The sequence below is a fragment of the Lytechinus variegatus genome, chromosome 9 (genome assembly GCF_018143015.1).
Source record: "Lytechinus variegatus isolate NC3 chromosome 9, Lvar_3.0, whole genome shotgun sequence".
In the NCBI taxonomy this organism is placed as follows: Eukaryota; Metazoa; Echinodermata; class Echinoidea; order Temnopleuroida; family Toxopneustidae; genus Lytechinus; species Lytechinus variegatus.
Window position 1 is genome coordinate 4,054,007 of NC_054748.1, and position 142,793 is coordinate 4,196,799.

The window sequence follows — 142,793 nt, forward strand, 5'->3', positions numbered from 1 at the left end:
GTTTATTTTGAACTCCAAATTTTCGACGTTTTAACTTACGTCTTCTTCAGGGATCCATACATATATATATATATATATATATATATATATGTATATATATGACGATATAACATTCTGCGTGTTGGACATAGATGATATTAATGAAGCAAAGTGGTAATGCATTGTACTTAGTTCCAACTGAGTTTATTTTGAACTCCAAATTTTCGACGTTTTAACTTACGTCTTCTTCAGGGATCCATACATATATATATATATATATATATATATGACGATATAACATTCTGCGTGTTGGACATAGATTATATTAATGAAGCAAAGGAGGGCATTGTACTTAGTTCCAACTGAGTTTATTTTGAACTCCAAATTTTCGACGTTTTAACTTACGTCTTCTTCAGGGATCCATACAAGAAAGCTCGAGCTTTCTTGTATGGATCCCTGAAGAAGACGTAACGTCGACGATGGTGCTCTGTCCTGCAGTGTGGTAGCTGGTACCCGTTCCCTTGTTGCTGCGATCGAGTTCTTGTTGATCCAGTGAGTGGGGTGATGTATTCTTCCACTGGGAAGCTGACAAGATTGTGGTGCAGCTTGTACATAAGGACCAGTCTAGAATCCTCCCTTCGTTTCTGCAGTGTGGGCCATTCCAGTTCTTCGAGCATAGATGTAACGCTAGAGGTGTTGTGGTATCTGTTAAGCATGAATCTAGTTGCCCACCTTTGGATCATCTCAATCTGGTGGATAAGACGATTGGTTGATGGTTCTCTCTATTTATTCCCCTCTCTCACTCTCCCCCCCCACCCTCAAGGTAATACAACACACTGTAACAATAGAGGCAAGACAAAGAAGGCATGCAGTATTCCATCTGATATTCATCAAATCATTCTATTGATCAATTCTACAGAAATGATTTAAATCAGGAATTTCATAAATTCATACAACAGGACATATTTTCATACCAATCTGATTACACTCTATACTGGTCATTTAATTCTGCCTAAAACATTACATCCCATGACTTGTCCTTGCTCACTCACAATTTTTTTTCAGAGAAATAGGGTAAGTTGGCCTGTTGTCTGCATCCACAAATTCACAAAAGGTGTATCACATTTTTTTTTCAAATACGATCTCAAATTAGATGATTTAGAAATGGTCAATTTGAAAAAATAGTGCAAAAACATCAAGATGCATATATAGAGGTAATGAAATGAAATAAATCAGAAAAATTACCTGCTATCAAGGTGTTTCAAGCTTGCAATTTATCAAAAATTCTTTTATAATAAATTCTATACATGAAATCTGCCACTGTATTGTTAAAATTCAATTTTTCAATCAAGGTTTATACCACTATATACATATATCACTATCAAATTTGAGAATCATTTACGAACAAGATATACAGAGTGGAGAATGAATACACGACAGTATATTTACATTACATTTTATGTATTGAATACAATTTTCACGACCATCGTACTAAAATAGAAAATGAGGAAGAAAATAAAACTAGCTATGATAGTACTAGTTGAGTGAGACAACATAAATCAATATCAAAAATGTTGCATGGCATTTCTAAGAGCATGTACACATGCAAACAGAGACAACTATTCATGTACATTTTACACTGGCTTCCTTAAAGCGTGTCACATACAAAATCCTCACCATGGCCTACAAATGCATCCATAATTGTGCTCCACCCCATCTGAATGAGCTAATTTCTCCATACCAGAGTGAAAGGCGTGGATGATCGGGTAATGATTCAACTCTGATGGCAAGACCAAGAACTGCTTCCTCCTCAGGGGACCGATCGTTCGCTGCTGCTGCGCCACGCCTCTGGAACTAGCTCCCCCGCTGCATCCGTGAATCGTCATCTCTGAGAGCATTTCAGTGGTCATTACAGACATTTTTTTTGGAAATAGTTTAATTTACTTGTTATTTATGTATGCAAGTATTTTTTTTCACAATTTTGATTTTGCTCATTTCGTAAAGCGCTGTGATACAATCATTGTGAAGAATGCATTATAAATACTTATATTGTATTGTATTAACTGACAAACAATACCTTACAACAAAAATACATAACTGGAAAAATGTTGTTGTAGCATTAATTACATGTACTTGCTAAACATTTTGTTTGAGTAAAGCCCAATTTTATAACCAATTTCATTGATAAAAATGAATACAAATGGCAATTAAATGTTGATGAACTCAGGACATTTTTATGTGACTGACTTACAGATGATATTGATATATAAATTTTTTTTTCTTCTTAAATGTATTTCTGACTAATCAAATGATGGTGATAATAGTGATACATCTACCGTATTAACGATGACTTTTCATGCTAAAATCGAACTGAAAATCAATGAAAACGAATGAACTGTTGATGATACTGGAAAGAGAAATAACATTACAATACTCATAGCTCTGAAGACAATATGCATCACAATAAAACATCTTTTAATGTATCAAATATATACACCTACTTATATATTCATTATCAGAAATTCCCCATTTTTATCCTCTTTTTTATCAACCTTGAACAAAAATTGTACAATGACTTTTTGCAATCAAAAGAGAAGATTTGGAATTACATAGAGCACATTCAACAGTTTCCACCAATGGAAAATGAACCCTTTTTCTCTGTCAAAGGTATAAACAAACTGTGCTTTCATTATAAGCATTCTTTTTTGGCTAAGTACTCGTAGTTGATCCCTACTACGAATTGATTCTCATCAATTTGTTTTTCTGATCAAGGAATGCATAATACTCAAAGTCCTTTTGAAGCATAAAGAGATGCTAGATATGCAGAATACGAGTGCAGAAAATTATTATTATTCTCAACAGCAAAAATAAGACTGGAAAATCAAACCACTTAATACCAAATGCCACAAGACCACCTATTGCAATACATGTACAAACATACGTATAAAAAATACAAAACATACTTTAAACGATTTATTTAGCCTAGGATAGAATTTATTACACATTTTTTGTAATAAGCACGCTACTATAAGACATTGCACAACCAGAGGGTTTGAATCATATGACAATTACTACACAGCACAATAACCACCGCTATATCCCTAATCACCATTGTCAAGTACAGGTACATTTATGATGGTGTTAAATGCATTGGCTTCAAATCTACATTTTTGTCAATTTCTCAATATACGACAACAAAAACAACACTTTTTTGGCCTGAAATAGGCACACAAATCATCTACAATCTTATTATAAAGAAATACTTGAGAAATGAAATAGTTTTGAGCGGCTTTGAAAAAAATAAAATGCCAAATTATACCTCAACTTTTGCAAAATGTAGATAATGCGTTTTTCCATGGGGAAATCCTTAGATCAGTGTAGATACTGCATTTGCAGTTACTGAAAAGTGGCTTTAACCCCAAATAATTCAGAAAACTGGATGTGTCATGTGAAGAAAATGTAATATTAGGAGTGGGCTACATGTATACATGGGTCAAAAATACTTTTTTTGTAATTTCAATATGGGAACAGTTTTTTCAACATGAAGATTTATTTTTTTGTCTTGGGTCCGAGAAAAAAGTGTGCCGGGCCAAAATCCAAAATGGCCGCCAACGTCCCCCAAAATCACAGTTTTGGCCACAACTTCTCTATTTCTATGCATGTTGAGATAAGGTAAAAGGAACACAAAAAAACTGTTCCCACAGTAAAACAAAAAATCACCCATTTATAGCCCACTCCCAGTAATATGCTGCATTTGCCGTAAGGGCAGTATTTAGTACATGCACATGTATGATTTATCATGGTTGGTATTCATAATACAATTAAGTCTGCATAAGTCAACCTTCAATCAATAAGTCAGAAAATCACTTACGTCAAATCAATTAGGTCTGGTTTTCCCAGTGATGACTATCACAAAGTACTTGATTATCATGGCAAATTGTCATGACCATGGGTCCGTTTCATATAACCCGTTGCAACAACAAATTTGCGATAACAGTTAAAAGCTACTGAGATCCATCAATCTGATAGGCTGATAGCAATCTACAGAGCTTAAAGGGGAAGTTCACCCTGAAGAAAACTTTGTTGTAAAAATAGCAGAAAAAATCGTAAAAAATATTGGTGAAGGTTTGAGGAAAATCCGTTAAAGAGTAAAAAAGTTATCAGAGTTCAAAATTTCGGATTTGTGACGTCATAAACGAGCAGCTGCCCCATGTGTTATGTAATATAAAATGTATGAATTTCGAAATTGGTATGGTTCCTGATGACTTAATTTTGTTTCCTTTTCATGATCGGGCGTGAAACGATTTGTCTGTTGATATACAAAAGTTACAGTGAAAACCATTTTCAATTTTCTGAGAAAATGACATTTCATTGATTTTGTACCATTCGCTATGTAGGAATGCTGCTCGCATATGACGTCACAAATTAAATACTTGAAATTCTAATAACTTTTTAATTATTTGACCAATTTTTCTCAAACCTTCAGCAATATTTTATATTATTTTTCTGATTTTTACAATAAACTTTTTGTCAGGGTAAACTTCCCCTTTAAGTCTCCATTGCTTGCTGTGTCTACTCCCCTCTCTTGTTTTTCTGGTTCATTTATCACCAGGAGCAGGAAGGGCCAGGGCTGGAGGTCCAAACGGGTCCACCTGATCAAGAAAACACAAATGAAGAATTGTTTCTTTCAAATTAACAGACACAATGAGGATACGGTGAAGCTCTCTGGCTACCTGAACATCAAAGTATATCTTTACTTTGGGTAATTTGCAATTTTTAAAGCCATGGTTACGTGAAACCTGCATTAACTTAGATCACACATTTATGGAGTGGAAGTTGTCAACTCATCCACCAATCAAAACTCATTATTATCCTGTGGCAAAAAAGTTGTCAAGAAATTAATTGAGTCCTGAAACGGGAGGAATAGCACAAAAAAAGAGAGAATATAATGAATTTTGGTGCATCAATTGATACATTATAATCGCCAAAAATGTAACAGAAATGGGATGAAGGGCCGCATTCAATGGAAGTGTAGTTGATATTTTTATCTTTATATCAGACTAGGTTTAATTATCAGAATACCGCCGCTGCTTTAGAAAAAGCCTATATACCTCAATGCTAGGATGTGTATTAGCTGTGATCATGATATCAGTAGCTGACTCTCCGTCCCTTTTACGCGCTCTGGACCAGTTTGCCTTTACTTCCACTTGGTTTCTGCTTCCTGGGGGAGTGTAAGACAAAGACAATTGATCATAAGTTGTTTGTACATGGTTCGTCACAGACTTATAACACAGATTATAATTGATTTTATGATTGATTTGATCTTATATACATGTATGTAACGGGTCCAGTTTGGCCTTGACTTGGTTTCTCCTTCCTGGGGGAGTGTAAGACAAAGACATACAGTTGATCATAAGTTGTTTGTACATGGTTCGTCACAGACTTATAATTATAATTGATTTTATGATTGATTTTATCTTATATACATGTATGTAACGGGTCCAGTTTGGCCTTGACTTGGTTTCTCCTTCCTGGGAGTGTGTAACACAAAGACATACAATTGATCATAAGTTGTTTGTATATGGTTCGTCACAGACTTATAATTATAATTGATTTTATGATTGATTTTATCTTATATACATGTATGTAACGGGTCCAGTTTGGCCTTGACTTGGTTTCTCCTTCCTGGGAGTGTGTAACACAAAGACATACAATTGATCATAAGTTGTTTGTACATGGTTCGTCACAGACTTATAATTATAATTGATTTTATGATTGATTTCATCTTATATACATGTATGTAACGGGTCCAGTTTGGCCTTGACTTGGTTTCTCCTTCCTGGGAGTGTGTAACACAAAGACATACAATTGATCATAAGTTGTTTGTACATGGTTCGTCACAGACTTATAATTATAATTGATTTTATCTTATATACATGTATGTAACGGGTCCAGTTTGGCCTTGACTTGGTTTCTCCTTCCTGGGAGTGTGTAAGACAAAGACATACAATTGATCATAAGTTGTTTGTATATGGTTCGTCACAGACTTATAATTATAATTGATTTTATGATTGATTTTATCCTATATACATGTAACGGGTCCAGTTTGGCCTTGACTTGGTTTCTCCTTCCTGGGAGTGTGTAACACAAAGACATACAATTGATCATAAGTTGTTTGTATATATATATGGTTCGTCACAGACTTATAATTATAATTGATTTTATGATTGATTTTATCTTATATACATGTATGTAACGGGTCCAGTTTGGCCTTGACTTGGTTTCTCCTTCCTGGGAGTGTGTAACACAAAGACATACAATTGATCATAAGTTGTTTGTACATGGTTCGTCACAGACTTATAATTATAATTGATTTTATGATTGATTTCATCTTATATACATGTATGTAACGGGTCCAGTTTGGCCTTGACTTAGTTTCTCCTTCCTGGGAGTGTTTAAGACAAAGACATACAATTGATCATAAGTTGTTTGTATATGGTTCGTCATAGACTTATAATTATAATTGATTTTATGATTGATTTTATCTTATATACTTGTATGTAACGGGTCCAGTTTGGCCTTGACTTGGTTTCTCCTTCCTGGGAGTGTGTAACACAAAGACATACAATTGATCATAAGTTGTTTGTACATGGTTCGTCACAGACTTATAATTATAATTGATTTTATGATTGATTTGATCTTATATACATGTATGTAACGGGTACAGTTTGGCTGGCCTTACCTTGACTTGGTTTCTCCTTCCTCAGAGTGTGTAACACAAAGATAAACAATTGATCTTTACGATTAAATGTAAGTTTTCTGTACATGGTTCATCATAGACTTATAATAATAATTGATTTTATGAACGATCTCATGTATGTAACAAGTCCAGTCTGGCTTCACCTCCACTTGGTTCCTTTTTACTGGCATGTTTAACACAAAGAGGTAAAATTAATATTTACAATCTATTTTAATTTTTGTACACAATTTGTCGTAGAAATTCTTTGTACAATGGACTATATCTTTTATGTCACAGGTCCTGGATGATCAGGGCCCCGTCTCACAAAGAGTTGCAATTGATCCAATCAATCGCAACTATGGAAAGCCAGCAGGGAATAAATTAATAATTTATTTTCCGGGGCTATTTTTGAGCTCACTAGCCCAAATATCCTAATTTGTGTTAAAGTTTACATTGGACCCTATATGAATTTCAGGGGCTCCTTTTTAGTTTTCCAGGGCTCTTTAGGGCATTTCGGGGGCGAAATCACCCCGAGCCCCCATGTATTTTTTTCCCTGAAAGCCAGCAACATCAACATAGAAAAATGCATGTATGTTCAAAACTTTTCTACATATGAATGTATATCCATAAATACACTGAATTCTTGATAATTTACTGTGTTCTCCGTGGTTTACAAAGGACATTTTTCCAATTTCCTGTCTAAAACATTATGATGGATTTCCATAGAGTTACGATAAATGGATCAATGAAAACTCTTTGTAAGACACGGCCCTGGAATCTAATGCAAACGTCAATGCATAAGGTTTATTGTTAAATCATTATTTCAAATGCTGAGTCAAAATGAATCAAACATAACACTGAAAGTCCCATTTTTTTTACAAGAATATCTCAAGTCACAATGTCTAGAAAAGAGAACTACCTTTAGCGCCTTTGAAAGATTCCTTATAAGAAACGCACAGCACGTCGTCCCTTGAGACATCATCGAATGATGCAACAGCGCCCCCAGTGGCGGTGTAGAGCTGAGTGGCCGTCTTATGTAGACCAAGTTTCACTGTAGCTTCTGTGAGGATCTCTTCTAACGATGAACCCCATACATACTGGGCTTGGTCCTCGCTGGTACCATTCTTATACACCATCACACGTTTCTATAAAATAAGGATAGAAATATATTATTTATATATTATTTTTATTATAAGGATTATTTTTATTTTATATATATATTATTTTTATTTATTTATTTATTGTTTCGTGTGTGTTCACATCATCCACAATCTCATATATGAAAATACAGTGATACATGATTATTACATACAGACAATATTACGTAAAGAAAATATAACATAATCTCTCATTAACAGAGCACACAAAGGTCTTGCAACATAAGCTTGAAGCTTGAGTCATTACAAAACCATTATTTTACACTAAAATGGTAAATATCAATTTTGACTAATTAATGTACCAATTGGTCTAATTCCTGCAACAGTTGTCTCATTCATGAGATAGTTGGTCTAATTCATGATTGTTGGTCTAATTCATGTGATTGTTGGTCTAATTCATGTGATAGTTGGTCTAATTTACCTACCAGTTGGTCTAATTTATGTATGAGTTGGTCTATGTCATGTAACAATTGGTCTATTTTACAAACCTGTTAGTCTATTTCATATACAATTTGGTGGGATAAATGTATCAGCTGATCTAATTTCTGTACCAATTTGTCTAATTTATGTACCAGTTGGTCTAATTCATGTAACAGTTGGTCTAATCCATATACCAGTTGGACTTATTCTCCTGAAAGTTGATCTCATTCATGCCCAAGTTGTATAAGCCATGTCCCAAATTGTCATGTACCGGTTGGTCTTAATAGGTAGTGTTTCATCAACATTGTCATTCAAAAAGTAATTGGATCTGACAACTTTCCATGATTTTGATTGGCTAAGAAACACTCTAACGATGAAAAATATTGGAAAAAAAAGGACTTGTCAAATAAAACCTCTGATAAGTCCTTTCATGAAATGTTCCCCCTGGGGCCTTGCATAAAAGAATTTTAATCTCTTGCAATTTTTTTTGCCAGTTTTCTTATGTGTAAGTGCCAATGGCATAATTCTTTTTTTTATGCCAAAGTTTTTTAATGGTAAAATTCATGCAACAGGCTCTTGATGGACTAATTGGTCGGATAAAGGTACCAGTTGGTCAAATTCATGTGTCGGTTAGTCTAATTCCATAAACATACATAAACATGACATACATACATATGTAAACATAAACAAGCATAAACAAACAAAAAGCTTGACCCATTAGTATTCTTGAAATATTCTATTGAACATTGTTAATTTCTTTTTGTATTTGATAAATTTTAATCAGTTACTTATACCCTTTTCATAAACCTATCTTCCAATTAGCCGCCTAAGAGTAATGCGGATAATTCAATAAAAATTGCGTTCACAAACTCCAAAAATAAGCCGCATTATTTTTACGAAGGTCCGTCCTGAAAAAGGCGGATAATCGTCATGACAACTGGACACGTCCCCTCCGATAAGGTTGTGTTGGAAAAGGGTGACCTTGTGACCGCACCATGGCAATTATCCGCATTATTTGGAAATGCGTTCATAAACTCAAAATCTTGTCCTGATGCTGCTATTATGCGGATAATAGCAGCATCAAAATAATGCAGATAACTCTTGTCCTCCAATTTTACGACCAAATTATGCTGCTATTAGCCGCATAATCGGGTTTATGAAAGGGGTATTATTTCAGGGGACTCACATAAAAAAGCGAAGCTTATCAGTGAGTTCCCTTTTTTAATTTCTGTTATTCATATTGTGTTTTGTTACTACTTTGTCAATTTGTTTGAAACGAAGAAGAATAAATTCAATCAATTCCCAGTTTCCTCCCTCCTCTTTTTTTTTAAACCCATCCTATCTCTGTGCACCTTGGCAATAATCTACCTTTGTTGGTTGACTGTAAAGTTTGCGACTGGAATCAATAATGGGTTTGGTGGACGAGTTAGGGTCTCTGGACTTCTGATGGGCCTTCACTTCTGAAAGATGATTCTAAAAAGATGATGAAAAATAAAAAAAAGGAACAATTTACATTTTACCTGACTAATGTGCAAATTGAGATTGATCATGATTTGTATAATCTCGATGAGACAGATTGACCTTTAAAGAAATTACCTAATAGGCCTGTATTCTGAAGTCAGGTTTAACTTACACCATGGTCTAACTCTGTGCTAAAATAATGGGAAGCCAAAAGTGTAATTTTCTTATTAAGTTGTATGTTTTGTATGTTTACTGTGCTCTTTCCTGATTGATCGATGAAGACAATCATCTATTTACATTTCCTACACAATTATGAATGATTTGAGAGCCAAATGAGCTGAAATATGATATCTTTACTGTTAGTGATTTTATGAAACAATTGGCTATCCATGCTTAAACCGCAACTTTAAAGGACAAGTCCACCCCAACAAAAACCTGGTTTGAATAAAAAGAGAAAAATCCAACAAGCATAACACTGAAAAATTCATCAAAATAGGATGTAAAATAAAAAAGTTATGACATTTTAAAGTTTCGCCTCATTTCACAAAACAGTTATATGCACATCTCGGTCAGTATGCAAATGAGGGAACTGATGACATCACTCACTCACTATTTCTTTTGTATTTCATTATATGACATGAAATATTTTGATTTTCTCATCATTGTCATGTGAAATGAAGTTTCATTCCTCCCTGAACACGTGAAATTCCATTATACTAACATTTTGTGGTTCAGATTGCCAAATTCGTAAAAATTGAAATATTGTATAATTCAAATAATAAAAAGCAAAAGAAATAGTGAGTGACATCATCGACTCTCTCATTTGGATGTAACTGGCTCGTTCATATATCTATTTTATAAAAAATAAGCGAAACTTTGAAATATCATAACTTTCCTATTTTACATCCGATTTTGATGAAATTTTCAGCATTGTGCTTGTCTGATTTTTCTCTACTGGTTTAAATCAACATTTATCTGAGGTGGACTTGACCTTTAAACCCGACTTCAGAATACGGGCCATAGAGTCTACTAATATCACCATTCTTTCTACCATGTAAACAACTCGTGGCTGATATTACAACAGAAAAAAAATCCTTCCCATAATGCAACATTCAGAGGAGGGTATTCTTGTAAAACAAAGCCCTCTTGAATGATAGCACTCAGAATCACTATTCAACGCATTCATACCACAATAAATTATGTAACCAAGTAGGTAAACAAGTACTTTTCCTCTCAAAAACATTAAATCGTTTTGGTTTCTCTTTGTAATTGAAATTATAGGCTGATATATTCTCTGCATTATCAAGAGTTATATCAAAGGGTATCTTTTTATAACAGACAGTCAGTGAGAAACCACACACAGTGCTATTCAGTTCGCTCCTCTTCATAATTGACTTTAACCCTAAAAAGACTTGGGGGGGGCTTATTCAGCCCCCCCTTGACATTTTTCGCGATAAATCCGCCGTGAGAAATTTTTGGACCGCGTCGCTCGCTGACATTTTACTTTCAAGTCTCGCGCAACTTTTGACACCAAAATTGTGACCCCCGAGTACGCGGTTCCAAAATTACGCAACATTTTGTAAGTGCATGCAGACCCAAAATTACTCAAAAGCGTGAATTTGTGTACAAATCCAATGCAAATAGTGTTCTTAGCCAAAATTCATAAATGTATCATTATTTTTCCTTCTACTGCTTAAAATCAATCAATTTTATCTTAATTATGGTCAAAATAAATTCCCCGACAATTTCCATTGAAAAAACAATAAAAAACAAAAAGTCAAAAAACATAGAAATACATAAGAAATTTAGAAAACAATAGAATACAGAAGAAAATAAATGTGATTTTGAAATTTTTTAAAAATCAATTTGATCAGATGCCTATCTAGAGTATGTGAAACAAAAAGTAGCATTTCAGGGGCATTATTTTATTAATTAGAGCAAACTTATGATTTTATGCATTAATTAGCATAGTTAATGAGACATGAGATTTTTTGCAGAATTTGATGTTATAGTTTTGGAGATAATGCCATGGGTAATGCGTGTGCCGATTTTCGTCGCGATCGACGGCCGAGATCATAAGGGGGGGGCCTGAATCAGCCCCCCCCCGTCTTCTTCGGCGTCGAAATAGCCCAGTCTATTTAGGGTTAAGTTGTAATAAAAACAGAATTATATAAATTATATAAAAAGTTCATTATCATAATTACTTATGGTTATACAATCGAAGGACCATCAATTTGATGGGGAAAGTGTTTCGCGGGGACATTGTGATGAATAAAGAAGCCTGCTACTGAACAAAAAATGACTGTTAGAAATCTGCCATACCTCAAGTTGATTGACCTGGATACTTTTCTTGACCTCTGTCATGCTTGGCTTGGTCCACCCTCCTTCAACCAAGACAGGTTCATCAGGGCTGAGGGTTGGTACGTACTCTGGGACGCTCTGTCCTGCCGTTCTTCTTCCTATTAATAGGACAAAAATTACATTTTAACAGATATACTGTCTTATCTTTACAATTATTACTGTATCATAACTATCATCATTATCACCATTATGATTATCATCATTGTCATGTCATCATCGGCATCACCGTCACCATCAGCATCATCATCCCCACCATCATCATCATCATCATAATCATCATCATCACCACCACCACCATCGTCATCAGCATCATCATCAACACCATCAACAACACCATCATCATCATCAACACCATCATCGTCATCATCACCATCATCTTAATAATTATCACCGTAATTATCATTATCCTCGTCCTCATCATCATCTGTCTTTCCTATTATAATTTTCATCATCATCACCATTATCATAATGATGATAATGATCATCATCATTATCCTTACCATTATGATCATCTACATCATCCTTATCAACATCAACATCACCATCATTATCATCTACTTTCCTCATCATGATCATTGCTATTATTAGTATCGGCATCACTGTCATCATCAAGATCATGATGATCATTGTTGCTCTCATTATATTATCAATATCTCCTATCTTGCTCATAATGATCATCGTTATTGTCATCATTTACATCAATCACAGAGATCATTATGATCATGATTGCTGTCCTCATCATCCTTGCCACCATCTTGACCATATTTGTCATCATCTTTGTTGCTAATCATTTAACTTCATGCAAGCTTACCTTGCATCTGTCTCAAAACATGCTTCTCCTTCTCCAGCTCCAACATGACCTTTGCCCTTTCCTCTCTTAGTTCTGCCTTGAGGGCACGTGCGTAGTCCACCTCTGTAAGAAGATGAAATAACAAATTCACTATCATTCATGTATCAACTTTCCACCAACACTGCATACGCTAAAAAAATTTTAAGACCCAATTCAATTTGATCTGATTTTTAGTTTTAATTCAATGTATTTCTAAATGAAAAGCATTAAAAAATGAAATATAATACAATGTTTACATACAAGGGGATCACAAAAAGCAAAAAAAGAAATAATGGCTCCATAAAAAATTACCCCTGATTAAAAATATTTTTAACTCAGATTCCTGATTGGTAGTTATTATTTTAAATCAGTCGATTTTGTTTTCAAACAATGGTAGTATGATGTAATGGAAATTTAACTGCTTTTCAACTTGCGAATTCAGCGAACATGAAGCCTTTTCGGAATATTCAGCTTATGTAGTAACAAAAATCTAATGATGATGCTGTAATTATCTAACGTGAAATATTCAAGGGGATTTCCCCTTCCCAAACATCTGGGTGGTAATGAATAATCTCCCCCTCTCTCTCTTTCTCTCTACCCCTCTCTTACTTACGTTCTGGTGGTTTGAAGGGCTCTCCTTGTGACACCCAAACCTCAACTGGTTGTCGGTTGAAGAGTTCGGTGCGTAAATTCTCTGTGATTGCCCGCTTCATCTTCGCCTCATCCTTGGTATCTATGGCATAAAAACAAGAAAATGTCAAGAGGTTCTTTAAGCCTAATAGCACTGGGGGAAGGGGCATAATGCTCCACCTCCTCTGCGATTTGTAAGATATTTATGGAACACGATGAGTTGGCGTCGCAATATTTCATAAATTTTTTCTTTAAATACTTTCGTAAATTTTAGGACTTTTTTCTTTGAAGTCTCATACAACTTTTGAGACCAAATCCGTGACATATGGGTATAACATTGTGACACCTCGTGCCTTTCCATGAGACAAGGTCATGCCGAAAATGGATCATTTTTATGTTTTGTGTACAAAGTTTATGGGAGATGATTATGTTTGCTAGAATTGGTCTGCTTAATTAATTTAGAGTTTAAAGCTAAATGACAGCTGTTGCAGTAAAACACTGATTTCGTGAGAAAGTCTGTAAAACCAAGGTTAAGTATTACTATATCATCGTTGATCTAGATCTGGTACAGTTACATAAAGTGAACTTTGGGAAATCATAAAATCTAAGCTGAAAAACAATCACACTGAAGATCACCAACACAGATAGGCACACGTGGGACAGCGTATATTATATTGCTGGAATAAAGACCCGACGGAGTAGCCCAAATCTGCGCTTGTTTCTCAGCAATTACACAATTTCTTCCAGAATCCTTCGGCACATATTTTTTATTCATATAAACAGACACTTGGGTGGTCATTATATTGGATTCTGTAAAAAGTCATTTTGAGATTACTACAACTGGCATTTACCTTTAATATACATGTAGTTGTCAAATGGTCTGTAATAATGAAGATGATAAAAAAGAATAATAATGATAAAACATTAGATATCGGTTCTGAAACAATTAAATAGGGCTTACCTATTTCTGGTCCAAGATCCAGATTCTGCATGCCATAGCAGGTCACCTTCCACGTATGTAGGTCTGATAACGTCAGGATTGCAGTGCCATCCTGGGTATATATACGCCTCCCTGCTGTGGGTAACTGTAAAGCGTAGGTACACTGGTCCAGAAGCTTGAAGAAGAAGAAAACAAAAGTAGATTAGATTGGATTTTATTCATTTCCATTAAAAAAAAAATGCTACAAAATACAAAAAAGTAACAATACATACACAGAGTTCCCACAGAAATTTGACAACACAATTCCATGACTTTTCCATGACTAAATTGCTGATTTCCATGACTTCCTGTGACGTCCCGGGAGTTAGGTAGAATTTGGGATGTCAAAAAAATGAGAAAAATGGAAATCATGAACACCAACTACAATAGCAGAGTATGATCACATATTATGAGAGTTGCGAGACATGACAAACTGGAGAGGTGCCATTTACCAAGAGGTAAATGCAATTCCATGACTTCACAAATTTTCCAAATTTCCTGATTTTTTTCCCTGACTTTCCAAAGACCACAAATTTTTCCAGGATTTTTCAGGACTGTGGGAACAATGATAGTTATAATATCACAGAACAGTTCACTGATAGTGCATAAAAAATATAAGAAAAGGTACAAAGGAACCGTAGTGAACTGATTTTGTCACCCCCCCTCCGTTCCTTTTGTTTGTAACATTAATAAGACTTCCTTAATCAACCACTTCAAGCACACATTCTAGAGCAGTACCAATAATTGCGAACATGTGCAAGTTTATAGTTACAAATGTGACATACCCCTCTGAGAGTCGAGCCACACACGATGACACCGGCCTGGTTGCGCCCTTCACCGTTCTTGTAGGCGACGATACGGACGGTTTGAACCGGTTGGTAGGCTGATATCTCTCTTGCAATCACCCTAGCGCTGGTCATCTGCCTCAGTCGCTTGAGTTCACCTTCGTAGTGGGCCACGGTATTAGTCGCTTCAAACGCTGATAGGTCAACCTGAAGGGAAAATATTGATTTGTGCTGATTTTCCTCTTTTTATCACCATCCAACCCATCTCAACATTATCATCATGATCAGTATGCTCAGTAGTGAGCATATTATTTACTAACAAGCTATACTTACCTATACCATCTCATCAAATTGCTATTCGTTACCCTGACTCGAATAGCCACCGGTAAAAAACTCCCCGAAAGAGGCTAACTGCAATCAGATAGCCTGGGAAACCCGTCACGGGACGAGACCCATAAAACCCCCTCGCTACATATAAGCCTCCTCTTTCGTTGCCAAGGAGGGGCGAGGTCTGCTGGGGAGGACGGGAGGGGAGCTATAGGTAAGTATAGCTTGTTAGTAAATAATATGCTCACTACTGAGCATACTGATTTACTACACTGCGCTATACTTACCTATACCATCTCATCAAATTGCTAGAATAGCACGGAAAAACTGGAGGAGGGGCAGAAACGAGACCCTTTCCAGACAAGTAGGCAAAACAATGATAAAGAAACTGATTTACTATAAAATTGAGTAGTCTCCCAACTGGAGAAGCTACTCTTGTAATAAAGGGATAAGAATCATCAACCACGTTAATGAAATATATCAACTGGAAATAGCCTTGGAAAAATTAGGACAAGACAAGAACCGCCAAGGCAAAACCTGTGTCTTGGCTATTACATCAAATACGTAATAAGATACAAGATATTGAATAGGTCCAATAGGATGCCTGGAGGATCTCCTCCAAAGAGGTACCCTGAAAAGTGCCCAAGATGCTGCTATGCCCCGTGAATCGTGGGCTCTAAAGGATCCTGATAAAATGGCATTTTCTCCATCTGACCTTGATCCCCTGCACTAACCTTCGAGAAATTGTAATTGGATTAACAGGGCTGTGAGGTTCTATTGAACTAATGAACAGTTGGTGGGAAGTGCGAATGTACTTTAATCAATGTACCACTTTAAGGCACGTACGGGACAACATAACAAAGGCCATATCGGCCAATCGGCCCATATCGGCCAATCAATCAATCAATAACCTATCTTCGGAAACTGACGAGAGACTGTAAAATCACATTGTTCACCCCAGGACTTGAACCTGGGACTCCAAGGACGCTAGTCAAGTGCGTTATCCATTCAGCCATGATATCCCCCTTGGAAGAACATCACAGGATTTAGGGGTTTCTATTTCTTAGCTAGGAAATCAGGTCTAGGGATCAAGCGGACTCTGTCCTTCTCCCAACGAATATGACCCGGTCTCACTGTGGTGTATGAAGCAAACTACGTCTTAGACTTGAAGCTATAGTCAACAAGAAGGCTGTCTTAATGGAAAGATCAAGAAGGGAGCAATTATGGGTTTAAAGGGGAATTTGGCTAGGGCACCGAAGGACTCTTGGCAGGTTCCAATTGGGGAAGAGTCTTCGGCTGGGAGGAATCTGTTAAGAAGGATCTTGTTAGTCTGGTAAGGACAGCTGAATTGAGGTAGTTTCCCTATTATAGAAGCCTGAATGAATGGCTGCTATGGTTGACCAGTAACCCCTTATAAAAGAGACTGATAAACCTTCATCAAATAATAAAGGAAATAAATCTGCTATCTGACGAGGCAGAAATTGGATCAATTTGTAAACTGCCACACCATCTGAAGTATCTCTGGAGTCTAGAATCATGAGTGTTCTAATTATGATGTATATTCATGCATTCATTGTTTTCTTAAAATTTCAATGAGCTTCTCTTGTTTACAAATGACATTATGGAAATTTCCTGTAGAAAAAAAAAAATTTACGACACTGATGGATTTCAATATAGTTACGATGAATTGGACGATTGATTGGATCAATCGTAACTCTTTGTAAGACAGGGCCCTGGTTTGAGAACAAACCTGTCATATCATAAGATATAACCTTTCTGGTGGAATCCCTAACAAATCTAGAATTGTCTTTCCTATCCTTTTCAAATAGTTATTTTGGATGGAGACCTCTTTACACAGCACTTGCTCAACCCTTTTGATAGTTGTTGGATTGCTGCAAGGTCCATAGGGACTATTTGATATCATACAAGGGCTTCATGATCAAACCAATGACATTTGCATATTAATGAATATCGTACAGATGATGTGGAGCGTTGTGGCCCTGTGGATTAGTCTTCCAACTTTTTTTTTTTTTTTTTTTATTCACATTGCGCAGCACTCAATCCAAGAGAGATGAATGGGTACCTGGCAGGACTTTATTCCTCGAAAACCCAGGGTAATAATATCCAGGTCATTGGACATAATGTGATATGTGCTAAACAAGAACTGATTTATTATCATTAACCAATTCCTGATGAAAGTTGCAGGCAAAATATATGAGATACCATATTGGCCTTCAATTTGATGTAGGCAAAAAATTGACCACCCCTTGTACACTTTCAGAACCAGTTAGTTGGATCAGTTGGTAGAATGTACTTCTCACAAACAGGTGTGGGGGGTATTTGCTACCACCCTGTTCGGCGTTCAACATTTAGAGTACAGAGCCTCATCGGTCTGGAGCTGCACAGTGACTGCCGGGCTCACAATAAATTTGGTAAAGAGAATTATGGAATATTTCTAAACTCAGACTTCTATTACGAACATTAAAATATTATCTTAATCACAATCCCTGATTGAAAACTCTGGGATTGTATGGGAATCTTTATCATGAGGTACACACAGTAGATTTATGTCATAAATATTTCCAAGGAGAAGCTGATATCATTGTGGCAAGTGTGGTAGAAACTGATGGACAATAGCAGCAATTCTTAAGGGTTCACTACCCTCAGGCCTTGGTTTGAGATCTCAAGACTGTCTGAGCATCCAAAGACCACTCCATAAACCACATCTACAAGTTACTTCTGTCATTGCTTTGTAAGCCAAAAATAGTGTAGATATACACCTCAGATGCCACAAAATTATCAAGAATATTACTAGGTCTACATTCTATACAAGTGAACGCAACTTTGTAAGTAACCCAAGTTTGGCAAGTTTTACTATTATGCCTGTATGATTTGCCTGGTATGATTTTGACAACCTCATCCATCACCACTATTTCCTCCTTTCTACGTTCTTCTGATATGAAAGGGTATTTTTTTTTTTTTTTTTTTTTTTTTGGCACATGAACACCTCAATATTACATATTGCTGAGGACTTGGAACAGATTTCAAATAATGAAAAGTAAAGGCAAAGAAATAGTCTTCTCCCTACTGCTTGTGGGGAAGGGTTAGTGTTAGATTGTCATAAGTCCCGGTTATGAGTGGGGGCCCTGAAATATGGTGCATTGAAAGAACGCCTGGCGGCCCCGTCCCCCACCATGAGGATTCCTATGACTTTCCCAGCGGCCCCTTTCATTCCTGGCGTCGCTACCAGAGCAAGGGAAGAGGGGGATGACCTTTTAAGTTCATTATAGGTCTAGGGTATGGAGCTAGAGCTAGCGTATGGAGGTCTCTGGTCTGGGCCTGGCCCTGGACTAGGGCCTGGCGGACTAGGTCTACTCGAGGAGAGCTAATAAAGTCTTGTCAGCTGTGGTGTTGGCTGAAAAAGACTTGTGCAATACATGAAAGTGTCCATAAACAAGTCCTTACCTTCGCAAGGAAGCTTATTGAGAATGAGAAGTCCAGCTCAGTAGCTGCCCCTTTCTCAATCATCTTGAGAGCATCTAGTCTTTAGCCCTCCTTGCCCTTGTGCATATTAGCAGAGTTGATTGCTGCTTGCTCATACTGGAGATCAGCGATTTTGTGACTCTAGCAATAAGTTCTTGTCATTGGTAGAGACTCAGTCCAAGCCGCTCAGCTTCACTACGAGCGGATATCAGATACCCCTAGTAGTACATCGCGAAAACCATACCGCTCCGGGCGGCCACGTCCAGCGCTGCAACTGTAAGCTGATAGTCGGCTGAGTGGTAACCAGTGCCGCGGCGAGGGTTACGGCCCGATCTAGTCTTCCTCGCTCCCGCATCCCCGACACGGAAAGCAACGTCCGGGGCCGAAGGGATGCACAAAAAAATCCTCAAAGTCTTGAGCGGCAAACCGATAAAGTTCGAGACTTCTTTACTGATGGGTATAGGCCGAGAGTGTTGCTTATCTGGGAGCGGACGTCCCGAAAGCAGGATCTATATACGGAACGTCCATCTTGATCGCAGACGGACGAGTTCAGGCGGAAGATTGACTTCTCTCGATCTCTCGCTCATTATTCGCTACGTACGTACGTACGTATACGCTACTGGTATACTGTTTTCGGCCCGAAGATGAGGGCAGTATTTAAAAGGCATGTTCCCACTAGTCGGAGTATCACGTTTGAGTAAGCCAGAACTCTCTCGTACCCCTAATGGTGAATCTCTTCGATCGAATCCCATTTGCTGGGCAGCTTTCAGGGAATGCAAGGAGCTGCTACACTGTTAGAAAATTTATCCTTAAAATAAAAGAAGTTCCTGCAGCAGAGTCTCGAGAACACCTGTAATCTTAGCGAATTGCGTAATCTTACAGGAAATTGGTATTTGGTGTATGGAGACTTACATATTTCCTTGAATAAAACACCCTTTTTCCCCTTTTTAAACAGACCTGTTCTGTTGAATTGCAGAAAAGTTCCTGTTTAATGAATTTACAGAATGATTCTGTTATTGCTTTCTGCATAATCTTCTGTTTATTTTCTGTAAAATCACGTTTTTTTTTTTTTTTTTTACAGTGTATAAGGATTTGATGGGGGGAAATCGCCCCCAATCTCTTCTAATGAATTGGGTCGGTGGTAATCGAATTCCGAATCAGATTCTCCCACGATGGAAAACTCCTATTATCTACGGCTAGTACGAGGCGAGTTATCATTAGCCCCAACTCCGCGATCTGTATGAGGCGATCTAGGCCTCTCTCTCTACGTCTAGAGCATTGAATTATGGTCTAGAATGAGTCGAGTTTTCATTAGCTCATTGTCTCGGGCGGCTAGGGGTCGGGATGGGTCGATTGCAGCACCCGATGGGGGAGGATCGCCTGCAAGGCTTCCAAGATCCAACTACTACAATTGTTAATAATTTCTCTTAATTATTATTTTAAACCGCATGTACGTAGAATAGATCTCAATTCCACAGCACTGAATGAACTCCTGCACAATTCTACAAGTACGATGATACACCAACCTGGTGGACTGTAATGATAACTGATGATGACCCGTCTCGGCGGGGTCTGGCAATGAATGGACTGACCGGTCACAATCCCGGGCCAGTCGAAGCTTCTTATAAAATATAGGGGTTGTAGTGGGTCGTTAACTCGAGCCTGATTGTCATTAGAACACGAGTGGTCATCGCGAGGCTTCTTCTTGCCCGCCCTATACTCTTTGATGAGAAGTTTTAGTTACCCCGATCGGAAGGAGTGTAAACAGCTTCTTCCGATTTATCCGTACCCTTGTCTACTTCCCGCCTAAGGGGCTGGGTGTCTGATTGTGTAGTGTCATTAGCCGGCGTTGTCTTGGCCGGGTTATAAGTGTTAGACTTCTCATTCTTCGGCTTTATCTTGGCCGCCTTATCATCGTGCTGTTATTATTTCTCGGCTTTGTCTTGACCGAGATAATGGCCCTCGGCTTTATCTTGACCGAGTTGATCTCCCCTATTTATTGAGATCTTTAGGGTTGGAAAATAATGTTTATTTCAGTTATTTCTTCAGACATCGTGATTCATAAAAAAATTGCGCGGTGGCTAAACGTTTCGAGTGTACTCAACGACGTCGCGGTAACGAAAGAGGAGGCTTATATGTAGCGAGGGGGTTTTATGGGTCTCGTCCCGTGACGGGTTTCCCAGGCTATCTGATTGCAGTTAGCCTCTTTCGGGGAGTTTTTTACCGGTGGCTATTCGAGTCAGGGTAACGAATAGCAATTTGATGAGATGGTATAGGTAAGTATAGCGCAGTGTAGTAAATTATTATCATCACTACCACTTTCAACATCATCACAATAATCATCATCATTATGAACATTTTCATCATACCACCAATATCATCATCATCATCCTCCATTCCATGATCAACTCCATCACCATTACCATCATCATCATCATCTTCAATATGATTATCATAATTATTATCACCACCACCACCATTATAATGATCATCATGACCATCATTACTATTATCAGTATTACCGCCATCATCAAATCAATACTCTCATCATCGTCGTCGTCGTCATCATCGTCATCATCATCATCATCATCGTCGTCATCATCATCATCGTCATCATCGTCATCGTCGTCGTCATCATCATCATCATTATCACCACCACCACCACCATCACCACTACCACCACGACCACCACCATCATCATCATCATCACCATCATCATCATCACCACCACCCCCATCACCACTACCACCACGACCACCACCAGCATCATCATCATCATCATCGTTGTCATCATTGTCATCACCATCATCATCATCATCACCACCACCACCACTACCACCATGACCACCACCGTCATCATCATCATCATCGCCATCATCATCATTACTAATTTGTATTTCTTTCATCGTGTCTTCTTTACCTTGCCTCCTAAGAATTGCAGACACCCCTTTATCTTCTGCCCTTCCTTCTGAGCGACTCCAACCGAGCAGCTGAACGACGTCGGCTGGCTCAGTTTGTCCAGCTTATATTGCGCCCTCAGTGTTCTCGAGCAGGCCAGGCATACTGTCATGGGTGGCTCTTCTTTGTTATTGCCCTTCATTGTATAGCCCTTGGAGGAAAACAGTGCAAATATATTATGAATACCAGTACAAGATTAGGTACATTCACTGAAGAATTAATAATGTCAGGTGTTACATGTAAGTACAAGAACAACCTATTCTTGAAACTCTACTCATCCTGTAGCACCATGCAAGTAAAATCAATAGGAGTTGTAAAATGACGCTTCACATTATCTATCATGTCGTTAAAAACTAAAGAACCCACAGGCTTTACAAACACGAGTGCATACTTGGTTTGGAAACGCATTTCATTTCACCTATGCATTTATGTCTAGTGCAGAAACTTGCTTCTGGCTCAAATGCATTTCAAACTGCACTAATTTGCGCTATTCAAAAAGGCTTTTCAAAGTCCATAATCAAAACAACTTTCCATTTTTATATCATCTATCCAAAGTACTCTGACAGGTATTCTGTAACCTTAGTTCTAGCCTCGAAAAACATAATTACACCCACTTCTCCAAGAATGTCTTCCATGATATCCACTCTGACTTTTGAGACTGTGCTAAGCATTTAAGCAAATGGTTTTGATTATCAAAGAACTACCATGTCAGGTCTGAAAAAGATAAATTATATTTCTCCATCTAAACAAAGTGTTTAGCATTGATATTCTGGCCTTAGGTCAATTTTCGCGGCAGAAACGCAAGCTGGTCCTAAGATGAATGTAGCTAGATGTTGACCATCACTATAATTTATTTTGGAAACCCTCATGAGGTATTGAAGCTAAAGACAACAATCGAAATTGTACTTCTAACACCAACACCTACATCATCAATTGAAATCCCCCATTGAGATATCGGATTTATGTTCAATGTGTTCACTTACTGGCTGTTCTATCGCTTCCGAGTCGGCGATTGCAAATGTGCAGACATTGGCTCTATTGGCTGCTGTGATTTCTGCATGGGTGAAAAGATAGATTGAAAAAAGAAAATTGGAATAAAATCAAGCAAATTTGAGTTTAGTTACCGATTACAATACACACAAAAGATAATAAATCACACATATGCACTAGGCTTGTTCTTTAACCAGATTCAGCTCAGTGACGAATCCAGTCCTAATGATCAGCAAGTTTCTCCTTGCTGATGGATGGCTATAGGCAAGATAAATTTGTTGTGGAGGATCCTGGCACATGTATTTTCTTGAGAGCTTGTCAGACTCGGCACTCAAATGCTGCCATCTAGGAACATACCCTACATGTACATAGTCAGAGACCTGGGCCCTGTCTTACAAAGAGTTCGGATTGATCCCATCAATCGCACCTATGGACGGCCAGCAACATCAACATTTATTTTTCATGTTTGTCCAAAATACTTTCTAACTATGATGTATATCCATAGGCATTCATTGTTTTCTTGAAAACTCACTGCACTTCTCTTTGCATACAGAATACATTGTGCAAGTTTTTCGTAGAAAAAAATTATGTCACTTTTGGATTTCCATAGAGTTACATGTATGATTGATCGGATCAATCTTAACTCTTTGTAAGATGGGGCCCTGAACTGCATGTTTTTCTCAATATATTTTTCAGATATGATGTATATTTATACTTTCATTGTTTTACAAAGGACATTGTGCACATTTCCTGTAGTAGAAATCATGACATTGATGGATTTCCATATAGCTGAGAATGATCGGATCAATCGTAACTCTTTGTGAGACGGGGCACAGGACTTCCGACCCAATCAAAATCAACAATTTCACTGAAAATTTTCAGAGCTTACTTACCCCTGTCTCTGAACTCTGCTGCCATGCCAAATATGAACCCAGTCTCCTTCTCTGTAGCCCAGATCTGGTTAGCCCGACCATTCTTCTCAGGCTTGACCGGCTGTAGGACCACCGACTGACCGGTCAGGCTAGGAGGGGGTGAACCGTCACCCGGAGTTGCGTTAGGAAGGGAACAGGTCAGGACCAGGTCCTCGTTGGCCTTGCATCTGATCAGACTAATAGACAGAATGATAATGATGATACGTTGTGTTAGGGAGGGATAAGTCGTCGAGGACTTTATTCTGATAAACAGGATGGAAATGAGTTTAATCAGTAAATTAGAAATAACGATTCATTCTTATTTGGTTAAAAACACAATTTGCACACAAATTTAAGCATTCAAGCAACTATTTTTGACTGATATGCACTTATGAAATATTTCTTAATTTCGGAACTACATAACCTGGGGTCGTATTTTTTTCGTTGCTCAAGACTTGAAAGTAAGAATTCAGTGATGAGAGTAGTCAGAACATTTTGCGTGGCGGATTTATTGCGAAAAATATTGGGGGGGGGGAAGGAATCTGCAAGAATCTTCAACCCTGAAGGAGGCAGACGTAACCTGATGAAGAAGAAGAGGGGATGAATCAGCCCCTAGCCACGTAAGGGTTAAAATTTCATCACCATATTTTCAAAATATTGCCCATATACAATTGTCATGCACATGTTATTTTAAAGGAAGACAAATATTGCACTCCTTACCCATCATCACCTATGGTCCACCTCAGGTAGGCATTGTCAGCATCTTTCTTACAGAGTACGACCGGGGAGCTGTCCGTACTGGGATCTAGAGGACCTAGAACCAGATAGGGCGTGGTCTTGCAGGCGATGTAACCGTCCATGTAGATGAACCTCTGGTGGGATTGACGAGGGTTGGCGGGCCGAGGCGACTTGGCTTTAGGTCTTTCAAGGATGAATGAAGAGAAATGAATCGTAGTTGGTAAGGAAAGAAACAGAGCAACAAAAGGTTTTCTCTTGACTTATTGTAATATCCAGTTGGTAACAGAATGCTGGTGGAATTACCAGGGGTGTTTGACAAAGGTCTAAGTTTTGATGCCTGGAAAGTGGCCCCTACAGACTCGCTCTGCTCAGAAGGTGGGACAATAATCAGATGAAATCATCTGTTACATTTCTGAATTTCCTTGCTGAGTTGAGAACCTTAAAACTTTTCACAATAATCAGATGAAATCATCTGTTACCCTAGAGAATTTCCTTGCTGAGTTAAGAACCTTAAAACTTTTCACATGAAAAAAAACAAACAAAGACAAGTGATTGCATAAATCTCCTGAATACAATGACTTAAACGTACAAACTTGATTAAATCACCCTGCTACATGGACTATATGCTCACTTGAGTTTATGATAAAGGTCTGGGTTGGTATATCCGTCAGCCTCGCCTCCTGATTGGTTGTTAGCATCGGAAACCTCCTCAAGACCAATGTTAAGAACCTTCTCCCACGGCCACTTCAAACCTTCCTGCTTCTGGTCTGCAATCATGTGGGCTTTCTGGTGGGCACTGCAATAAAACACAACACAGAAGTGAATACGTGGGACATTGTTGTACCAGAACACTACACAGAATTCATTATGTGGGACATCACTGCAAATGGAAATCTCAATACATGCATGTAAGGTAGATGAATAACAGAAGTGCTCAGAATTTTCTAAGGTAACTTCGAACCCTTCTGCTTCTGGTCTGCTTTCATGTGGGCACAGCAAATAAAACACAACACAGAAGTCAATATCTGGGACATCATTGTAACAGAACACTACACAGAATTCCATATGTGGAACGTCACTGCAAGCGGAAATCTCAAACAGTATAGTTTATATAATTCACAAAAGAGGTCAGAGATTTTTCAGAGGTCAGAGTAGCACTGCAACAGAACATTACACACAATTGAATATATGGGACTTCATTGTAAAAGAAAAAAAAAGGCAATACAGAATTCAATACACATGACTTTGAATGGAAATCTGAATATGTACAGTTTATGAATGAGAGAAAAGGCCAGGGGAGTGTGTCATAAAAGAACTTGTCAGATGTTTTTTACCTGACAAAGTTTGACTTATCCTACAGTTACCATTGCTTGTGCCGGCTTACCTCATATTTTCATAGGGATCTCCTGGTGGCGGTGGCTCATCCTGGGGCTGCTCTGGGGTAGGTCCTCGGGCTAGCTTCTCTCTATCCTCATCGCTGAGGCAGCAAGAGTTCACGATGAGGGGACTGCCAGCTCCAAGGGCGCCAGAAACCTCAAGGCACATAGCTATTGGAAGAAAGAGATTCATATAAGATAATATGGTGCAATATATTGCGAACGGTTGAATGAGAGATTTATGATAAGATACGAGAAAGAGAGGAAAGAAATACTGCCCTAAAGATGATTAGGTCCAGATTGCGAATAGTATTTGAATGGGAGATTCAGAATAAGATAGACAAAATATTTTTACAATAGATGGTTAGCACAATATATGGTTAGCTGTTTGAGGTACAGATAAAATGAGAGAGAAAAAAACGCATTTACTCATATGTGTTCTCCCAAGGAAATACATCAATTTATCTGCATACTTTGAAAATGTGAATTCCGCATGACTGAACTTACCACCTGGGTCTCGGAGTGCACAATACATCTTGATGGCATCGATGTCGCCAGCTAGAGACGCCAGTAGCATCCTCCTCTGCTGCTGCTGTGTGGTTAGCTTGGGGTTCAGCCAGGAATCACCGCTGCTCACGTAGACCAAGGCATCCCTATCAAGGTCTTCTAAGGTGGTGAGTTCTTTGCCGTTCTCGTTGAAGAGACGCCGGGCTGCGAATGGGAGGTTGAGCTGTGGGGTGCACCTGTCCAAGAACTGTGGAGAAGGAAGGAGTGTGTTAAATAGGTTGAGGCGAAATCGGTAGATGAGGGTGATTCACTGGTTTATCTTTGCTGTGACCATTGTCACTGTCATCACGATAACGATGATCATCATCAGCATCATCATCCTCATCAATATCATCAGTTTCGTCGTCATCATCGTCATCACCACTATAACCATCGCCATCACCACCGTCATCATGATGAGAATGATCACTACTATGATTTGAATTGACATCATTTCAATCATCCCAATCACCACCACCACCATCATCATCACCACCACCACCATCACCATCATCATCATCATCATCACCATCACCATCATCGCCATCATCACCATTATCACCATCATTATTACCACTCCCACAACCATAATCATCTTCATCAAAAGCATTTTCATCATCCTCTTCTTTCTGCCTCCTCATCACTATCACCCTCCATTACCTAATTATCATCGACATTATAATAATTGTAATCATCATCATCATCATTATCATCATCATCATCATCATCATCATCATCATCATCATCATCATCATCACCACCATCATCATCATCATCATCATCATCATCATCATCATCATCATCATCATCATCATCATCATCATCATCATCATCATCATCATCATCATCATCATCATCAACGTCACAACCACCAGCAGCACATCAACATATCACCACTTTGAATCATTCTTACCAGTTGAAACTCAAGTTGCTTGAGATTCACTTTCTTTGACTTTATCTTAGCCGCAATATCTTCCTTATTCTTCGATCCTGACCGCCGATGCCTGTGAGGTCGCTTTCCATTTTGAGCTGTTCGATTCAAATCCTTCATCATCTTGAGGAAACATGAAAAAATTATCACAATAAAATAATTCCTTTAATCCCTTTTCCCCAAGTTTGTGTAATTATGACTTCTTAAAATTAACAATCAGCAGTATCACAATAAAATATCATAAAGACATTCTTGTTCACATTCAAATAGTATGTAATAATAATAATTATACTTGCTTATATAGCGCTTAATACTTACTTTGTCAGAAGTCTCTAAGCGCTCTACAGTATATGCAGCATAATTACCCTGGCTTTAGCAGTGCAGCTGCGTTTCAAGGAATAAATTCCTCCTGTACATATAAACTCAACTCTGATTGGGTAATGTTTGACCTGAACATGATACATGTATCTATGCCTCCTAAGCCAATCAAAAGGCTACTTTAATTAGATCTGAACCCACTACAAGTGCCATCATCTTGCGATCCAAACAGTCATGGACAATGACCGACATGCACACACTGGCCCTTATTCTGAAGTCAGGTTTAACTGAGACCTCTGTGCTCTGTGCTAATATCATAAGAAGCCAAAAGTGTCAAAATGTTTATTAAGTTGTATGTTTCTTATGTTTGCTGTGCTCTTTCGTGATTCATCCATGGTGAAGACAATCGTCTTTTTATACTTCCTAGATAATTATGAATGATTTGAGAGCCAAATGAGCTGAAATATGATATCTCAACTGTTAGTGATTTATGTAACAATTGGCTATCCATACTTAAACCACAACTTTAAACCTGAGTTTATGTTAAACCCGACTTCAGAATACGGGCCACTGTCTCCTAAGCCATTCTCAAGTCTATTTTAGTGAGATCTGGAGCCAATATGACATCTTTTGGAGAACCAATAGCAATGTATAAGCTCGATTCTGATTGGATAGTGATTCACAAGTATGTCACATCTATGTCTTCTGAGCCAATCACAAGGCTACTTACATTAGTGAGATCTGGGCCCACTACATATGCCATCCTATTGAGATCTTTCTCTCCATTCTTCATCACTCTTAGTCTCAAGGGAACAGCTGTGAAGAGAGGAAGTAATTTCTTAAGATTATTTTTTTCCCACTTTTAACAAAGTGGAAACATTATGATATATTTGTTATAAATCTCTTCAAGCAGAGAGATGCATTTTCTGAACACTGGGTTAACTTACGCCACAGTATAAATTATGTTAAGATTACCTTTTCAAAGAAATCTAATCCCTCAAATGGTTATTTGTTATCATGTGAACAAGGCAAAGGAGGTTGGAAGTATCAAATAATTTTTCTTGTGGCATTTGTCAGCTGCGAGCAACCAAGTACATGAATTGCCAATTCGTCTACTGCCAACTTGTCTACTCACCACACGGTCTACCTTCATTCAGTCTAATGCCATTCCGTCCACGAACATTTCATCTAACAACCATTTGGTTCAATAAGCATTTGGGCTAATCACTATTTTGTCTATGACCATTTTGTGCCAACACGTCAACTCGCCACACTGTCTAACTTAATTTAGTCTAATGCCATACCGTCCATCAACATTTCGTCCAACAACCATTCGGTCCAATAACAATTTGTTCCAATCATCAATTTGTCTAATCACCATTTTGTCTATGACCATTTTGTCTCATAACAAGTTGGTTTAATGTTCATTTAATTTTCATTCATTTTGCACAATTAACACTTAGTCCAATTAGACCAAATGATATATGGACTAAATGGCAATTGGACCAACTGGTTATTAGACGAAATGGTGAGTGGACGAATTGGTATTTAGACCATGTGGATAGAGGACGAACCGATGTTAGACGAAATGATAGTAGACGAGTTGGCAATTGGAAGAATTGGCATTAGACAAATTGGAAATAAACCCATGAATATCATGACGTGGGACTACATAGAAAGCAAAACTCCCCCCCAAACTCACTTCTGTACTCCTCGTTGGTATCTTCCAGAGCACCCACGGAGCTTTTAGTCCTAATGGGCGGGGCATAGGCGATGAAGTAACCTTCCATCGGCCAATCAAAGTTCTTATTAATGTCTCCTCGCCAATCGACGGGCCAGGAGTAGGCTAACTTGTTCCACATAGGGTTCGTTGACATCAGGTCGTTGTGACGCCATTCTCTGGGGCGATCCAGGTTCTCCTGCTTCAAGGCCCATCTACAATGATACCATACAAAGACACGATGATACAAGGAGAAAATGATACAAAGATAGAATAAAAGAAGTAAGACGATATAATAATAGAGTTTGTTGACACCAGGTTGACAGGTTCTCCTGTCTCCACTCCATACACAATGAAACAATAAAACAACAATACAGTTGCACAATTACGGATAAATGACTTTTATTTTGGTTCTTGCTTGTTTATGTTTGTTTTCACAAATAATTGCCATTAAGTGGAATTACATTAAGTCATCAACTCTCGAGCTTAAACCATGCCAAAGTGAACTTGTGCACCCAGTTATTACAGACCCACTCTAGCCTGTGCATCATTTGTAATATGATAATGACCTACCTCTGTGCCTTCGCCCATCTATGTTTATCAGATAGCCTCTCCATACCCAGGAGTACAAACTTGTGACCTTTGAACCCCGGCTTGGGCGGGTCACCTTCCTCCTGCTCCGCCCCGTATCCGTCCTCCCATTGGTTAGTTTGGCTGTTATCTCCTAGCCAATCACTGGCTGAGATTCCCTCATTGCCCCCTCCTCCCCCTCCTGATAACGTCATCTCCATTCCCTGCTGGTCATCACTAGAGGGCGCTTCAACAAAGGTCAGCAGCAGACTTTGATTTGCCTGGAATTAAGAAAAATTATGTTTATGATCTGGATGTATGTAGCATCCCGTTGACCGCATAAAACAGTAATTGGTGATGAGGAAATATATTCAGTATTTGATCCAACGTTAATAGTGAGTGAGTGATGTCATCAGTTCCCTCATTTGCATACCTACTGAGATGTGCATATAACTGTTTTGTGAAATGAAGCGAAACTTTAAAATGCCATAACTTTCTTTTTTTACATCCGATTTGATTAAATTTTCAGTGTTATGCTTGTTGAATTTTTCTCTTTTTATTCAAATCAAGTTTTTGTTGGGGTGGACTTGTCCTTTAAAATATAAAAATCAACTTATGTGGTACATCAAGGTGCAGAGTGATTTTTTTTAGGATGCTAGTGTATTTACCCAGTTTGCTATTCTTCCGTCATTTAGGAAAACCCACTGCTGGCCATCCATACGGTCCTCTCTGTAACAAGAGAAAAGAAAATCAGTTACACTTAACACATGCATGCATGTTGGCCATTCATACAGCGCATAACTCCCTAATAGATCACATGCCCGGTAACTCCCTTATACATCACATAACTCCCTTATACATCACATAACTCCCTTATACATCACATAACTCCCTAATACATCACATAACTCCCTTATACATCAAATAACTCCCTTATACATCACATAACTCCCTAATACATCACATAACTCCCTAATACATCACATAACTCCCTTATACATCAAATAACTCCCTTATACATCATATAACTCCCTTATACATCATATAACTCCCTTATACATCAAATAACTCCCTTATACATCAAATAACTCCCTTATACATCATATAACTCCCTTATACATCAAATAACTCCCTTATACATCAAATAACTCCCTTATACATCACATAACTCCCTAATACATCACATAACTCCCTAATACATCACATAACCCCCTTATACATCACATAACTCCCTTATACATCACATAACTCCCTTATACATCACATAACTCCCTAATACATCACATAACTCCCTTATACATCAAATAACTCCCTTATACATCACATAACTCCCTAATACATCACATAACTCCCTAATACATCACATAACTCCCTTATACATCACATAACTCCCTTATACATCATATAACTCCCTTATACATCATATAACTCCCTTATACATCAAATAACTCCCTTATACATCAAATAACTCCCTTATACATCATATAACTCCCTTATACATCAAATAACTCCCTTATACATCAAATAACTCCCTTATACATCACATAACTCCCTAATACATCACATAACTCCCTAATACATCACATAACTCCCTTATACATCACATAACTCCCTTATACATCACATAACTCCCTTATACATCACATAACTCCCTAATACATCACATAACTCCCTTATACATCAAATAACTCCCTTATACATCACATAACTCCCTAATACATCACATAACTCCCTAATACATCACATAACTCCCTTATACATCACAGAACTCCCTTATACATCAAATAACTCCCTTATACATCATATAACTCCCTTATACATCAAATAACTCCCTTATACATCAAATAACTGCCTTATACATCAAATAACTCCCTTATACATCAAACAACTCCCTAATACATCACATAACTCCCTAATACATCACATAACTCCCTTATACATCACATAACTCCTTATACATCAAATAACTCCCTTATACATCACATAACTCCCTAATACATCACATAACTCCCTAATACATCACATAACTCCCTTATACATCAAATAACTCCCTTATACATCATATAACTCCCTTATACATCAAATAACTCCCTTATACATCAAATAACTGCCTTATACATCAAATAACTCCCTTATACATCAAATAACTCCCTTATACATCACATAACTCCCTTATACATCAAATAACTCCCTTATACATCAAATAACTCCCTTATACATCACATAACTCTCTTATACATCACATTAACTCCCTTATACATAACTCCATAATAAATCACATACATGTAACTCCCTAATGTCAAAGAAATTTTAAGCACACATTCTGGAATGCATAACTCTTGTATTGCCTCGATCAAACAGATACCTGGGCCTCATCTTACAAAGATTTGTATAATTTAGGTAAACAAGTGGAATGCCTCTGGCCGTCTCACCTGCATCACGCGGTTCAATATAGCAGCAGTGCTGACTTTGAATACTACTCTAACTCGCACAAGATGTTCAGTGATACATGGTTACTCTTATGTCCACTAGACCAATAAACTTACAGAGATATGATGGTTATATAACAAAAAACCCCAACATGGCCAAAGTTCATTGACCTTACATGACCTTTGACCTTGATCATGTGACCTGAAACTCGCACAGGATGTTCAGTGATACTTGATTACTCTTATGTACAAGTTTCATGAATCAGATCCATAAACTTTTAAAGTTTTGATGGTAATTCAACTGATACACCCACTTCGGCCAAAGTTCATTGACCTTTGACCTTGGTCATGTGACCTGAAACGCGCACAGGATGTTCAGTGATATTTGATTACTCATATGTCCAAGTTTAATGAACTAGACTAATAAACTTTCAAAGTTATGATGGTAATTCAACAGATACCCCCGATTTGGCCAAAGTTCATTGACCCTAAATGACCTTTGACCTTAATCATGAGACCTGAAACTTGCACAAAATATTCAGTGATGCTTGATTACTATTATGTCCAAGTTTCATGAATCAGATCCATAAACTTTCAAAGTTATGATAGGAATTCAACAGATATCCCCAATTCGGCCAAAGTTCATTGACCCTAAATGACCTTTGACCTTGGTCATGTGACATGAAACTTTAATAGGATGTTCAGTAATACTTGATTAACCTTATGGCCAAGTTTCATGAACTAGGTCCATATACTTTCTAAGTTATGATGTCATTTCAAAAACTTAACCTCAGGTTAAGATTTGATGTTGACGCCGCCGCCGCTGTCGGAAAAGCGGCGCCTATAGTCTCACTCTGCTTCGCAGGTGAGACAAAAACCCAACACAATTGATCTAAATGTGTACATGTATTCAAGAGATGGGAAGTTAAGATCAAACCAATTTCTGTTTGATGAGGATCAATTGCAACTATTTGTTGGGTGAAGTCCAAAGATATGACCTGGGCAGATTCACCTGTGCACGATTTATGGTAAAAAAAATGCATATTAATCCGAACGGGTAAGTTCACTTAGTAATTATACATTCCAATCACAAACTAAGATAAAATGTGAGATTTCAATAAATGTTTTACTCCAGACCTTTAGAAGCAGAATGAGGGAGAAATCAGCAAAGTAATACTGCAATGGGAAGTTCTGGGCCCCGACTTACAAAGAGTTACTCTATGGAAATCCATCAGTGTCATAATTTTTCTCTCCAGGATATTTGAACAATGTCCTTTGTAAACAAAGAGAAGTACAGTAAATTTCAAGAAAATGATGAATGCATAAAATATGCATCATAGTTGGAAAATATTTTGACCAAACATGCATAATACATGTTGATGTTGCTGGCCGTCCATAGTTGCGACTGATGGGATCAATCGCAACTCTTTGTAAGACTGGGCCCTGGTATGTTCCTATTTTCTCCCACCATGTAGTTCACCATGACATAATGGTTTCACTAACTCCCATTCAGCTGATGCACAGCAACTATGCGATTCAGAAACCGACATAGCAAGATTCCCTACTTTCGGAAACAACAGCCGCTCAATGAGAATTACCCTCCATGCTTACCTCTCAAGGAGACATACAGGTATCCCATAAGTCTCATTGGAACTCCCTGGGAACTTGACATCAATCTCCCACTCAGGGCCACGGTTCAACATCAGGGTGAGAGCTAACTTTGGGTGTGACTTGCTGTAGATAACACCATCCTAGGATTGGAGATAGAATCAAGATACCAGGGGCGTGTTTCATGAAAGGACTTGTCAGACGTTTTATCCGACAAGTCCCATTTTATCCGACAGCTAATCAGAGTCAGAGAAAGATGTCAGATCTGACAACTTGTCGGGCAAAAATGTTGATGAAACACTCCCCAGGGCTCCGTAACACAAAGGTTTGCGATGAATTGCAATATGAAAGAACCTCACCGATTGGTCACTCAATATTTTAAACCTAATCCGTGTGTAACATTGATATTGGTTGGTCAAATTATTTAGTGATTGATCGCTAATCTTTGTGTTATTGACCCAGGTTAGAGAGAAAAGCTACAGTTCATTATTAGAACTGTTAAAATTTCAAATTGACTTTGATCAGGGCCTCGGTTTGAGATCGAAATACATGTACCAAGTTAGGAAAGAAAAAGTTATAATTCATTGCTTGAACTGCATATCTTTCATAAAAAAGGAGATTGTTGAAGGGAAGGATGAAAATGACAAGTAGAAAGAGGAGAAGGAGGAGGGTAGGAGGAGAATGATGGGGGAAAGAGAAGAAAAAAGGTAGAAAGGATAAGAAGAGGGAGAGAAGGAGGAAGAAGATAAGAATGATGAGAAGGGGGGAAGCAGAGGAGGAAAAGGAGCAGCTGAAGAAGTCAACTTACTTTATTGATGCACCAGGACTGAGCCCTGACAGGCCAGACTTTAGAGGATTTTTGTTTCTCAGCCACGGACACCTCAGGATATAACATTAAACTTTCATCATCCTGAAAAAGAAAGGTTACACATGATTGGCGTTTTAAATTTGTAATGACTCTACTATAGGGTGTTCATAAATAACAGACTAAAAGTATTTCTTTTAAACAGTTATGCCATGTAAATTTAATGGTCATCATTGCTATCACCACATCACTACCACCACTTTCAGCATCATTTTCATAACTACCATCATCATAATCATCATTACCATCATCATAGTCATAAAATCATCATCATCATCACCATCATCATCATCATTATTGTCAGTGTTATGATTATCATATTCCTCATCATCATCATAATCATCATTATGGTTTAGTGTTATGATTGTCATATTCATCCTCCTACCCCTCCTCGTCGTCATCATCATCATATTCATCATCCTCATCATCATCACACAACACACTTCAAAATTTCAGCCTCTCACCTCATGTTGTAGGAAGTGTGCATCGGGGTGAAGGTCATGAACTTTCATGTCTTCTTTGACCTTCTCCCTCAACTCCAGGGGTGTGTCTTCGTTGATTTCCTGGAACGCCTCCTCAGGGTACATGTCACGGATCATCCAGGATGTGTGTCTGCATGGGTCAAATGTCAGAGTTTAAAGGTCAAGTGAATGCACAATATTAAGTCTGGTGTTAGTTTTGGTACTATGGAGGATGGGTTTTTCACCTCTCTAAAAAAACGCTCAACGTGATACAGAAAACTGACAAATCTATCAGAAATCCACAAGAGGACAGAATTCAAGTGAACTTAATTAATCAATTTCCCACGAAATGCAATTAGTTCGGCCCCAAGATTAAATAACGAAAAACACAATGAAAAGCATTCCTACAATCCTATAAATCAAAAACCTCTAACTTCTATTCTAATTTCAAATCATCAACAACAAAACAGTTTCAGGACGTGTGTGTTCATATTATATGTAGTAATGAACTGGAAAAATGACAAGCACTTTCAAAGGACTTTGCTCTCCTTAAGAAGTTGATGGAAGGGTCAGGTAAGAGGGCATCAAACCTCCACTCTGTACCCAATTACATCTTAGCTTGTAACAAGACTTTGTTTGCGAAAATGCTTCCTGTAAGTGGTGATAATCTTTTCAGTAATTCATTTACTGTTTGGTTTCTTATTTTTTTCTCTTCAAAGTGCCCCCCACCCTGCTGTAAATCCTCGATCTGCCCCTGGGGCCCATTTCATAAAACCTGTTTTAATAACAAATTTGTTAAAAACTACTGAAATCCATCAATATGATTGGCTGATAGTAAACACGTTATAGAAACCGTACATTTACTTCTATGTAACAAGTCTTTATGAAACGGGGACCATGGTCAGGATTCTTTACGTACCTTTCTCCTCCTTCCGGTATCTGGTCAGCAAGAAGTGGCTCCCTCACGACCACCCTCTGAGGTTCTCCATACGCCTGGGAGTAATCCTTGTATCCTATCGCTTTATCTAAGGTCAGCTGAAGACAGTATACTGAGGGGAAGATAAAATATGATTTTGATTAACAAGTATCATCACAACTACCACCATCATCAGCAACATCACTATCATCATCATCACAATCATCATCAGCAGCAGCATCATCATCATCAAAATCACTATCATCATTTTCTCTTCCTCCTGCTCGTGATTATCATAAACATCCTCCATTACCTAATTACTATCACCACCATCATCATCATCATCATCATCATCATCATCATCACCATCATCATCACCATTACCATCACCACCACCACCACCGCCACCACCACCACCATCATCAGCAGCAGCATCATCAAAATCACTATCATCATTTTCTCTTCCTCCTTCTCCTCCTCCTTGTGATTATCATAAACATCCTCCATTACCTAATTATCATCACCATCATCATCATCATCATCATCATCATCATCATCACCATCATCATGATCAACATCATCAACATCATCATCATCACCACCACCACCACCACCACCACCTCCACCACCATCATCATCATCCTAATCCTCCTCCTCTTCTTTACCAGCTCAATCATTACCATCTACACTGCTAACATTTTCTATATCATCATACATGGAGAATTGAATACAGTATTGACTGATTGAGTTTATGAAAGGTCAGTCCAAAATGGCTGTGTTTGTCAACATCAGTTAGGGAAAAACATTTCCAATACCATTTCCAAACGCATTTCTAACATGCTTAACATGGGCTATAACTCATTACATAGCCAGACAACCGACCTTGCTTTTTCTCGAAAACCCCAAAGGGTGGAAGAAATCCAAGTACAAATAAGGGGAAAAATGTTTGTTTATTTCCCAAGCAGAAACATGTTTCTGGCCAAAATGCATTTAAGTTGGGGAAAAAAAATAGCAGGATTCATAAAAGCTTCCTGAACCCTATAATCAAAACATATCGGCATTTCACAATGTCAAAATCACTCTATGTTTCAAATATTTAATTCAAAATTTTATTTCTAAATCTGAATTATTCTCCAGAAAAAATTGACGCAAGCTAATTTGTCAGTGGCCACTGGTACTGACAAAAATAAAAATTTCATGAAGGAACTCTCTTACCATGAGGGTCTCTGTATGGCTCTCCGAATGACAGCCAGACCTTCTGATCGTTCTTCAGATCATAGACATTGGTGATCTCCTTGCCCTTGTTATTGAAGATCTTGGTGACGATGGTGCTGAGAGCTGTCGTATTCTGCTCCGGTCTCACCCAACGGGTTATGGTATCAAGGAGCTGTGTGGGAGAGGAGTACAAGAAAGTAAGTAGGTGGGACTGGATTGTAGTCTAAACATATTAATCATAGGCCAACCATCATATACACCTCTAGACAATACCACACCCTGCTTGAAGACATTATCATGACAGGCAATTATGCCCTCCAAAAGCCCCGAGTAATCCTTTCTGCGGGAGGACTTTGGGAAAAATGCACACAACGTACAAGGTATTTGCTAATGATACCTTTACCTTTCATTTATTTTAATCTTATTTCTTTTTACAGGGAACGAATCAATGATAAAAAAGTAAATAGTGGCTCTGCCTCATTTGCAAGAGACAGTAACATGTTATACCAAGGTTTTTTACCTGACTGCTAAGAAAGCATGAATGCCTGTGAGCAATAAACCAGGGGACCAACGGCGTAAGGTCCTCTCAGAGGGGCCTGGTAATGAGGACAACTGCCTTACCAAAGGGCACTAACGCACCACTTGGGAATCGAACCTGAGTCACCGGAATCCGAAACCCCCGCTCTACCGACCGAGCTATCGTGCTTGACATACAAGTCACAATGGTGTATCTTTTAGTACAGGTATATTCCTGCTTTCAGATTTAACTTACCCTTTGCATGAGGAGGTTTTGTTCTCCTTGAACTCCTTTAGAAGCCTCCTTCATATTGAAGAATACAGTCTCTTCCCCATCATTTCTGCCATTCTCATACACCTAGGATAAAAAAAACAACAATTAAACATCAGGTGCTTATGTCAAATAAATTAACAACAAAGGTCTTTGTGATAAGAAACAAGAGTGCCGCTAAGGTGAACACACAATATGCCCGCCTGTTACACGGAAAATGGAGTTATTGGTCAATTCACCTTTGACGTTCAGACCTCAGAAGCACACCAAATTATATGAGCCAAGGTTATGTTCAACTAAAAGTAATCCCGCTAACGAGGACTTCAGAAGGGTATTAAGAAGAAAACATGTCACTGTGATCTAGACTTAACATGTACATATAACACCATAAGTTTTGAGTAAAAAATGAGTACACTTTTAGTGTTTGTGTTGAATAAATTACCACCCTTAAAGATAAAAACCACTTTTGGTAACATCCTGAAAATGAGTTCGAACAGAAATCCAATAATATGACTGCTCAAGCATATGCATGACTGTATAAGTAATAATGAATATTTGCCAATTGGCTCGGGGGAAAAGGTGTGTAATTGCTGAGAAATGAGCAAAATAAGCATGGAATTCCACAAAATGTTAGGTATTTTTCCAAGCAATATTAATATGTCCCACATATGCCTTTTTGTGTTAGTTATCATTAGAATAATCATTTTTCAGCTAAGACTTCTTGACTTTACATAGATGAGTTAATTTCAATGATCCAGATCTAGAACTTTGATAATATTGTGGTAATTAACATTAATTTTAAAAGCTTTGTCATGAAATAATTTTCCTGCAGTTACTTTCTTTCACCTTTAATATCTGTCTTAACCCTAAAAAGACGGGGGGGGGGGGGGGGGGGGGGCTGATTCAGCCCCCCTCAACATTTTTCGCGATAAATCTGCCACGCAAATTTTTTTTACCACGTCGCTCGCTGACTTTTTACTTTAATCAGCCCCCCCCCCCCCCAGTCTTCTTAGGCGTCGAAATAGCCCAGTCTATTTAGGGTTAAATGTTCACAACATACGCTGCAAATTAGTCAAACAACATGCATGTTAGACTTGTGTCCAGTGATTTGAGCAATAATTGTACACATAACTTACCTTGAGTCTGATTCCTTGTTGTCCTACCAGCCTGTGTGAGGAGTCTAGTTCTTTCATGTGCTTGGATTTGAACGTATGACCTTCCTCCTATAAAAATAACCACAACAAAGAACATTTTGCAAATCTGGAACTTCATAGGTACAGTTTAAAAAAAATCTAAAGCATCTTTATCACTGATCATTACTATTTCTTTTTTTATTTGGGGAACGGGAAAGCGGAGGCTAAATCTTTGCTTTTGAGAAGCTGACAACACTGTGTAACTCAAAATTAATAACATCTTTCATGGAAAAGGGTTCTGATATACTCTTAATCTCTAATGAAGCTTTATCACCGACTGAACCAATTTTTAATACTTTACTTCGCGGAAGGGGAACGAGAGACTCGGTTTTGGTTTATTGAGAAGCTGATAACACTTTGTAACTTGCATTTAATGAAACCAGGTACTGATACATATTCGGTACATCAACAGAAGCATTATCAGATTAGATTATTAAAAAAAAAACCCCAAACAAAACATTGGGAAAGGGGGGGGGGGAGTAAATCTTTGCTTATGAAGAGCTGATAATACTAAAAAAAAAATAAATATCAAATAAACCTCACAAGGGGGCCATTCCATAAAGAGTTCCAACTATTGCAACTTTGCCATTATGGCAAAAACCACGAGTTCTGGGTGCGTCATGGTCAAGTGGTTCTGACTCTCACCTTTCAAACAGAGGGTTGTAGGTTCAAATCCTAGCCAAAGCTTTGTTTTCTTGCAGCTTCTTGACCCTGCACTCGACCCAGGTGAGCTAAATGGGCACCGGCAGGAAATAATTCCTCAAAAAGCTGTGCGCACTAGTATCGGTAGACTAGCTTAGCCGGGGTAATATGGAGTGCCTTGAGCACCTAGCAAGGTGGATATGTGCACTATACAAGTCCTAAATTATTATTATTATTATCATTAATTACAAGGCTATCTTCATGAAACTGGGTCCTGATAGACACTCACCATCTCCATGGCAGCTTTATCACTGATTGAATCCAGGATATCATCCACTTTACTCCTCGCTTCATGGAAATCTTCTATCAGAGACTCAACCTATGCAGAGAATGACAATTTTATGTGCATGGTCTTTCATTGACTGTGTGTTATAAATACACAGCCTAAAATATAATAATAATAAATAATGCTCAATTCTTTTATAGCGCATCACACATAGCATAGCATGTCCCTATGCGCTATAGGTTTTCAGATCTCTAACTAATACTACAGAGAATAAATTGACCTATAATTGTATTTGTATAGAGAAACTAAAATGTTTTGAGAGCTTCATGGAAATCTTCTATCAGGGACTCAACCTATGCAGAGAATGACAATTTCAAAGGGGGAGTGTACTCTGCATGGTCTCTCATTGACTGTGTGTTATACAGTAAATACATAGCTTAAAATAAACTAAATACTAAACTAAAGAAACTAAAATGTTTTGAGAGGAAAAGTAATTGGTTTGCAACTTGGTAACATAATTATTGCGGTATCAATGTATATTGAGTAGTTAATTAGCATGTTATCATTCAAGTGGGTCTATATTACCAGACTACACTAGCATTATGGCTCAGGAAACTGGCCAGGTTTTAGTAGTTGAGGACTTGAGATGGCGCTATTGGTTTGTATCTGCTTTAATCAGCAAACTAGTACTTGAAAGCAAAGTTTGGTTTACATTATGAAGGCAACATAATCAACTGGAAAGATTAATATTCTAACCACAAAGTACATTGTCAATGGCAATATGAATTATTTTGGAAAACAGGAATTTTGTTCATTGGCAACATAATTGCATTACAAATGTTTATTCTGTATTTATCTACAAACAGATTTACTGTATTTAAATTTCAATCACTTGACCTTTGCTTTAAATTAACCACTCATTTTCTCCTTTTTACATTGTTGTTCATTTAGTCCTATTTGTTGTTTCTGTATTTTGATTTCAAACATATTAGTAAAAATCAATTTATTATTTCTATCAATTGCATTTGGCATTTTATCAATGTTAATTCAACTTCTGATTTATCTCTTACCATTGTCTATCTCTGTTGAATTTTTTGCTTGTAAACTGAACATTTCCGGCCTGCGAGCTGCCTGTTTGATATTTTTCATTAAACCAAGTGATTGAGATTTATTTCAATTCAGTATAGAGTGGTTGCAAAAACTTTACACGGGCAGTTTTTCAAGTTTTGGTTGAAGGAAGGAATGTCTACCTGTGTAATTTCCTTATCCATGACCACCACCTCCCCTGCATTGCCCCTGTCCTCCGCTGCTTGTCGGCCTTGCCTGAGCTCTCCCAGACGTGTCTTGTTCATCTTGGTCTGCTGCTTACAGATCTTCACTATCTCAGTTAGGAAAGCTAAAAAAAAAAGAAAAAAAAAAAATAATAATAAAAGCTGGATTTATCAAGCCCTTTTTGATACAAAGGATACAAAGCACTGCTATTATTACCCTGGCTTTAGCTCGAGCAACCATCATCGGCGCTCAGTGCATGCAAGGAATTACTCCTGCCGGGTACCCATTCACCTCACCTGGGTCGAGTGCAGCACAGTATGGATAAATTTCTTGCTGAAGGAAAATATGCCATGGCTATGATTTGAACCCACAACCCTCTGTTTCAAAGGCGAAAGTCAGAACCACTAGACCACAACGCACCCACATAAAAACAAACATAAAAAAGTGTAATTTTCTAAAATAGTAAATATATCCCAAAAGATATCATTAAAGGGGAAGTTCACCCTGACAAAAACTTTATTGTATAAATAGCAGAAAAAATAATAAAAAATATTGCAGAAGGTTTGAGAAAAATTCATCAAATAATTAAAAAGTTATTAGAATTTCAATTATTTGATTTGTGACGTCATATGCGAGCAGCATTCCTACATAGCAAATGGTAAAAAATCAATGAAATGTCATTTTCTCAGAAAATTGATAATGGTTTTCGCTGTACCTTTAGTATATCAATAGACAAATCATTTCACACCCGATCATGAATTTTATTCATCAGGAACCATGCAAAATTTGAAATTCATGCATTTTATGTCACATAACACATGGGGCAGCTGCTCGTTTATGACGTCACAAATGCAAAACTTTGAACTCTAATAACTTTCTTACTCTTTAACGGATTTTCCTCAAACCTTCTCTGAAATTTTTTACTATTTTTTCTGCTTTTTTTGAAACAAAGTTTTCTTCAAGGTGAACTTCCCCTTTAAGTGAAGGATATCATTAAGTGAAGGAAAGGTAAGGAAAATAGGGAAAGATACTTTACAAAAAAAAGGTTATTTTATTGAATTGCCAAAACACATTCTGTCACTTGTGTATCAAAGGAAAGCTCTGAGAAAGCTTGATTTGTTAGTCATAAGTAGCAACATTAGCGTGCCTAGAAAGTGTTATCTACAGGGATTGGGAACTTAAGTATGATATTCGCCTCTGACAAAAAAATCATGAAAAATAGCAAAGGATTGCTCAGTCGCCGCCGAAGTCCGAGGCGCCCCGTCGGCGTTACAAGCTCTTGCATAGTATTTTTATCATTTTGACTTAAACAAGCAGTAAAATCAGCTTGAGAATGTTCTTGGGCAAAGGATTTCACGTAAAAAAGAATAAAAAAATAAATACAAAAATAAAATGAAAAAAAAATCAGAATTCTGATTTAAATCGGGAGAATATCATGCCTGGGAACTGTTTCCAGATAACATTCTCCAAAATTCACAAAGATGGTTTCAAAACACTTACTATTGCAGACTTTATGTACATGTTCATAATGTTGAAGACGTGTGACATTTGCCTATCCATAGTAAAAGGAGAATGAAACCTTTGGAACAATCAGGCTTGTGTCGAAACAGAAAAATCAAAGAATAAGGACAAAGAAAGTTTGAGAAAAATCGGACAACTAATGAGAAAGTTATGAGCATTTGAATATTGCAATCATTAATGCTATGGAGATCCTCACATTGGCAATGCGACAAGGATGTGTGATGTCACATGTAAACAACTTTACTTTTGATGGACTATAAAATACCCCCAAAATGTCTCTTTTTGCTTTGTCTTATGGTGATACAAACTCTTTATCCATGATGTATTCTTTAAAAATCTGTATTACATGCCCTCCTACAGAAAGAACACATGATCTACTGATAGATGTGATAAAAGAGGAAATTTAAGTGAAATATATACTACAGTAATGGGGAGAGTTGCTCACAGGTGACATCACACATCTTTGTCACATTGCCAATTTGAGGATCTCCATAGCATTAGTGATCGCAATATTCAAATGCTCATAACTTTCTCATTGTTTGTCTGATTTTGTTCAAACTTTCGTTGATCTGTTTCTTTGATTTTTCAGTTTTCACACAAGCTATCTTGTTCCAAAGATTTCATTCTCCTTTAAACCACAATGTTAGACTGAGTTCAAGTTAAACAGTTTAGAATAAAGGCCATCCTCTGTCCGAGTCCTTACTTTTAGCTCCTAAAGCACTGAACCTCTCCCCCTTGGAGACCCAAACCGGTCCGTAGATTGGTGTGGTGCTACTCTGAAGGCAAGTATCTAGTCTGGGTACTGCAAAGTAATGGAGGGAAAAATACATAACAGGTTAGACATAAGGCTAACTCATCTTCTGAAAAGGCAATCAATGATTCGTGATGAGCCGCATTTCATGATCTCCTAAATATGCTGGAAACCCCTAGATTTCAAGAAAACAAAGTTCCTGACTTGTCTATCATGATATACCTAAAAAGAAACACTCCCTTGATGATTATTCAAACTCATTTTCACTTCACACATTATCTGTGTTGTTTTGGTAAATTATTTACAGGAGAAAACACCGACATGTCAAATTTTGCACTTTTGGCTTTTTGAACATTCTCTGATCTGAGACATTCTTATCAAATTCCCAGTTTTTGTGTGACTGAAAAAAGCAAAATAATTTTTCCTGATTTCCCTGATTGGCTGAAAACTCGGATAAGGCTTACCAATTCTAAATAGTAAAAGACAGAACAAAACAAAACAAAATCTGAATTAGAAACGTTATATCAAATGAAAGCAGTTCAAAATTGATCTTGGGAAGTTAATAGAGATTAGATATTTTATGTTTCAGCAGGACTGTTCATGCTCACACTTAGAGGATTCATGCTCTAAACACTAACATCAGCACTGACACCTCAGCCAACAACTAACACTACACTTGAAAACAACACCAATGATATACTTACAATCACTAAGATCCTCTAATTTCTGTCCATCCCATGTATATATAAATCTGGCAGGACTGTTGAGGTTTAACTTTGATGTACATGAGTCCAAAAACTAGAAACAAATAATAAAAAAAAATAGAAACAAAAAATAGAGTGCATTACAGAAAGTCTAAAACTGTTCAATTCTGAAAACAAACTGTAGAATTTTGAAAATTCGAAAATCAACGAAAACTGAAGACAGGTCAGAAAAGCTGTATTTTAGAATTTTGGTGTATCATCTGAAAGCAGTCTCCTAGACCATGGACAGGAAGTCGCGACAGCTCATAATTCTCATGTGAATTTTCAAAAGCAAAATGGGTTTGAAATGATATATTTTGGATTCCTGGCGGCTTAGGGTGAGATGTGTACACTGTCTAATTGGAGAACCCCACCCCCCCAAAAAAAAATGGTGTCGAAGGACACTATTGTATTGTACTGAAAAAAAAAACAATTGTACAACTTAATTTCCTTTAGGTATAGAGAAAAATTACTCTTTCAAAGCTGATTTTCTAATGTCTATTTTCTGCATACCACATAACTAAATTGGTTAAGGGTGTTGGGTCATATATTGGTTTGAAGATAAATGTTACACCAACCTGGTTAAACTGTTCTAGATTAGCCACCACCTCCTGAGACTCCGCTGCATCACCGTTGATGAACACCATCACACGACGCATCCCAGATGATAACATGTTTCTGCAAATTAAAATGTTGGAATTAGCCCGTATTCTGAAGTCAGGTTTAATTTAGACCATGGTCTAATTCTGTGCTAAAATTATGGAAAGCCAAAAAATGTCAACATTTTCCTTACTTTGTATGTTTCTAATGTCTACTGTGCTCTTTCCTAAATCGCGAATGGCGAAGAAAGCAATCTCTTTATCCTTCAGAAATAGTTAAGAATTGTTTTTAAAAAAAATGAGCTGATACACCCTGAACAATGAAATTATACTGCTATAAATTTATGCCACTAATGGCTTTCCATAGTTAAGCCACAACTTAAAACCAGACTTTAAATTAAACCCAACTTCAGAATACGGCCGGGCCATTCAATTCAGATACATGTAGGTGTCAGCTTGCTTGGGGAGTGCAGGCACGGACCTGGGATTTTGTTTAATCCACCCCCTTGAAAGTGGACGCTCATATGACTTTAAAGCCAATTTAAAAAAAAATAATTTCTCATGAATAGGGTTGCATTTCGGGCTTTTCAAACGTCTGCTTTCAAATCCGAACCAATATGATTTGCCACTTTACTTAATATGTAATGTGCATAACTATATGTGAGAATGGTAGTCGAGGTTTCTCCTTTCAGTCTTTGCCACTGAAAATAATAAACATACATAGCTTGACACATACCAGCTGTGAAAGTGAACTCTCATATCTTTTGAAGCACAAAGTTTCTCACGAATAGGGTTGCATTTCAGGCTTTTCAAACGTCTGCTTTCAAATCCAAACCAAAATGATTTGCCTCTTTGTTGAATATGTAATGTGTATATTAACTACAATTCATTTGTTTTTGTAATACGGTTGCCACTAAAAATAATAAACATACATAGCTTGCCATACACCAGCTGTTTCTTATAAAATTGTTCATTAAGATAAAGAGTTTTTTTTTATGACAAACACTGGGAGCATTTCATGAAAAAATATAACCAGTGATTTTCCCGGTTAACTGTTATAAGCTACTAAAATCCTTGCATCTGATTGGCTCAGAACAACAAAGGTCAGTGAAAATCATTGACAAGATGCTTCATGGAACATCCCAATTTCTTTTGGGATAGGCAGTATTAACTTACCTCATTCTCTTTGAGAGTGTAGTTTTAGTTTTCTTTTTATTGCTTGGTAGAACAACACCATCCAGTGTCCAGGCAGCATGCATGTTCTTCTTCACAATACCTGACAAAGAAAGAGAATATTATTATGATTATCATTAGTATAACCATTATCATCATTACCACCATCACCATTACCATTACAATTATCATCATCATCATCATCATCATCACCACCACAAACACCACCATAATCATCTTCATCAAATGCATTATCATCTTCTCTTCCTCCTCCTGCTCATCACAATCATAATTACTATCCATTACCTAATCATCACCTTTATCATCATCATCATCATCATCATCATCACCACCACTACCACCACAATCATCATAATCATCATCATCATCATCATCATCATCATCATCACCTTCATCATCATCATCACCATCATCACCATCACCACCACCATCATCATCACCACCACCCCCTCCCCCACCACCATACATGTAATCATCTTTATAAAAAGCATTATCATCATCATCTTTTCTTCCTCCTCCTGCTCATCACGATCATAATCACCACCACCAGCACCACAATCACCATCAATAATAAATGCCATAATCATCATTAATAACATCACCATCACAACAATTGTCATCACCATCCTCCTCTTCAAATTCTTTGATATCTTCACCATCACTATCATCATCAACACCATCATCATCATCACCACCACCAATACATGTACCTACCATGGACAGGCTTGAATGGATTCTTGAACGGCTCCCCTCCTGAGATGTACACCTCACCGTCCCTTGGTATCTCCTCCGCACCCTTCACCTCCGTCCCATCCTCCAGAAAGATCCTCCGAGCTGCGAACTCAAAGTCCAGCTTCAGAGTGCAGTATTCAAGGAACTGTTTTGGGCACAATTAAAAGATAACGAAAAATTTTAAAATTGCCAAAGTGAAACAGTGCAATAACATGTCCTCCATATCCAATATTGTCAAATATCTTAGATAAAATGAAAGTAAATTTCCCAATTCAGTACTCTCCCAGGCAATGATATAAAGTAAGAAAACATGTAAGAAAAAATTAAACAATTGATGTACTGGTTTATGTATCAACTAAAATTTTGTGTTTGAAGTGTTAATGTTCCTTCCGATTAGAGTTTCTAACGAAAACAAAGATTCTGCTATAAGATAAGGTTGAATGTTGTGGTTGTGTGATTTTTATGTACATCATAAACAAATTTTTCTCTTTTTCAGGAAAGGACACCTTCCTAAATTCTTTCCTTTGTCAAAGAACAGCAATGATGTGCATGTACTCTACAGTAGGTACATACATATATCTTATCTATAGCTGAATAAAGGCCCTGATAAAGGTGTTAAAGCATTCAAGGAATAAATCTTGCCTCGTACTCCTCAATCACCTCACCAAGGCTGAGTATAGCACAATGTAGATTTTTATTCATTTATTTTTTATATACAGAGCTAACTGATAATACTTAACCTGGATTTAAAGACTTTCTCATGAAATCAGTGTTTTACTGCAACTACTTTCATTAAGCTTTAAGAACAACTGGTGAACCTTTCTTACACGCGTAACCAAATCGCCAATGAACACACCATTCACCACAAGAAAGGATCACCAGTAGTTCTTAAAGTCGCTCTTAACTTACAAACAGCTTTATGAAACACCCACCTGGACTCATAAAATGTATGAGAAAAAAAAAATTTTATTCAGCAATTTGTAACTTGTTTTTCTGATTGTTTTTCAAAAACACAAGCCTTTCCTATATTTGATAACATTTTATGAATTGTGACTCACAATTTTCATGGTAGGTGCAGTTATCTTGACACACTTCTCTCTGCTTCCGTTCCTATAACACATGGCCCTGATGACGGGAGGCTGTAACCGGTTCAGCATCTTACCCCTGGAATTCTGGGAGTACGTTGACATTGAGGATGCAGCAGACCGTCCACTCCATGGCCTGGATCACCCAACGTATAAAGCAAAACCACAACCAAAACACAGTTACATGTAGGAATGGTTTTATAAGATGGCTAAATAATTTGCAGCTTGCTGATTGGTCAACGAGTAGCACGTGATCATTCCTGAAAAGTGTCTATCCCTGCACGCCCGTGGGACTTTCGCGCACCCAAATTGTCTAACCCACGGTTTAAAAATTTCAAAATTTTTGATATTTGATTTAGATCTATTTCATTATTTCTTTCTCATATAAGGTGCTTAATAATTGCGTTCGAAATTACTTAGCCATCTTATAAAAGGAATAACGCATTTTCCCGTCGTTGTTCAGCGATATGCAGTGCACTCGAGGTTTCTTCTTCGCATGCACACTCCATACTCGCCTCTGGCTCGTGTGGAGTGCGCATGCTCAGAAGAAACATCTCGTGCACTGCATACTCGCTAAACAACTCAGCAGAATGCGTTATTCCTATAATTGTCAATGGCTGTAACGATAACTCTATTCTGCTGGGAATTCATATTGTCTTAAAAACAGTATTCTCATTTCTGTACAGAACACTTTAATATCTGCCAAGAACAGGCCTGGGCCCTGTTGCATAAAAAAGTTATCAGTGTGGTAACTATGCCATCCGATGGTGACTACAACAATGGTGAACAGCCAATCAAAATCAAGGATTCCATGCAAGCTACAATTGGATGACAAGGTTACCATGATATCAACTTTAAAGCAACGGGGTCCCGAATGTACATTTCTGTTTTGTGAAGGTAAAGGAAACTTAGAATGCCATAATTTTCTCATTTTACACATCTTATTTTAGTGAAATCATCAGTGTTATGCTTGTTTGATATTTGTTCTCTATTTATTCAAATTGACTTCATGGGTGGACTTGGTCTTAAAAAAAAAATATTGAATTCCCAACTTAGATACATACACATACCTTGACTTATACACCGGGGCACTAGCCGGCCGGTGTTTACCCTTTGTTTTTTCCTCAACCTCCTCTTCAACCCCATTCTGCTTCGGTGGATCAACCACGAATCTGGCATGGATGCGCTTCCGCTCCCGCTCCGACCGCGAGGAGGTCTGGGCTGCCGAAAACGGGCGTCGACTGGACTGTGGGTGTGGTCTCCCCCTCGTGTCTCCCGCAGCAGTGCCGATGATGTCGGTGTGGGCAAGGCGCTGGAGGTAAGGGGAGGTGTTCTTGGGAGATTTCACCAACCTGTAGAGGGTTTGCAATAAAATGCACATTTTATTGTTTGTACTGGAAGCAATCACACAGATTGCACTGGCAGTAATTTGATACATGTACAGAAGAAGAGTGTGGCTTTTGGGAAAGGTGCCTTAGATGCTCTTATTCGACTCTAAACTATCCTTTCCGAAGGCTCATTCTGGTTCAGGTGATCCATCACTTTCAAAAACTTATTGGATTAAAAATAGGACGAAAGGTGACATTGGATCCACATAACTATAATACCAAACCTGAAAAAGCCAGTGCATGCATGTGTAATGGAATATCTACCTCTTCCTTTGAGAAGCTGATCTCTCTTTCTTCAATCCCTCGAGATATTGAGCCACCAACAAGTCTTCATAGCTGACAGCATCCATCCCTCCGGTGGCAGACTGCCTGGGAGAACCAGGAGAACGCTTACTCACATGCACTGGGGGCATGTGTACTGTACAAGGAAAACAAAATATATGAGATAATAAAAGTGGATGAGTTCTTATGTACATGTATGAAAAAAAAGAAAAATATTCAACAGATCAGCTACAGCTGGGCGTACGAACGTGCCAGCCAATCCGTGGGCACGACCGTATGCTCAGCTGTAGCAATCGAAGAAGAACCTGGGGCCTGTTGCATGAAATGTAAAAAAAAATTTAATCCCTCATACGCATTAGGATTATTTTAGGCATATGAAGGTTCATAGATACGATAGATAAATAAAATCAAGAGAAACAAACCAATTTCACCCTCTAATTAGGGTGTCTGAAGCCACACTGAAAAGTGTCAGCATAAAACAGGCTGATTTAGGGGAAAATATGGCACATTTATTCGGGAAGTTCAGGCTGCTAGAAAAATGTGATCTGAATTGATTATTAACTTGTGTTTGGGATGTATGGAAAGAGAAAATTCAGGGGCTTCTTTTGACAGCAAAGACAAGTTTATATCATATATGATCATTTTAAATAGGGATTTAGAGATAAATTGCAAACCCTTATTTGTGTGTGTGTTGAGATTGCCAGGCATCTCCCCATGCGTTTCTACATGTATGGGAAAACAAAATGTTTTGCACAATTTTTTTTCACTTTGTCGCAATTTTTCTTTGTGATCTGGTTTCCAAACCTTTATAAAAATTATACCATCAAAAAGAACATAAAAAATCATTTTGGACTCTTTATGGACAATTTTTGGCTTTAATGATAAATTTGTAACAGTTCTCGGAAGCTAAAAATTTTGAACGTTGTGTGTCCATTTCTTAACTACACAGTCTATGACAGAAAAATGCTGAAAATTGACGTAATTTCATTCTTCTTTTTTGCAGCCAATAATTGGATCTTTTTTCAAAAATGTTACATTTCTGTCAGTCTGGACTGAAGGTCATTTCTTTTTCAAATTCACAAAGAAAGTGATATTTTCTCGAAATCCTACTCTAATTATGAATTTCCTAGTTAAATCCATACAAGTCTCGCTTATTATGCATATTATATGGCAAGCATTTCAAGGCTCTGTGATGAAATTGTATATAAATGTAAAAATATTTTAAAATATCAATCATCATGGAGTACTCAACAGTTAGTGCTGTAGCTCGGATTGTTTACCGGGCTGAATCCTGCCGAGTTGGCATTGACCGGCTCGGAGCTTTACGGGCCGGGTTTCACTTTGAATCCCTCGAACCCGGAAAATAAACCCGGATTGTTTGATAATATTTGAGGTGTCATTTGTCACCGCAATAAAAGTTGTGAAACTATTTTTAACAAGCAATCCATCCACCTAGTGTGATGGTCGAGGGGACAGGTCAAAAGCCAACCATCCCTACCTTTTTTTCATTTTTTCCCCATCATGATCGGACCTCCTGTCTGAGTTATGGCCTTGTGTGTGAGGGATCGAGATGATATAGCTAGCCGGCTAACGGCGCACATGCACACAGTACCTGCCATGTGATATCGTCTGACTGGTCATGTGATTGGCTGAGAGTAATGGTTTCACTGGGTGAGAATGTCCAATTTGTTTACAAGTAAAGGCCAGTTGGTCCATTAGGCATGGTCATAACTCAAGAAGTTTTCCTTTTGATATTATGACTGTGATGACATGCAGAATATTTCTCTCTTTTTTGGTAAAATAATCTGTCCGGTTTATTGAGATATCTTTTATACCAGTTTTTTCTGCTAACCATAAAAGCCCTCCCTCCCCCCAAAACCCTGTTGTGTTGACATTTTCCACAAAGTCGGTGATCCGAAAATAATAGCTCAGCTGGGAGTGGGTGCAAAACAATTTAATTCCCATTTAAAGGATACATTAAAGAGGGTGGACGAGACGGACGAGAAGAGGAGGGTGTCGTTACCGGGAGAGAGAGAGAGAGAAGGGGGGTATGTGTACAAGAGCAAAAAAACAAAAACAAAAAACGTGAGAGATGACTAAATGGATGATATGGGCGTAAACTAATGCTGTAACCCGCAAGTGAAAACCCGAACCGTACCGTCCCGTATAATCCAATAATTTGTAAGCGGGACCCGCTGACCCGTCGGGTTTTAACCCGCAAGTCAATTTATCTTTGAAAAATGAAAAACATTATTTCTGCAATCCCCACACTATACAGGCTCAAATCAGGAAAATATATGTCTACTACTACCTAGCCTAGAGTGAATTTACTTACAATTTGCAAATTCGCCTTTTATTCCGGAGAGAAAATGTTTTTTGGGTGACTTTGTACCACGAAATGGGTCCGCTCTGATCTCGAAATTGAAAGCATTACGCAATTAAAGCCTCGGATCGGAGCTAGCGAGCCGCAGCTCAGCGCGCTAGCTAGCCCAGGCTGCCCAGCAAGGATCGGCAGACGGCAATGTTTTTCAGTCCAGGTCGGTCGACACTGCGACTCACAACAATCATAATTACAATATTCAATTCTATGGGACCTCGTCTATAAAGTAATCAAAATTGCAATAAATACCTGGATAATGATACAGTCAATTTTTTCTTCTCGTTTATCTCTATATTATTTCCTTCTGTTTTTGTATTTCATTCTATAATATGGCCGCTAAAACTCGATGTTCAGTTTCCCGTCGCCCGCGTTATGAAATTTGGCCCGCGTTTGAAAATCAAATTCTGAAAATAATTTGGATATCTAGATTCAAACCTGATTTAAAACATTAATATAAGCTTTTCAGTAAGACAATTACTTGTATATCTTGTAAATACCTGCAAATCTTTTCTTTCTTTCTTTTTTGTGAATGGAATGACGCTGCATGCTCAACCATACCTCGAGGGATGTTCGTGCAGGCTCCACTCAACAACCGTAGAAGTGGTGGAGCCTGCACGAACATCTCTCGAGGTATGGTTGAGCTACCTCAATAAATCCCAAAGTCTAGTAACCTCGCTTTGGTGAGTTATCATACGGCCTAGTACTCATCCAAAATAACTTATCTTATTTGCTAATTATAACTTAAAAATCATTTGTTTTATTTTTCCAGGGGATGAGTTAAATATCAGACAAAAAAAATCATCAAAGCTCAATCTGTTACAAGGCCGACGGGAGACTCACCCACGTACGCATTGGTGCTTGTGCTGGCTAGTCTGAGCTCTGTCTCTCTGCCAGAGCTCTGGGGGACAATTTGCTCTGTAAAGGCCTCAATGATGGTGATTTTCTGCTTCAAACAGAGTTTATATTTCAAGTGTATTTTTCAAAACTGCCAATGAAGTTTGATGATTTCTTCATTGTCATGTATATTTAAGTTATTAATGAGTTCATTCTCACCAAATTTAGACTCCCCCATAGAGAAATACAATTTTCGTGGAGATCTGCGTTTTCAAAGAACTTCAGGAAAAGTAAGGGTATGTGGGCCTTTATTACATGGCCAAGTACTGGAATTAGATGGAGTAAAAATTAGATATTAAATTCATTTATATCAAGTTCAACTCACAGTCTCACCCACACAAACACACCCACATCCATGATTCTAGGCATGAAAAAAACTTTAAAAATCATACAATATTAAAAAACAAGTAATAACTAATTTAATAAGTGAACAGGTATTCCTCAAAATACAAAAACGTAGCATTTGAAAAGAGCCCCTGAAATATTGCAAAAAAAAAATGAAAATGGAGCCCCCCCCCAAAAAAAAATGATTAATTTTTCCCTGGCTTCAAGTTCCACGGAATAAAGTGCGTTAAAAGGTTACAAAAGGTCAAACTTTCATCTTCTGAAAAATAATGAATAATGAAATCGGTTCCTCATTATGAGCTGGAAAAAATGGGACGGGAAACTCAACATCGAGTTTCATTGGCCCATGCGGTTGCTTTTGACTGCGCTGCATGCACGAGTACGCACTGGCGCTGGCCTTTGAAAGAGAGCAACTCGATGTATTTATCATGTTGAACTGTCTCAGACTCAGTCCTGTTCACTATTCACAAGACAAAAATACGCCGGCATTTTTAAAAGGAAATATCTACGTCTCTAAAAGAATCTGCCACGTAAGAAGCACATGATCTTAACTCAATTTTCACTGTGAATGTTTTTATTATGCGTCGTTTATTCTCCCTTTTTTTCGCATGACGGTCTGCGGGTTTGAGAATGAACTCGGCCCGGCCCGCAACCCGCGATCGGAGGCATACCGGCAGGTTAACCCGTACCGCAACGGGTGCGGGTTACAACATTATATGGGAGTAGGATGATATTGGACCAATTGTCAAAAGTTTAATATGAAATAAAAATGTATTTTGATTCATTTTTTTATTAGAAATATTTTTATTAAAAATATTATTACTGGTAGCTGAAGGCTAGAATAAGACAGATAAAGATAAATCATAGTACACAAAAAATAGTTGGATTAAAATATTCTATTGCTTCAAAGCAAATATGAAGAATGAAATACGCTCAGAAATTAACTCTTTCTGCCACCTCCACCCCTCCGAAAAAAATCTGCCCTATGATAGACAGAAACAATCTCTGTGAGAGCCTGTTTGAAAATTGGGTCACCAGAATGATAACATAATAAACAATGTGGTTTGTAATCTGCCTCTTGATTTCACACACACACACAAAAAAATCATCTCAAAGCACATGTTTCGTAGTAAATCACTAGCGGTGTACAGACTGTGCTGTTGACCGCTGCACTGGTGATGTGAGGAATTGCGATTTGGCCTTATCGTCTCAATCCCTCTCTACATTACTACTGGATGATATAAACAATGAATTAAATATTTTGGGGGTTTGTACCGTCTTTTGAGAACAAGGTCAGAAGGTGATGTCGGTCACAGATAAGAGTCAAGTAGGTCAAAACTTTGTACTTTTGCATGGACATAAATCAATTTTAGCCGGACCGGGTTACCGGGCCTCTCCGGGTCGAGCTATGATTCTGATAAGATTTACGAGCCGGGTTCGGACCGAGTTGAAGGAACCGAGCTACAGCACTAATTTTTCCTCGACTCAAATCAAGCCAAGGGCAAGCGAAGTGGAGCCGTGGCAACGGCAACATTAGGTCAACGTCGGAGTTCAGCGGAACTCACCCCCCTCCCCCCGGTTCATGGAAAAGATATTTTTTTTCAATACCAATATTAGTAATATTTGAACCCATTTATTCCCTCATTCATCCGCGTTCGGGTAGCCAGGCGGCTTCTAGAGACTAAGAGAGTAAATATCATTTACTAAAACGTAGCTTACTCTCAATAAAGCCAGGTATTCCTTCCGTTTCATATGCATGAAGGGCCCCAAAACCTGAAACTGTGTCCGGACGATCAATCTTAGAAATTCATTTGGAAAAAAATACAAGCAAAGTTTCATCAATTTTTAGTACAAAATGTTAGAAAATATTATAGAGAACAAAATAGAAGATGATTGCAACTATTGAATTCATATTTTTTGTGTAATCTAAAGTCAAAAAAGAAGGCTTCAAAATTGTAAAGTGTCCGGACACCCGACCCCCCATCCTATGAGTAGAAATTTTTAACTTTCAAAGCATTATGTCCAAAATAAGCGAACCAAACTTACAGTTTGCGGCGCTGTCAATAGTTGACAAGTTAGTCATATCTTTATCCACAAACCACGGAGTTAGTGCCACTCTTACTAAACCTGTTTCACGAAAGGCTTCCTAACTAAAATACCTTGATATCGATAATATCGGTAAAAAGAGCAGACGATACGTAGCCTTAGTCACAAAATAGCATAATTTTCAAAAAGAAAAATTCTGACAAAATTGCAAATATTGTGATGAATTGGGAATTACATCTTTTAAAAATAATAGCACAGGTAAATTATGCATCATACATACTCAGACCATGAAGACTGGGGCATTCAATTGCTGAAAAATGGAATTATGAATAATTCATTTCATGACTAAAAAATCACATGTGGACGTTGAGATGGGTACCCCTGGGATATTCAATTTTAATAGTTTACAAAAGTAAACCATATAACGGTTTTATTTGTAAAATTATGATAATCATACAATGTTTTACGATTCCAAACATCATTGAAATATTGTTTAACATTTTCTTTTTATAAATCTTTGATACTGATCTTACGATTTGACAAATTCTATGCATAATTTAGAGATTAGAATTTATCCAAATGTCAATAGGGTCTGAAAACGACAAATACAAGTCCAGTTATGGATGGCCTGACGTGGTAGAATTTTTATAGATTAAATTATTTTACTATTTCAAAATGAATGGTTTTGTGGCGTTTTACCAACAGTTTTCATAGTTACTTTGTATTACAATGATCATTGAATGCATTATCACACTTGTTTTGGGATGTAATTTCAACCTCTATGGTTGATTACGTAAGATTATAATTTTTAAATTTCTCGGCACTTTTGCATGTCATAGTCTACCCACGTGATACCACTACATCATTAAGAAAGAAGTTATGACAGGTTCGGAGGTGTCATAAATATTTAGTGAGGTTGTTGTACCCGATCTCGGTAAAGAGGGTTTCATGAAACGGTTAGCGGACAAGTAGCTCACTATCTCCGATTTAGTCAAGAAGTTAGACATAACGGTGTTGAGAAACGGGCCCCTGTAGGGTTAGATCTAGTCTAGACCAAAAGCTTCGGTCTCTGTTATGTTGGTTGTTCAGCTGAACTCCGTTGGCTTCACTCACCAAATACAGAGACCGAAGTTCTAGCGCGATCTTTACAGGGGACTCAATGGCCATATGTTTATGTACTTAAGATTGGATAAAACAGGGAAGTGAAATTGCGCGACAGCTGAGGTAAGTCACTGTTTTTGTCCCTTTTAACTTGATTTTTCTCCATTTTTTGGCTATTAATGCCAAGAGCTAGAGATAATATTAATTTGCATTTTGGTCGCGTTAATTTTCAAAATTTGTATTCATTAAAGACAAAAATTGAAGAGCCCCAACGGGGGGATTTTGCATTGCAAGTTCTCTAATGGTGGGTGCACGATAGCGAGCCGTCTGTGTACGAGCAGAAATTTAAAAAAAAATGTTAAAAAACTCCTCGAAACAGACGGCTGCCAGCTGTCTAGATCTAGTCTAGATAGATCTAAAAAAAGTTTTAGAAAGTAGGCCCTAGACTAGACCAAAAGCTTCGGTCTCTGTTTTGTTGGTTGTTCAGCTGAACTCCGTTGGCTTCACTCACCAAATACAGTACGAGGAGAAATATAAAGAAAAAAATGTTAAAAAACTCCTCGAAACAGACGGCTGCCAGCTGTCTAGCCCTAGACTAGAGAAATCTCGGGGGTGAAGTTTCAGGTTTTGGGGCCCTACGACTACGTGCAGAATGGGTTTCTGGGAAGGAATAGAATACTTGGCTTCATTGAGAGCTACATTAGTAAATGATTTGTACTCTCTAGAAGCCGCCTGGCTACGTTCGGGGTCTCGACTCGACAACCACTTAATAAGTTAAAGTAAATTTCAGCTCGGCATCCGCACGCCGTAGATCTACCTCCGCTCTCCGGAGCTCCGCCTTGTCTACCCGGCATGTCCGCGGTGCGATGCTGAGCTGCTGAGTGCCTGATTATTCAAAACAACCCAGTCTGCATAAGAAAAAAATGCATCTGCAACTTGTATAAAATTAAAGCTCCTTTTCACGAACTCAGTCTCCCTCACATAGCGTCTTGTCTCTCAAAAAAGTGAAAATTCAAATTACACTTACTGCTTAACTCTATATATTTTTTCAAACGAATATTCTCATAACAAAGACGAATAACGAGGATGATTTCAAAGGATCGCGAGGTATTCCGCTGTGGATTGTCATGGTGACGTCAGGTAAGAAGACGGCTCCTGATCGATCTTGCGCATTTTCGACTGTAGAGGGCAGCAGATACCAAACGAAAAGGTAAGTATTCTCGTGTTAAAATTGCTTAAAAATTATGTTCTAACTTTATGTATGTCTATTTGTTGATTGAGTCTTCTGTTGTCAGGTATGCCTCATGTTTTTTTTCATTTTGAAACTGCACTTATCTTCTGTTATTTAAGGTGGAATAAACCACATTCATATCGCTAGTTATCAAAGATAGTACTTCGGTCCCACACACTTCTATCGGTGTGTGTTTAGATCTAAGTCTGGGGCGGGATCGCGGGACAAGGCACGGGAACGGCCAAGGCACTTCTATGACTGTCAGTATGAGCATTGTGACTTGAATTGTGAGAGGGTGAGTAAGACTAGAGTAGATAAAGTGTGTGTGGTCAAGAAAAGTAACAACCACAAAAATCCATCAGCCTATCTATCTTGATCTAAGACTAAATCTTGAATCTAGAACTTAGAAGTTGAGACTTTTTTTGAGACATCAGACTGAGGCTGAGCTCGTTGAGACTTGACTTGAGTAATTAATGCGCCAGGATTCCGGTAGGTATTTCATTCGCGCGAGCGCGAGTGATCATGTGGATAGTGTGTTGGCTCAGTTGGTAAAGCGTCCGTCTCACAACCGGGAGGTCGAGGGTTCAAACCCTGGTCGTATCCACTCTAGGCGACACCGCAATACTTACCCGTGTTAAGAAACTGAGACTCCACTCACGCGCATTTGGGCAGCCCTAGCTTAGAACTAAGCTTTCTTTCCGTAAAAAATCTTTATTCTTATGATTCAATAAATGTTAATGAATATATAATTACTCTTAAATCGGTACTCACCGGTTCTTTTCTTGAATTTTCTGCCAAATTCCCACGCTTCTGGCTTCAATTCTGCGATGGATTCTGTTGCCATAGACAGCTACACATGCAACTCTATAAATGGAGCGCCCCTTACGAGAGTTGTTAATGCCGCGGAAAAATTGTTAGGCATTTTGGCCTGTGGTCAAGGCGTTCTTTTGTTCTATTTTTTTTTATAGGTATGAGATCGAAATCACAGCGACTATTCACACTGTTCCATAATGATTCCGAAAGGAGGTGCAGCACCCCCCACCCACATGGGCGCAAATCCCAGGGGGACACTTCCCCCTAACCCAAAATAGTAGGGGCACGTACATTATCAAATGTCCCCCTACTATTTTTGTTCTTTTATATATGATGGAAAGAAATAGGCCTACATCATTTAAATCGAAGTAAAACATGTATTTTGGACGAGACGACCTTCTTTTGGGGGTGATAAACCTTCCTTTTTGTTTTTTTTTGTTAGTTTGTTTTTGTTTTTTTTTGCCTGTTTTCCAGCCCCTGGTCCCCTACCTTAGATTTCCACCCTTGCCTCCCACTACTCTTGATATTGTTTGCGAATCTGTTTTGTAAATTAAAGGGGAATTTCACCCTGATAAAAAGATGATGAAAATATGAGAAAAATCATTTCAAAATATCGATGAAGGTGTTATTTGACAAAAAATGGAGTTGATAGAATTTAGAATGCTTGATTTATTGTGACGTCTATAACGAGCAGTTGCTCTATCCTAAATATAAAATGCCCAAATTTCCCATTTTTAATGGTCCGTAACGACCCACTTTTTTCTTTTTGATAACAAGTATGAATTGATATAGGCCTACTAAAATGTACCATAAAAATCATTATCATGTATTTCTTGACATTTCATTTACTTTTTTACCATAATAATAGCTGCTTGCAAAGGCCTACGCCGTCACAAAAACACCCGGGGGGCCGGGGGCACTTACATTGACGAGTGGATACCATGCGCGACCAAAAAAAAACGTAAAAAGGATGTCCTTTTCACGATAGGGCACGTTACCTACGTAACGTGATAAGGGTGTCAAAAACACAAAAATAACGAAAAAAAGGGTATCTATTAATTCGCTAGGAAAACCGTCGTGTTTAGGGTCTAATTTGCGGGGATGATAAAACAAAATCAAAATGTTTTATAAAGGATGTCCTTTTTGCTCCAACACTTCGTGTTTAGAGTCCGATTTGCGCGAGGTGTAGAAGGTGGGGTCGTACTAAACCAAATAAGGTAAAGCCGACGACCGAAGGACCCGTAACAATAAAACATTCCTGTACTTGTTTAGGGGTTCATTTCAGGGAATATTTGCCAAGAGTATCGTTTTGTTTCCAATACTTGTTAAGGGTAGGGTTTCACACGCCAATACTTGTTAAGGGGTGCATTTTCAGAATATGGAAATTACGTGTTTAGGGTGCTTTTCGAGACCCCATGGTCGCGCATGGTATCCACTCGTGAATGGAAGTGGCCCCCCCCCGGGCAAAAAAAAAATCTTACCTTTGAAAAAGATTGGTGGGGGATGGATTTTTCCTCGAACGCATACCAATTTTTTTTCTGCTATTTTCATAATAAACTTTAAATGAATTCAACTTTGCACTACTTAATTTTTTCAAAGACAAAATAACAAAATTACATCTCGTCATCATCATCATCACCACTATCATTAGCATCACCATCATCATCACCACAACCGTCACCACAACCATCATCATCACCAAGATAATTTTCATCATCGTCATTGCCATCATCATCTTTTTTTTTCTTTATTTTTTCCCCATCCCTTCTTTTTTTTTCTTCCAATATTCCTCCTTTTTTTAGAGCGGCACACCGTCATGCTCCCTCACTGATTATCCGCCTCTATATGCTTGGTGTTGTATAAATTGGCGGATACCTGAATGAAATACTGAAGAGAAAATAAGGAAAGGGAAAAAGTAAGAAGAAAAAGAAGATGAGGAGAAGAAAAAAAGAAAGCCAAACAAATGAAACAAAACAATGTCAAAATTTCGTAATAAAGTCTTCTACATGTACGTCAGTTTAATAATGATGTTTTCATTGAAATGAGAACAAAAAAAGAATTGAAACCATAGGCGGCGGAAGCGGGGACGTTCCCCCCTAAATTTGTTGTTGACCTTTTTTTTTTGCTTGTCAATTTATTTTCCTACGTCCCCCCTAAAATGTTTGGGTTGAGAGCCTTTTTTTTTGCTTGTCAAAATTTTTTAGGTTTTCCCCTCCTAAAATTTGGGGCTTCCGCCGCCAATGATTGAAACAGGACTACATTATAATATAGTGTAAAGAAATAGAGGGAAGCTCCGAGACAATAAAAAGGTTGAAAAAGAAAAAAATGTGAAAACACAAAGCTCTCACAACATGAGCATAATAACAAATAATAACAAATAAGCGAGGACAAGTAGCTGAGGGACCCCCCCCCCATCTCTCTCTCTCTAGTTATCTATCTATCTATCCGACTCGATTATATAAGAGAAGAATTTACTAATCAAAATATTATGAGCAAAAAGCACGAGCTGATATTTTTTATGAATATTCAAAACTGATAGAGAGACGCAATCGAATTATTCGATTGCGACAAAATTGATGATCTGAGAATTTATTGTTTTTAGGAATTCATTAAAAGCATAAAGTTGATCAGCATTAAAATATGGCAGGCGCAACGCATGAGCTAAAGCTTTATAGGCATACACCGATAAAAAATTTTAAGTATTTTTGGTAATCATGAAAAAAATTGATATTTCATGAAAGAAAGCTCAAATCCCGAGGAGGAATATTCTTATGAATTGACTTTAAAAAAAACTGTGGTAAGCCCCATTTAATATTTGATTATAAGTCGAATAAAACAGTAAAAGCTGACAAACGTTCGCGTGATATTTGGCAACCTCCCCCCCAAAAAAAAAAAAATAAATAAAAAATAAAAAAAAGTTTTTAACTATAATAATGATCGAAGGTAATTTTGTCTCGCGTAGAACTGGACAAATGAAAAAAAGATTGTCACTAAAAAAATGAAGGTAATTTTGACCCACGTAAAATTTGGCGAGCCCCCCCCCCAAAAAAAAAAAAGGAAAAAAGGTTTTAACAAGCAAAAAAAGGCTAAAAAGGAGAAAGAAGAGACAAGAATAATTATGAACGAAATATCCCCATTACAAATAATGCTGTGATCATCATAAGAGAGGGGTCGCATAACTAGTATGAACAACGTATTTAATTCCAAAATATTTACTACAAATCTCAATAGGGGGATCGGGCAGAAATGCTCACCCCCACCCCCACCCCCCCCCCCCCCCCCCCGATCCGCCACTGATTCCAATCAATAATGACATTTATCTGCAATACTGATACTTTGGAATCAAGATACTGAAGATTGATACGCTTTACATAAATTATGAACGTCTGACAAAAAGATAATCTACCGATCACCTGACCGATCAGCTGACCAGTTCGCGTATCACTTCGGAGTTGATCACTCGTCGCAGCTGTGTGGAATGCTCACCGAAAATCAACAAAAAGGGCCTGAAATGTAAGTTTAATGATAATATATTTTAATTTGAACTACTTAATTAATACTTTTAATGTCTCCCCAACAAATGAAAGTCATATCACGTAACTCCAATTTGTATTAAGGCGTACATTTACCAAAGTCTTGGGTTGGAAATCAGAACAGCATTGTCTAACCCATATTTTTGGGTAATGTCGCCTATGAGGTCCATACATGTTAATGTTTGGACCTCATTGGTACTAGGAGTGGTCGTATCAGACCAAAAGATGCAGTTGCTGCTACCCTGTTTGGCATTCAATTATAGGCTAGTCTAGAGCCTCATCGATCTGGCGCTGCACAACGGCTGCTGGGCCCACGATCAATTGGGCAAAGCAGTTTTTGGAGTATTTCATTTCATGTCTATTTCAAACAATAAAAAATATGGATGGATGGATTGGACAGATCAGCTAGACGCACCCATTCAATGAACAAGGTTATGATATAACCACTCATTCAATGAACAAGTTTATAATATAACCTTGTTCTCAGTTATATCTCCATGTGTGGCAAAATAAGGATGGCAATGTTTGGCTATTTTCTCTTTTTGTTTGGGGCCTGATTTTTTTTACACTGACAGTTTTCATTACACCTATTTTTCATACAACTTGGCTCTTATTTAAATTTGACACTTTGAATAATTTTTTTCTTAATTAAAAATAGAGATCAAAAAATGAAAATTTTCTTGCCATATTACTTTCCACCAATAGAGGGCGTACACAAAAATATGCTCAAAATTCAAGTTTTTGAGCGCTCTAGTGAATACAAAAATTATTCCCAAGTTACTAATGTAAAATAAATTGCAACAGTATGGAAATTAGTAATTTGGATATACAAGGATATAACCTTGTATCTCAGTTACATCTCCATTTGTGGCAAAATAAAGGGTGGCATTTTTGGCTTATTTTCTCTTTTTCTATGGGACAAATGCTTGATTTTCTTACACTATTAGTTTCCAATACAGCTATTTATCATATAACTTGGCTCTTATGTAAATATGGCTCTTTACATTATTTTTTCTTAATTAAAAATAGAGATTGAAAAATGAAAATTTTCTTGCCATATTGCTTTCCACCAGTAGAGGGCGTACACAAAAATATGCCCAAAATTCAAGTTTTTGAGCACTTTAAAAAATTATTCCCAAGTTAGTAATGAAAAATAAATTCTAATTGTATGGAAATTAGTAATTTTGGTCACAAAAGTGATATTTCAATGATTTTTTAAAGTGTGTGCTATGTACAGCATTGGCATACCATAGTCCTACCTGTACATTCCCCACAGGCAGGATGGTTGCAGTGAACAAGTGGTTAGACGTAGATTTTTGCATTGCGGTGAATGGTGAGCCCATGTCTAACACACACGGTTCACTCTGCTCATAACTTTGGCCGATTACTGGAGTTGCATTCGGAATTGCTCGATAACAAAAATGATATTCCAAGTCAGATCAGTCACTGAGAAACGTAAGGAATATTTTTACATGAGAATGAGAAAACCATGGAATAGTCTCAATAATGTATTAGTTTATGCACCCAGGCCCGTATTCTGAAGTCGGGTTTAACTTAAACTCAGGTTTAAAGTTGTGGTTTAAGTATGGATAGCCAATTGTTACATAAATCACTAAGAGTAGAGATATGATATTTCAGCTCATTTGGCTCTCAAATCATTCACAATCGTGTAGGAAGTACAAACAGATGATGATCTTCCCCATCGATGAATCAGGAAAGAGCACAGTAAACATAAGAAACATACAACTTAATAAAAATTTTGACACTTTTGGCTTCCCATAATTTTAGCACAGAGTTAGACCATGGTCTAAGTTAAACCTGACTTCAGAATACGGGCCCCAGTGTCTACAGCTTCGAGGATGACTGGGCAAGTATTGGAGAAGTGAAGTTCAAGTACGATGCTGACCCACCAGGCCAACCTTAAGAGGAGAAAGAATTTGGGACTGAATACAGTCATTATATGACTTCGTTCAGTATACTCCCTAAGAATCCTAAGTAAGTATAAAACAATGTCAGTCTCTTCCTTTATTCCGCTGATTTCGATTGGTCAAAATTTTTGTGGTTGCTTCGTACATCTGCAAATATCGGAAATAGACACGGAGTAATTTTAAGGTATTAATTCTTCTTTGCTTGAAACAATCTCATAATCATCGGATCTTAGTAAAACTAAAGTAATGACATTGTATATATTTGAGAACATTCTGTGACAGTTTAGTTTGTAAAGAGCCAGCAGAAATGAACTTCAATTGTGAGAGTAATGTGATTTTTTTCGTAAATCTGACTCGGCCGATCGAGAAGGGTTGATTTTGAATGTATACGAGCAGCTGTGACTGACGTAATGTTCGCTGCGGTGGGCTCGAGATTAGGCTGGGTATTCAGATACAGTAGGTTTCAGCCGTTGTATATTTTTCTAAATTATGGTTTGAGCCCTGTTTTATAAAATTTTGATGGGTTATTTTGAAAATAATTTGTTAGAATTTGTACAAAATAAGTATGAAGAGCAAAACCGCAAGTTAAATTCAAGAATTTTTTTTTGAACAGTGATTTTTTTTGTTAGAATGCGCCTGTGTCTAGAATATGGTATTGTTAATGGAAGTTTTATTATAATGATAACAATAATAATTGTTATAATTATTGAGACATTAATGAGGCAACAATAATAATAATAATTATGAATTATAATAATAATTGGGACAGCAATAATGAGACAATAATGATATTAGTATTATAAGTGAGACAACAAAAACAATAATGAGGTAATCATTATAGACAATCAAAATCAATATGTCTATTTTTGTCTTAAAAAATGCTACTACATGTATTATTACTTTAATTCTCTTTCTTTGATTTCGATTGATATTCTTTGATAATTTGATTTTTCATGTTCAAGCAAAAGAAATCAAAATCAAGGCATGTTTATCATGTGCACAAACCTACCACAGGACAATACCCCCCAAAATAGGGTTAGATTTTTGGATTGGGGTACAGTGTAGTTGCTCCGGGGGGGGGGGGGGGTAATTTAGGGGTAGTTGCCCTTGAACCAAAGAAATCGTATGCCAATGTGCCAATTTAATCTGAGTACTTTTAGGCCCTCATTTTTCTTAATTTGCCCATTAAATTAGAAAAAAGTACATTAAAAGGCCATTTGCTAATTATGTATTTTGTCTTAATTAATAATCAATTAAAATATCAAATATCTGTAGACAAGTATAAATATGATGAACCATGACTTGGTAGACCATTAATACGTCAAAATCATTGCACAAAAATGTGTAAAAGACTAAATTAAAAGCATTCCCAATAAGCTCTGCCATGCCCAAAACAAAGAGAATAATAAGATTATGCAATTGCTTTTGTCCATGAAAAGCCCTGTTTTTGTATCACAAAGATGACAATGACTCGACTTCTAGAATTTGAAAATTCAAACAGTTTTGTGAATCATAGATATTGAGCCTCATTGTGAGCATGTAAAACATGCTGGAACAGCCTTTCCTTATTTTCACCTAAAGTACATACAGTTAGTACTCATATAGATACAGTTAAGCCCTGATTTCTCTTCTCATTGACTATGGATCTTACTCGCTGTTTCTGCATTTTTCGTCTAAAGAGTGCGCACAATTTATATTCATAAGACACTACAAAGGAGAGACTCCGACTAAATTGAACACGTGAATCGATGCAAAGCATTACGCAAAGTCGGCAAAGTGTTCAATCTTGTCTACATAGAATTTGATGGAACGTTTGTTGACAAACGAACATAGGCTCGCACTGCTGGCTTCGTTCAAGCCACTTAGAATTTTTAATTTTTTTGTTAAATTGTTCATATCGCTTTGAATACTTTTCGAAAAGTATTTTCAGCAATCATAATCTAAAAGTACGTTCTTAAAATTATTGCATTTATTGGTGACCATGTTTTATCAAACAATCATAGAAATTGTGTATACATTGAATTTAGAATTTAAAGGTGAGTGAATTGTGTGTTATCTCTCATTGACTGTGTGTTATGAATACATAGTCTTAACCCTAAATCTCCCGGGGTATTTTGATTCTTCTCATCCCCAGGGGGTGGGGGGGCCATTATGGCCCCCCTTAAGATCTCGGCCGCCGATCGTGCGAACGACACAAAAATTTGCACGCTGGTAGTGTGCGATGTAATCTACAAGACTACATGGTAAAATTTTCCAAAATAATGAGATTATATTTTATATGAATTAATTATGCTAATTTATGCATAAATCATACATTATGCTCTAATTCACTAAATAAAGCTCCTAGAATGCTAATTTTGGGTAAAAATATTCTTTGTAGCATTCTTAACAATCGTAATTAATAAAAACTTCGGTTTGGAAATAAATTTCTTATGTATTTCCTTGTTTTTTACTTTCTGTTTTTTATTGTTTTTTCAATGGAAATCGTTCCAGACTTAATCCTGATCACAAACAAGGCAAAATTAATTAAGTTTAATCAGTAAAAGTAGAAATGATTTATGAATTTTCGCTAAATACACAATTTGCATTGGATTTGTACATGAAATCACGTTTATGACTCTATGAGCAATTTTGGGTCTGACATGCACTTACAATGTACATAATGTAATTTCATTACCGCGTACCCGGGCGTCACAAATATCTCAAAATTTGCGCGAGACTTGAAAGTAAAAAGTCAGTCATTTCAATTTTGTGCAGCAAATATATTGCGAAAATTGTTGAGGGGGGGGGCATTATGGCCCCCCCCCCCCGGAGAATTAGGGTTAAAATATATGTTTTCAGATATCTACTATAACAGAAGAGCCGTGGTGTGGTGGTTCTGACTGTTGCCTTGTAAACAGAGGGTCGTGTGTTCGAATCCCATCGCGGTCTAGCGTCCTTTGGCAAAGCGTTTATCCACACTTTGCCATTCTTGCTAAATTCGTACCCGGTAGGATGCGAAAGATACAGTATTGTATGTTTAAATTTGCCAGTGCCATAATGAGGTTGTGATAAATGCAAGGAATGCTCCCCAGGGACTGGAAATTGTGCACTTTTCGTGTGGGATTGAAATGAATCCAATGACCAGGGTAATGATATGCTAGCGCTTTGAGCCATTCTTGGAAAAGCGCTGTGTACAAATTGGCTATTATTATTATTAGTATTACAGAGAATAAATTGACCTATAATTGTATTTGTATAGAGAAACTAAAATGATTTGAGAAGAAAAATGCTTTGCTGATTGGTAACATAATTATTGTATAAATGTATTGAGTAGTTAATTAACAAGTTATCATTCAAGTGGGTCTATATTACTTGACTACACAGGCACTGTGGGTCAGTAAACTGGCCCGGTGTGAGTAGTTGAGGACTCGAGATGGCGCCATTGGTTTGTATCTAATAGTGCCACCATCGAACTTCCTTTTATTTCAGTGGAAGAGACATGTGAAACCACTTTACCAGGCAGAGGTTAGCAGTTACGCTCTTTTTATGTGCTTTTTGTATGCCCGTCCTAGACAGGACGTATTAGGGTATCATGCTCGGTGTCCATCCAGAGGCTGTCAGATAGTATTTTGTTTTATGAATTTCTTTGTTTTCAGAACTTTTGTTTTGTTTTTTTCGCCAAATATATAAAAGCCTTTCAAAGCATACATGGTCAATTCCAGCCAAATGTTGCATTTTTCCATTTTCAAAAATTTCTTTTCTGAGCAATTTTGTGTATTCTGTTTAAAAGTATACAGTTTAAGGTTGACAAAAACACAATTATATTTACTATACCCTCATTCATTCATAAAATGCACAATGTGCACTCTGTTGCACTTTGGTACTAAGATTTCATAGAAATTGTACAACTTTGACCCATCCCTGGCTCCTGGCATGCAAAGGGTGCTCACGAAAAATTCCACTGTCCATGTGACCTCCAAGCAGTAATTTACCATTAGCTGTATTGTTTTACATGCTGCAGTGAAACGGTGAGGCACAAAATACATTTCAATGTATGTATGTTTGATGTCCCATAAGTCACAGTTTTAAGCATTAAGTTTCCCTCATATGCTGCCATAGACTCCTGCAGACAAGTATTGGACTTTTTTATCTACCACAGTACATGCTTGCTTCAACAAATCAAGCTGCATCTGTATTGGACTTGAAATAGCTATACTGGGGGGACATACATTTAAGTCCCATAAGTCACACATACAGTTCGTAAACCATGCCACCTTAAAGCTGTCCATGACATCAAAGAGTGAGATGAGACTGCTGAAAAGCTGGAGAACAGTATGCTGACTGTCAGAAAAACAGTCAGAATATCATAGGCAGTGCATGGAAACACACAAAAAAGTTTGGATTGTGTGCCCATCCCCCCAAAAAGGAGAAAACTGAATATGATCGCTAAAATGCAAAGCTTGAGTACAGGTGAATTGGGTTTGTTTCACCCCAGCTTTTATTCATTTTTTAAGGTCCAGATCACTCTCTTGGTTTTCTTGTCTCCTTGGGGTATGCATCTACTGTTTGACATGTGATGTGAACTTGGTATATAGTTCCATGGAAACTAAACTTATTGCAATGTCCCATCAGTCACAAATTTTGTAGTTGAGCGATCCTATGGATCCTGTCGAAATAAGAGCACCAGTCCTCAGATGCATAAGGCTACCATGAGCAGAGATATTAAAAGGGCACATACAACGCTCTCTACCAGCCCCTGTAAATGCCAAAAAGTTGTTCAGAAGCTTGCAATCAAGTTTTCTTAGAATCATTCCTGCCGCCTGCCAATAGAAAGTAACATGCGCAATTTACAGAGTACCGAAGTGTGATGTCACAATGTCATGACATCGAATCGGCCAGTTCTAAACTGAGTCGCAGCTGCATGATCGTCAGTCAATACCTATTTGTATTTGCAAAAATGGTGATGTGTGTTGTCCCTGGTTGTTACCATAATTCTGAAAGTTGTAAAAGGGCACTGGTTCATAAAGCTAATCGTAACTTAAGAGTGACTTTAAGAACAACCGGTGATCCTTGTGGTAAATGTCATCATAAATTGGCAATGTTTTAGCATGTAAGAAAGGATCACCAGTCGTTCTTAAAGTTGTTTCTAACTTGCAAACGGCTTTATGAAATTGCCCCCCTGGTTATTTTGTTTAGAACCAGGCCGCCATGACACCATGGCAGTTGACATCATCGCTTCGGTATTCTATAAATGGTGATGTCCTTTATACAGGCATTCTGAATTTCTATGAAAGAGATGACATAACACCCAAGCATCTGGCAAAAAAAGAATTTGTGATAGGGTGCACCCCATGATATTATTCAACTAACTTTTTGTATTGCCTAAAGTGTATAGGTAATGAATCGTGATGTACCCTTTGCCAAATTGTGTCCCATAGGTTTCAAAATTGGCAATATTTGGCTGCCATCTTGGCGGCTATCTTGGATTTTTCATGAAAATCAATTATTTTAATATTTTTTGGAGAGACAATGGTAAAATCTTTCATGTAAATGACTACACTTTTTACTATACAAACATGTAGTTTAGATATAATAATTTAAAAAAAAAGAATTTATGCCAAAATTTTCATGTTTTTCGTCAAAAATTTGCATGTGCACTGATATCTATTTGTTTTATTATAAACATCAACAACTAATGACAAATATCAGCTTTCGACATGACAGAGAATACATGTTAACAAGAATATTGATATACTTCATGGCAGCATTAATGAGTACCACCAACATATGTGAGTGCCCCCCCCCCCCGGACTCAGAATATCACCCCTGAGTGTTGGTTATGACCAGTGCAGTCACATTTACCCTACAGTGGCTGTACATGTATGGCGAGTCCAAAACAGCCGTTTTAACAATTTTTTTTGTGTACCAGCTACATATAGGTGGTCTGAATAAAAATGTATGAAACAGCCGTTTTTGACTTGCCGTATGGCCGCTATAGGGGAAATTTGACTGCAGCATTAGCCCGGGGGGGCCACTTACATTGACGAGTGGATACCATGCGCGACCAAAAAACACGTAAAAAGGATGTCCTTTTCACGATAGGGCACGTTACGTACGTAACGTGATAAGGGTGTCAAAAACAAAAAAATAATGAAAAAAGGGTATCTATTTCGCTAGGAAAATTACGTGTTTAGGGTCGAATTTGAGGGGATGATAAAACAAAATTAAAATGTTTTATAAAGGATGTCCTTTTTGCCCCAACACTTCATGTTTAGAGTCTGATTTGCGCGAGGTGTAGAAGGTGGGGTTGTTCTAAACCAATAAGGTAAAGCCGACGACTGAAGGACCCGTAACAATAAAACATTCCTGTACTTGTTTAGGGGTTCATTTCAGGAAATATTTGCCAAGATAATCGTTTTGTTTCCAATAATTGTTAAGGGTAGGGTTTGACACCCCAATACTTGTGAAGGGGTGCATTTTCAGAATATGGAAATTACGTGTTTAGGGTGCTTTTCGAGACCCCATGGTCGCGCATGGTATCCACTCGTGAATGGAAGTGCCTCCCCCCCCCCCCCCCCCGGGAGCATTAGGTACTTTTGATTATCAAGCCCCAAATGATATGTGAAAGAGCCAGCTGTGACATGTGTACTTAAGGGAAAGAACATTGATTTAATAACAGTGTGTAAACACAAGCTGATGCTGCTACATGGCAATAGGGATGTGGTTAAAGCTAGAACCTGTTTAATGACAATCAGTGTAGGTACATGATATTTTAAAGGTACATGTACATTAATTTTTAAAATCAAAATGCAGGATGATGATATAAGCAATGTTCAGACAAGTGCCCTGGAGACATTAATTGTGGTGTGTAAACACCAGTTGATGCTGTACAGCAGAAAGATGGTGTTCAGACCAGTGCTGTTTAGTGAAAATGATATTGATTTGAATATAATGTGTAAACAACAGCTGATAATATAGCAGTACATATAGGTAGATGTACCTGTGTTCAGACCAGTCCAGTGTAACTAGTGTAAAAGATGTTTCTGTTCAGATCAGTGCTGTAATATGTTGATTTTATAATTACATGTGTGTAAACAATAGCTGCTGCTGATATACCAGGAGGTTCAGACCAACTGATATTTTTTTATTCCAATGCGTATGCCAGTATAGTATGAGAATCATGTTGTCTTCGACCCAATCAAACTACAAATGTCACTGTCAGTTTTAATTTCTAAAGCAAGATGTGTATACATGTATATTATATGAATAATTCTAGTGAAAACTTTTAATAATTTGTGTTCTATGAATATTTTTGTCTTTATTTTTGTTGAATTATCGATTGAAAATGGACGAATAAACTTTCAAAGTATATTAAGAAATGAATGAACTTTCCCTGTGAAATCAAAAGTTCAATCACTGACAACCCCTTTTAATACATTAGCAGAAAAAGAAAGATTCCTCAATAGATTGATAAAAGAAAAAAATGGAGATGATAATGTATTAATGAGAGTTATGTATAAGAAGTAGGGGGAGACAAAAATTAGAAATAAATAGAAAACACATGAGAATTATCCCCAGCACTAAAATAATTAAAGCCATGATCAGTGTATGTACATGTACATTGTACATGTACATTGTATATCTGTCTACATGAATGCTATGTTTATTTGGAGGAAGACGTTAATATTGATTTTATCCTTTATATTGATTTTGACTCATCCTTTGGGTACATTGATTTATTTTGACCTTTCACCTTGGAACATGGTATTTCTCTGGCTCAGTGATGATCATTCTATTGTTAGCTCTGCTTCATGTCTGGATCCATTGATTCTTTTCTTCATTTTGTTTATTTTTAAAATGATTTGATGGATTGAGTACCGGTACTATATTATACTTGTTCTGTGGAATATGAATGAGTGTTAAGGGGCATTTGATTGTATAGTTTTGTAGATAACATGTATGCCATGGGTTACCTGCGTGCCAATTTGTGTCCGATCGCGTGATTGATGGCCGAGATCATAGGGGGGCCTAAGTAATAATGAAAAAGGGATTATTTTCCCTCCATAGCCTACAAGGATAACTTATTCCATCATCACAGCAATTGGAAGCGACTGTTCAAATAGTCTTTAAAAAATGTTGTAATTTATACATGTATCTACAATAATTGTGAAACTTTTCTCAACACTCCCACTCCACCCCCCTTTTAAGTAAAATGCATCTATGCGCTGTATCTGAAAAGAAGACAGTAAATAAATATAAACTTTACTGAAAGAGGACTGCACATCAGTTTTCTTTAACTCTAGATTTGAATTTTTCCCCATGTAATCCACATCTATTGAAAAACTAATGGTCACTGGTAGCTTTGTATTAAAGATTAACTATAACATTGATAAATCCAACATACAAATCACAGTTTAGTGACTAACTTCACCAAAGGCGCAAGCAGATTTTTTTCCCCTCAATGTACCGCACCCATTTATATAAATCACCCAAATTTGAATCTCACATAAAAATTTTGATTCCATAAATGTGTAAACTGTCTAAACATTTTTGATCATCATCTCTCAACCTCTTCTCATACAAGTAGCTAATTACATGGATGAACTGTTAACACTGATTTAATCATCATCTCTCAACCTCTATGACACTGTCTGAACACAATCACCTTTCCACAGGTACATGTACATGGATTAATTGACCTATGTACCAGCAAGGAGTTGGTAGTTATTTTGAAATACATTATCAGAATAAAGAGAATGACGGCGATTAATATTTAATCATCACTTGCGTGCACGTATCTACAATTGCCAGCTGTCTGAACACTCCCTGTAAACATGATCTGCTGCACCACGAATAAACCGTCTAAACACACTGCCCTCGGGAGACTTGTCTTGCAGACTGTGCACACATTAACATCAAGCCTCCTTCTTGAATTATAGGGATTCTATCTTTTTATATCTGGCAATCGTAGAGTAGACCGTTTGACGGTCAAAATATGGGATGTTTGTGCAATATGGTCAGGAATGGACAATGAAAAAGGTCAGTTGAATAAAGGATTTTTCTAAAAATTTCATCTCATTTTGTTTTATGTGGTCTCAATATTTTTTTTAGCAGCTTGAAGAAGCTACCTTGTCTCTGATTCATCGGATATGATGAGAATTAAGAAATTTCATCTTCACCTGATCTCATTTTGTTATGGATTGATTTTCTTTGATTTTGATGGATTTCATATCTATACATGTACATGTAAATGGGTATTTATTAAATGATTGTTTGCTTTTGGCTTTTTGCCCTAATTGAAACAAGTTTTGTTCTTGATTCGATAAAATTCATCCACATTCATCCATCCATATTGTAGGATCACCTGTTGTTAGGGAAGTTTAATGTCATATGTTGTGTGATGCATGTGTGTTGATGTGAGATAGGATATTCATACTGAGTGATTATATAAGACATGGCCATCAACTTTTATTGAATGAATATTACACGCCCGGTTGTACATAAAAGGGCCCTACAGTGCATTCATACTACATACATATTTTAAGTATGCAAACATTTCTTTGTGTGCATTAAGTTCCTTTTGTCTGAATATCAAATGACATATTACGATCTTGCAGTGGTGTAATGAGGCAAAGATTTTGAGGGGGCTAGATATGATGAATCGCATAAGATTTATCAAATGTTGTGAGCGAACGAAGGGAGCGAGCAAAAATTTTAACATTTTGATTGCAAAAATAGATTTTGACATGATATTCAGAAAATATCACCATATTTCATCCTTCTCTCTTTTTCTTTTCTTTTCTTATCTCTTTGTTTTCTTGATCAGATTTTTTTTTGGGGGGGGGCAAGAGCCTCCCATCTGTATGCCCCTGTGATAATTCTGTGAACACATGGCAACATCACACACTTGCAAAAAGGTTTTTCTCTTTTTTTTGTAAAAATAAGATTAATAATGAACAATGATCACTATGGCATATACATGTATTTCAGTCATCTATGAGAGCTGTTGGGCAATTCCATATATAATGATCAACTTTAATTTTGTACGTTGGACCCCCATTTTTCTCAAATCTTACTTCACTTCATAAACTGATCAAGTCATGGTCCTTTGAGAACATTACAGATTGTCAAAACTACAAGAAATCAGAGGTCTACAGAATATTTCATGAATGTCCCACATATAGGGGGTCTGATACATGTGCATATTATGCCCTGTTTGTATTTTGATTTGTTTTATTTTGATTTGTTTTATTTTGATTTATTTTTTGGGGGGAGTGAGTGATGCATTGTGGGAATGAGATTCAGTGACTTTTCAAGTTTCTAAAACAAAAATAAAGACAAATAAATGAAATTTAAACTGTGTCTTCAGTCATCTATGATCATACTAATTGGTGTATTTTACAGCAGTTAAGTGTATTTTTGAGGAAACATCAATATTGATTTTAACATAAGAATATTAAAGTAAAAGGCAAGGTGCCCTTTTTATTGTAACACCTTGAATTGAGCATTAGCAAGTCACTTGCAAATCTGCAACCTTTGCAACAAAAACACATGCAATTACCCCCTCTGCCAGGAAAATCCAAATTAAATTAGAAATATGCCAGTAATATTTACATACTGTATGAATCCACTTTCACTTTCAGTATGTTTCTATAATTTATCTTATATTGTACAGTAATATAATACCCTGTGACAATAGGTGTGAACATACGAACACATTAGTTACGAATAGCGCTTAGTCATATTGGCTTTCAATGATGATATGATGATTTCTCCCTCCCTTGACTGTTTCATGCAGAAAGTTTTGAACTTTTCTCTCTTTTTTTGAGATACAATGTAATATCAATTACTATTACCCTGTGGTGATGGGGTTTTCTATCCATGTGGAGGCGTTAGTCATAAATAGCTAACAATGATTTTCCTCTCTCCCTCTTCTAGTCTGTTTCTTTGCCCCCAGGAAGCGAGAAATTAACCAACATTTCTCGTCATCACAAATCCTCGCTAGAAATAGACCCAGTCACGGCCTGAATAGTATACAGACAAAGACTGTAGCATCAATCACCCCCATGATTGTTCCTGAAACTTTCTATTTCAAGTGCCTCCTACTCTTCATTAGTAATAGAAGAGCTTGTTTTCAACACCTTCATAATTTACTTGGGTCTGGAATTGTTATCTTTGTAGATGACAGCTTGGCCAGCGTTATGCATTGTTTGTATAATTGCTGTACACTCTTTCCTGCTTTTGATCAAAGACACTGTGTTTAATGTCAGACTGACACTGTTTCCAGATGTTGTTTTTGGATTGTGTTAAATTCGGAGATCTTAAAAACTTTTTAAAATAATAAACTGTAGCAATGGAGCCTACATTTAGTGAGTATCTGTTGTTATTTTGATATCATGCTTTTGCTTGTTTGTTCGTTGTTGGGGGTGGGAGTTATTGCAACATTATGTAGTGCTTTGCTTTTTTGAGAGGAAAAAAATAGGGAGGTGATTTCTATACATGTATATTGTTTGTATATATTTTAAAGTACCCCCATATTGTAGTGTACATGTACATGAAATATATAACAATTGTTTTTGCAGTTTTTTTTTTCATCCTGAAGACCTCTTTTTTAATCAAATTACATGTAATGAATGTATAGTTTACATTTTAAAGGCAAACTTAATGGGTTTTTTCTGTGTTATAGAATAGAATCATATTTAAACATCCAATGATAATTTTTTGTGCTTGTTTGTGAAGAAGAAAGTGCTTACAATGGTTGGTATATTATGCGGAATTAGCTTTGAGAGGGTTTGTTCTCTGTAGGCTTATCAGTTCAAATCACTGCTTCAGCACTAATGAGGATTTGAGGCTCAGTGGATAACTCTCCAGACTTTGAACAAGAAGGTCAAGGGTTCAATTCCCAATTCAGCACTCCCGTCCTTTGGCAAGGTGTTTGCCACTCTCCACCCAGGTGTAAATGGGTACCTAGCAGGCAGAAATTCCTTGAATGCTAGAATGTGAAGTAGTGTTTACTTCTTATTGGAGATAGGTAGTTTTATAATTATGCTTATTCACACTCTTGTTCATCCAATGATTCTTTTCCCTGACATTCCCCTTGCATTACCTCTTCTCTTTACTTTGTTCACTGCCTTCAAGTCCCTTCTTTCGTAAATTCTGCTTTTCTCACTTTCATATCTTGTCTTTTTCATCTGGATCCTCTGTCTCACAATCTTCCACAGCAAAAACTGTGGTGTTAACCGGTGTACATAGAGGACCACACCAGTTATTTTACACCGGTGCTAAATTGGCGGTGTTAGTTTTACACCTATAGGTGTTATTACAACACCTATGGTTGTTACATTTACACTCTTTGGTGTTATGGTCAATCTCTAGGGTGATATTTTAACACCTCAGGCTGTGGTCCTTTGTTAACAGCAATTGGTGTCAGTTTTAACACCACAGTTTTTACAGTGTTCCTTTTCTTATCTCTCTATCTATAAAATCTCCATCCGTTTGCTCCCCCTCTCAGTGTTCCTGTCCTTCGTGCTCTCTCTTTTTAACTCATATCATTCAAACCACCCCACCCCTGTCCCTGTCCCTCTCTCCCCCATTCTCTCCTTTAGCCCCCTTCACACTTATTCCGAATCAAGCAGAATTGGCCGGAATGAAAGGGCTATTGTCCGACCACCAGTTGGTCATTGAAATCTACTTCGAACACCGTTCGGAGATACCCCGCAAATGTTTAGAACATGACCAAAACCTTTCGGACGGTCAAAAGAAACGACAAACATATTTTGAATGCAGTCAGAATATTTACATGTAGAATTCCAAGAATGTAGCATGAATTATCAATCCGACTCCATTTCGGTTCGTTTTGACTAGTGTATGATGAGTCACCTGGTCATTTTTTACTGAATTTCAACTCCCGTTTGGTGAATTCATAAGTTCCTCACCAAAATTTCTAAATATTTTTTTTTTTCGTTCCAGCTTCTGCTTGATTCCTGCTGATTTTGAAGAAGCGTGATGAGGGCTTTATGTAAATCACTTGTTGACTACATGATTGTATTCTTACATTGTACTTCCTCTAACGTTATGCAAACTGAACTAATTCATCCAATTAATTCAATCAATAACACACATATGTTTTGGATTCATGTTATCCTCTTTTTTCCCCCATCAGAGTTCCACACAATGGAGTTTGTTGACTTCATACGCATCCCAAAGGTGGATGACGTTGTTCTCCATCGCCATGGTTACAAGTCGGTATGCGGTACACTCTGTCTCACTGGACACCACATGATACTTTCATCTCGGCAAACAAACTCAGAAGAATTATGGGTAATTTATTGTATACTCTTTACATAATCTTCTTACAGTACATCTAGCTATTGAGCTTTTGCATCTTCAGCACCAGCACTTTGGAATTCTCTGCCCTTAATAGCGCTAAGAAGTATATATCTTCCCTTTCTCAGTTTAAGAGCACTTTAAAGCCCTCCCTTTTTAATTCCTACTATTTTGTTATACATGTATACTTTTGTACATGCTGTAAACTAACTCTGTTAGTTATTGTAATAGCTCCTGTAGATGGTCTAAGTTTAAGCACAATCAGAATTAATTGTAATGTACTTATTAAATCTATTGTTACTCATCATGTTAATATATGAATATGCTTTAAAATGTATATTATTATATCAAACATTTTCCATTTGTTTTTAAACTCCAAGAGATGGTTTAATATTTTGTCTATTGTATTATGAAATTGATGTTATGTTGTATTATTTTTCATATGTGAAAATTTTACGTTCACCCCCCCCCCATTTCCCACGCCCAAAGTAATAATACTGGTAATAATAGTGATAATAATAATAATAGTATAATAATAATAATACTAGTAGCAGTAGTAGTAATAATAATGATAGTAGTGATAATAATAATAATATAAATAATAATAATGATAATAGTAAAAATGATAATGATAACAATGATAATTGTAATAATAATAATAATAATAATAATAGTATAATAGTACTGATAATGATTTATGATAATGATAATAATAATTATAATAATAATAAGATATAATAATAATGTAAAATCAAAGGGAAAAAACTGCCATGTCCATTGATGACAGATCATTCTTCACTGAATAGAAAAGATACATTTACATGAATATATGGATATGTGTGCCATTAATATGAACTTAATATGATCTTTTCTCTTCAAGTCACACATGTGCACATTTATCAACTTTGTTTCATAATTCAGTTTCACTGTATATTGTTAGCTTCCTCCTTTAATCCACTTTATGGTAACAAATGTAGTTTCTATTGTACAAAGTAGGTAATTTACAATAAACTGCATTTTTCTTGCTTATTTCCTCTCATCTCTCTCTCTATATCTCTCCCTCTTTTTTCCCTGTCTTTTCCTTCTTGATAATGATAATAATGATGATAATATCAATAATAATAACAATAAATGAATGATAATAATTATGGTAGCATTTAAGATTATATAGCATATTAGTAATAATGAGGAAGAATATGATGATGATGATAATTGTGATGATGGTATTGTTGATGATGATGATGAGACCGGGTTCTTTTGTCCAAGTCAAAGTCACCTGTCAAAGTGATGATACCAATGATGATTATGATCATGTATGATGATGATGATGATGGTCATCAGGATCATGATAGAAATATGATCATGATGAAAATAATGATAACTCTATCCAATTTCCTGCGGGATCCTTGTCATGCCTGTATGAAACCTATGTCAATCACGGAATCTGGAAGGGAATGGGTTGATATCATAGGCCACGGACGTGGGGGTGGGTGCTTGGTGCGGGGGGGATTCAGCCCCTCCCCATTTTTGTCCAAAACCGTGGACAAAAACGTAAAAATTACCATTCATGTAGGATTGTGATTTTTTGCAGGGTCAGCCCCCCCCCACTTTGAAAATCGTCCATCTCCCAAAGATTGACAACTTTGACTGAGTTGCAGGAAAGTGGCAACCTAAGCCAAAGTCAGCCATAGCAATAATATTTTGACCTTGCACACATATCCCATTGAAAGAATATGATGAAAATATCCTTCTAATCGTCATCATCGTCATCATCATTATCACCATCATTATCATCAGAACATCATCGTCAGATCATCACCATCATCATCAACATCGTCATCATCAATCTCACTGTCATAATCAGTTTCTTCACTGATGTCAATGACCATAATTTCCTCTTCAACAGCCGTCACTTTGATCGCAAGTGTGCAGTGTGAGCATTTATCTAATCGTCATTATTCATGTAACTTGCAGCTCCTTCATAACAATGTGGACAGCTTGGAGAAGAAGTTTGTAGGTTGCACCGGTCAGCTGACGGTCAAATGCAAGGACTTTGGCATCATCAGACTGGACATCGTTGGGATGGATGAATGCCTAAAGGTAGCCGAGACTATTGAATCTCTCTCTAGTCTTGGTAAGTTTTTTTTTAACTTTGTTTCTTTCATTAGACCAGTTTGCAGTGTCAAATGACCTTGTTATATTATATATCCATAGATTTTAAAGAAAAAAATCCCCAGAAAAGTCATTTGTTCACTAATGGTGTGTTTCACAAAGTTGGGACATTGAATTTTATTTTGCTATAATATACATAGTGGTTTTTTTATTCAAATATTATTCATCAGAGTTGTTTTGAAAGTCAACACTGCTGCAATATTTTGAATTGTGGCCCTGTGGATCAGTCTCTGGACTTTGAAACAGAGGGTAATGGGTTCAAATCCCAGCCATGGCATAATTTCCTTCAGCAAGGAATTCATCCACAGTGTGCTGCACTCAACTCAGGTGAGGTAAATGGGAACCGGCAGAAAGTAATTCCTCAAAAAGCTGTGTGCACCTGAATAGGTAGCCTAGATTAGCAGGGTAATAATAATAGCAGGGCCCGCTGGGAGAACACTTTGCGGAACTGATGTGGCTACCCTGGGTAAATATACCATTATTATTATTAATCATACTGTATATAAATCCAGGCGAGACTGGCTTAGGTGTGCCACTTGTTTCAACAAATTCATTTTGATTTGCTATATAGTTAGAATTTAGAATGGCAATTGATTGTAATAATGTATTTTCTTGCTACACCCAATTAGATTTGTCACTCACAAAGGTAAAGGTAAAAGGACAAGATTTTAAGATCAAATATGAAAGTCCCCAGCCAGCGATCATGGAATGCAATATGCGTATTTAGTGAATAATAAATATTTCAGGTACGGATGCATAAGACAGTCCTATTCACCTGATTTTAGTAATCAGTGAGGCTTTGTGCTTGATCATGCTATGGATTTAACCTAACCTGTACTGACCTTTGTTTCGCTTTCGCAGAGCCAGTGACATTAACTTATCCGTTCTTCTACCGAAGTACGTTTGATGAACTGGAGGACGGGTGGCATGCCTTCTTACCGGAGAACGAGTTTGCGAGGCTCGCAAGTGATGACTGGAGAATCAGTTACGTGAATAAGAACTTTCAGGTAGAGTTTCTTAGACAAGCCCCTCTTGCCCTGTTTCTATAGGGCCGTCTGCACGATCCCGAGTTTTCAAATTAGCGCGCTACAGTTGTATTTCTGATCCAGCAAATTATCCCGATCTGAACTGAACAATCTCGAGATTATTTGCAATAGAGACGCAATTAGCGCGCTAGTTCATAGGATTAATCTCGAGATTATAATCCCAAGTCAACTAGGGATTATTTGCAAAATAGTGCGCTATTTCACGAATTATCTTGCTAATTCGTAGGTGCAGACACACTCGTGATTATTTATTCACGGCGTCAGACCACAATGCATCGATGCCTTGCTCAAGCAGGAATTGCTTATCTTGCGATGGTAGAGACAGGGTTTCTTGAATCTCGAAAAATCTCGAGATTGGGCAAACTCGGGATGGTGCAGCACGGCCTTATCTATTTTTTATTTCTTTGTGGTGAGTTATTCAACATGCACTGTTAAGAACGTGTCAGTCTACATGTACACCACGTCACAATAATCACAAAGGAGGCGTATTCTAAAGTAAGCTTCCCTTTAAAATCCTTCAATACTAGGAAGTATCTCAGTAGTGGTGCTAGCTTTCAGCATATATTCAACAACTGTGTGTGAATCAGTTTTGTATTAAAAAACAAAGAAATCTCGGGATCGATCAAGGTCGAAGTAATGAACCTTTGAATGGTCTTGTTTTACACTGTACATACCGTAGTTCTCTTCTGTCTCTTTTTCTTTCCCTCCTAAATCAATGAATTTTAAAGCACTCTCTTCATACTGTTAACTCTCAGATCTGTCCGAGCTATCCTCCCGCTGTGATAGTGCCCAAGTCTATAGACGATGATGCGTTGGTGCAATCGGCCGCATTCCGTTCTGGAGGAAGATTCCCTGTTCTCAGCTACATGCATACTGCCCAGAAAGTAAGTTTTTAGACCAGTTTACCATCAATTCCATGATCAATTTTACAATCAGCTGCATATATTCAATCAATTTTGCTTCTTGAAATTTATTTTGCAAATTTGTTTCCGGCTTGAAAGGTATATTTATAATTTAGAACATAATTAATAGCTCATTGATCACAAGCTCCCAAATCAATAAAGAATTTGTGTAATTGATTTAAGACTGTAAATATTACATTACAAAAAATATTGATAGCTCTGAAAACAGATGTAATAACAAATTTCCTGCTCATACATTATTTGTTTATTTGAATTCACTTTGTTGAGATAGTTTATGTTGTGCTTCTTTTACTTGCCCCTGAATTGTAATTGTTTAAAAGTTAATGTGAATTTTCAAGTTCTTCCGGAAATCTGTGAAATTTTTCAGTTTTTTATCTTGCTGAAACCTAGGGATTTTAATATGCCCTACCGAATCATGTTTGTATTCTACAGATAGAACCCAAAGCAAGTAGAGGAGTTAAGGTAACAGAATGTTGTTATTAAGGTGTCTTCCTATCGATCCATTTGGGACTTTATGATATGCTTTCACTAGTGGACAGCTCAGTAAATACATGTACATAATGCAGTTCATAATAGAGTAACAAAGTGATGATGTCGCAATATTTTCTTTTTGTGTTTGCAGCATTTTCTGTACCATTCCTGCAAAACTTTGGGTTGGGAAGGTATCTTGTCATACTCTTCCGAAATATTGTATAAAAAACGCTGAAATATGGAAAACTTACAAGGAAAATTGATGATGTCACACTCCGATACTCTATTGACTGCTTTGAATTGTGACAAGCAACATGGATTTCACCCAAATCACTCATTTCGCCAGAAGTTACAGTAGGAGGATAGTTTATCAAGTTTGAAACTAAATTAAAGGTTTTCAGAAATGGAAAATACAATTTTTGGAAACAGAAAATCATTGTCCCTACCAGGCAAAAAATTTATTTTTATTTTTTATTTATTAATTTTTTTTCTGGCGGGGGGGAGGTGGGAGGAGGGCTATTTTTTACAACCAATTGCGGAAATCCGTAACATTGGATAAGCTTTGACATCTTAGTGAATGTGGAATTTCGGGGGTTCTTTTTTTCAATTTTAAGGGCTCTTTTATCAGCCCATGCCACCATGTAATTTTTTCCCTGGTCCCTACAACGGATGCTTGTCCAGCTCTGTGTAATGAGAAGCCTCATTCCACTGACTATGAGGACAAAGCAGAGTGTTATTAATCCATGTATGTAAAAGTCCAATAGTGAAAGTGCATTTTAAAAGTCTCTGTTGCAAAACTTGTGAATAATACATGTATTCCTAAACCAACTACATATCACTTCACATAATGTACATGCAAGTACCCAACACTTCACTGTACCAACGTGTAGAAGTCCAATAGTGAAAGTGCATTTCAAAAGTCTCTGTTGCAAAACTTGTGAATAATACATGTATTCCTAAACCAACTACATATCACTTCACATAATGTACATGCAAGTATCCAACACTTCACTGTACCAACGTGTAGAAGTCCAATAGTGAAAGTGCATTTCGAAAGTCTCTGTTGCAAAACTTGTGAACAATACGTGTATTCCTTTAAACCAGCTACATATCACTTCACATAATGTACATGCAAGTATCCAACACTTCATTGTACCAACGGTTGATTCATAAATCCATTCAACATTCAAGCTACAGGTTGCAAAATTTAGAACTTTCTTGAAGATGTACTAAAAATTAATATTTTTTCTTCACTCCATCTCATATTGTTCATTTTATTATTCTTGTTTTATTAATTTTATTGATGTCACCTTGTAAGTTTAAACTGATTTATATGTCATGTACATGTAATCAATCATTATATTGTTTTTGTTATTGATGCCATTTATTTTCATACTGAATCTGATTTATTTGCTTTCCTTTCACATATCATATCGTTTAATGAGAATAGTAATAATCATATTAATGAATTTGTGATGATAATAATAATAATGATAATAACAATAATGTTAATATTAATCGTCTTTTATACATTTGAACAACATCTCTAATTTCTTTACAGATCTACATGTATATCATATCGTTTCACAAAACTCACTAATGTCAGCAAATGTGTAGTAACTAGCGTACTTGGATGAGCCTGTGCCAATGAATGTTTTTAAAGGCCACCGCACACCTTACGACCCGACCGGTCGCCGACTGGCTTGCGACTGGGTGAGGGGAGATGTGACGTCACAGCGCTTGTCAGCTTGAGCGTCGCAGATCGGTCAGAGACAAGTCGCAAGGGAAATCGGAAGGATTTGACATATCGAATCCTTATGACTGGATCGCAAGCTCAATCCAACCTCCAACAAATCAGACGTATTATGATATTATGATATGTATTATGATTATGATACGCAGTAGTAAGCGCAATTTCTCAGATGCTATGCCAAAAAGCAAAGAGCGCATGCGTGAGTCGTAGATCGGATCGCAAGGTGTGCGGTGTCGAGGCTTATGACTGCCTTGCGATTCATCTCCCCTCACTCAGTCGCGGCCGGTCGCCGACCAGTCGGGTCGTAAGGTGTGCGGTGGCCTTAACAGAAATATTGCGCAATACAATGCTGTGGATCAGCATCATCATATTACATGTATTTTTACCCTGGTCATCGGATCCTGACATGCTCCCACACAATATACACTGTATGCACTTCCTCCACTTCTGGGAGAAGATGCTAGAATATGAATTTAGACTCATCAGCCCGCATTCTGAAGTTGGGTTTAACTTAAACTCAGGTTTAAAGTTGTGGTTTAAGTATGGATAGCCAATCGGTACATAAATCACCAACAGTAGAAATAAAATATTTCACCTCACTTGTCTCACATATCATTCATGATTGTGTAGGAATTATAAAGATTATTTTCTACACCATCGATGAATCAGGAAAGAGCACAGTAAACGTAAGAAACATACAACCTAATAAAAATTTTGACACTTTTGGCTCCCCATAATTTTAGCACAGAGTTAGACCATGGTATAAGTTAAACCTGACTTCTGAATACAGGCCATCTTGTCCATGGGCTTAGTTTCTGAATTAATCTTCAATGTCATTTTCAAAATTAAATTCATATTACATACATAATATCCCAAATTCACAAAGGTGGTTTTGAAAGCCTACGGTTGATTTCATGGTTTATCCAGATTTCCTGTATAAATTACGCTTAGTTTAGCGCGTATCGGGCGGGTGTATAAAACATGTCCAATTCTGATGTGCGCTTTTGTTACAGTGCGCCAAATTGACGCCTGTTACCCTGGTTAGATACGCTATTTCATCCATAAGTCCACTGTTTGAAGAGTGGACTCATGAATAAAAACAGTGGACTCATGAATAAAATAGCCTGGATAACCATGGTAACAGGCGTCAATTTGGCACACTGTGACAAAAGCACGCATCAGCGTTGGACATTTTTTATACATGCGCCCGATACGTGCTCAATTAAGCGTAATTTATACAGAAAATCTGCATAAACCATGAACTCAACTATGGGTTTTAAAAACCTTCTTTGTGAATTCGGGCCAAAGTGTTTTGTTTCATAATTTCTGTTGGTACATGTACAATGAAATGCATGCATGACCAACATCCAACGAACATTGTAACTCAAATATTCATTAAACAATGATTGATGTGATTCACATGTACATGTATTGCACTTAAGCAAATTATGGTTATGAGCTTAAAAACCAATTTGGGCCTAAATAATGTTCATGTAAACATAAAATATTTTTTAATCAAGTTGAAACATTCTTTTTTTAAATATATGACAAAGTAAATGAACAATTTCCCACCCCCCCCCAAAAAAAGGGGTTGCTTTAGAATATGTATGGAAAAGGTACATGTATTAACGGATTCAAAGTATATGTATTCAATGTGTATGTTTATGCACTGCTGTCAGTTGTATGTCCAGGGGCCTATTGCAGAAAGAGTTGCGTTTAAACGCAAGTCAAAATATCAATCGTAAGTCCCAAATGCGCGCCGTTGATTGGTTGAAAATCAAGATGCACATGATTTTTTCTGCAACGGGCCCCAGTACAGTGGTCATACACAGACATGTATCCCTTTTATTCTAGTATGTATTCATACAGCAGTTGATGATGGTATAATTTTTCATTACAGAAACCAAAACTGAAATCAGATTCAAAGCAGGGTACCCCCCAACCCCCCCCCCCTATCATTGATAGATGTACTCTGGATTATCGTCTTGAGTCTCTATACAGGCTCATGCATATTGTGCATGTACATGTATTCAATTCACAGTACATGTACTTTGCACCATCTATTGGTACATGTATAATGCCCTACATGATCACCCATAATTATCATCTTTGATTGGTAATTGTTTTTCAGACGGTTATCCTACGAAGCAGTCAGCCACTGACCGGGACCAACACCAAACGATGCAAGGACGACGAGAGACTATTAAATGCTGCCCTCAGTGTTGGAAAGAGGGGATATATCATCGATACAAGGTCATTGAATGGAGCTATGGCCGCAAGAACCAAAGGTCAGGAAATTAAAAGGGTACTCAGGGCTGAAAATAATATGATTTGAACATGCAGGAGAGAGAGAGATAATGACCTCACTACAAGGAAATTTTCAGTGACACCAAATGCATGTGGATATGCTTGGCATAACAAATACGCAATACATAAAGTGGGCTTATACTTTTCATGTCTCCATGTTCTTTTTGCTGTGTTATTACATGAATTCATAATTTCATATTTTCATACAAGTGTCCATCATATGTCTTCTATGTAACAACATAAAATACCGGACTGATTATCTTACATATCAAATCAGTAGTCATTCCTTTTTCATTATTATAGGATAATGAATATAACTAAGTTCATACTTAGCGCCATGCGCATCTCTGGACGGTGTGTGCGCTCAATAGGACATCACTATTGTTATTATTATTATAAAAATAAGAAAAGAATGCGGGATATGACATTATCAGCTTGCTCATTGCATGTTCATGAGGATATTATAAAACTGTTTCACTGAAATACAGTAAAATTCCTAATGATGAAGTTTTCAGTGTTTTAATTTATTTCATCTGATTAAATCATAGTATTTTTTTAGCCTGGAGTATCATTTACATGTAATACAATGATATGATCACTTCTGTTCAGCAACAATCTAATGAGCATCAAAACAAGTTTGAAGGGATGACCTGTATTTTCTGCTGAGTTACATACATGTACATGTTATCAATTAGACAAAATACACTGTTTTATGTTGTCTCCAAAACTTCTCATTCAGATATTAATTAATACTATGTCTTTAAAACAGCCTGTTTCTCCCAAATTCTACTATTTTTTTTCTTCAAAATTGGAGATATGTGTGTATTGTTCCACACGAAAATGGTGATGATTTTTCTCTTCTTGTTTTTCATATTTGTTCAGGTGGAGGTTTTGAGACAGAAGTGAATTATCCCCAATGGAGGCGTGTCAACAAGCCTCTTGATAAACCCAGTATCCTACAAGAATCTCTCTGTAAACTACTTGAAGGTAAGATATACATGAAAGGAAAGCCATCACCACATTAAATTCATTTTTGATCAGTTTGCAATTCATTACAATTTCCATGAAACTTTGTATTGTTTGGTTACTTTAAAAAATGTCTAGCAAAAATCAAAATTTTTGTCTGACCTGCATAGCAGAGTGAGACTATAGGCGCCGCTTTTCCGGCAGCGGCGGCGTCAACATCAAATCTTAACCTAAGGTTAAGGTTTTGAAATGTTATCATAACTTAGAAAATATATGGACCTAGTTCATGAAACTTGACCATAAGGTTAATCAAGTATTCCTGAACATCCTGCCCGAGTTTCATGTCACATGACCAAGGTCAAAGGTCATAAAATGAACTTTGGTCAAATTGTGGGTATCTGTTGAATTACCATCATAACTTTAAAAGTTGATGGATCTGATTCATGAAACTTGGACATAATAGTAATCAAGTATCACTGGATATACTGGTGAGTTTCAGGTCACAGGATCAAGGTCAAACGTCATGTAAGGTCTATGAACTGTGGCCACATTGGGGGTATTTGTTGAATTACCATCATACATGTATCTCTGTAAGTGTATTGGTCTAATTCATAAGACATGGAAATAAGAGTAACCAAGTATCACTGAACATCTTGTGCAAGTTATAGTCACCACTGCTGCTATATTGAACACTGTGATGCAGGTGAGCCCGCCAGAGGCATTCCACTTGTTCATCAGTTTGCAATTCATTACAATTTCCCTGAAACTTGGTATTGTTTGGCTACTTAGAAAAGTAGTTAGCAAAAATCTTTTCTTTTTTCTCTCTCATTGCCCTCTATTAAAACATGCAGCACATCATTTTATGCCCATTTTTCATTAAAAAGAAGTATATTGGAGCATAAAGCGGGTCTAGACCATGCCAATGTATTGATGGTACTAATATAATTGAGTGTTTTGGGACACAAATAATTCAGATTTGCTTATTTATGTCTGAGGCCAAACTTTAACACCACTACCCGAAAGACATGGCTAGGACTTGAACCCCTGCATCAATTTGGAGCTTCCAACGTGTCACTTGGATTAGTACATGCATATGCCATTGCTAATGGTTTTTGCAGATTTCACAACTGAATATTACAGTTGCGGAAGTGGTTTATTCGGTACACCACGTGTAGCGTCCTCGTAGGACTGAGATGAAATTGGATGGAAATAGAAGTGAAATGCTACAGGAGTCCTTCCAGGACTCTACTCGTGGTGTACTGTTAACCACTTCCGCGATTGTTCATATCACCATGCAAACCTTTTAACATCAAATTTCACAGATTTTTGTTACCACTATTCTTCTGTTTCACTCCCAGCATGCATGGACAACGGATGCTCTGCCGACAAATGGATCAGTCGTCTTACAAACTGCGGTTGGTTACACCATGTTAAGGAGACGCTCACCGCAGCCTGCTTAGTTGCACAGTGTGTTGATAGAGAGAGTAAGTACATGCAGATACTTTTTTTGTTTTGAATAAGATACTGTAAAATACAGATACTGTAAATTAGAAATTGATCTAGCGCCCTCTAAGGACAAGATCTTTATCAGACAAATTGGTTGGTTATATCATGTGAAGGAGACTCTTACTATGGCCTGCGTAAGAGCACAGTGTGTTGATGGAGACAGTAAGTAATAACGTATGGACATATGAATTAAATCTTCATCTAGCGCCCTCTAAGGTCAAGACCTTAACCCATAATTCTCCCGGGGGGGGCGCCATAATGGCCCCCCCTCAACAATTTTCGCGATATATCTGCTGCGCGAAATTTTTTCACCACGCAGCTCACTGACTTTTTACATTCAAGTCTCGCGCAAATTTTGAGACCAAAGTTGTGACGCCCGGGTACGCGGTTACGACATTACGCAACATTATGCAAGTGCATGTCAGACCCAAAATTGCTCATAAACGTGATTTCATGTACAAATCCAATGCAAATTGCGTATTTAGCCAAAATTCATAAATGTATCATTTCTACTTTTACTGATTAAACTTAAATAATTTTGCCTTGTTTATGATCAGAATTGTGTCTGGAACAATTTCCTTTGAAAAAACAATAAAAAAAAAGTAAAAAAACAGAGGAATACATAAGAAATTCATAAAACATTAAAATACATAAGAAATTGATTTCCAAACCAAAGTTTTTGTCTCACCTGCATAGCAGAGTGAGACTATAGGCGCCGCTTTTCCGACGGCGGCGGCGGCGTCAACATCAAATCTTAACCTGAGGTTAAGTTTTTGAAATGACATCATAACTTAGAAAGCATATGGACCTAGTTCATGAAACTCGGCCATAAGGTTAATCAAGTATTAGTGAACATCCTATTAGAGTTTCATGTCACATGATCAAGGTCAAAGGTCATTTAGGGTCAATGAACTTAGACCATGTTGGAGGAATCAACATCGAAATCTTAACCTGAGGTTAAGTTTTTGAAATGTCATCATAACTTAGAAAATATATGGACCTAGTTCATGAAACTTGGACATAAGATTAATCAATTATCACTGAACATCCTGCGTGAGTTTTATGTCACATGACCAAGGTCAAAGGTCATTTAGGGTCAATGAACTTTGTCCGAATTGGGGGTATCTGTTGAATTCCCATCATAACTTTGAAAGTTTATGGATCTGATTCATGAAACATGGACATAATAGTAATCAAGCATCACTGGACATTTTGTGCAAGTTTCAGGTCTCATGATTAAGAGAAAATTTTAAATATTTATGATATGTATAAGTATGAAATGGGACTTTTTATGTATCTATGTTCTAAAGGACTTTTACCTTCTTATTTATTGAACTGTTTTAAATTAAATTATAATATTCATGAATACCCTACTAGAAATGCTGCAAACTTCCACTTCCCTAAAATAAGAACTTGCCTTTCTCATAAATCTATTTTCTTTCGTGGCCCACTACTTTTGAATTCTTTGCCGGTTAATTTGAAAACGTCTTGTTCTTTTAATATTTTCAAACGTAACTTCAGAAACTTTATATTTGATAATTAAACCTGTTTGTAAATATTTTTTATATATATAATCTAAATCTTACCATTTGTGTATCTATGCCTTTGTATTGTCTCCTAATTGTCTTTTGTACTTTTGATATTGTCAATAATTATTATTCTTTCTAAAGTAAGTTGGGTCGGCCTTTTTATAAGGATATTCTTTTCCTTTTTGGCTGCTTCCCTCTCAATGCTTTTTTATGTCTTTGATGTTATGTAAACTTTGTTCCTATGTATTTTACCACATTTTTGTTCATTTTTATGCAGAGAGCAAAATAAACTTGAATTGAAAAGGTCAAAGGTCATTTAGGGTCAATGAACTTTGGCCGATTTGGGGGTATCTGTTGAATTACCATCATAACTTTGAAAGTTTATTGGTCTAGTTCTTTAAACTTGGACATTAGAGTACTCAAGTATCACTGAAAATCCTGTGCGCATTTCAGGTCACATGACCAAGGTCAAAGGTCAATGAACTTTGGCCGAATTGGGTGTATCTGTTGAATTACCATTGTAACTTTGAAAGTTTATGGATCTGATTCAGGAATCTTGGACATAAGAGTAATCAAGTATCACTGAACATCCTGTGCGAGTTTCAAGTCACATGATCAAGGTCAAAGGTCATGTAAGGCCAATGAACTTTGGCCATGTTGGTTTTTTTTTGTTGAATAACCATCATATCTCTGTAAGTTTATTGGTCTAGTTCATAAAAAGTGGACATAAGAGTAACCATGTATCACTGAACATCTTGTGCGAGTTAGAGTAGTTTTCAAAGTCAGCACTGCTGCTATATTGAACCGCGTGATGCAGGTGAGACGGCCAGAGGCATTCCACTTGTTTTGAATTACGATTGTTAAGAATGCTACAAAGAAAATTTTTACCAAAAATTAGCATTCTAGGAGCTTTATTTAGTGAATTATAGCAAAAAGTATGATTTATGCATAAATTAGCATAATTAATTCATATAAAATAAAATTTCATTATTTTGGAAAATTTTACCATACAGCCTTGTAGATTACATCACACACTACCAGCGGGATTGGCAGCCGAGATCTTAAGGGGGGGGCCATAATGCCCCCCCCCCCCCCCCCCCCCCCCCCGGAATGACAAGAATCAAAATACCCCGGGAGATTTAGGGTTAATTTGAAAAACTGGTTGGTTACATCATGCGAAGGAGACGCTCACTACAGCCTGCGTAGGAGCGCAGTGTCTTTACGAGAGAGCAAGAACATACTGTACAGGCACCAATTAATTATATATTGATGTAGCGCCCTCTAAGGTCAAGATCTTGATTTGGTCACTGCGGTTGGTTATATCAAGCCGGCAATGATTACAGCCTGCATAGTAGTGCTGGGTGTTGAGAGGCAGAGTAAGCGTGTAGATTTCCGGGGCAGCGCGATAAGAGAAAGATATCTATTGCCCTCGGAAGTTAGTATACTTCATACTTTCTTGCTCAATATTCCTCTGCTAAAATATCAGACTTCATGAAAGTCAGTAAAATATTCTGGAGTAATAACTTGAAATGCAATACCATGCGACCATATTGAAATGTCCCCATCTATTGCTTCATTTAAACAAAAGTAGAAAAAAACACCTCATGAAGGAATCTTAAGGCGACCGCACACCTTACGATAGGTGTGCGACCCGATTTCAGAATAAAATGTACTGTAGTAGAATTTAATGCTACATGTAATACTGAGACTTTGAATATCTTACTGTGTAATGTTCTAAATCATCGTACGAATACCTGTTGTTCAAATCTGTGACTCTGCTATCATCCTTCATAGAATATAAGCTAATTTATTATCTAGTCATTATGACGTCATACCAGTCGTACAATTGCCTACGATTTGAAACTAATTTGGCCTTTACTCTGAAATAAAGGCTTGTAATCTCAAATGGTTATAATGTATTAGTATTCTTTCAATTAATTTTAATCTCAAATAAAATGATATGTTCCATTCACTTTTTAAGAAAATGAGCAAAATCAAAATGCGAGTTGTTCCAAAATCGGATTGCGAACAGTCGTACATGTTTGGTGTGCGGTGGCCTTTAAGTAGACTGTTATAGTAACTAGTTATGTATACAATTAGCTCATCAAAATTACACATGTATGTACCCCCCCCCCCATCCCCCTCTCTGTATCCACTATGGTATTGGAGCCCAGCCTATGAAAGGTCAATGGCCTCTGCTGGCTCCCCACATGCTTTGTATTTATAATCTGATTGTATAAAGTGTTCTTTATGAGAATCGGAAATAATAATAATAATATGCAATTTTTTATATAGCGCTTAATACAAATGTTTCTAAGCGCTGCATACTATTACCCCGGCTTTAGCACGGCTACCCTGATCGGGCGCATCAAGCATTCAAGGAATTCCTTCCTACCTGGTACCCATTTACTACACCTGGGTCGAGAGTGACAAATGTAGATAAACGCCTTGCCAAAGGACGCTAGTGCTGTGAAGGGATTTGAACCCCGGACCTTGTGGTTCACAGTCCGGAGACTTATCCACTGAGCCACTGAAATGAACTAATACAGACTTGCTAATTTACTGTACTACTTTCAAAGTAATATCTATGAAATAATTGCTTTTTTGATTTATGTATTGTTCTCATAATTTATATGTTCCCCTTTGTTATATCAGTTTGCTCTTCTAAATTTAGTGTTCACTTGGGATGTTATCTTTTTTATACAATGTATATTTTTGTTTTGATTTTTGTTTGTCTCAGATTCTGCTGTTCTTGTTCATGGGTCAGAAGGTCTGGATGCGAGTCTACAGGTGACCTCATTGGCTCAGGTTATTCTCGATTTAGACTGCAGAACAGTGAGGGGGTGAGTACCGGTATACGTATAAAGAAGATACTGGTGATGTTTGTGATAGTGATGATGATGATGATAGGGATGATTATGATGATGATGGAGATGATGATGATGATGATGGGGATGATGATGATGAGAAGGATGATTATGATGATGATGGAGATGATGATGGGGATGATGATGATGATAAGGATGATTATGATGATGATGGAGATGATGATTATGATGATGATGATGATGGGGATGATTATGATGGTGGTGATGGTGAAGACGATAATGTTCTTGATTGTGATGAGGATGGTGATTTGAATAGCCTAAAACTAATGATTATGAATTATGGCAGTGATGATGATTATGGTAGTGATGATAGTGATATTGTTGATGATGATGGTGATGAGGGGGATAATGATGATGGCGATGAGGATGATAACAGCCTAAAAGTAATTATAATGAATGCAAACTATATTGGTGATGGTTATGATTACAATTTGATTATCATCATCGTCATGTTTGAGTGATTTGCTAAGGATGAGGAGAATGGGGAAAACAGAAGGAAAGAAGAAGAGGAAAAAAAGAGATGAAGAACAGAGAGAGAGATGAAGAGAAGAATGAAAAGAAGAAGAATGAGAAGAAGAAGAAGATGAAGAAGAAAAAGAAAGAAGAAGAAAAAGAAGAAGGAGGAGGAGAAGAAGAAGATGATGAAAAGAAGATGATGAAAAGAAGAAGATGAAGGAAAGAAGAAGAAGAAGAAAAAAAGAAGAAGAAGAAGAAAAAGAAAGAAGAAGAAAAAGAAGGAGGAGAAAGAAGAAGAAAAAGAAGGAGATGAAGAAAAAGATGGAGAAGAAGAAGACGAAGGAGGAGAAAAAGGAGGAAGAAAGGGAGGAGAATGGAAACATTGGTGATGGTAGTGATAACGACAATGATGATTGCCCAACACTGATAATAGGGAGGGAAACAACACTCTGACAAATTTTTCTCTCCTTCATAACAGCTTTGAAGCTCTTATCGAGAGAGAATGGATCCAAGCTGGCCATCCGTTCCTCAGCAGATGTTCAAAGTCAGTCTTCTCTCAGAGCAAGAACAAATACGCTGGTCCGGTGTTTCTTCTCTTCTTAGACTGTGTCTGGCAGGTAGACTATCATTACATCCATATGGTTATTTTAGCCTGTAACTTATTTCTACCAATATCTTAACCCAGGGCGGGAGCCCAGGACCTTACGGGTATGACCATACTCACCTGACTAGCGTGAAGTATGGTCAAAATAATTCTCTGAATAAATAGTTAAAACAGAAATCAAGCACTTACCACGATTATATGGATGAAGGTCTAACGAGTGGCAGTTTCCTGACATCTGGGCACAAACTGGAACCTAAAAAAACGAAAAGTTCCCTCCTTCTACCCCAGTCTCGATCTGCCATTTTGTTACGATTCATAACAAAAATGGCCGATCGAGACGGGGATAGAAGGAGAGAACTTTTCGTTTGACTATTTATTCGGAGAATTATTTTGACCATACTTCACGCTTGTCAGGTGAGTATGGTCAATTACACGTAAGGTCCTGGGCTCCCGCTCACGGGCGTAACGGGCGGGAGTTCCCTGGGTTACCAATATCTATACCTGTTGCCATCTGGAACGGGGTGATTCCTGTACAAAGTCTATGGGAATTACAGAATTCAGTAGTCAACAGGTTAAATGTTACATCTAAAGAAATGATAGCGTACAAAAAGGTGGTAGTGAAATAAGAAACAGAATTGTTTCAAGTTGCCAGGTATGAAGAAAGAAAGCTGAATGTGCATACATTGTCTGCGGGCAGGATCCGACGATGACCGGAGTAATAATGTGTTTGTAAAGCGCGTAGAGACGTCGTTCCGATGTATTAAGCGCTATATAAACGCGGACTATTATTAGTATTATTATCATGACGAAAACCTCCATTTGAGAACACTATACCCCAGTTTTTCCATGGACCTACTGCATGGTATTTCTCAATCAATTACTGCCCAAAGTAAGTATCAAAACACCTGTTTCTTGACCGCGGTCCGAAGATAACATAATAGCCCGAGTGTGGTCCCCGGCAAAGCATGCCGCCATTTTTTGTCTCACCTGCGTAGCAGAGTGAGACTATAGGAGCCGCTTTTCTGATGGCGGCGGTGGCGGCGGCGTCAACATCAAATCTTATTAACCTAAGGTTAAGTTTTTGAAATGACATCATAACTTAGAAAGTATATGGACCTAGTTCATGAAACTTGGCCATAAGGTTAATCAAGTATTACTGAACATCCTATTAGAGTTTCATGTCACATGACCAAGGTCAAAGGTCATTTAGGGTCAATGAACTTAGACCATGTTGGAGGAACCTGAGGTTAAGTTTTTGAAATGTCATCATAACTAAGAAAATATATGGACCTAGTTCATGAAACTTGGACATAAGGTTAATCACGTATCACTGAACATCCTGCATGAGTTTCACGTCACATGACCAAGGTCAAAGGTCATTTAGGGTCAATGAACTTTGGCCGAATTGGGGATATCTGTTGAATTCCCATCATAACTTTGAAAGTTTATGGATCTGATTCATGACACTTGGACATAATAGTAATCAAGCATCACTGAACATTTTGTGCAAGTTTCAGGTCTCATGATTAAGGTCAAAGGTCATTTAGGGTCAATGAACTTTGGCCGAATTGGGGGTATCTATTGAATTACCATCATAACTTTGAAAGTTTATTGGTCTAGTTCTTTAAACTTGGACATTAGAGTAATCAAGTATCACTGAACATCCTGTGCGCATTTCAGGTCACATGACAAAGGTCAATGAACTTTGGCCGAATTGGGTGTATCTGTTGAATTACCATCATATCTCTGTAAGTTTATTGGTCTAGTTCATAAAAAGTGGACATAAGAGTAACCATGTATCACTGAACATCTTGTGCGAGTTAGAGTAGTTTTCAAAGTCAGCACTGCTGCTATATTGAACCGCGTGCATGAGTTTTATGTCACATGACCAAGGTCAAAGGTCATTTGAGTCAATAAACTTTGGTCAAATTAGGGGTATCCGTTGAATTCCCATCATAACTGTGAAAGTTTATGGATCTTATTCATGAAACTTGGACATAATAGTAATCAAGCATCACTGAACATCCTGTGCGCATTTCAGGTCACATGACAAAGGTCAATGAATTTTGGCCGCATTGGGTGTATCTGTTGAATTACCATCATATCTCTGTAAGTTTATTGGTCTAGTTCATAAAAAGTGGACATAAGAGTAACCATGTATCACTGAACATCTTGTGCGAGTTAGAGTAGTTTTCGAAGTCAGCACTGCTGCTATATTAAACCGTGCATGAGTTTTATGTCACATGACCAAGGTCAAAGGTCATTTAGGGTCAATAAACTTTGGTCAAATTAGGCGTATCTGTTGAATTCCCATCATAACTTTGAAAGTTTATGGATCTGATTCATGAAACTTGGACATAATAGTAATCAAGCATCACTGAACATTTTGTGCAAATTTCAGGTCTCATGATTAAGGTCAAAGGTCATTTAGGGTCAATGAACTTTGGCCGAATTGGGGGTATCTGTTGAATTACCATCATAACTTTGAAAGTTTATTGGTCTAGTTCGTTAAACTTGGACATTAGAGTAATCAAGTATCACTGAACATCCTGTGCGCATTTCAGGTCACATGACAAAGGTCAATGAACTTTGGCCGAATTGGGTGTATCTGTTGAATTACCATCATATCTCTGTAAGTTTATTGGTCTAGTTCATAAAAAGTGGACATAAGAGTAACCATGTATCACTGAACATCTTGTGCGAGTTAGAGTAGTTTTCAAAGTCAGCACTGCTGCTATATTGAACCGCGTGATGCAGGTGAGACGGCCAGAGGCATTCCAATTGTTATTCACTTACTTTCCTTATTTCGAGGTCGATTTTCTTCGTTCGAAATTGAAAATGGACTAACATTGAATTTCTGAATACAATATGCCTTTGAAAATGTGATTAAATATCGAATACAATAATTTCATTCCGAAGGTCCTACTACAGGCAGAGAAGTCTTACGTAATAGCACAGCTGTTGTTTATCATTTCGTCCCTGGCCAAACGCTCATAATCTCGCCTGTGGAGACAGCTGGGATTACCTGGCCAAGCGGGGTTGATCAGGTGGGTGTTTCATAAGGCTGTTCGTAAGTTAAGAGCGACTGGTGATCCTGTCTTGCAGTAAATGGTACACACCATTGTGAATGATCACCAGTCATTTTTAAAGTCGCTCTTAACTTATGAACAGCTTTATGAAACGACCCCATGATCTCAAACACGATTTGAGGTCTAATACCGCAGTTTGCAGTCTGAACTGCGGTCTTTCTCCAAATGGGGGTTTGACGTAATGATTATCAAAGGCAGCTATAATTTGGGCATTATACAATACGTGGGATGTCATTAATGATACGTTTTTTTTGTTTTGCATTTCAACAGATATTCCAACAATTCCCCTGCTCCTTTGAGTTCAATGAGAAATTCCTCATCATGCTGTTTGAGAATGCATACGCAAGCCAGTTTGGTAAGTATAGGGGGATGGTTCCTGAAACAAATACAACCAAATCTGCCTATTCGGGCCACCCAGGTGAAATGGTAAAAGTTGCTACTAGAGACATGAAGCCTAATTATTTGCCCACTTTGTTCAACTTCAGTCACATCTAGCGGACTGCCAAGTTCAACTCAAGTCACATTCTATTCACAATGCACACAGAGTGCATCAAGTCTAATACATATACTCATACAACAATAGTGATGTGTGCATTGCATTTTACAGTGTACACACAAAGCTATTCTTTACAATAAACCAATTAGCATAAAACGTGCAAAACCCTCTGAAATGGTTCAACAAAGTTTGTTTCTCTGGGCTTGCCAAACATTGCGGTGGTGTTGTTGTCTACATTCAACATTAAGCATGAGGGGTGTAGTTTGGATGGGGTCCACTAACTTCTGGACACAAATGTTTGTATGTAGGGGAAGGCGGGGTAAGTTGAGCATAGGGGCAAGTTGAGCCACCAGCCCCAGGCCAGTAATGAATGAGTCAGAACTTGTGGTGGTGTCATGTATTGATGACCCATAGCATAACCCCTAACCCCACCACATTGTTTTCAACTTTGAAACAAAAAGTAGTTTTTTAGGGGGGAAAATATGAATTTCAGGCAAAAAAGTAAAAAAGAGTGTGAAATAGATAAGTGCTTTATAAACACACACGTCTTTGAATAATTATAATGAAGACATGATAACAACATTTTTAGTCCAGGTATGGATCTTCATTCTTGTCATAGTCTTTTATATGATGGATGCATAATAAATGTGTGGATACAAAATTATCGCACTAAGTTCGGACTGGGGTAAGTTGTGCCAAACAGCATGGGGCAAGTTGAGCCATGGTAATTCTTTTTTTTTTATATTTTCCAAATTTTATTGATTTTCAAGATTTTTTGTAACACTACAAAAACAACAATCATACAGGAATTACATAATTGTATAACATTAAAAAACAATAATCAAATATGAATCACTGTAACAATTACCAAAAAAAAAACAAAACAACAAACAAACAAACAGACCTGATGTAAAAGCTAAAATATCAGTCTCTGGTGGCTTGGATTGTCTCATTATCAAAATATAATTATGGATAATTAAAATAAATTCTCAATAGGGGACCATTTTCTATAATGCGTGTTTTCTTTGTGCTTTTGTTTAGCAATTACCAATTCTATATGTCTAATTTTGCAAATGAACGCTTCAAAACCTATGAAACTTACTACTAAATTCCTGCATTTCTGAATATAAATATATCTCTTCAATAAGATAATTAAGTGATTCAGTAATATTTTATGTGGTCCCTTCCAATCCTTTATGAATCCAAACATCATTCTTTTCCTAGATAGATCCTCATATCTGACAGATAGCTTCCAACCAATTTTATCAACAAAAGTACGTCTTAAATCTTCAGCAACCTTACACTCATAAAAAAGATGTAAAGGAGTTTCAACAGAGGTCTCGCACAATGTGCAAAGTTCTGTCTGAACTTGCTTCATTTTAAATAGTCTCTCATTGGTGTATAGAATATTATGCAAAATTTTAAACTGGAAGACTCTCATTTTAACTTCTATTGTGCATTTAAACGGGAGTAGATACATTTGTGGCCATTCTTCCTCCTCTATCCCATATTTAATGGAAAATAGCGGCTCGCAGACAGGTCTATGTGTTAATTTACTCACTAAATCAACATAAATATTTCTAGTTTTTAGTTTTTGGATTTCTACTGTCAAAAGGACGAACTGATCATGTTCATAATCTATTTTCTCCAAGAACATTTGTATCAATACTTGATTAAATGAACTTCCCCATTTCTTCCTGACTAGTGATACTATTGCCAAATATATCATGTAATATTTATGTGGTACTCCTCTTGCTTTCCAAATATTAAATTGCACTATGTTTCCACATAGATCAAAAAGTTGATATACATAACATAGACCTGCCTCATGAAAGGCCTTACAGTAAACTGATTTATTATCAATAAGAATATATTGATTGTTCCAAACAATTTGACTAAGTACACTTGCTTGGTTTCCTTGATCATCAACAAATTGATTATACTCCTTTATCTTGGACCATGCTAACAACAAGTTATGATAAAATATGGGAATTCCAAGAGAATTCAACTGGCTCACAGAATAATTACTCATAAAAATCAATTTTCCACCAAATCGTTTACAATAATGGTCAAAGAACAATTTCCAATGATGATCTGATTCTGTATAGTATCTCTGAATCCACTTAACCAGCTGTGTCTCTATCATGCATTTTAGTTTTGGGAATTTAAGACCACCTTCGGTATAATCTGCAATCATTGTTGCCCGTGATATCTTATCTGGACCTTTCCACATAAACTGGAACATCAACTTTTCAACCTCCTTAACAAAATCATCTGGTATTTCAATATTGGAAACTATATACATAATCTTAGACATAACAAATGTTTTCAACAGTTGAATTTTTCCTAATAAAGTTAACCCCCGATTCTTCCATCTTAAGAAAGTACATTTTATTTCATCCAGTCTCTTATCAAAGTTCAGTTTCCTGACTATTTCCTGATCATATGAGAAATGAATGCCTAAAACTCTTATGCTTTCGTCTGCCCAGTGTATATCATTTGTTTTTTCTCCATTGTGTCTATCCTTCCCAATCCATATTCCTTCCGTTTTTGTTTTATTCAAATAAAGACCTGATATGATTGAGAATTCTTCAAAAACTTTGAAAACCATCTTCATTGATTGTACATTCCTACAAAAACAAGTTATGTCGTCAGCATATGCTGTATACTTTATTTGTTTTCCACTAAGTTCAAAAGCCTGAATATTATCATTATTATTAAGTCTTGTAAGAACAACTTCCAAGCTCAGTATAAACAGTAAAGGAGCCAGAGGATCACCTTGTCTGACTCCTCTAGACACTGGAAAATATCCAGTGGTAAATCCATTCACCAAAACGCAACTACTTACATTAGTGTGCAATGTTCTAACCCATTGTATGAAGGATGGTCCAAAATTGAACATTTCTAAGCAATTTAGCATGAACCTGTGGCTTATTGAATCAAATGCTTTTGTCAGATCAAGGGCTAGCATAATACCTCTCAGATTCTCCTCCTCAGTATATTGTAAGAGGTCTGATATTAATCTTATTCCTTCTCCTATGTATCTGCCTTTGATAAAGGCAGTTTGTTGACTATCTACTAACTTTCCTATCACCTTAGCAACTCTCTTCGCCAAGCATTTAGAAAGTATTTTAACATCTACATTTAAAAGAGTTATGGGACGCCAATTACTCAGTGTGTGTTTATCTCTACCAGGCTTAGGGATGAGTTTAATTGTACCTTGTCTTTGTGACACAGACATTACACTATTTTCATATGCAAAATTGAAAGAATCAATAATTTCTTTTGATATCAAAGGCCAAAACATCTCATAAAATTCCACAGTTAACCCATCGTTCCCAGGTGTTTTATTTCTAGCCATTTTTAACAATTCTGCCCTAGCTTCAGAGCAAGTGATGTTTCCTTCACATGACTTTCTTTCTTCATCTGTGAGTTGCTTGATGTTACTCTGACTTATGTAATCTTTACTCACCTCATCTTCCACCTTATCTTTGTTCTCAAACAAAGTTTTATATGAATTCTTAATGAAATCCTGTAATTCAGACTGTTTATCAATACGTCCCACATCTGAAATCAAAACATCAATATTACAATTTGCTGCTTGACCTTTTTCCAATGACAAAAAATATTTAGTACTCTTTTCCCCTTTCTCGTACCATGTACACCTTGACCTCAAAATTGCCCCATCTGCAAAATAGTCATATATTTTAAACAATTCCTGTTCTATCTCCCTTTTCTTTTTCATTAATTCTTCATCTATATCTTCTGCTGCCATCATGTCATCTATTTTCTTCAGTTCTTTTTCAAAATCCTTTCTTTTCTCCTCCCTTTCACATTTCTTCTTCTTAGAAAATGGTACAGTAAATTCTCTAATTTTAAACTTTAACCAATCCCATAGTCCTCCTTTATCATTACTATCTGTAAACTCATCAATCCATTCTGAGTATTTATTAGTTAAAGCATTAACATACTCCACATCATTCAATAGACTATTGTTAAATTTCCAGTAGGACGGACCAGATTTTTTTGTTTTAATTTTCATGTGTAAACTAACATGATCATGATCAGACAAAATGCACGGTATAATATCATTTTCACTAATTGTATTCTGTAATGATTCATGGATCAACCAAAAATCCAATCTAGATTGCACCATTGGGTTATACCTTCTCCAAGTAAATCCTTTTTTGCAAGGGTTTCTGATTCTCCATACATCAACCAGACCAAAATATATTTTCATATTTTCTATAAGATTCACAGAGTGCTTCCAAATGCTTTTCATTGAGCCACCTGCCCTGTCCAGATCAAGGTTTTGAATTAAATTAAAGTCCCCACCAATTATAAGAATTTCCCCATATTCAACATTATCTTGTATGGTCAATTCTACCTGCTTAAAAAATTCAACCTGATCTGTCTCATTATTTGGTGCATATATGTTGCATATCACATAAACTTTCTTCTGAATTACAACTTTAACCAATAAAAATCGTCCCATTATATCTTTAATGGAGTCTAACACTTTAAAATCAGGTGTCTTTCTTAATATAATGCATACTCCTCTGCTCTTAGAAGTTCCATGACTGAAAATGATATCAGATCTAACTTGATTTCTCCATAATGATTCTTCCTTTTCTACAGAATGAGTTTCCTGTAAAAGGATAATATCTTTGTTCTGTTTAAGCATATAATTAAAATAACGTTTCCTTGCTTTAAAGTCCCCCAGTCCGTTAACATTATGTGTCATCAACTTCAAGTCCATAGTTGAGATATGAATTACTTAAAAGTACCACCATCATATGATCAGGTTCAACATATATTAAACAATCAGGTTCAACAAACAAAAAACACAGAAAACAAATCATAACGAAGGCTAGTTCTTCTGTATGCCTTAGGGAGATCAAGGTGGCGCTCTACATCGTGGTCTTTCCTTTTCTCCTTTGAGTGCTTTTTCCACATATTCACCTATAAAAGGTCACTCTTGGAATCAGTTCATGAAAAATACTTTTTTTTAAGAATAAAAGTTTAAGCTCTTGTCATTATCCTAATCTAAGTATTCCTTTTTTACTTTTCTTATTGTTTTTAAGTAGATGAGGTAAGTCCAACTCTATAACATTATTCATGTTTTTGTGTTTTTTATTTTAATGTTTCCGGCATTTTGATGTGGAATGATAACATTTTCTTTCCTTTGACGTTTTGAGTTATTTCATCTTGTATTCTCTCTCCTTCCCGTCTTTTCCTTCTTTGTAGAAGATGCGAGCAGGATACTTGAAGTACACCACTCTCCTTGTATTTTCCTCTTTCAGCTTCTTCTTGATGTGAATCAGCTTCTTCCGTTGTTCACGAATTTCCTTGGGCAACATTTCATCCACGTAAATAGGATGCTTTCCATTGTGCTCAAAGGGTTTCTCCTTCAAGAAGCGACGTGCATTTACCAGGATCATGTTTTTGGTCGAGTACCGATTAAAAGCTGCAATAATTGGCCTTGGTCGAGGTGATGAGGTGCTTCCGCTGCGATGTGCTCTTTCGATGATTACTTCAGCTTCAATCTGCAAATGCGACTTGGCAAATGACTGGATCAAATTTTCACAATTCTTGTTCTCAGCACCCTCTGGAAATCCTTGGAACACAAGTGTGTTTCTCATTCCCCTGGCGGAAAGGTCAGTCATACGTTCGCGCAACTTCTCATTCTCCTTTTCTTGTGCGTGCAATTTCTCTTTGATTGAACCAATGTCAAACTCAATCCCTTCTTGTTTTTCCTTCACTTCTTCTATCTCTCTCTTATTGTTATCAATTTGAGTAAGGGATAAGTCTAATCTTGCCACTATGTCGTTGAACTTTGAGTTCATTTGATCCATTCTGTCAAGAAGCTTTGCTAGTATATCTTCTGTGGTAGTACTTGCCTGCACCTTTTGATCTCCATTGATCTTTCGCTTCTTCTCTGCCCGAGGTTCGTCTTCGTCTTTTTCCCTTTCCTTTCCCCCAGCAGCTTGCGGGAGCGACTCCTGCGAGTCCTGGCCCGCTTCGCCGATTCCAGTAAGCACTGACTGCCGAGTGAGATTTTCAAGTGGCATATCCGAGTTTTCATCGATATCCATCTCTGTTCTGTCTGAAATTGAGCCAGAAGGTGTGAAGTATTGGGAAATCCTTGGTGAAATGTCCATTTTGTCCATCTGTCTTTTCTTTCCACTCATTTTTAAATGATTTTACAGAAGTTTTCCACGATGAGAAATAATACGATTTGACTTAGTAGGGCGCCATCTTCGATTCCGACCCATGGTAATTCTTAATTCTAATGTATCTTAAAAAACAAACAAACCATAAAAATCGATTGAAATGCAGGCTGAAAGGAGCAAATTTACATGACTGCTCTTTTCCTTTTAAAGGATGTTAGTATTTATAGAGAATTAGCAAGTGAAAAGACTTTAAACAAAAAATTGACATGCTGGTTCTCCCCCCATACATTTTGTACATAGTTTTTGTGGCTCAACTTACCCCAGACGGTGGCACAAATTACCCCATATATGGGGCAAGTTGAGCCATTTGACATCGGTTTTTTTCAAAGGTCACGATGACTTTCAGTGTGGGGGTAGAAAGTTATATGTAGGTGAAAAACATTTCCCAAGAATCAAATTTAAAGGCAAGGTACTTATTTCTACAATAGTACTAGTCATATCAATTCTAACATGCAAAATGCAAAAAGTGTCACAACTTACCCCGCCTTCCCCTACTCATTGGGACTATTTTGTGATAGTTGTCAACACTGACAAGTGGTCAGTATTGCTGTACTAGCAGTAGGATACCTGGGCATCTCAGCCAAATACAGGCAAGGAAGTTGATAGATGAGGGGCCCATTCCATTAAAGGGATGCTCCAGGCTGAGAATAATATGATTTAAACAGATAAAGGAAAATCTAACAAGCAAAACACTGAAAATTTGATCAAAATTGGACTAGGAATAACAAAGTTATGGCATTTTGAAGATTTGTATCATTCCGGTGAAGCAGTTCCAGGCATGTCTTCATGATTATTCAATCAGCAACTTGATGATGTCATATCCCTACTTGTTCTTTTGTATTTTATTACAATAAAATTACATGTAGGTTTATTCTAATGTTTTATACCAAGAACTGAAAAAGTGATTCAGTGCACTAGATATTAATTGTTGCAACTTATTACATTATAAAGGAGACACAATGTTCACACACTATGAAAAAAATGAAACAATGTTAATTTCATGTAATAACATAAGAAAAAGGAAAGTGGGGATGTGACATCATTGGCCCACCTAATGAATATTCATGATGACATGCATATAATTATTTTCACAAAATATTGCCAAATTTCAAAATTGAATAACTTCATTATCTGTTATCCGATTTTGATAATTTTTTTAGCACATTACTCAGTGAATTTTACTCTACTTATTTAGATATGAATATTTTCATCCCGGAGTAACCCTTTCACAGTTATAACCATTTTAACTTAAAGAACTTATGGAACCTTCTTGTACCATGGTAACATGGCTCAGCACCAATCAGAATTAAGGTTTTCATGGTACAAATAGTTACAATAGTAGCACAATAATCTGATAAATGAATGTCTTTACTTTCTTTTTTTCAGGTACATTTTTGTGCAATAATGAGAATGAAAGAAGAATGGCTCGAGTATCTGAGAAAACAGTTTCTCTTTGGTGAGTTCCAGTTTCATTATGATTTATGTTTCTTTCTTCCTTTTCTCCTCTTTTTATTTTCCTATTCCATCATGTCCTGATTTCCTTTGTAATTCTCCTTCACTTCGCCTTCTGCTCCTTCTTTTTCTTTCCCCCCTGTCCTTCTTTTTCTTGTCTTTTTCTTTGTCTTCTCCTTCTTTTGCTCTATTTTTTTCCCTTCTACTTCTTCATCTCATCCTTTCATTACCCGTGTCCTCCTCCTCATTATCCTCCTTATCCCCCTTGTCTTTCTTCTTCTTTTTCTTCTTCTTCCTCTTCTTCTTCTCCTACATCTTCTGCTTTATTCTTGTCTTCGTTCTTTATCTCCCTCTTCCTCCTCTTCTTCTACTTCTTTTTCCTCCTTGTCTTCCTCCTCCATTTTTTTCAACTTCTTCATATTCATTCTTTTGAAATGAAGGGGGGGGGGATATTAGGTACGACCACATGCATTATGCAAAATAGTTTACCTCAGTCATGATATTTCCGACTGCATTTGTGCATTCCATTTATTCAAGAATGTTGTGTCTCATTTTTTTTGTCTCACCTGCGAAGCAAAGTGAGACTATAGGCGCCGCTTTTCCGACGGCGACGGCGGCGGTGGCGTCAACATCAAATCTTAACCTGAGGTTAAGTTTTTGAAATGACATCATAACTTAGAAAGTATATGGACCTAGTTAATAAAACTTGGCCATAAGGTTAATCAAGTATTACTGAACATCCTATTAGAGTTTCATGTCACATGACCAAGGTCAAAGGTCATTTAGGGTCAATGAACTTAGACCATGTTGGAGGAATCAACATCGAAATCTTAACCTGAGGTTAAGTTTTTGAAATGTCATCATAACTTAGAAAGTATATGGACCTAGTTAATAAAACTTGGCCATAAGGTTAATCAAGTATTACTGAACATCCTATTAGAGTTTCATGTCACATGACCAAGGTCAAAGGTCATTTAGGGTCAATGAACTTAGACCATGTTGGAGGAATCAACATCGAAATCTTAACCTGAGGTTAAGTTTTTGAAATGTCATCATAACTTTGAAAGTTTATGGATCTGATTCATGAAACTTGGACATAATAGTAATCAAGCATCACTGAACATTTTGTGCAAGTTTCAGGTCACATGATCAAGGTCAAAGGTCATTTAGGGTCAATGAACTTTGGCCGAATTGGGGATATCTGTTGAATTCCCATCATAACTTTGAACGTTTATGGATCTGATTCATGAAACTTGGACATAATAGTAATCAAGCATCACTGAACATTTTGTGCAAGTTTCAGGTCTCATGATTAAGGTCAAAGGTCATTTAGGGTCAATGAACTTTGGCCGAATCGGGGGTATCTGTTGAATTACCATCATAACTTTGAAAGTTTATTGGTCTAGTTCGTTAAACTTGGACATTAGAGTAATCAAGTATCACTGAACATCCTGTGCTTGTTTCAGGTCACATGTCCAAGGTCAAAGGTCAATGAACTTTAGCCGAATTGGGTGTATCTGTTGAATTACCATCATAACTTTGAAAGTTTATGGATCTGATTCATGAAACTTGTACATAAGAGTAATCAAGTATCACTGAACATCCTGTTCCAGTATCAGGTCACATGATCAAGGTCAAAGGTCATGTAAGGTCAATGAACTTTGGCCATGTTGGGGTTTTTCGTTGAATAACCATCATATCTCTGTAAGTTTATTGGTCTAGTTCATAAAAAGAGGACATAAGAGTAACCATGTATCACTGAACATCTTGTGCGAGTTAGAGTAGTATGCAAAGTCAGCACTGCTGCTATATTGAACCGCGTGATGCAGGTGAGACGGCCAGAGGCATTCCACTTGTTTCTTTATTGCAGGACATACATCAACCGTCCTCAGATTCTCCAGACATTCTTCAATCCCCTTTACCAACCCAATCAGCAGGTCATCTGGCCTTCGGTTGCCCCACAGAGCCTGGTGAGTTAATATATTCAATACTGTTCAACTCTTGAGTTACCATGATTTACATGCATGCAAGCAAAAGGGAGGCTGAACGCATGACATAATAATGTACCATTGCACATGTACATCTACCTGCAATATGTACCATTATGGAAAGCCATCGCTGCCACAATTCGTATTGCTATACGTATACTCAATTTCCTATACGTACAGGCATTTTTACTATACGTACAGAAATTGTCCAATCAGAAGGCCCCTTTTTAGTATACGTAGTTAACTCTGTACGTAGACTAGTTAACTCTGTACGTATACTAGTTAACTCTGTATGTATACTAGTTAACTCTGTACGTATACGAGTTAACTCTGTACGTATACGAGTTAACTCTGTACGTATACGAGTTAACTCTGTACGTATACTAGTTAACTCTGTACGTATACGAGTTAACTCTGTACGTATACGAGTTAACTCTGTACGTATACGAGTTAACTCTTGTACGTATACTAGTTAACTCTGTAGGTATACTAGTTAACTCTGTAGGTATACTAGTTAACTCTGGACGTTTACTAGTAAACTCTGTACGTATACTAGTCAACTCTGTATGTATACTGTTATATATAAGAATAATTGTAGAAGAATTTAAAAGCAATTACATTCATCTATTAGTTATTTCCCTTTAAGGATAGCCAAGAATTGTAAAGAACATTCAAGAATGTCTTTTTATTATGCAGGCCTTGCCTATTTAAAAGGCCAAGGAGTTGTATTGTTATTTCTGAATAGAGATTAGGAACAATAGGCTTAGCTATGTTATTGACACACTGTTGATTTCAATGAGGTCATTCAAGAGTCTTCTGGATTTTTGACTGCTCCATTATAGGAGAATGTTCTTTTGGAAGAAGGTGTTAGAACCTTCTATGGTGGTGACATTTTTTAGAAGCTTCTAGATTAGTTGAAACTTAGTATATATAGCTGCAGTTTCTTTAAGGACATCATCACACCATCACATCATATGAGAGCAGGAGATCACATCACATCATATGAGATCACTTCACCAGATCAGATCAGAGCAGTTTATGCATCAATGAACTGTTTGCAGTTATTTTGAGAGAGAAATTATCAGTTCTCATCGAGATCATCAACATCATCAACCTGTTCAATGAACACGTTTCAACCCATGGATTGCTGAAATTAACTGTTAATCATCATCAACATCGTCTTCACGGACATTTCAACTCGTTACAGTGACTTTTATTATTCATCGGACTTCAACATCAGTTTCATCATCGCCATCATTGTGAATTTTCGCCAGTCAACTGGGATTTTTATCATTTGGATTATTACTTGGATATAGCATCATCACTTCGGGATTTTACATCGGACACTTCAAGAGATTTATGTAAGATCATTATTTGTTTTATTTATGTATAATTATTTCCTGTAATAAAAAAAAGGAAATTTAAATAAAATTTTTATTGTTATTTGTTGCAGTATCGTAACAAATAATTTTGGGGGCTTGTCCGGGAATCGAAAGCCAATTTGTACAAGCCAATTTGTCCGGAAAACGGAAACCAAATTTGTACAAGCCAAGGCAATTTGAAACTAAAACCAGTTGTCCGGGAAACGAAAACCAAATTTATATAAGCTAATTTGTAACTAAAAAACAGTTTTTCAGGAAACGAAAGCCAATTTGAGACGAAAGTCAATTTGAAACAAAAGCCAATTTGAATTGGAAACATTTTGGAAATTTTTGGAAAGTTCTAGAATATACTGTACTGTGTTATTACGTGCTTGTATTTGTGTATATTCACTATGGCTACATTTGATGTTGAAGAATTTCTTGCAAAGACAGAATTGTCATATGATCATTTGAAGTCACTGAAGAAAGATGATTTGATAACAGTTTGTGATCATTTGGGTGTATCTCTAGCCCCAGGATTAAAGAAGGCAGAGATAATTGACTTGTTAGCTAGTCACATGAAGCTTACAGAGGAGTCTGAAATTTCTGTTACTGTTTCAGATGATGCTCAGATTCAACTTGCAAAGTTTGAAATGGAAATGAAAATGAAAGAGAATGTCGAGAAAGAGAAAATCAAAGAAAACCTTGAAAAGGAAAGAATCAGAGAAAACATTGAAATGGAGAAAATGAGATTGGAGTACCAGTTAAAGTTGAAAGAAATGGAGTTAGCTCATGCAAATACTAATACTAACTCTGTTAAAGATAAATCTCCCCAAGGCTTTGATGTGGCGAAGAACATTCGCCTTGTGCCAAAATTTGATGAAGAGGGAGTTGATACATATTTTGTGTCATTTGAAAAAGTGGCCAAGAGACTGAATTGGCCCGAGGAATACTGGACTCTTCTCCTCCAAAGTGTTTTCGTTGGAAAGGCTGCAAAAGTCTATTATTCGCTCTCTGAAACGCAATCATGTGACTATGCTACAGTAAAAGAAACAATTCTCAATGCATATGAGTTGGTACCAGAAGCGTACAGACATAAATTTAGGAACATGCAAAGACAAACAGGCCAGACGTATGTTGAATTTGCTAGGGAACAAGAAATGATGTTCGATAAGTGGTACAGATCACTGAAAGTTGACAAAGATTTTGTTCACCTTAGGGAAGTTGTCCTCCTAGAAGAATTCAAAAAGAGTCTTCCTTTTGGCATTAAATCTCACTTAGATGACCATAGAGTTACTGAAGTCAGTAAAGCAGCCATAGTAGCTGATGAATTTGAGGTCACACATTAAGGTAGTGGAGATAGGCCTCCTTTCAAGAATTATTGGAAAAAGAAAGGTAAAGGGTCATTTGAATCCCACAATAAACCTAGTGAGGGAAAATATGCAAGCAAGGATAAAGACGCTAATAAGAATCAGGCTAGTGGGGGCACAGAATCAACCAAACGGTCTGAGAGTCGTAGTTCCAAAATTTGTACTCATTGTCATAAATCGGGACATTTGAAAGAATCATGTTGGAAATTGGTTGGAATGCCAACCAAAACTAAGAAAGACATGGGTTTTGTCAAGCAAACAAGTGTTCCCTCGATGGAGTTTGTTCCATCAGAGCCCAATCAAGATGTTGAGAGTGTTTCTCTGGTATTTGCTGATAAAGTCAAGCAGGTTGATGAAACTTTTAGAAGTTTTTTACATGATGGTAAAGTATCCCCTTGTTCGACTGGTGCTGCTGGTAGGTCAGTGGTGATCCTTAGGGATACAGGGGCTGCACAGTCCCTGATGGTGCCAGGGGATTCGGCTCTTCCTCCGGAGAGTTCAGAGAATGCCAACGTCTTAGTTCAAGGTATTGGCCCAAATTTCATGTCGGTTCCTTTGCATAAGGTCGACTTAAAGTGTGACCTATTTAGTGGTCCTATGACTGTTGGTGTCGTTCCAGAATTACCCATGAAAGGTGTTGATTTCTTGTTAGGTAACGACTTGGCTGGAGATAAAGTTGTTGCATCTCCAGTGGTTTCGGAAAAGCCCGTTGAGGTAGCTGAAACTGAATTGTTGCAGGAAGATTTTCCAGGGATTTTCCCGGATTGTGTTGTTACTAGGTCTCAGACTTGTAGAGCTGAAAAGGATGATGCGGAATCTGCTGATGTAGAGGAGAGTACTGATGTCTGGTTAGCTGAAACCTTTTTCAAGGATTTGAATGGGGATAGTGTTGAAGGCTCTGTTGCTAACAATGATAGTTTGTTTAGTAAATCCTCCCTTGTACAGGCACAACAGGCAGACCCAGAATTAAAAAGCTTGTCACAAAAAGCATGTTCTGAGGCTGAGGCTGATAAGGTTCCTGAGTGCTTTTATGTCAAAGATGACATTTTGATGAGGAAATGGAGACCTCTCCGGAGACCAGCTGATGAAGATTGGTGTATAATTCACCAGGTTGTAGTTCCTCCTTGTTACCGCACAGATATTCTGAAAATGGCTCATGAGTTACCTATGGCAGGTCATGTCGGTATTCGGAAGACAGAAGATAGAATTATGAGGCATTTCTATTGGCCTAAGATGCACAAAGATGTGCATTTCTGTAAGACATGTCACACATGTCAGATTATTGGTAAGGCACAGCCTTCTATCAAGCCTGCTCCATTGATACCCATTCCTGCATTTGATGAACCTTTTACTAGGGTTCTTGTTGATTGTGTCGGACCCTTACCCAGAACGAGGTCGGGTCACAGATTTCTCCTGACGATTATGGACTTGTCTACACGGTTTCCAGAGGCGATACCTTTGAGGAGTATCACTGCGAAGACAGTGGTGCAGGCGTTAGTGCAGTTTTTCACTAGGTACGGTCTGCCGAAGGAAATTCAATCTGATCAAGGGTCAAATTTCATGTCAGGAATACTTCAGCAAGTTATGAAGGAGTTGGGAATAAAGCAGATTAAGTCCTCTGCTTATCACCCACAGTCCCAAGGAGCGTTAGAACGCTATCATCAGACTTTGAAGACCATGATTAGGGCTTATTGTGAAGACTATCCCGATGACTGGGATAAAGGGATCTCATTCCTACTGTTTGCAACTAGGGATTCCCCGAATGAGTCCACAGGTTTCAGTCCATTTGAATTGGTCTATGGTCATGAGGTTAGGGGTCCTCTAACGCTTATCAAAGAGAGGTTTATGGTTCAGGATGATGATGTAAACCTTCTAGACTATGTGTCAAAGTTTAGAGAAAGGCTCTCAAAAGCTTGTGATGTGGCTAAGGAACACTTGAAAGAGTCGCAGGGAAAAATGAAAGCTCATGCTGACAAAAATGCAAAAGAGCGAAGTTTCAAGCCTGGAGACAAAGTATTAGTGTTGTTGCCTTTGCAAGGTGAGCCCTTGAAAGCTAGGTTTAGTGGTCCCTACATAGTCAAAAAGAAATTGAATGATGTCAACTATGTGATCAGTACCCCTGATCGAAGAAAGTCTCAAAGAGTTTGTCATGTAAACATGTTGAAAGAATACTTTGAGCGAGAGGCTAGTCAGCCAATAGGTACATGTACAACACAGGTCAAAGAAGAAGAAAAACATGTAGATATACATGAAAAAGAATGCTATGAAAAGACAGATAATGAATTGTCTTATACAGATGTATCTAAGAACGAACCATGTGGTATAAAGTTGTCTAACTCAGAGATGTTAGGAAACATGGATGAGGCATTAAAACACCTGCCTGAAGATCAGAGAAATTATATATCTGGCCTGTTAAGAGAATATGAGAATGTATGTAAAGACAAACCAGGTCGTACACCTTTAACTGTACATGATGTAGACGTAGGTGATGTAAGACCTATCAAACAGAATCCTTATAGGCTCAATCCAAGCAAGTTGGAAATGGTGAATAAGAAAATACAGTTTATGTTAGATAATGACATAATCGAACCGAGTCAGAGTAGTTGGAGTTCTCCCATTGTAATGGTTCCAAAGCCAGACGGCTCTCAGAGATTTTGCATTGATTACCGGAAGGTAAATGCAGTAACTAAGACTGACTCGTATCCAATTCCTAGGTTAGAAGATTGTATTGATAGGGTTGGAAATTCTGCCTATATCACAAAGATAGACTTGCTTAAAGGATATTGGCAAGTGCCACTGACTGACCGAGCCAAAGAGATATCAGCCTTTGTCACACCCGAAGGCTTATTTCAATGCAAAGTCATGCCTTTTGGAATGAAAAATGCACCAGCAACCTTCCAAAGGTTGACAAATCAAGTGATTGCCGGACTTGACAATTGTGTCGTATACATTGACGACATCCTAGTATACAGTGATACTTGGAATGATCATCTGAATCATTTGCGAGCACTGTTTGACAGGCTGGACAAAGCCAATCTAGTAGTGAATCTGATGAAGAGTGAATTTGCCAAGGCAAAGGTCACATATCTTGGTCATGTGGTTGGTCAAGGGCAAGTGCTACCAAGAGAAGCCAAGATACAAGCTATCTTAGACTTCCCAATTCCCACAACTAAGAAAGAATTGCTCAGATTCTTAGGTATGAGTGGCTTCTACAGGAAATTTGTTCCAAATTTCAGTACAGTGGTTAGTCCTCTGACAAACCTGCTGAAGGCAAAAGTGAAGTATGTTTGGTCTGACGAATGTCAAAGATCGTTTGAGAAATTAAAGGCCATTTTGGTGAATGAGCCTATTTTGGCAGCTCCAAACTTCACAAAGCCATTCAAAGTAGCAATTGATGCATGTGATGTTGGAGTAGGAGCAGTATTGCTCCAAGAAGACGAAGAAGGCATCGAAAAACCAGTGTGCTACTTCTCTAAGAAACTCAATCGATTTCAGAAGAAGTACTCAACTATTGAAAAAGAGGCCCTAAGTCTCGTACTAGCCCTTCAGCAGTTTGAGGTGTATCTAACCAATGGAGAGATTACAGTCTATACAGATCACAATCCTCTTGTGTTTTTGGAGAAATTCAAAACAAAGAATCAAAGACTGTATAGATGGAGCCTAATGCTCCAACCATTCCCTTTGAAAATTGTTCACATAAAGGGAAAGAATAATGTAATTGCTGATGCTCTATCAAGAGTATAAAAAGTGAAATTATTCATGATTTTGACCAAGTGTGTCATTTGAAGAAAACATTTTTGATGTTCATTTATTTTAACATGTTCGTTAAGTACTATATCTTTGTACACGATAACTGTAAATGATTTATCAAGATGACTTTAAACAGTTAAAAGAAAAAAAAAGTAATCTTAAAGAAACCTTTACTACGGTAAAGCTTTCTTTTCCCCGGTGGGGGAGGTGTTATATATAAGAATAATTGTAGAAGAATTTAAAAGCAATTACATTCATCTATTAGTTATTTCCCTTTAAGGATAGCCAAGAATTGTAAAGAACATTCAAGAATGTCTTTTTATTATGCAGGCCTTGCCTATTTAAAAGGCCAAGGAGTTGTATTGTTATTTCTGAATAGAGATTAGGAACAATAGGCTTAGCTATGTTATTGACACACTGTTGATTTCAATGAGGTCATTCAAGAGTCTTCTGGATTTTTGACTGCTCCATTATAGGAGAATGTTCTTTTGGAAGAAGGTGTTAGAACCTTCTATGGTGGTGACATTTTTTAGAAGCTTCTAGATTAGTTGAAACTTAGTATATATAGCTGCAGTTTCTTTAAGGACATCATCACACCATCACATCATATGAGAGCAGGAGATCACATCACATCATATGAGATCACTTCACCAGATCAGATCAGAGCAGTTTATGCATCAATGAACTGTTTGCAGTTATTTTGAGAGAGAAATTATCAGTTCTCATCGAGATCATCAACATCATCAACCTGTTCAATGAACACGTTTCAACCCATGGATTGCTGAAATTAACTGTTAATCATCATCAACATCGTCTTCACGGACATTTCAACTCGTTACAGTGACTTTTATTATTCATCGGACTTCAACATCAGTTTCATCATCGCCATCATTGTGAATTTTCGCCAGTCAACTGGGATTTTTATCATTTGGATTATTACTTGGATATAGCATCATCACTTCGGGATTTTACATCGGACACTTCAAGAGATTTATGTAAGATCATTATTTGTTTTATTTATGTATGATTATTTCCTGTAATAAAAAAAAAGGAAATTTAAATAAAATTTTTATTGTTATTTGTTGCAGTATCGTAACAATACTAGTCATCTCTGTACGTATACGAGTCAACTCTGTACGTATACTAGTCAATTCTGTACGTATACTAGTGAACTCTGTACGTATACGAGTTAACTTGTACGTATACGAGTTAACTTGTACGTATACGAGTTAACTCTGTACGTATACTAGTTAACTCTGTATGTATACTAGTTAACTTGTACGTATACTAGTTAACTCTGTACGTATACTAGTTAACTCTGTAGGTATACTAGTTAACTCTGTAGGTATACTAGTTAACTCTGTACGTTTACTAGTAAACTCTGTACGTATACTAGTCAACTCTGTACGTATACTAGTCATCTCTTCTTCTTCTTCTTCTTCTTCCAGGCTGGTACAGTCCGCCACTGGCGTATTATCGTACCTTGTGCTTGTCAAGTGTTGAGTGTACAGTGCAAGTAAAAAATTTCTACAATGGACTCTATGTGCAGTTAAAAAACCAGACTGAAGCTTAACGAAGCTTGACACACTGCACCTCCAGCTTGAAAGGCTCCAATGAAGTGCAGTTGACAGCTACAGGTGGTAATGAATTCCACAGCCTGATAGCGTCTGGATAAAAAGATGTTTGGAGAAATCGTGTCCTTGCATAGGGAACCAGGAGTTTTTGTGGGTTTCCCCGAGTGCGTGGGGCTGTTACTGGAATGAGATTGGCGGACGGAAGATCAACCAAGCCATGGAGTATGCTGTATATCATATAAACTTTCTGCTGAGCTCTCCTCTCTTGAAGACTTGGCCACTGAAGCTGATGAAGCATAGATGTTACGCTGCTTGTGCGGCGGTAGTCATCTAGGACAAAACGGGCAGAACGCCTCTGTACCATTTCTAACTTTCTGATGTTCTCCTGTGTGGATGGGTCCCAAACTACCGCAGCATACTCCAAGACAGGGAGTATCAGAGTCTTGTAAAGTAACAAGTAGCTCTGTACGTATACTAGTTAACTCTGTAGGTATACTAGTTAACTCTGTACGTATACTAGTCAACTCTGTACGTATACTAGTGAACTCTGTACGTATACGAGTTAACTCTGTACGTATACGAGTTAACTTGTACGTATACGAGTTAACTCTGTACGTATACGAGTTAACTTGTACGTATACGAGTTAACTCTGTACGTATACGAGTTAACTTGTACGTATACGAGTTAACTTGTACGTATACGAGTTAACTCTGTACGTATACGAGTTAACTCTGTACGTATACGAGTTAACTTGTACCTATACGAGTTAACTCTGTACCTATACGAGTTAACTCTGTACCTATACGAGTTAACTCTGTACCTATACGAGTTAACTATGAACCTATAGGAGTTAACTCTGTACGACTCAGTTCATTACACTTTAACTATGCAGCTGCAAGACACGTAGGGCTTGCAAGCTACATGGGCACATCCCTGCAGATGTAAGGCATGCTTGAATCACCAACTCGGTTTCGCTGTTACCTTCAATCAATCTGTCTTCATATTAATTTCTTCATTGCTGTAGAACAAAAAGTTGATTGTCATTTTTTTCCACCATCATTGTACATGTGCTGCACCTTCCATTACATGTACATTATTTGATTACATGCAAGAGTTTGGTGTTTGGACTGAGTGCTATTTGATTGATAAAAATCACTATGAAAACAGATTTTATCATACTGAATTTCAATATTTATTTGGTTTTTTTTTATTTGACAGCAATGAATCATTTTACTTTGTTCATTGCTGTCTAAAAAAAGATTGATTGTCCTTTGTATTTTCACCAATTTTTCAGCCATGATTGTATATTTAGTGCACCCCGCATTACATATAGATTATTTGATTACATGCAAGAGTTTGGCGTTTGGACTGAGTGCTATTTAATTGATAAAAAATCACAATGAAAACATCTCTTAGACTCTTATCATACTGAATTTCAATATTTATTTTGTTTTCATTTTATGAAGTAGGGGTTGTCGTTGTCAAGTCTCTATTTTAGTCACTTTTGTACTGTTTATCAGTCTGTATTAGGCCTCCTGGTCAAGCCTCTATTTCTACTTAACTAAGTTGTATTGACTTTCTGTTCTAGGCGCTATGGTCAAGCCTTTACATGAGATGGACGTTGAGTGATACAGTGACCAGTATACCTACACAGGTCATCAGAGATATCAAACAGAGTGATAAAGAACTCAGGTTAAAGGTCAACGAACTAAGAAGGTATGATGATTATATCGCCTGTAAAGAGGACAGAATGTCATAAATGGAAAATAAAAACAGCAGTATTCGAACCTAGAGTGTAGTGGGGGGTTCACCATACATTCTTTTGTGCGCATGTGTTGGTCCTGAAAAACGACTATCCAAACTTAATGTTTCAACAAGTGTGTTATTGTCATCTTCAGGATAATGAGCAACAATGACAATTTAGTAACAACAGTTATGCTATAAATTGTATTCTAAGTTATGAAATTCAATACAGGTATACATATCACCTATCATATCCGACTGTGTTTTGAGGAAACTTTGTATGTACATGAACATTAATCTCTCTCTCTCACACTCTGTATTTCTTTCTGTATCTATTTGTTGTCTGTCTAACAACCAGGAGGTCGGGAGTTCAAACCCTGGCCGCGTCAAACCAAAAAGACGTTAAAAGTTGGGAGTTGCTGCTACCTTATGTTTTTTTTGCGTGTTCAACGATTAAAGGAATAGAGCCTGGTCGATCTTGCTATGCACAGCGGATGGCGGGCCCACGATCAATTTGCCAGAGCAAATTTTCAGAGTACTTCATTTCGTGCAATAAAATATGGATTTTGATTTTCATTTTTCTTACATTTGTTTGTCTATCTTTTTCTCTTTCTCTAGGCAATTGGCAGATCTTCAGAAGGAAGCCTTAGAGAAAGGGCTGATCAGCGATTGAATGCCAGCCAATTACTTTACATTCCTTTGTTTTCTTTCTCACGAAGACTGTAGTTGAATCAGTCCATTGTGATGTCACAAAAGTAGTGGACTTGTCTATTTGCCCATGGGCAATTCTCTTGATGTATATACATGCAACCCGCTATATGCAGAACGTTCTTTAAATTATACGTCCTACTTTGTGCTTCAAACAAATAGGGCCCCTGTCGTACAAAGAGTTACCATTGATCCAATCAATAACAACTGTGAAAAGCCAGCAACACCAACATCTAAGATACATATTTGATCAAAATATTTCCTACATGTAGATATACTGTATATTCATACATTCATAGTGTTCTTGAAAATTTTGCTTCTCTTTGCTTACAAAGGCCATTGCGCAAATTTCCTGAAGAGGAAATTATGACGTTGATGGATTTCCATATACGTGAAGTTGATCGGATCAATGGGAACTCTTTGTAGACAGGGCACAGGGCACCATCTTACAAAGAGTTACGATTGATCCAATCAATTGTAACTCTATGGAAATCCATCAGTGTCATAATTTTTTTCTACAAAAAATTTTCACGATGTCTGTTGTATGCAAAGAGAAGCGCAGTGAATTTTCAAGAAGACTATGAATGCATGAATATACATCATAGCGAGAAAATACTTTGAACAAACGTGTATAATAGATGTTGACATTGCTGGCCGTCCATAGTTGCAATTCATTGGATCAATCGTAACTCTTTGTAAGACAGGGCCCAGGTGTAATGTTCTCATTATGGCTTTAGTAGGTCATGTAGAGAGAGGTAAAAATAGAGAAAACTGTGGGTCGGGCGAACAAATAGTTGATGATATTTTTTGTAGTTGTCCTCCTGCTAATTGGCAAGGTGAAGATTCCCTTCTCCAGATGGGGGTCAATGAACACCTGGGTCCCGTGACACAAAGGTTAGTGATTAATCGTACGCTTGATTTTCACGACTGATTGTACATTTTAGTCAATACAGTCAATCATAGAAAATGTTTGTACGATCATCGCTAAACTTTGTGTTACGGGCCCCCGGGGTGTGTTTCATGAAGCATCTTGTCAGTGATTTTAACTGGCAGTGTTGCTCTGAACCAATCAGATGCAAGGATTTCAGTAGCTTGTAACAATGGTCAGTTAAAATCCATGACGATATGTTTCTTTTAATGCAACCTTTTTAGGTCGAGGCTTAGGACATACTGAACTGTAGAAAACGGCATCAGCACATGAAAAAGAAATTCAGATACATGAAACTTGAACCCCTTCTATTATTTGTATAGCAGGCTTCACAAATACGATTTCTGCTGCTGTCTTTATTATGCATTACAAGCTGTAGAAGTGTATTTTGTGATAGAGGCTTCGAAGCAAGCATTATAGTGTGCTAGATATCATACTTCTTCTGTCTTTGATTTCATCGAACCATGCCCTTCCTTTTGATACTTCTCTACATTAGTCTATATGAACATTTCATACTAACCAATTGAGATTTCAATTTTAATTTCGATTAAATATTTTATTTCATTCAAAAGTAAAGCAATTTCAAGGTAAAAATATATATTCAATAAGATAGAATGTGGAGACAGCTTGGAAGAACATTAATCCTTTGCACGCTGATGTTGCAATTTTCCATATTCGTACAATTAATTCAACAATTGTAATAATTAGTTTCCTCCCCTAACTTACAATTAGATAAGCTAATAAAAGGCAATAGTTATTGGATGACATCTATATAATAATAATAAGTATCAATGGTGCAATATGGATATATTGAATGGAAACAATTGCCATTATTATCCCCCAAAATTAATTCAGTGTGCAAAGAGTTAAAGTCTTATGAAATGCCTCCACCAGTGTATCACATTGGTTTCAATAGTACAATTTTTTTCTTTGGCCAAGTGGGTTATTCCCCAGACTTTTGAATAGAGTGTCATAGGTTCAATATCCAACAATGGTATAATTTCCTTCAGCAACAAATTCATCCACATTGTGCTGCTCCCAACCCAGGTGAGGTAGATAGTTACCTCCTATGATTTAATTGTGACCTGCTACCTTAAAACCAACAATAAGTCGGCCGAAATGAATATTGATATTTTTATGTACATGTAGCTTGAAAAATTCATTTTCTAAGCTTTAAAATGATATATAATATGTTAAAAATTGACCAACAATAACCATTACAAGTACTTGATCGAACGCAGAGGAAATTCAGCAAGAGTTTTAAGAAATAAGGAGAAAACAAGGTCTAAAGTTTGGGTTTACTCAAGCATGAGAATGCATACTTTGTAATCTCAGTGAAACTTACACTCCATCCGAAAAAGTAGTGTCCAAGAAACTTGTGTAACTTTTCTGTTATTCAAATTCACGACTTCAAATATTCAGTATGAAGAAGAAGAGTTGCTCTTTCAGAAAAGCTATTTCTTTTTATTTTGGGTTCTGGAGACTAAAGTATTTTGGCTGTTTTCAGAGAACGTTACCCCATGACGTAATGGTAGTTTTGGGTGGTAGGTCACAATTATTCCTTGAAATGCTTGTGCACTGTGAATGGCTACCAGGATATATAATATTGTACAAGTCATATTGAAGTGCAGAGATACATGTATGTCACTGTATGTGTATATCTTAATGTGATATGTTCTATACTATAACTGCATCATTGTTATTATTATTGTTAGAATCATTCTAATCATGTGAAATGACTTCCATGATATGATATGATTTGTTACATGTTTGGGGTCATTGTAATACTGTCTGAAATGCATGATAATATTACATTTATATACTGTAGCTACATGTTATCCTTTAAAATGCTTTTTTGAGTTCTGATCATAGTTTTACAATCCTTATTCTGTGTGCAGAAGTGTACATGTACAAATTCTTTGAATAATAGTATTTATTAGTTTTCTCTTTACTTAGGTGCTAGAGAAAGTAAAATGTAAGATGGGGCAGCTTTTAATACCAATCTTGCCACATTCCAATTTTTGTAGTCTGGTTGGAAGTTACCTACTTGAATGTATTTCAGTTTGATTTAAATGAATAATATGTTACATAATTTACAGTCAACTCTTCTTTACGATTCATATTTAAAGGCTTCATCTCATGATTTTTGTCTCGTAGATCAGGAAGTGTTATTTTGTAGCTTTAGACACTCTTAGAAGAAAGAGTAACTTAAAGGACAAGTCCAGCCCGAAAAACACTTTATTGGATTGCTCAAATATTCGGCTAGGAAACTAGAAATTGTTTTCAAAATGTCACGTACGACACATACGGAATCGCCCTTTATCAAAATAATTTATAAAATAAGGGAGTTATGAAAGTTTTGAAAAGTATTACACTGTCTACGAGTATCATCAAATTGGCAAACATGCTACAAAATGGCTTATATTGTAGTACACAAATTTTCCCTATTAACATTCGTATCGCATATTGCCTCTCTTTTGATCATACATACTGTATGTTGTGGGGAAAGTATAATTCACACCACATATGTCAAGGTCAGAGGAAAATTACAAATACATAGAATAGAGAGGATTATCTGCCAATTTGTGTAAAAAGCAGATAAAAAATTAGCCATTTTGTAGCGTTTTTTTTCCGATTTTAGGATTCCTATAGAAAGTATGTAAGATCTTATATAGCTTTCTATTTTAAATTGTGATGAATTTCTTCTTTTAATTACTCCCTCATTTCACTATTTCCAATAAGATTTATTATTCCCTGAGTATGGTTATCTTTCAATGCAACATTCTGCATTTGCATTTGTCTGATTTATGTTTCATCAAATTGAAAAATATGATCACTTTTATTATATGATATTAATTTTATTGGAATTTATGACAATGTTTTAATGTGCAAAAAAGTGCAAAAGTACTTATATGTGATCTACTGTTATTGTAAATAGAAAAGGAAAGTCTATGCGAATTGTATCCATTAAATGTTATTACACAATATATTTGTTTATATTGATGTTATTGCATTGCAAGTAGGGTAATGTTTTTACGACAGGCATGGTGTGAAAAAATTTGATCAAGATAATATATCTACAGTTTAGAAAAAGATTACAAAATGTTTCGAAGCTTTTAAGTATTGCTGGTCTGAATGGATTTATTTTGTGCGGTTTATGATCTCAAAAGAGTCCCCGACAAAGTTCATTGAAAAAAACTAAAAAAAAAGAAAAGGTCCAAAAAACAAAGAAATACATTAGAATCTGCAAAAAACAATATATTACATAAGAAATTGTTATATCGCAATATTTTTCATGTTCATTTGCTGAGAACCGTATCCGGACATTTACCTCCTCGACATCTACCCCGACATCCATCCCCCGGACATCCACCCCCTTAGGACAAGTACCCCCTAGGGATAGTACCCTCTAGGACATCCACCCCCCGGACATCTACCCTCTGAACATCTACCCCCCCAGACATCTACCGCCCGGACATCCACCCCCCCCCCCGACATCCACCCCCTTAGGACAAGTACCCCGTAGGACAAGAACCCTCTAGGACATCTACTCTCCGGAAATTCACCCCCCGGACATCCACCCCCTTAGGACAAGTGTCCCCTAGGACAAGTACCCTCTAGGACATCTACCCCCGGGCATCCAACCCCCGGGCATCCACCCCCTGGACATCCACCCCCTGGACATCTACCCCCGGACATCCACCCCCCGGACATCCACCCCCGGACATCTACCCCCTCATCTTTAAATTGATTTTGAATTGATAAGATATATATTTTTGCTCGTCTGTGAGCGATCATAACGAACGAGCAATTTGACAAAAAATGTCAGGGGGTACTGTCCAGGGGGTGGATGTCCGGGGGATGGATGTCCGGGAGTAGATGTCCGGGGGTATATGTCCGGGGGATGGATGTCCAGGGCGTATATGTCCGGGGGTGGATGTCCAGGGGGCAGATGTCTGGGGGTAGATGTCCGGGGATGGATGTCGGGGGGGGGTAGATGTCAAGGGGGTAGATGTCCTAGAATCGCTGAGAACACCACAAAGGGCTTCTACAACAAAACTTAGAACATTTGGAGCTTTATTTAGGGAATTAGTCATTAGAGGAAAAAGTATGATTTTGCATACTAATCATGCATAACTTAGCATAATTAATCAATAGCGATTCGCATGAAATAAATTAATACAGAATTTTGTAGATTATGTTCCAGGCAAGCTTCGTGCCAACTTTCGGCGCGATCGACGGCTGCAATCTCAGGGGGGGGGGGGGGGGCCTTGGAGGCCATATGAACTCCCAAAATACCCTTGCGTCAATTGGGTTAAGTGACAATTATCAAGGCAGTTTTGTATCACAGAGTCATATCTCATGTGTGGTTACAATGTTGTACAATTTTATTTTGATGCGCAGCTCACAGACTTTTTCAAGTCTTGCACATCTTTCAAGACAAAACTGGTGACGACCATGAGGTACGCGGTTTCGAAGTTATGCAACATTTTTATAAAACTGCATGTTAGATCAAAGCTTGTTTAAAAATTGGATTTTCTGTACAATGCCAGTCAATGCCAATAGTGTTTTCAACCATAAATCATAGATGACTATATCTACTTCTTGCTATTCATGATCCAAAAGTGTCACTGGCAGAGTTCTTTAAAAAATGTTCGAAAAACAAAGAAATTCACAAAACAACAGAACTTGAATCTGTTACATGTATGATTTGACATTTTTTGTAGACATTTTTTAGACATATTAGTTTGCTTGTTTCTAATCTCTTTCATTCTACAGTTATACAGTAGAGTAGTATCCTACATAAATGATGTTGGACTATTACAAGTAACTTATTACCCTTGTTTTATGTCTAATGCAATAACTATTATCAATAATTTGTATAACATTATTTTGTTTCAATTGATACCATGAACTTCATTATGGGTAAAGGGGAAATCTCTCACACACTAGGTATGCGTCTCCATTATTCTATTTCTATTCATTTCATCCATTCAATGTGTGGTTAACAAGGAATGTGAGCATTGTGCATTGCTTTTCATCAAACTTGGATTTTAGGCGCTCCTCTGTAAAAAGCAGGGCTTTTCATCACATTCAAATGTGTTGAAAAGAAATGATGTTTACATTAGAGCCCATTCATTTCAAAACCACTGAAGCTAGGAATTTGATATTCTGTTAATAGCAGAACAGCTTTTCAAAAATGCCTGTGAGCGAGTCGTCCAATCATTCTACTAACAATGAATGGGTATCCCACCACCAATTGCAGCAAGAGATATGTTAACCGCAGTGCATTTCAGTAAGGTCCCCAAAACATCATATTAAAAGTCACAAGAAATTTTATGTAAATAAGCTTTTGTTATGTGTGAATTTTCAATTTTCCTCGCAGAAATGGAAATATTTATTTACGTAAAATGGTTTAAGTGATCAAACTGATGAAATCAAGGTCAGATTTTTGTCTGCAATTTTGTCAGCAATTTCCATGTGCATTGACATTTTCTTAAGATCATAAACATCAGCAACTCATGCAAAAGTTAATGTCAGCATTCGATACAAAATAGGATATATTAACAAAACTATTGACATGCATCATGAGAGTAATAATGTCTTTAGATTAAAGACAAGTACTTTAAATTATTACCTATATAAGGCATTTTAGGAGATAAATAAAAGCTACATTTCTCTCGTTATTTTAAACCCGAGACCCCGGGGGGGGGGCACTTTCATTCACGTGTGGATACCATGCGCGACCATGGGGTCTCGAAAAGCACCCTAAACACGTAATTTCCATATTCTGAAAATGCACCCCTTAACAAGTATTGGCGTGTGAAACCTTACCCTTTACAAGTATTGGAAACAAAACCGTTTACTCTTGGCAAATATTCCCTGAAATGGACCCCTAAACAAGTACAGGAATGTTTTATTGTTACGGGTCCTTCGGTCGTCGGCTTTACCTTATTTGGTTTAGTACGAACCCACCTTCTACACCTCGCGCAAATAGGACTCTAAACACGTAGTGTTGGGGCAAAAAGGACATCCTTTATAAAACATTTTAATTTTGTTTTATCATCCCCGCAAATTCGACCCTTAACACGTAATTTTCCTAGAGAAATAGATACCCTTTTTTCATTATTTTTGTGTTTTTGACACCCTTATCACGTTACGTACGTAACGTGCCCTATCGCGAAAAGGACATCCTCCCTTTTACGTGTTTTTTTTGGTCGCGCATGGTATCCACTCGTCAATGTAAGTGCCCCCCCCCCCCCGGGTTCGAGACCAACAAGATTTGTCATGTTGCCCCTCCGGGCCTTGCCCATAGAAATCATGTACAAAATGTTGCAGACAATATTTGTCACATTTTTGCTAGTGCGCTTGCGCAGTATAACCGATTTCGATCGCTAATTTAAGTATTTCAGAAATCTGGCTGGAACCAGTTTATGACGACATTTGTGCCAGTGACATTTATTCCTATGTCGCCCATACATGTAGTGTGGGTATTAGTCCAGGATAGAAGAGGCATAACCATATTTTTTCATATACAATTTTTTTTCTTGGGGGGGGGGGGTTCTTGTCAAATCGAGGGTGCTGATTACGAATCTGAATGATGCCAGTGATGTAACATTGAGCATTTTCTGCAAATTGGCAAAATTTAATATGGCCGCCAAAATATTCATATTACCCAAGAAAATGTAAAAAAATGCCAGCAGACTGGCTACAAAGTATATGTGTTGCAGGAGTGAAATACTCTGAAATATATATATTTTTTTTGCTGGCAGTTTATGATTTTCATGGGTAATTTTCATATTTGGCGGCCATATTGAATTTTGTCTATTTGCGAAATTTGAAAGTAAAAAGTCAGTGAGCAGCGCGGTCAAAAAATGTTGTGCGGCGAAAATATCACGCCACTCGTTGAGGGGAGGCCTCCGAGCCCCCCCCCCCCCCCTCCCCGGCCTAGTCAGGGTTAAATGATATATACACGTAATATGTTAAAATTTACCAACAATCGGACAAGTACTTGATTGAACACAGAGGAAATTCAGCAAGAGCTTAACAAATAAGGAGAAAATAGGTGTCAGTGAAGTTTGAGGTTCACTCAGGCATGAGAATGCAAACTGTGTAATCTCAATGAAACTTCCTAGCCGTGCAAAAAAAGTCGCGTCCAAGAAACTCTTGTATCTTTTCTGTAATTCAACTACATAACTGCAAATTTTCAGTATGAAGAAGAAGAATTGCTCTTTCATATATTAAAGCTATTTTTTCATTTCGGGTTTTTGGAGACTAAATTACTATTTTGGCTGTTTACAGAGAACCTTGCCTGGTGACCTATTGGTGCTTTTGGGGTGGTAGGTCACAATTATTACTTGACATGTTTGTACACAGTAAATGGCTCCCAGGATATATGATAATGTACAAGTCATGTTGAAGTGCAGAGATACATGTGCATGTACATGTATATCTTAAAGGACAAGTCCACCCCAACAAAAACTTGATTTGAATAAAAGAGAAGAATTCAACAAGCATAACAATGAAAATTTCTTAAAAATCGGATAAAAAATAAGAAAGTTATGGCATTTTAAAGTTTCGCTTATTTTCAACGAAATAGTTATATGAACGAGCCAGTTTCATCCAAATGAGAGAGTTGATGACATCACTCACTATTTCTTTTGTATTTTATTATATGAAATATTTTTATTTTCTCGTCATTGTCATGTGAAATGAAGTTTCATTCCTCCCTGAACACGTGGAATTCCATTATTTTAACATTCTGTGCTTCAGGCAAGGAGGTCCTAATTGTCAAATTCGTCAAAATTGAAATATTGTATAATTCAAACAATAAAAAAAAGAAATAGTGAGTGGGTGACATCATCGACTCTCTCATTTGGATGTAACTGGCTCGTTGATATAACTGTTTTGTTGAAAATAAGCGAAACTTTGAAATGTCATAACTTTCTTATTTTACATCCGATTTTGATAAAATTTTCAGCATTGTGCATGTCTGATTTTTCTCTTTTGATTCAAATCAACATTTTTCTGAGGTGGACTTGACCTTTAATGTGATATGTTGTATACTAGATCTGTGCATCATTGTTATTATTACTATTATTATTATTACCCTTATTGTTATTATTATTATTTGTTTTATCATCATTGTCATTATGTTCGAATCATTTTAATCATTTGAAATGACATCCATGATATATGATTTTATTACATGTTTGGGGTAATATTGTAAGACTCTGAAATGCATGATAATATTACATTTATATACTGTAGCTACATGTTATCCTTTAAAATGCTCTTTTGAGTTCTGATCATAGTTTTACAATCCTTATTCTGTGTGCAGAAGTGTACATGTACAAATTCTTTGAATAATTGTATTTATTAGTTTTCTCTTTACTTAGGGGCTATAGAAAGTGAAATGTAAGATGGGGCAGCTTTTAATACCAATCTTGCCACATTCCAATTTTTGTATAGTCTGGTGGAAGTAACCTACTTGAATGTATTTCAGTTTGATTTAAATGAATAATATGTTACATAATTTACAGTCAACTCTTCTTTATGATTCATATTTGAAGTCTTCATCTCATGATTTTTTCTCGTAGATCAGGAAGTGTTATTTTGTAGCTGTAGACACTCCTTTATCGAAATAATTTATAAAATAAGGGATTTATGAAAGTTTTGAAAAGTATTGTACTGTCTATGAGGATCATCAAATTGGCAAACATGCTTCAAAATGGCTTATGTTGTAGTACACAAATTTTCCCTATTAACATTCGTATCGCATCTTGCCTCTCTTTTGAGCAAAGCATACTGTATGTTGTGGGGAAAGCATAATTCACACCACATATGTCAAGGTCAGAAGAAAATTACAAATACATAGAATAGAGAGGATTATCTGCCAATTTGTGTAAAAAGCAGATAAAAATTAACCTTTTTGTAGCGTGTTTTTCCAATTTTAGGATTCCTATAGAAAGTATGTAAGATCTTATATAGCTTTCTATTTTAAATTGTGATGAATTTCTTCTTTTAATTACTCCCTCATTTCACTATTTCCAATAAGATTTATTATTCCCTGAGTATGGTTATCTTTCAATGCAACATTCTGCATTTGCATTTGTCTGATTTATGTTTCATCAAATTGAAAGATATGATCACTTTTATTATATGATATTAACTTTATTGGAATTTATGACAATGTTTCAATGTGCAAAAAAGTGCAAAAGTACTTATATGTGATCTACTGTTATTGTAAATAGAAAAGGAAAGTCTATGCGAATTGTATCTATTAAATGTTATTACACAATATATTTGTTTATATTGATGTTATTGCGTTGCAAGTAGGGTAATGTTTTTACAACAGGCATGGTGTGAAAAATTTGATCAAGATAATATATCTACAGTTCAGAAAAAGATTACAAAATGTTTTGAAGCTTTTTAGTATTGCTGGTCTGAATGGATTTATTTTGTGCGGTTTATGATCTCAAAAGAGTCCCCGACAAAGTTCATTGAAAAAAACTATAAAAAAAAAGAAAAGGTCAAAAAAACAAAGAAATACATTAGAATCTGCAAAAAACAATATATTACATAAGAAATTGTTGTGATATCGCAATATTTTTCATGTTCATTTGCTGAGAACCGTATCCGGACATTTACCCCCTGGACATCTACCCCCGGACATCCACCTCCCGGACATCCATCCCCCGGACATCTACCCCCAGACAACTACCCCCCGGACATCCACCCCCTTAGGACAAGTACCCTCTAGGACATCTACCCCCCGGACATACACCCGGACATCCACCGCCGGTCATCTACCCCCTGGACATCTACCCCCGGACATCCACCCCTTAGGACAAGTACCCCCTAGGACAAGTACCCTGTAGGACATTTCCCCCCCGGAAATTCACCCCGGACTTCCACCCCCTTAGGACAAGTGCCCCCAAGAACAAGTACCCTCTAGGACATCTACCCCCGGGCATCCAACCCCCGGACATCCACCCCCTGGACATCTACCCCCCGGACATCCACCCCCGGACATCTACGCCCTCATCTTTGAATTGATAAGATATATATTTTTGCTCGTCTGTGAGCGATCATAACGAACGAGCAATTTGACAAAAAAATGTCAGGGGGTAGATGTCTTAGGGGGTGGATGTCTGGGGTGGACGTCCGGGGCCGGGGGGGGGGGCACTCAGTATAAAATGCATAGTGGGTATGTGCCGCGGAGGGGACCCCCAATTTTCACGCTCAAATTTCCGTTCCAAGGCATAGCATTTTTGCCTTGTTGAGAAAAAGTACAAAGAAAGCCGCTCCAAGGCATAGCATTTTCTTCTTATCGATAAAAAAGAAGAGAGAAATCCGCTCCAAAGCTTCGCATATTTTTCGTTACGCCGCTCCGATCGCATTGAACGAGCTGCAATTTTGGTGAAAAGCGGCCGCAGAGCTCCTCCGGCTTTAACCATTTTCATGGTTGAGCGAGCACATTCGAAAACTTAGGAATGAATACTCTATACTGCATAAATGTATTCTTTTCCTAACAATTTCTCAGGATCAGTTGAATGTATGGATAGATCAGTGGTGAATCCAGAATTTTAAATGGGGGAGGGGCCTATAATCGGGGGAGCCATCAACATTTTCAAATTTTAACATGATCTAACAAGTTGTAGAAGATACTACCAAAAAACCCCTATGATGATGCGTCACAATACAGGGGCCACAGAGCAGTTTTCAAAGTGGGGGGGGGGGGCTGACCATGCCAAAAATCACAATCGTATTACATGTTACTAGTCCGGCGGAGGCCGCGCTAGCTGCATCATGCACGCATGACCGTTAGTAGGGATGCATACGCACTCACACGCTGGCGATCCGTTCCAAGGACCCCCGTTTTCACAAACATTTGTCGTTCCGACGCCCGTTCCGAGGACCCTCCTTTTTACAATAAGCCCGCTCCAAGGCCCCCGTTTTTTGTCTCGCCCGCGGCACACCCTTACAACTTTTTGGTCGAGTGCCCCCCCCCCCGGGTCCGGGGGTGGATGTCTGGGGGGTAGATGTCCGGGGGTGGATGTCCAGGGGGTAGATGTCCGGGGTAGATGTCCGGGAGGTGGATGTCCAGGGGGTGGATGTCCAGGGGTAGATGTCCGGAGGGTAGATGTCCTAAGGGGGTGGATGTCCAGGGGGTAGATGTCTGGAGGGTAGATGTCCTAAGGGGGTGGATGTCTAGGGGTAGACGTCCGGAGGGTAGATGTCCGGGGGTAAATTTCCGGGATGGATGGCCAGGGGGTAGATGTCCTAGAGGGTACTTGTCCTAGGGGGTACTTGTCCTAAGAGGGTGGATGTCCGGGGTAGATGCCTAGGGGGTAGATGTCCTAGAATAGCTGATGATACCACAAAAAGCTTCTACACCAAAAATTAGAACATTTTGAGCTTTATTTAGGGAATTAGGCAGATGAAAAACTATGATTTTGCATACTAATTATGCATAAATTAGCATAATTAAAAGCGATGCGCATGAAAGGAATTAATACAGAATTTAGTAGATGATGTTCCAGGCAAGCTACCTGCCAATTTTCGGCGCGATCGACGGCCGAGATCTCAAGGGTGCAGGGGGGTGGGTCTTGGAGGCCATATGAACTCCCAAAATACCCTGGCGTCAATTGGGTTAAGTGACAATTATGAAGGTAGTGTTGTATCTCAGAGTCTTATCTCATGTGTCGTTAATATGTTGTACAATTTTAATTTGATGCGCAGCTCACAGACTTTTTTCAAGTCATGCACACCTTTCAAGACAAAACTGGTGACGACCATAAGGTACGCGGTTTCGAAGTTATGCAACATTTTTGTAAAACTGCATGTCAGATCAAAGTTTGTTTAAAAATTTGATTTTCTGTACAATGCCAGTCAATGCCAATAGTGTTTTCAACCATAAATCATAGATGAGTATATTTACTTCTTGCTGTTCATGATCCAAAAAATTCACTGGCAGAGTTCCTAAAAAAATGTTCGAATAACAAAGAAATTCACTAAACAACAGAACTTGAATCTGTTACATTTATGATTTGACATTTTTTGTAGACATTTTTAAGATATATTAGTTGGCTTGTTTCTTATCTCTTTCATTATACAGTTATACTGTAGTATCCTTCATAAATGATGTTGAACTATTCCAAGTAACTTATTACCCACGTTTTATGTCTAATGCAATAACTATTATCAATAATTTGTGTAACATTATCTTGTTTCAATTGATACCATGAACTTCATTGTGGGTAAAGGGGAAATCTCTCACACACTAGGTATGCGTCTCCATAATTAGGTGGTCTGTCTATGACAGAATTTTCTTTATTTCTTTATTTATTCTTATCACCTATGTTTGTCGCCAACTTTTCTCCGAATTGGCTAAATCAATTTAGCTGATTTTTCTGTCATATATAGAATCTATTATAGAGACGGCATACTAAGCTTTTCAAGGTCATCTGGTCATGATGACGTCATCTACGCGCCATTTTGTAAAATTCTTCATTTGATCATATCTTCATTATCAAATATCAAAAATTAACAATATTTACATGACGTTAACTTCAGGTCAAGGGTCAACTGTCAATGTCATCAAAGGTCATGACGCGCGCGTACGTTTGACGCGCGCGCGTCAAAGGTAAAAAAATCGTCCAAATGGCCTATAAAAATTTTGGATACGTTTTAGGTCATTTTAAGCATTTCAAAAATTTGCGCGCGCGCACATATGCGCGCGCGTTTCCGCGCGTAACGCCTAAACGCAACGCAGAAACACCGTTTTTTTTAATATCATTCCATGGCTAATGAAATTCTGAGCAATTTGATACCCAATTTAGCTCTCTATGACCAATAGTAACGGAATTAACACCCGTTAAAGTTTGCAGCACGTGTGCGCGCGAGCTCTCACTATAGGCCATATATGGGCAAAAACATGCCTATTGAAAATTCACTGTAGCTCTTTAAATAGTCCATTGACCCCCATTTTTTTCATATATCGATAGAGTATTAGTTGTAAATTTGATTTCATGTCACCAATGTCCCTCAATTTTATCATGACGTCATCAAAATGGCGCCTAAACTAAAAATTTCATTTTTTCAAAAATGACGTCATCAAATTTATGCAAATTTGGTTGTAACTTCTCGAATATAAATTATTTTCGCCCAGATTTTGATATGTTGTAGTTTAGAACGTACTCTTTCTCGTTAGTTAACATGAATTTTCATTTTGAGAAACGCATCATTGCGTAAAACAGCGATGAAAAGAGGCATGTCATTTTTCCTCATTTTGCGTGTAATCTCTATGGGACATGACTTTTTCTCAAAACTGGATTCGACATTCCTCTATTTCGTGAGCCATATCTCCATTTTTTAGTGTCACTTTTCCCTGAGCTTTTAGTATGATGTAGCTGAGATCCTAAGCTTTCGCAAGTGTTCTCTCCATTTTTTGATCAGATGCCGGGATCATGCCCGTTTTTCACTTGCAAAATTGGAATTGTAATTCTCAAAATTGCTTACGTGTAATCTCTATGGGGTATATCGTGGCTCAATGGATAACGCATTTGACTTGCTTTCTCGAGGGCGGAGGTTCGAGTCCTGGGGTGAACAAGATGATTTTTTTTCCATTTTTTTTTCTTTTTACCACCTCGTACATGATCCTTTATGATAATTTAAAGGTACAAAAGTTAAAATTTAGCAAGATAAAACAGATTATGATTACTTTTTTTAATCACATGTATTGTCATACATCAAAGAGACTCTTTTACAGTGCTTTATCATCTCCCGTCTTTCACAAGTATTCTATCCATAATCAACATTCAGTTGTCATCATGAAGATCACATTGATCTGCATGAACATGGTAATAGTGATCATGATGGCAATAATAAAGACAGACCACCTAATTCGTCCGCATGACGAATTAAAATCTAGTTCTATTTATATTAATTTCATCCATTCAGTGTGTGGTTAACAAGGAATGTGAGCATTGTGCATTGCTTTTCACCAAACTTGGATTTTAGGCGCTCCTCTGTAAACAGCAGGGCTTTTCAATACATTCAAATGTGTTGAAAAGAAATTATGTTTACAGTAGAGCCCATTCATTTCAAAACCACTAAGAAGCTAGGTGTGGTGATAACTGATAAAGGTCTGCAAGCGTAGACTATACTTTGTTATTACACGTGACTACTTGCATAGAGAAAGTTATGGCTGCTGTCAAGATGACGCAGCAGTGATCATCGTTGTTGCATCTCACCTAATAAATGTCTGTTGTAAATACGTTTAAAGAACTGCCTACTGGACTTTTGATTTATATAACCTAAGTTCCAACCATGGTGTCAGATCCTGCATTATTATGCTGAGTAACCCACCGAGCTTTGAGATGGAGGAATCATTGAAATCAGGCCAGTTCATTCCATTTTCTCCCTAACCCCCGTGAGGAGAGAGATGGTGAAAGACAAAGAGCTTATTGTATTCATGTGTATCAGTGAATAACCATTACTGTATGTGTGATGTTATGTCCATAGAAGTTGGCTATGTCGTTGTATGGATTTGGAGTGCATGAATGTGCCTGGCCAAATTACAGTATGACGGACAGTTAGCGTGACGTTTATGGGACATGAACATTCTATCTCAGTGAGAGTAGTAATAATTGAGCAAACATAATTGTTGGAAAGATACAAATACTTGCTAATTATTATACTGTTCATGAGTATATGCACAAGTGATATTGGTATGTTAAAGTTACTAAACTAAAAAAGTAAGACAAAGTTACTAACATTAACGATACACAGAAACAAAGACAACAACAGACAACATGACAAATCTAAGTCAACCTCCTCCACTTGACTTAAAGGGAAATATTTCCGAGAATTGGAAAAGATTCAAACAAAAATTCACTCTATACAATGTTGCCTCAGGAATGTCAGAAAAAGATGACAAGTCACAAACATCAATGCTTCTACACGTAATAGGTGATGCTGCCTTGGAATTGTATAATACATTTGTATTTGCCGAGGATGAGAGCATGAAGCTTGAGAAAGTGTTGGACAAATTCGAGGAATATTGCATGCCAAAACGTAATCTAACGTATGAGAGACATAGATTTTTCACAAGATCACAATTAGAGCATGAGAGTGTTGATCAGTATGCAACTGAATTGCGAAGTCGTGCACAGTCGTGTGAGTTTTCTTCGTTGAAAGAGAGTCTTATACGGGACAGAATTATCTGTGGTATCTTAGATGATGGTCTAAGAGAGCATTTGTTGAGGCTAGATGATCTCACATTGGATAAAACGTTGCAAGTTTGTCGGGTTGCTGAACAAACTCGAACGCAGGCCCAAGCGTTGAGTTCCACCGGGGAAAATGCCTCAATTCCGGTTGATTCTCTCAGCAAGAATAAGAAATCTTCTGGTAAAATGTCAAACCAAACAAGACAAACAAGACAAACAAAACCTCAAGATCGTACTAACAATAAAACATGTACAAGATGTGGTAATAGACATACCAAAGAAAAATGTCCTGCACAAGGTAAAACATGTAAAAAGTGCGGTAAGCAAAATCATTTTGCTAAGTGTTGTCGTACCCCAGTAGCAAAAGTCAATGAATTGCAACACTTGAAAGTAGATTCAGATGGTTTCATGATTTGTTCAGTTGATTCACAGGAACATGAATCAAAGGAAGAGTGGAAAGTCAATTTGAGAGTCAATAATGAGCTAGTTGAGTTCAAGATAGATACTGGAGCTCAAGCTAACACTCTCCCTGAAACAATCTATCACAAATTGAAACCAAAACCAAAACTACAAAAAGCCAAAGTGAAGTTAACAGGTTACTATGAGACTAACATTCCAGTAAAAGGTCGTTGTTATGTCCAAATGGAGTACAAAGGAGTTAAACACAGTGTTCAATGTTTCATCATTCCTGGAAATCGTCAACCATTGCTAGGTCTCAGAACGAGTGAAGACTTGTATCTAGTAAAACGCGTCTATCATGTTGATAAACAAACAGAGATAAAAACAGGCAAAACTGTAGTGCAAGATTATGACAATGTATTTGTAGGATTAGGATGTCTTCCAGGCAAACATCACATTACATTGAAAGACAATGCACAACCAGTTCAACATGCATGTCGCAAAGTTCCATTTCCACTTCAAAAGAAACTAAAAGAGGAACTAGATAAGATGGAAAATATGGATGTAATCAAACAGGTTGATGAACCGACAGATTGGGTGTCTTCTCTTGTTGTAGTCAAGAAAAAGAATGGTCAACTCAGAGTCTGTCTAGATCCACGTGATCTTAATCGAGCAATCAAACGAGAACACTATAAATTGCCTTCTAGAGCTGAAATAACCTCTCAGTTTGCTGGAGCCAAGTATTTCAGTAAATTAGATGCATCAAGTGGTTTTTGGCAAATCCAACTAGATGAAGATAGTTCCAAGCTTTGTACATTTATCACTCCGTATGGAAGATATAGATTCTTGAGACTACCTTTTGGTATCTGCAGTGCTCCTGAAGTATTTCACAAGATAATACATAACTTGTTCGTAGATATACCTGGTGTCAATACCATGATGGATGACATAGTGGTATGGGGAAGCACTCAAGAAGAGCATGACGATCGTCTGAGAATAGTTCTAGACATCGCACAAAAATCAAACCTGAAACTCAATCGAGACAAGTGTGAGTTCAATGTGAACCAGATGACTTTCATTGGTGACTTGATCAGCCAAGATGGAGTCAGACCAGATCCTAAAAAGGTGGCTGCCATCAGAAACATGGCAAGACCAACCTGTAAACAGGACATACAAAGGTTCTTGGGGATGATAAACTACCAAGCAAAATTCATTCCAAACCTATCAACAAGGTCAGCACCTCTACGTATTTTGCTTGACAAGAAAGTAGAGTGGATGTGGGAAAATGAACAAGAAAAAGCATGGTGCGAGTTGAAAGAAGCTCTAATGAGTCAACCAGTGCTTCATTTCTATGACTGCACAAAACCCACAAAGATATCAGCTGATGCTTCAAAAAATGGACTAGGAGCAGTTCTCCTACAGCAACATGAACAAAATTGGCATCCAATAGCTTACGCATCAAGAGCTATGACTGATGCAGAAACACGTTACGCTCAGATAGAAAAAGAACTCTTAGCTATCACTTACGGATGTGAAAAATTTCATCAATATATCTATGGTCAAAAGATAGAAGTTGAAACAGATCACAAGCCACTTATCCCATTGTTTGTTAAGTCATTGGCAGATTGTCCTTTACGCATTCAAAGATTACTAATCAGAGTACAGAGATATGATCTCAAAGTGTCATATACACCTGGAAAGTACATGTCCACTGCCGATACACTGTCACGAGCAGTAGATCCAAAAGCAGAATTGAATGTTGAAACTGAAGAAGATATCAGAGTCTATGTAGATATGATAGTACAAGCAATGCCAGTAACATCAAACAAAAGACAAGAAATTGTTGAAGAGACCAAAAAAGATGTAGAGCTTCAAGAGTTGCTAGCCACCATCAGAAATGGTTGGCCAGAAAGTAAGCAACAATGTCCAGCTAGAATAAAACAGTACTGGAACATTAGAAGTGAACTCTCTGAAGCAGATGGAATCATATTCAAAGGTTCTAAAATAGTAATTCCAACTTCCATGAGACGATACATACTAAACCAAGTACACGAAGGTCACTTAGGCATTGAGAAATGTAAGAAACGTGCTAGGGAAGTAATCTATTGGCCAAGAATCAATGCAGACATCACTGAAATGGTCCAAAATTGTACTTCATGCCTAATGTACAAACCAAAACAACAGGCTGAAAGCCTAAATCCACATGCCGTGCCTAATCGTCCTTGGGAAAAAATTGCAGTAGATCTATTCACTTTGAACAAAAGAGAATATATGGTCGTCGTCGACTACTACTCACAATTCATTGAAGTATGTACTTTGACTTCAACTACAAGCAAGGCCGTGATTAATCACATGAAAGCAATATTTGCTCGTCATGGTACACCATGTGAACTGATGTCGGATAATGGTCCTCAATTTGCAAGCCAAGAATTCAAAAGCTTTGCAAAAGAATGGGATTTTCACCATACCACATCGAGTCCACATTATCCACAATCAAATGGCCTCGCAGAAAATGCTGTGAAGATTGTCAAAAATCTCATACTGAAGTCACAACACAGTGGACAAGATATCCACAGAGCTTTACAAGTCTATCGAAGTTCACCAATAGCATGCGGAAAATCTCCAGCAGAACTTCTGTACAATCGTCAGATTAGGTCAAACCTTCCCATGCTTGACACTTTGCTCAATAACCAACAGATTGATACTAAATCTGTGAGGGGAAGAAAGGATGAGCAGAAGGTGAAACAAAAAGAGCGATTCGATAAACATGCTCGTGACTTGCCAAAGCTAAAACCTGGAGATCATGTGATACTCCAAGACATGAAAACTAATACCTGGTCACAACATGGTATCATAAAGTCTGTCAATAATCATAACAGATCATACCAAATTGAAACAGCCACAGGCGAGATACGTCGCAGAAACAGACGTCACCTCAGGCCAGATCCCAGACACCAAGCCGAGTCTATTCCATTACCAACACAGGATGACTTCGAGCTAGATGACAGCGCAGAAGCGGAACCAGCATCTGATGTTCGCGCATCTTCGTCACCATCCCGAACAACCAGAAGCGGACGAGTCGTTAAACCGCCAGATCGTTTAAACTTGTAAATGGATGGAAAGCGAACTAAACAGAAAAACTTTCGCGTTTCGTTTTGTAAATAGCCACATGAGTTCAAAAATAACTTTGAAACTGTAAATGGTTTGAACTCTAATACAACCCCATGATAACTGCATGATTGCACGTGCATGATATAAATTTGCATGTTAAAGTTAATCAGCAATACGGGATTGAATTTATCGCTATCACAAAACTCAACTCAACAGATGTCTCTACCGGTTCAACGAATTGTCGCATCATACAAACAGCAAAAATGAAATATATGTGAACTGTAATGTTGCATGTTAAAATATTTGACAGCGACAGTACTTCAGCTATAAGGGGCAGAATAATCCCCTAGTACTGTTGTAAGTGTACAGGTAGTCCACCCTGTCACTCTGTAGTTTAAGAAGTATTATATATGTGTATATAAACCTCTTTAAAGAAAGGGAGGTGTGGTGATAACTGATAAAGGTCTGCAAGCGTAGACTATACTTTGTTATTACACGTGACTACTTGCATAGAGAAAGTTATGGCTGCTGTCAAGATGACGCAGCAGTGATCGTCGTTGTTGCATCTCACCTAATAAATGTCTGTTGTAAATACGTTTAAAAAGAACTGCCTACTGGACTTTTGATTTATATAACCTAAGTTCTAACCACTAGGAATTTGATATTCTATTAATACAAGAACAGCTTTTCAAAAACATGTCTGTAAGCGAGTCGTTCAACCATTCTACTAACAATGAGTGGGTAACCCACCTCCTATTGCAACACGATATATTTTAACCGCAGTTCATTTCAGTAAGGTCCCCCAAAACATCATATTAAAAGTCCCAAGAAATCTAAGTAGGGGAAATTTGTCTAATTTTCGTGTCTTATGTAAATAAGCTTTTGTTATGTGTATTTTCAATATTCCTCGCAGAAACGGAAATATTTATTCGCGTAAAATGATTTAAGTGATGCAAAGAATGCATATTTTGGCGGCCATATTGGATTTTGCCAATTTGCGGAAAATGCTCAAGGGTACACGATCTAGTGCCATCATTCAGATTCGTAATCAGCACCCTCGAATTGACAAAAAAACATAAAAAAGTACTGTTTATATGAAAAAACAGGGTTATGCCTCTTCTATCCTGGACTAAAACCCACTCTATGGGCGACAAAGGAATAAATGTCATTGTCATAATCTGGTTCCAGCCAGATTTCTGAAATACTGAAATTAGCGATCGAAATCGGCTGCTACTGCGCAAGCGCACTAAATTTGGCAAATATTGCCCCTCTATTTTGTACAGGATTTCTGTAGGCAAAGCCCGGGGAGGGCAGTGGCAAATGTTTCCGCGTTAGTCTCGGATTAAAAGTAGCGAGAGAAATAACTTTGATTTATCCCCTAAAATGCCTGGTAAAATTTGAAGTATTTGTCTTTATCTAAAGACAATAATACTGTCATGACGCATGTCAATATATATTTGTGTCGAATGCTGACATTAATTTTTGCATGAGTTGCTGATGTGTAAGATCATAAGGAAAGGCTTTTAGTGCACATGAAAATTTCTGATAATATATTGCAGACAAAAATTCTGACCTTAAATTTTCACCAGTTTGATCACTTAAATCATGCATATTACCTATCAAAATCAGAAAATTGCAAGCGGACTGGCTAAGAAATGTCTGTAATTGTTTTGGAGGAGTGAAATACTCACTGATCTTTGTTTTTTTGCGGGCAGTTTTATGATTTTCATGGGTAATTTCAGACTTTGGCAGACATATTGAATTTTGCCAATTTACGAAAAATGCTCAAGGTTACAAGAGTGGCATCATTCAGATTCGTAATCAGCGCCCTCGAATTGACAAGAAACCATAATAATATATTTTATATGTGAAAAAAAAGGTTTATTCGATTTTCTATGGGGCCTATCCTTGACTACTTTATTTGAGAAACAATCATGCAAATCACAAAATCACCAATAGTATTTCATCAAGTAATTCGATGTATTAAGCGCTATATAAATGCGGAATATTATTAATATTACTTTTATTAATTCCGTTAATGTGTGGAAGTTGGATTTGTCGCCAGAGAATGCCATGGGACCCGAATTAAGCCTAGACGTTAGACGTGTAGACGTTACCCTATACTTTCTTAAGTTGGACTATATTGAAAACCCCTGGTTTAAGAATATACCCTACCCCCAAACTAACATAAAATCCTATTGCAGCCCTCAACCTACATCTTAGAAATAATTAAGCCCGGAACAATTTGTCGCAGGAGGAAATGTCGCGTCATCAACCTCCGATTTGCCAGCACTACTTTTCATGTAGCTGATAGAGAAAGTCCTATTCTGTCCTCTACAAGTGGTTTAAATAACAAAATGAAAGTAATTTTACTCTATAGCAGAAATGTCATTTTGCCTTATTCGGGGCTCCAAACAGCAAGGTGCCTCCTCTATCTTTTCCGATGGGCTTCATGAACAGAAAATATGTTTTGATATGTAAACGAGCCTTTTGCCCTTATGCACATCTAAATAGTATATACCTTTTTATCGCAACGCTCAGTAGTTTCATGTTGTTACCGAGTGTTAGTTATACCAACAGCTACTGTATTCTCTTAAATGGCATACCATCAATTTCATTAAAGTAAGTATAATTTAGTGTTATTTCTACACGGAGGTTGCTTTTTGGTCAAATTTTATTGTTATATTGAACAATATGCAATCTATTTGCCCATTTTCGACGCAAGATAAGACGTTAATACTGCCATGAAGCCTAAATATTCTCGGTGACTTTGAGTCGGATACTTTTATTTTGCATTAGTTGTTGCTTATGACAAAACAGAGATATCAAAGCACAATCAAGTGTTTAGTGTAAAGCTGAAAGGGTAGGCCTATCATGTGTTTTTGTGATCTCATCATATTGCTTTGTCTTTAACGTGAGTCTTACATGCAACATTTAATTTATATCTCCTTTATTTTACATTTTCGAATATGAGGGATTCTTATTTGCATATTATTTTTTTTTTTATCTTTGCAGTTTTTATTCGTCATAAAAAATAATCAAAATATACAAAACATATCGTTGCACTTCAATAAAAAAGAACATTGTATAAGTACATACAACATAATCTTAATTTACAAGAAAATTGTACCCCAGCGCTGCCGACAGGACGATCCATTAACAGAAAAAGGGAGGGTACGGCCATACCTAACGGTCCAGAGTCGACCTGGCGGCATCGCCGGGGTATAGCGCAACAACAACAACAAAAAAAATTATGACATTTTCATGTATTAACATGACCGGAAGCACCACTACAACATGAACAGAAGATAAAACAAAGTCACAAAAAAGGATAACACAAAATATGAATCTACAGTGGTTACAATTTATGCAATGGAAAAATACTTGTTTATGTTTTGCCATTTTACTTTGTGTTTACTGAGTTTGTTTTTCTTTTTTGCAATAATTTCTTCGGTAACTTTATAAGATAAAAGATAATAATTAAATTGTTTTAAACTAGGGAGAGTCTCTTGGTATTTACATCGCAAAATGAATTGTTTACCAAGTAAAATTAGAAAATTAAATGCTAAGGTGGATGGAGTAAGTGGTTCTAGTAATCCAAATAAAACAGTTTCTCGTGAAAGGAAATAATTAGGACTAAAGTCAGTCACTCTCGTACGCAACGCATTCCAAAAGGATGCTATTTTAGGGCATACAAAAAACAAATGATCCAATGTCTCGGGTGTCGCATTACAAAAAGAACATAATGCATCGGTCTTCTTTCCTATTTTTGTGAGCCATTCGTTTGTAGGTATTAAGTTATTTAAAATTTTATAGTGTGTGATTCGAAGTCTGGTGTCAATAGTGATTCGTAATGGAAGAGTAAACAATTTGGAAGTCTGTTGCCTATCGATGTTGTAACGTTGATTAAAGTGAGTAAACACCTTGGAGGTTTCAGAGTTATTAATGTTTAAAAAAGTGCGATAAAATTGCTTTGTCGATATATTCTGAATTTGTCTAAATGCAGATTCACAGAAAAGAGAAGGGAAATCCTCAGGTTCTTTTACAAGATGATGGTAGTCTTGTTGTAAAAAGAAAACTTTCCATTTCCCTGGCATTATTTTATAGCAATCTAACAATTCAAAATACTCAGTAAACTTTAACCCCCTTTCCTTCGCTTCCCTCCAGCGTAGTGGGCGTCCAAATTCATCTAACATATCAGTAATTTTGGTGAATCCCTTTTCTTTTATGTTTGGTCTATAGATAGATTTTCCTTTAAATGTGATATATTGATTGTTCCATATAAACTCATTGGTAATATCTATTTTCCTTTCCAATAAACACCATGTTTGTAAAATGTCCATCAACCAATTTGACACTTCAATATTCAAATATTTCATATCAAAATTACAATAAAAAATGTATTCTCCACCGACAGGTGACAACAATTCTAAACATATACCTTTCCAGCCCTTCGAAGTTGAAGAGAAAAGTCTCGAAACCCATTTCATTTTCTGAGCTTGAATAATCGATTTGAGGCAAGTCATCTTTAACCCCCCTTCATCGTATTCTTTAACCAAAACTTCACGTTTTACTCTATCAGGACCACCCCAAATGAATTCATATAGTAATGTGTTCACCTTGTGAATAAATGAATAAGGTATAGATAATATGCTGGCTGCATATAACAGCTGAGAGGTAGCAAAAGTTTTTACAATTAGGATTTTCCCGTATAATGATAAATTTCTGGCTTTCCATAAATTTAGTTGAGATTTAATGTTGGATAAAATTCTTTGTAATTGCGCCATTCTATCCTCAAAAGAGTAAGAGATGTCGATTCCAAGAATTGTCAAAACGTTAAAAAACTTTATATCTATTGGTATAGATGGCTTTTGCAAACTGAATTGTCCTATAAACATTGCTTTCGTCTTATCGTAATTCAGTGAGAGTGATGAACATAATTGAAAATCATTTAGAGCTTCCGTGAGGTGATGATACGAC

At 37.2% G+C, this 142,793-nt stretch overlaps 4 protein-coding genes across 9 annotated transcripts; 2 read left to right on the forward strand and 2 right to left on the reverse strand.

Moving 5' to 3' along the window:
- Positions 1-4,489: 4,489 nt before the first annotated feature.
- LOC121421143 (doublecortin domain-containing protein 1-like) lies at positions 4,490-58,072 on the reverse strand. The gene is made up of 39 exons (XM_041615798.1): positions 57,971-58,072; positions 50,160-50,313; positions 49,578-49,859; positions 48,481-48,643; positions 47,405-47,567; positions 46,673-46,772; positions 45,476-45,575; positions 44,859-44,952; positions 44,107-44,205; positions 41,861-42,006; positions 40,614-40,703; positions 39,626-39,712; positions 38,475-38,576; positions 37,703-37,874; positions 36,491-36,620; positions 35,575-35,722; positions 35,054-35,155; positions 34,249-34,388; positions 30,877-30,937; positions 30,212-30,489; positions 29,621-29,853; positions 28,649-28,734; positions 27,583-27,723; positions 26,631-26,877; positions 26,132-26,294; positions 25,379-25,543; positions 24,730-24,930; positions 23,992-24,206; positions 23,092-23,162; positions 22,071-22,259; positions 15,341-15,547; positions 14,538-14,691; positions 13,560-13,679; positions 12,929-13,030; positions 12,079-12,215; positions 9,664-9,768; positions 7,638-7,863; positions 5,091-5,200; positions 4,490-4,631 (listed from the first exon to the last, which is right to left on the reverse strand). Exons 2-39 carry the CDS (start codon positions 50,306-50,308, stop codon positions 4,578-4,580), a joined length of 5,532 nt encoding a protein of 1,843 aa, XP_041471732.1. The 5' UTR covers positions 50,309-50,313; positions 57,971-58,072; the 3' UTR covers positions 4,490-4,577.
- A 6-nt stretch (positions 58,073-58,078) lies between these two features.
- On the forward strand, positions 58,079-118,652 carry LOC121421144 (myotubularin-related protein 9-like). Of its 6 annotated transcripts, none has more exons than XM_041615802.1 (16): positions 58,079-58,153; positions 77,593-77,750; positions 79,731-79,890; positions 80,790-80,935; positions 81,730-81,858; positions 82,330-82,359; positions 86,253-86,409; positions 87,311-87,415; positions 88,753-88,878; positions 93,170-93,272; positions 94,252-94,390; positions 97,737-97,821; positions 105,582-105,651; positions 107,518-107,617; positions 117,280-117,407; positions 118,053-118,652. In XM_041615802.1, the coding sequence occupies exons 2-16, from the start codon at positions 77,604-77,606 to the stop codon at positions 118,105-118,107; spliced, it is 1,680 nt and encodes a 559-aa protein (XP_041471736.1). In that variant the 5' UTR covers positions 58,079-58,153; positions 77,593-77,603; the 3' UTR covers positions 118,108-118,652. The 6 variants fall into 6 exon arrangements, with proteins under 6 accessions (XP_041471736.1, XP_041471737.1, XP_041471735.1 ...); XM_041615803.1 differs by lacking the exon at positions 58,079-58,153 and adding an exon at positions 58,213-58,469; XM_041615801.1 differs by lacking the exon at positions 58,079-58,153 and adding an exon at positions 73,175-73,469.
- LOC121421147 lies at positions 98,699-104,225 on the reverse strand. Its single transcript, XM_041615806.1, has one exon. It carries the CDS (start codon positions 104,151-104,153, stop codon positions 103,161-103,163), a length of 993 nt encoding a protein of 330 aa, XP_041471740.1. The 5' UTR covers positions 104,154-104,225; the 3' UTR covers positions 98,699-103,160.
- Positions 118,653-133,889: 15,237 nt separating the features above from the next.
- LOC121421219 (uncharacterized protein K02A2.6-like) lies at positions 133,890-137,813 on the forward strand. The gene has a single exon (XM_041615880.1). The coding sequence runs from the start codon at positions 133,890-133,892 to the stop codon at positions 137,811-137,813; it is 3,924 nt and encodes a 1,307-aa protein (XP_041471814.1).
- Positions 137,814-142,793: the final 4,980 nt, after the last annotated feature.

What these genes read in the sequence shown, in the direction of transcription:
- LOC121421144 (XM_041615801.1), top strand. An exon ending in ACGTGAATAAGAACTTTCAG is followed by an intron (nt 80,936 to 81,729) that starts GTAGAGTTTCTT and finishes GTTAACTCTCAG; the next exon opens with ATCTGTCCGAGCTATCCTCC. An exon ending in TCTCTGTAAACTACTTGAAG is followed by an intron (nt 87,416 to 88,752) that starts GTAAGATATACA and finishes TTTCACTCCCAG; the next exon opens with CATGCATGGACAACGGATGC.
- LOC121421143 (XM_041615798.1), bottom strand. Translation starts at nt 50,308, where the DNA reads ATGCCCCCAGTGCATGTGAGTAAGCGTTCTCCTGGTTCTCCCAGGCAG. An exon ending in CGGAAGCGATAGAACAGCCA is followed by an intron (nt 22,260 to 23,091) that starts GTAAGTGAACAC and finishes TTTTCCTCCAAG; the next exon opens with GGCTATACAATGAAGGGCAA. An exon ending in TTTACAGTCAACCAACAAAG is followed by an intron (nt 7,864 to 9,663) that starts GTAGATTATTGC and finishes CTTATTTTATAG; the next exon opens with AAACGTGTGATGGTGTATAA.
- LOC121421219 (XM_041615880.1), top strand. Translation starts at nt 133,890, where the DNA reads ATGACAAATCTAAGTCAACCTCCTCCACTTGACTTAAAGGGAAATATT.
- LOC121421147 (XM_041615806.1), bottom strand. Translation starts at nt 104,153, where the DNA reads ATGAGTGGAAAGAAAAGACAGATGGACAAAATGGACATTTCACCAAGG.